Source organism: Rhyacophila brunnea, unplaced genomic scaffold (assembly GCF_057557595.1).
Source record: "Rhyacophila brunnea isolate RB1 unplaced genomic scaffold, BYU_Rbru_1.0 scaffold_18, whole genome shotgun sequence".
Lineage (NCBI taxonomy): Eukaryota > Metazoa > Arthropoda > Insecta > Trichoptera > Rhyacophilidae > Rhyacophila > Rhyacophila brunnea.
The window spans coordinates 11,729,903-11,874,081 of record NW_028232837.1 but is presented as its reverse complement, the minus strand read 5'-3'; the positions used below and the strand labels follow the sequence as shown (position 1 = coordinate 11,874,081).

The 144,179-nt window shown below is 35.4% G+C and overlaps 7 protein-coding genes across 10 annotated transcripts; 3 read left to right on the top strand and 4 right to left on the bottom strand.

The window, feature by feature from the left end:
• The first annotated feature begins 17,290 nt into the window (after positions 1-17,290).
• LOC147073211 (uncharacterized) lies at positions 17,291-18,013 on the top strand. The gene has a single exon (XM_085945621.1). It carries the CDS (start codon positions 17,291-17,293, stop codon positions 18,011-18,013), a length of 723 nt encoding a protein of 240 aa, XP_085801747.1.
• A 34,568-nt stretch (positions 18,014-52,581) lies between these two features.
• Mpi (mannose phosphate isomerase) lies at positions 52,582-65,802 on the bottom strand. Of its 3 annotated transcripts, XR_015070433.1 has the most exons (8): positions 65,672-65,802; positions 63,734-64,057; positions 62,721-62,862; positions 61,233-61,403; positions 60,272-60,439; positions 58,613-58,815; positions 53,200-54,767; positions 52,589-53,139 (listed from the first exon to the last, which is right to left on the bottom strand). XR_015070433.1 is itself a non-coding variant. In XM_085945080.1 (7 exons), the coding sequence occupies exons 2-7, from the start codon at positions 64,049-64,051 to the stop codon at positions 54,546-54,548; spliced, it is 1,224 nt and encodes a 407-aa protein (XP_085801206.1). In that variant the 5' UTR covers positions 64,052-64,057; positions 65,424-65,506; the 3' UTR covers positions 52,582-54,545. The 3 variants fall into 3 exon arrangements, 2 of the variants coding, with proteins under 2 accessions (XP_085801206.1, XP_085801207.1); XM_085945080.1 differs by lacking the exon at positions 65,672-65,802 and adding an exon at positions 65,424-65,506 and having other exon boundaries at positions 52,582-54,767; XM_085945081.1 differs by having other exon boundaries at positions 52,590-54,767.
• Positions 65,803-66,346: 544 nt separating this feature from the next.
• On the top strand, positions 66,347-74,156 carry Mpc1 (mitochondrial pyruvate carrier). Of its 2 annotated transcripts, XR_015070486.1 has the most exons (4): positions 66,347-66,581; positions 70,750-70,850; positions 72,224-73,319; positions 73,579-74,156. XR_015070486.1 is itself a non-coding variant. In XM_085945560.1 (3 exons), the coding sequence occupies exons 1-3, from the start codon at positions 66,517-66,519 to the stop codon at positions 72,418-72,420; spliced, it is 363 nt and encodes a 120-aa protein (XP_085801686.1). In that variant the 5' UTR covers positions 66,347-66,516; the 3' UTR covers positions 72,421-74,156. The 2 variants fall into 2 exon arrangements, 1 of the variants encoding a protein (XP_085801686.1); XM_085945560.1 differs by having other exon boundaries at positions 72,224-74,156.
• A 12,751-nt stretch (positions 74,157-86,907) lies between these two features.
• wts (serine/threonine-protein kinase warts) lies at positions 86,908-98,234 on the bottom strand. The gene is made up of 5 exons (XM_085945558.1): positions 97,841-98,234; positions 96,598-97,452; positions 93,121-95,263; positions 91,098-91,381; positions 86,908-90,624 (listed from the first exon to the last, which is right to left on the bottom strand). The coding sequence occupies exons 2-5, from the start codon at positions 96,850-96,852 to the stop codon at positions 90,205-90,207; spliced, it is 3,102 nt and encodes a 1,033-aa protein (XP_085801684.1). The 5' UTR covers positions 96,853-97,452; positions 97,841-98,234; the 3' UTR covers positions 86,908-90,204.
• Positions 98,235-98,326: 92 nt separating this feature from the next.
• Positions 98,327-103,570, top strand: LOC147073207 (NADH dehydrogenase [ubiquinone] 1 alpha subcomplex assembly factor 4). Its single transcript, XM_085945559.1, has 4 exons — positions 98,327-98,649; positions 99,492-99,586; positions 101,060-101,288; positions 102,813-103,570. Exons 1-4 carry the CDS (start codon positions 98,505-98,507, stop codon positions 103,022-103,024), a joined length of 681 nt encoding a protein of 226 aa, XP_085801685.1. The 5' UTR covers positions 98,327-98,504; the 3' UTR covers positions 103,025-103,570.
• A 1,939-nt stretch (positions 103,571-105,509) lies between these two features.
• On the bottom strand, positions 105,510-120,236 carry LOC147073206 (polycomb protein EED-like). The gene is made up of 7 exons (XM_085945231.1): positions 120,017-120,236; positions 115,053-115,189; positions 113,238-113,409; positions 111,829-112,128; positions 109,616-109,855; positions 109,051-109,203; positions 105,510-107,316 (listed from the first exon to the last, which is right to left on the bottom strand). Exons 1-7 carry the CDS (start codon positions 120,074-120,076, stop codon positions 107,113-107,115), a joined length of 1,266 nt encoding a protein of 421 aa, XP_085801357.1. The 5' UTR covers positions 120,077-120,236; the 3' UTR covers positions 105,510-107,112.
• An 8,174-nt stretch (positions 120,237-128,410) lies between these two features.
• LOC147073205 (uncharacterized) lies at positions 128,411-129,403 on the bottom strand. The gene has a single exon (XM_085945620.1). The coding sequence runs from the start codon at positions 129,401-129,403 to the stop codon at positions 128,411-128,413; it is 993 nt and encodes a 330-aa protein (XP_085801746.1).
• Positions 129,404-144,179: the final 14,776 nt, after the last annotated feature.

The window sequence follows — 144,179 nt, the reverse complement described above, 5'->3', positions numbered from 1 at the left end:
TCGTTTTATTGTCGTGCTATGACGTCAAAGGACGCCGTGCTCGATTCTGTGTGCGGTGAAATATAAGGCGCGCGTGGCGTTATGGTCGTCATACGCTGAGTACACTCTATTGTATTCCTCGTGATTCACCGACCAAATTGCAAAAAAGAGCGCGCACCCGCACGTCCTATTCTATGGGCGCTATCGCTTAGAGGCAAGATAGGGCTATTACAGGTTTATTCCTGCAATGTTTAGATACGGGAAATTACAAAAATGGCTGTATCATTTTTGTTAAAATAACTATAGATATTGAAATTTCGCAGTCGATGTACAGTATTTTTGCTGTTTTTAAAAAGTCATTTTCGTTATATATGTCAGATACGGGGTATTAACATTAGACCATCGATATATCGGATGATTTTGATTTTTTTCTGGCATACATATTTATACATAGACGCATAATCCATTGTTAACTCTAAATATCTAAATTATTGACTTACCAACTTTTGGCAGCAACCCCACATTGTACTATTAATTATTTTCTCAGTATATAATGCCGACAGCTGGTGAAGGGAGGATGTTAAGATCCGACATAAATAGTGCACACTAAACTTTGTCAGGCAAAGGTATTTTGTTTTCAGTGAACTTCAGTTACTCAGTGTGACTACAATGTAAAGATGATGTCTGTTAGTTTTAAAAATTCAATTTAACCCTGCCTAATCCAAGTCCAAATCCAAAAAATATTCTTTTATCTATAAAATATCTAAAAGAAGAATATTTTATATCGATTATGTTTTGACTTAGGCAATGCTTAATGAATTAAAAAAACTGTCTAACACCCCCCCCCCCCCCCCAACCTTGTGTGCGCGCCCGAACTGTGACCATCTACAATTATTGGGTGAATAATAATAAACATTGTGTAGGTATGTATAATGTATGTAACAGTGGCGAAGGGTGAATTTTGGAAAGTGGTAGGTTGTGGAGGTCAGAAAAAAAGAAGACACTTGTCAGGTATAGCCTACCATATATCATACAATTTGATAGACTGACTGAGGTTACGTGACGTTAAGTCCATACAAAAAATATCACAATTCCTTATGTAATAATCCGACATGTATTTGCGCCGTGGTATATTTTTTTTAACCTTTTCAGATTGTTTTGTAATCTGTATGATATATTCCAACTTATTATTCGACATCTGTCGTTGGTAAATTAAATTATTTTCATAGAATATAAAATAATCAAGTGATTATATAAATATGTCAATATATCATTAAAAAATATTTTTCTTAAGAAGGTAGACTTTAAATAATCGCCTAGTATGGAGTCTTCGCCACTGATATGTAATAAAGATACATCAAAACAGCTACCAAATATGGCAATACGTTTCAATGAGCTAACGCACACAATATTTTTATTTCCATCGCTACCAATTCAACCGTCCTAAAAAATAAACATGTTGCTGAATTATAATCGAATGTTGTAACATACAAAATTCACAAGACTACCTCTACTTAATGTTCAAGCTCTTAGAAGTCATTCTGAAATTTCTTAATCTTGATCCCTTGAGTGGACATTGTTTATTTTTATCCTTAATTGCAACATTTATTAATTTACAAAATAAAATTGTTTCAGATTTTGCTCGCAACGCTGTGTTATTTGATAACAATACTATCTGTAATAAACAACGCTATACAAATGGAATCCATAACTGTAAGGAAAATACTTAATATTTTAAAGATTTCTTATGGTATACAATATTACCCCGCGTTACTAGGAGTAACGAGGAGATAAGAGAACAAAGCAAGCAGCCTTTCATCACGCGAATGGAGAGGAGATGTTTGAACCTGGCTCGGTCACGTGCTGCGGATACCAGACGAGAGCTTCAACATGACTTACCTGTTCTTTAAGAGGACGTTCTACAGAAATGGCCTTGAGAATTGAAAATATGATTTTTTAACATGTGGTCCATAATATCTGGTCTACTAGTTAATATAAAAAGGTCGTGTCAAAGTTGTTTGTGTTAATAAATTTGCTCTGTGACTGATCCGACTCATATTTCACATTTATTTCATCAGGGCTGTCGAAGACATAAATCATAATATATATTTATAATTTTAAATTTTTATTTATAATATATATTATTTAAGTTTTGTGCATCTAATGCCGGGTCCACACTGGCAACAAGTTAATTTGCTGGCAACCTCGTTAGATTTTACGATAATTATTGTAAAATTTCTTAAGCAATTATGGTAAGTATCGTAAAATTTAATGAGGTTGCCAGCAACTTGTTGCCAGTGTGGAAATGGCTTAATATCCACTGTGGTTCACGTAGTGGCATGGACCTGGGGTTAGCTAATTCAACACCCATGATAGAATTTTTTCCAGTTTTGGTTGCATTATATTCCAAAACTCTTCTGTAAAAATCGTTTCCGAGTTTATAAATGGAAATTTCTCGGTGTACATAGTAAACAAACCTACGAATAAAAAAAGACAAAAAGGAACATACTGATTCATCGCAGTAAAATCTGGTAATCAAATTCGCCATTTTGAAAAGCGACGATTTTGCGTAAACAAATATCACGTGGTCTGTACGTGTGCGGCAAACTTCGAATGTGTTTGTAATTTTGTGCAAAGTGCGAATGTAATGTTTTCAAATAATTGATATGGATTAATTATACCATCGTATTATTTTCTCGAAATCATAAACATACTATAATAGTATTTGAGTATCAACCTATGTTCAATTTGAATTGGGTTATAATAATAATATACCCGTATGTTTGCTACAAAATCCACCCAAGTTATCAGTACGTACTTGCACAGGTTTGATTAAAAACCATGATGAAATTAACATTTAAAAAATATGAATGCTTAATATTATTTTGACAGCCCTGTTTTCTGATCGGCTTCATGTCGCAGGTGTTCATAAAATAATAATAATTCTCCGCGCGGCAGAAATTATCAGTAATAATAATAATATTTCTTGAAATAAAATCTCCGATGATTAGTGATTTTTGCGAAAAGATCGATTTAAATTGACGTAGTTACGACGCCGAGGTCCTTTTTATACTAAATTATATTTGAACGGCGGGCTCTTCAGCGGGCCCTTAAGGCTATACCTTAGCAAAGGCGTGGTCTAAAAGATCGTAACTATGCGACGCACAGATTGTGCAAATGACGCGTGCCAAACGAAACATAATTTGTCATAAAAATTCAACATGCGTCGATTTAGTGTTATGTTTATTATTATATGTGTAATAATAATAATAATATATTCATTGACATGTTTTCTTTTTCGAGTGCATGTATAACGTTTTTTAGTCATCTTTACATGATATAAGAATATATTCCTCTGACGCTATCACGTCAAAACAAATTGCCGTGCTCACACCTCAACTGCCGCTCGCCGATTGGTGACGAGTGCGAAATTTCGTCCCAACTATTGTTGAAAATTATTTGCCGTTTCACTTATGTATGCTCTTAAGCCAACCGGATTCCGGCGTTCTGGAAAACCGCTAAATATTTTATATATATAGTGTATACGGCGGAGGTGCGGGATGCTGGTATGACCTGGAATCGCACAAAAAGATTGGCAAGCGATAGGGATTTTTAGAAGCGCCGTGTGGTGTCCATATGGTTTAGTTAGAGGGCGGACATGGCCGAAGAGAAGAAAGTGAATATATTATACCCTTCAAGCCTGTTGTCTATCTGTTTGTTATTGGTTCAATCGATTGATTGCTCTTTGCGGTTGATTCCCGGATAAAATTTAAAAAAAATATGCCATCGATTTACTTTTCGAGATAATGGAACGCAAATATTTTACTACTATACTTAGTGGTATGGAGAGCATCTCTTTTTGTTAGTTTTGAGCGTGGCACGTAAGTCCCTCGTAAGGCGTTCTGGCTTACACTAATTATTGATAAAAAGAAAAGAAAGAAAAGAAAAATCATAGTTAATTAAAATGTATGAATAACATAATATACAAACATAATAATTCGTAGAGTTACTACCAAAAGTTGGTAAGTATCGAAACCATGCTACGGAGTAATTCCAAGTTTGACATGCCCTATAAAATCAGGCATAATGCTAATTTCTTTGTGTACATATTCTACATATCGGATAACCCAAATTTTTATTTCTAGCATACATATTTATATATAGACATACAATCCGTTGTTAACTCTAAATACCTAAAATATCGACTTACCAACTTTTGGCAGTAACGCTACCTATGAATGTACTTTCCAATACTTTAACTTCAACTGGAATGTACCTACCTTAGACTATAGATACATCTAGACGCCACCCGTTGCATTGCTAAATGAAGCCGCTTGCCTTGCGTTTGGTTTGTGAGCGAGCAAACGCATTCGTCTACAAATGTTCGAGACCATAGACCATTTCGCTAGTGCTCGCCCAAAGTGCTCGCACTAGACGCTCAGAATTAAAATATAATTTTCTATTTTTTTACGTTATATAGTATTTTTCAGCGGTCAAAATGCAACCATTAGATAAAGATATCTATAATTTAAGTTATTTCAAAAAAACACTAGGTCACTGATATTAAAATATATAATAAAATACAAATAAATTATCACGAACATGTATCAACTTACCTATGAAACGTTATACCATCTTCTTGCTTATCAGTACGGCTACCACATTTTAAGACAACACACAGAACCATCTTTTCTACTTAATTAACTAAAAATATTTACCACTGACTTTATGTTTAACACAAAAATATCAATTTTAGCAACACGAGCTCGCAAGTTATCGACGCTGTGTGAAGCGTTTTGCCCCGATTTGATGGCGATATTTTTGGAAACTAGCTTACACAAATGTAGACCTTTTATCTTACTCTAGCGCGTGTCAAAGAGATCGTAAGGGTGCCGAATACTTTCTCACTCGCACTCATGCATCGTTTTTGTTCAGGCCTTGGTACCTACCAATTGGTGAACTAAATCCCGGTGTGCGATGGATGTTTATAAAACTGACAATCGTTCACGACGATCAGCGCGAGTCGGCTAGATTGGTTGTGTAGTCATACCATACTAATTTGAAAAAGGATTGGTCAACAATAAATTATTGTATCGGATATTTTCAGATAAACCCTACTGATCTTGGTACATTGATCTGGTGCATTCACACCACTTCGATGATTTCATCGTATTTGATAGCTGCTGAGGTTTTGCTCTTTGAAGCAAAAAGAGCATCCGTTGTTATTAACAAAATGATACTGAACGAAGAACTAAGTAAGTAGAACATATAACAATGACATTAAAACTCTTCCTTTTTTATTATTAGAACCTTACCAGATTACTTATAGCCTGTTCAATGGTACACTAATTTGACATTGAAACTGTTATACTTGGTGCAGTGACGAGGTGAGTAGAATTCGAATGAATAGTCTTAAGACATTGACCATTCGGCAATCTTCGGCATTTTCGGATGAACTAAAAGTGTAGGTACTTTTATATTAATAAATAAATATAATATTCACCTTTTCAAATGTTGTTTATCGAAGGGTACGATTCCATCTAGCGATCTGTCACTGTTATATCTAGCAGACTTGATTGATTATAAATTTGTCACCTCCGACAGATCGTGTGACTTTCTCGGTGTCCATAATATAATCATGTTCACATATTATTGCATGACCACATACTTTTGACCCCTGATCCAACCTGTGTCCAAGATATTGTATGCGAGGAAATTTGCGGGACAAAAATCACAGAAGCGTGATGGCACACTAAGGTCGCACCAATAAGCTGCGTTTGACGAACTGTTATACTAGTTATACTTACAACCTCCCAAGTTTCAGAGTATATCTAGCAAACTTTGCAAGTTAATAAGGGCTAATAAACAATAGCCATATAATATGATGCAGTACCTACAGAATATTCTAACTTGGTAAACACAAGTGTAAGGGCGTCATACGGTCATTCGACTATTAACCCATGCCTGATTTCACACACAAGACGTCAACGAACCAATAATTAAAATGTTATCACCAAAAATTTATGAAAAAGGATACACACCTCGCGTCCTTTTCTATTATTTTTAAATCTTTGTAACGCATATATCTGTCCTCTGCATTATGAACTTGCATTTCCTTTGAATAAACTTTAATGTTTGAACTTTCATGAAAGCTTATTGTTTCCCGATAATTTTCTCACCACCTAGTCTAAATACATCCTTGAAGGTAAATCACCTGACAATTACCTTCAAGACGACGATCTTTAAACGTAACAACTGTGAATATTACTCAGGAGTTCCACATAAGTCTTGTCTTTGGTAAAGATACGAAGTAACGATAACACCATCAAACCACATCAGGTTCCTGTCAACCCAAGCTACCTGTTTCCTTTGCCTTCCTCCCTGAGGAACATAATAGCATGCTACGAAGCGTGCGTGATCGTCTAATTCAAAGAATGTGGTTATCATAATATGCCTTTGATTCTTCTCTCTCTTCTTGGTAATTCCCATAACAGACGATCGCAACTTCCGTGCACGATACATCTGGCAGTTCTAAAAGCAGTTGAGTTTCCCAATTTTGGTGGTGTCACCACTCACCAGCCCATAGTCAATAAAAGTTGAATTATATACCTACTATTCGACCCCCAATTGAATGTGAATAATAATTTAGAACTCAATCTTATTATAATTAATACTTTGTTCTTTTCTCTGTTGCAGGTCCATCTGGTCTAGAACAACTAAATTTGCTTCTGACCCAGATGGAAGCTAGACCAATGCGATTAACAGCGTTAAATTTTTTCTCAGTGGACTGCACTTTGGCCCTTAGTTTTGTCGGGACTATTATGACGTATGCTATTGTAATGGTCCAAATGAAGAGTACATAATATTAAATTGTACCCACGTTAGTTTGATATATTAATTTAAATTAGATCTAATAACATATTGTATCCGTTGAATATCATATAATGTATAAAACATATGTGTCAATTGTCTGGAAATAAAAAAAGTAGGTACCTAAGTATGTTATCAGAGACTGCAAATTTGCAAAAAAATAATGAAGAGCTAATGCTTGAGTATATTTTCAAGGTTATTTTAATATATTATCACTTAATAATAAAATTATTACAAAATAAATCAAGTGATACATAAGCTATGTCGTATTCCGAGAGTTAATCATCCCGGGATATGAACTAGCAGGCGTGACGTTGTTAACCCTACGCCACTTACTTGAAACAGTGGCGAAGGGTGGAGGTGGGCTGCTAAGATCCGATATAAATGGTGCACACTAAACTTTGTCACTCATTGAAATAAGATTATAATGTGTATTATACATAGTGTTTTTTAGTTTTTAAAATTCAATGAAACTTTGCCTAATCCAAGCCATAAGAAGATAAAAGTCAAAAAATATTTGTTTATCTATAATATAATATCTAAAATTAGTGAATAATTATACCATAGAAGAATATTTTTATATCGATTTATTTTGGTTAAGACAGGACTTAATGAATTTAAAAAAAAACATAGTTATAAAAAGAATAGAGACGCCATCACCCTGAGAATTCAAAAGAATTTGGAGAATTATGGCACAGACCAGGCAGCCATGGAGAATTATTCTGGAGGTGACCTAGATCTCCATCGAATTTTATATGTAAAAAAAATGATGAATGATGACACTTATTGACCTATATTAATTGTAATAAGATATTTAACAGACAAAAATTCAAAACACGTATAAAATTCTATGTAAGCAAACTCTGTTAGTGCCGCAGGCGAATAAAAGATATCCACAAGTTCTACTCACATAGATCGTATTCTTGTTTGTCCAGTACAATTTTTTTCTTGTGTGTCCAATACAAATCTTGTTTTAACTAACTTCAGTGCAAGCAAGACTACTGTGTTGAACAGGGTTTAGCAAGAATAGCTCACTGTGGTTTGATAGGGTTACGGGAAGCCGCATATGCCATTTTCAAACCAAGCAAGACTAGTATGCTGAGTCAAGGCCAAGCTGGCCCAAGGTTAACTGATTTGTTTGACTTGACTTGACTTGAGATAATCCTCGGTTTCGGGGCACCCGAGCTATTCCCACATCCCCTTCATCTGTATTAATTATCTGTATTATAGGATTGTATGATTTTACGTGTGCGATTTTATTTTTAATTTCAATATCAATTTCCCGGTTCTTGAGGAGGACCGGGAGAGGCTTATACCTTTAATGCAAGGGTGTTGTTTTTGTAAGATTTGATTTTAAAAGTTATTAATTGAATTTATTTAAATTTTAAGTTCTAAGTTCTCATGGTCTCGGGCCACCGCCCCGGCCCACACCGCACCCGCCGCGTCGCCGCCTTTGTTTCCAACGCATCGACCATCCCGCCGCCCGACCGGGATTCTTTTGGTACATCTGGGTCCATTGGCTTCAACATCGGGTTGAGAGGGTTGCGAAGGTTGCGAGTTTCGGAGTTAAGGCGTGCACCAGTCACCAGCTGGAGCGAAGTCCATGAGAAGAAATACTTTATCAGGGAATAAGTTAAACCTGTTCGTTTTCAAAAAGTGAACCGCGATGGGGTGAAAAACTCCGAGAGTGGTTTGTGCAAAACTCTCGGCCAAAAACCCCACCGCTGTGATTTTTTCTGAAAAGGAATTGGTATTAGTGGTTGTCCTTGGTTGTGTTAGACGTCATGGGCGTCATGGGCTGCTTGGCTCTGGTATTAGCGGTGGTGTGTTGATATGTCCTGGTTGTGGTGGTTCCTGGTTGGATATGTCGTCAGCGTCTGTCGGGGATCTGAAAGAATTAAGCAGAAGTGTTGAGGGGTCCTGGGTGGAGACGTCTGTTGCTGCTGCTTCTGCTTCGGGCCTGTGGATCTGTAATACATATATTTTTATGGTGGTTGCGGGGGGTTGCGTCTTAGTATGGTTCTTGGTCTGTTGAACTCGGTGATGTCGTTTATGTCGTAGTCGTTTAGGTTCCTGATTGTGGGATTGGGGTGGTTTGTTATGGAGTCGTAGAATTTAATTGCTAGTTTTTGTATATGGTTTGCTAGGGGTTCTATTTCTAGGTCGTTGTGGAGGGTTTTCCCTCTAACGTAGTAGGGAGCGCCTGTGATTGAGCGTAGGGCTACGTTTAGTACAGTCTGGAGTTTTTTTAATTAGGTTGGGGCTTCCGTGTGCCCAGATAGGGCAGGCGTACGTCATGATTGATCTTATAATTGCCATGTATAGGAGACGTTTTCCTCTGAGGGATAGTTTGCTGCGTTTGCCTATCATTGGGTTGAGTCTTGCCTTGACTATTCTGGCTTGTCTGTCTTTTATATTTATGTGTTTAAAGAAGGTAAGATGCTTGTCCAAGTGGAGGCCTAGATATTTTACTGTGTCGGTCCAGGGGATGGCCGTGTTGTTCATGTGAAAGGGTTTGGCGCGTGCGCTGTGTGGGTCGGTGCGGTGTGAGAATACTATTGCAGCACTTTTTTCAGCGTTGACTTTGATGCGCCATTTCTTACACCTTAGCGAGATGTTATCTGCTGCTTCCTGTACTATCTTTGCGGCTTGGTTTCTGTTGATGGATTTGGCTAGGATTGTGGTATCGTCGGCGTACTGTGCTACTATACATGAATTTGAAGGGGAGTTAAGTGGGATGGGAATGTCCCTGGTGAATAGGTTGTAAAGAGTAGGGGCTAAAACTGAACCTTGGGGGACTCCGGCGGTGGAAGTACGTGTTGTTGATCTGATACCGTGGTATTTAACCGAGAATTGTCTGTCTGTCAGAAATGAGTTTAAGATTTTTATCATGGGGAGGTCGATTTCTGCTCTGGCTAGTTTAACTATGAGGCCTTCGATCCAGACTTTGTCGAAGGCCTTAGCTATGTCTATAAATAATCCTACTGTGAATGTGTGATGGTTGAGGGCGTCTATGATGAATTTTGAGGTGCGAAGTAGCTGGTGGTTGGTAGAATGTCCCTGTCTGAAGCCGTGTTGTATATCGAGGTTGAGATCTTTCTCTTGGATAATGCTTTTAAGTCTTGAATTTATGGCTCTTTCCAGTATCTTGCTCATTGAGGGGAGCAGGCTAATCGGTCTATGATTTTGTGGGAGCTTGAGGTTCTTACCTACCTGGTTTAGGTATGAGTATTACGTCGGCTGATTTCCAGGCATCTGGGAAATACTGAAGGTCCATACAAGCATTGATGATGTTTGTTAGGGCCTCAGTGCCTTTGTCTGGGAGCTTTTTAAGTATGAGATTGCTAATCCCATCGTTGCCTGGTGCTTTGCGGTTTTTTAGTCGCTTGATCAGGTAGTCTGTTTCGTCTTTGGTAACAGCTATTAGTGGTGTTGGTGGAGGACTAGGTGTTGAGTTGAGAATGGCACCGGTTTCTCTAATAATTGCGTTTACGTGTCTTCTAGTTTCGGTGTCCGAGCGGTCTATGGGGTTTGGAGAGAATTGGTCTTGGATGCTGTCCGCGAAGAGAGTGGCTTTATCTGCGTTAGTGAATACTGGCCCTTTGGGTCCGGTTAATGGTGTTATTGGGCATTTTGACAGCCTTAGAATCTTGGTGAGCGACCAGAAAGGTTGGCTGCCTTTTACAAGGTCTTGTAATTTGCTGTTCCATCTACGTTGGACGTAATCTAAGATTTCGTGGTCTATTTTCGCTTTGAGTTGTTTGGCTCGAGCGAATTCCTGAGGGTCGCCTGTGCGTTGCCCTAGTTTTCTGTGTGGGTTTTTTTCTGTGATGAGAAGTTTGATGTGTTTAAGTAGGTCAAGTCTGTGTTTGGTGATTGGATTTGAGGGTATAGAAGCTGTCTTAATTGCTTCATGGATTTTCTGAGTGAGATCTATTATCGCGGTATCTATGGCTAACTCGTTGGTGAGTAAGGTGTCCAGGCGAACCTCTCCTCGCCGTCCAGCTGAGACGCCGGCACGCGCAGGTAGGGAACGCCTCGATGGGAGGCGCCCGTATGGACTGTAGGCGACGGCCGCGGTGCGAGGGAGAAAGTATTTGGTGCGAGTGAGAGGTCCCGCGCTACATATTATAATATTATGTGATTTTAAAGACCACACGGTGTTGACTGCGATGATTCATGTCGAATAAATTACTCATAACATAACTTGAACAATGGTTTTATGGAATCAACACTTGTCTTTTTGATCAACAAAAGTCCATTTATTTCAATCTTGATCTCCATGGTATGGAGGTTGCCGTTATTGTTAATATTGTTTTTATACAAATTATTTGCATACTTATTAATATAACAACAATGTTTTCAGGTTCTGCTTTCAACACTGTGTTATTTGGTTATGGTACTATCTGCTATAAACACCCTTATACATCTGGACTTCGTAGAAGTAAGAGGGATATTCAATATATTTTTTTTAATGTTTATAATATATCAAACATATTCTTGGACTATACACTCTTAAACAATGCATTGTAAATAATTAATTACAAATATTTTTGCAATGCATAATTCATGGGGACCGTCCTCATTGACTCTTCCACCACACGTACAATATAATTACTTATAACTGCAACAGGTCGCAACGACTCAGAGTTGTGCACACTACCGATGGGCAGTATTAGCTATAGACCAGGTGTATATTGGTAGCTACGAGGAACGGCAAGGTAATAGAACGAGCAAAACTCAATTGAATCGGATAGCTCTGGGTGTTTTGAAAACTGCAGCTAGTTGCATATTGTTATATACGTACGCTGTATCTACACGCTATATATGTACGTATTTCACCAATGATACAAATAAAATTGGTTTTAAGGTCATCGGGTATCTGGTTTAATAGAGTAAACCAATGATTTAATATAACCAGATGATCTTGGTGGCCAATTTAAATCAGCATTTCATGAGGTTACACAGTCATTGAACTTTTCTATTAAGGTGACGCATCAGTGAAACGCCAAATAATTTTCAACTGTACGCGCGACGAAATTTTGTACTCGCTTCGCATTCATTGAGAGAACGTCGAGTCAGACGTACGTCACTTTGTTGCGTGATGGCGACGGGCCAATTAATTCTAAAATCGTGTAAAGATGACTAAAAACGTTACCCATTTACTTTAAAAAGAAAACATGTCAATAAATATATTATTATTGTTACTAATAGATTAATAAACAGAACATAAAATGGATGTATGTTGGATTTATATGAGAAATAATATTTCGATTGACAGGCGTCTTTTGCACCCGCGACCCGCAATCCGCACATCGAATAGCAACGATCTTTTTAGACCTTGCCTCAACTAATGCATGGCCTTAAGGTTATATATACGTCTTCATCTGTGGCACGGTTTAAAACGATCGTGACTACGCGACGCGAAGATTGTGCAAACGACGCATGCAGAACAAAACATAATTTGTCATAAAAATTCAACATGCGTCCATTTAACGTTATGTTTATTGTTCTATTAGTAAAAATAATAATAATACATTCATTGACATGTTTTCGTTTTCAAGTAAATGGGTAACGTTTTTTTGTCATCTTTACACGATTTAAGAATTAATTCCCCCGACGCCATCACAAAACAAATTGACGTGTTCACTGCTCGACTTTCGCTCTTCGATTGGCAGCGAGTCCGAAATTTCGTTGCACCTATAGTTAAAAATTATTTGCCGTTTCACTGAAGTATGCTCATAAAATAAGTTGACCGTATCCACAGAACATAATTTCTGAGTTCCCTGATTGTAAAACAACCTGTATGACATGTTGCATCATCTTGTTGGAACCATAAAATATCGTCAAATAAAAATCATGCCAGAAAAAAACACTAATTACATTTCTGTAGCGTTCTCAATTGATACGAGTAGTAACTGCATTGCCATTTTCGTTTTCAAAAAAATACGGTCCAATCAGACTTCAGACTATAAAACACACTAAACTGTTAATTTTTGTGAATGTAAATTTGTTTGAAGAATAACATGTGGGGTTTCATTGCTGCAAATGCGACAATAATTGTTCTTGTTTATGAGATCATTTTTAACCAACAATGAGCTTTATCGCTGGACATGATTTTTTCGTGTAAACAGACTGGGTCTGTTTCACTGTCTGTTACTTTAAATCCCAATCAGCAAAATTTTTACGCACCAAATTTGTCATTCGATTTAAGTTCTTGAAAATGAAGAATATTCCATGTAGTGCACTAAAAAGGTTCAAGTTATTGATAATGGGTATGTTGCAAGTTGTTATAAAGCTGTGGTGCACAACCTTTTTGGAACAAGGGCCAGTTTATCAATTTTCTAATTTTTCACGGCCCGCAGTGGGTGAAAGTGTTGAAAAATAATGGTACTCGTATTATACTAAACGAGACATATATTTTCTTATTTTTAATTTAATAGTTACATATCAGTTACATACTTCCATGATGATTTGACAGTGAATACTGAATACAAATGTAAATTTTGGTGGGAATCAGAACAAAATATGGCTGCTATGACGTTTTAAAAATCTTTAGTACTAATTTGATAACCTTAGCGGGAGTTAGTGAGAGTTAAGGAAGAATATTATTAAATTTGACAATAACAATCGATGTAAAATGAATAGACTATTTTCAGGAAGACCCCTCTGGCACATTGATCTGGTGCTTTCACTGTGTGTTGATGATTTCATTGTACGTGTTTTCTGTTGAAGTGTTGAACAAAATGATACTGAACGAAGAACTAAGTAAGCTCAAAATATAATATTGATAAACTAACACATCATTCCTTCTCAAAACCTTTCACCTATTTCACTTAGGCATAAAGTCCACTAAAGCGGGCTTGCGGGGCGCTCGCGCATATTCTTTGTGAATCATCGAAAATACAACGTAATCAGATACGCCAGCGCACACTGGATTTGACGACGCATTGTGCCCGCCCGCCCCATGAGTCATCGTTGTGTGGCTTCTCAGCGGCACGAATTAACTAAAATACAACGTAGTCCATTCATTGAACACGGCAAACAAAATCACGCTTCCGGACGCGTCATCGATAGACGGGCGAGAAGGCATTATTTAATAACAGTGAACTCTTTGTTTAGTTATTGCGTGTCCAATATTTCGCTGGTAGAATGATGTCATCGTGAATATTAATTACAAGCCCCGAGAAATTTAATAATATTTTTATTGCTTTGTTATAAGGGACGCTGATAATAATAATTATTTTGTGCTCCTTGAGCCCATTATTACATTGGTGAAGGGTAATGCGCGGGTGGTAGGGGGCCTACTTCGTAGAGAGCGCACCGAGCGCTGCTTTGGTGGGCTTTATGCCTTAGAGGGTATATTATATTAACCCAAACCATTCAACAATCCAAATGTCAAACGTACACTCCACGTCTCGTTAGTGTGTAGCATTCACGAATATGGGTCGATTATCTAGTGTCCTTATGAGGTTTCCTATAAGCTTATTTTTTTAGAACGCGTCGATAAGAAATTTCTTAGATGTCTTTATTTTAAGACATATAACTATTTTCCTTTCGATAAATCGTCAAATGATTATTTTCCGACTGCCTTTCTACAAGGTATACTTACTTTTCACTCTCTTGAATCTCGTAGGTCACTTCTGCTCTTGAAACATTTTTGCCTGTTATCGCGAGGGATGGTTTCCAATCCTGGCATCCTAAAGATTTTGAATTTACATGCGTCTGTCAATTACCTACGTGGTCGCAGCCATGATTTATTCTAGATCGGAACCGTTTCCTCGTGTCAAGCCTATTAGGCACCATTAGCGAGGGGTGCAAGACTAGTCAATGCGCTACCTAAAGAAGTAGACATTTTCAGTGACATGCTATGTATTTTGTATTCGAACTTTTATTTTTCTGTATAAAATTGTACTTACCTACTTATGTTTTTTTTTTATTACTTATTATAATAATTATTATTAAGTATCTATATATTATTGTATTATTCTCTTCCTCTCTCTTATGAGGGTATTATTTGTTATAATTTTAAATATCGTGTTGTGAACGTATTTAATTAATAATTTGTTATGGCCTAAATGTGTCTATTTAAAATAAATTTATTAATTGTGTGACTGATGTGAACCGTTTCGAAGCCCCTTTTTAAATCTCCTGACGAATCTATTGCGTTATCTGCGTCACAAAGAAAGGCCTGACAATAATAGTGAGAGTATGAACATATGATTATATTGCAGGTCCATCCGGTCTAGAACCACTTAATTTACTTCTGACCCAGATGGAAGCGAGACCGATGCAATTAACAGCGTTAAACTTCTTCCCGGTGGACTGCGCTTCGGCCCTTAGTTTTGTCGGTACTATCGTGACATATGCTATTATCATGGTGCAAATGAAGTGTACAAATTGAAGTTAGTAACTCACGTGTGATCGATCTATCTAATTTTATTGTATTATAAGTATTTTTATTATATTAATTATTATTGTTAACAAATAAAATGTTTATCGTGTTAAAACAGTGTTTTTTGTTAATTCTAAGATTTTTTTTCGTCATGTCGGGTTTTCAATAGCTTTAATGTGTCACTCCATAAGTTGGCGAAGGCAACACCATTTTCCTCGGTTTGTAGGATCTCGTCGAAATTGCAGCTTACTGGGCAAGCCTTGCATGAAAAAAGGTGCTCCATGCTTTGCATTTCACCGCACTCACAGGTTTGGTCGTCGGAGAACCTCCACTTCACCATGTTGTCTGGAGTGCGCTCTACCATGGTTCTCGGTGTGTTTAGGGCATTCCATGTACGGTACCCGAGACTGGGTGGGAGATGCTCTGCTGGCTTAACCGAATCTTCGACACCCTCAGAAGCTAGGTTCGCCTCCCATGCGGATAGTCTATCTTTTTCGAGGTGGCCGGAGAAAACAGAACAAGACAAAACAGAACATGATTAGACAGAACAGTGAAAAAACAGAACATGACAAAACAGAACAGTGACAAAACAGAACAGCCAGGGGAAGATGAAACATAAATTTTTGTGGAATCTATTTAGGTTAGGTTAGGTTAGCTTAGATTAGGTTCCTCCCTGCTTCTGTCACCTTACCGTGGTAGGGAGGCTTCAGCTGCTCCGGCAGTCACCAAGAACAGACAACGTCTTCAATCCAAGATAAAGTGGTGCTGATGGATGAGTGGTCTGTAGACGCTAAATAACAGGCCGCAAACGATCCCTCATAGGTACCTGCCAACCCCTATGAGTGTCATGGCTTATCCGGCTATGCGGTGCTCTGGTCGGACGGACTTTTTGTCCCTAGCTACTCGTAGCTAAATATGGAGGAAAAAACTAAAACAAACGATGATATGTGGAAGCTATTTGATATACTAGATGGGCGGGTAAATTCTTTAATGGTTTACATTAAAGAAAAAACCAACGTACACGCCCCAATCAAAGAAGGGCTAGCTGAAATTACTAGACTGGTTCGCGGCATTGCTGTTCATAAGGATACCGCAAATGCCCTTTCTGCAGAGCTGACAGTTGTCAAAAACGACTAAACAACGCAAACAGAATACAAGAAAAAAACAACTGAAGAGAACTGGCAGAAGGTCTCTAAGAGGCCAAGAAAAGCCAAAAGAGTGCCTACCAAACATGAGGCCTCGGAAAAGGCGAATTAGGCTGTAAAAGACCTGCCTCTAGCCGCCAAGAGAATGGAAGGCTCGGAAGGGACGAAATCACGTGTCAAATCATTGAAACGGCGATTGCTTCCTGGACCCAGGAATGAAGCAATTCAGATCCAAACTGAAGGTTCTTCTTTATCTTATGCCGACACACTCAAGAAGATAAAAAAAGAGGTAACACTGAGAGATGTGGAAGAGTCGTCCATTCGAAAATCGAAGCGAGGCGACCTGCTACTCCATATGAGACATAGGACGCAACAAGCCGACGAGCTGATGGGGGCCATTGCAAGGGTTCTTGGTGAGAGTGCGATGCTCAGCAAAATTACCCCTAGCGTCACCGTCGAGATACGCGACATTGACGGCGCAACAGATGAGGGTGAGCTCCTTGAGTCGTTATCGGCCGTTTCACCGGAGATAGGAAGGAATGCGAAAATTTTGTCATTGAAACCTGCCTTCGGAGGAACTCAACTGGCAATCGCCAGACTGCCAAGAGTGGCATCTACCGGACTCATCACGGCCGGAAAAGTGCGGATTGGCTGGGTCAACTGCAGGCTGAGACCGCGTGTTCATCTGCCGTGGATTTAGACACGTGCCAGCCAACTGCAGTAGCTTGGTGGACCGAAGTAAGGAGTGCAACCGGTGTAGCCAGGAAGGCCGCAAAGCAGCAGTTTGTCAAAAAAAACTGAACTGTACGACCTGCGCTGTCTTAAAAATGAATTGTGACCATCAGACAGGCAGCAGAAACTGCGCAACCTTCAAAGCGCCATTAGAGGAAAAAAGGAAAAAATGTTAAGACTCCTCCAAATCAACCTCAATGGCTGCCAGGTCGCCCAAGATCTGATGGTACAGATAGCTGAAGAGCGACGAGCGGACCTCGTGATTATCTCAGAGCAATACCGCGACGCAGCCAACAGGTGGTGTGCGGATACCAACTCGAGATCCGCAATCTACGCACCGATTGGCCGGCTACGCATTACAGGTGTTGGAACCGACAAAGATGGTGGCTGGGTATGGGCAGAAACAGCAGAGCTGAGAATATACAGCTGCTATTTCTCACCAAACTCAACTCTCGAGACCTTCGCAAAGGATATCCAACGCCTCGAAGACGACGTGAAGATTTCCACCTTACCAGTGATCGTCGCAGGGGATTTCAACTCTAAAACCCCAGAGTGGGGTTCAGCTACCACAGACAGACGAGGAGTGATGCTCTCGAACATGGCATCCCAGCTGCACCTGCACGCAGCAAATACTGGTAGCAGAAATACTTTTATTCGAGGCAGCAGTGGCTCGGTCATCGACATTACATTTGTGGACGAGCCTATTGCAGGAAGAGTAAAAGATTGGCGGGTCCTTGATATTTACTCAAACAGCGACCACCAGTATATCAGCTTCGAGGTAGAAGAACATCGCACTAGACAACAAGCAAAAAAACAACTGCTGGATGGGGCGTCCGACAACTCAACTTGGAAGCCTTCGACGAGGCGGTTGAAGCAAGACGAGTCGACATAATAAACGCCATAGATAGCGGGACGGGGGCTGAAAACGTGGTCCGATCGCTCAATGATTCACTACGACACATCTGCGATGCATCGATGCCAAGGCGCAGCGGACACACACAACGCAAGCCAGTCTACTGGTGGACCGACGAAATTGCTGTGATTCGTCGTGAGTGTCTATCATCCCGACGCTGAGCGCAGCGAAGTCCTTGCAACGAGGAAAAACGGCTTGCCTACCGCGATGCCAAAAAAACATCACAGAGAGCCATCAAAGAGACCAAGGCGAAATGCTGGACAGAACTGTGTCACTCTTTTAACACCGACCCATGGGGAATGCCCTACAAGTTAGTGCAAAACAAGCTCCGGATAACAACCGTTGACCCCTACCTCGAGAACCCAAAAAATCTGGAGTCTGTAGTAGATGGACTTTTTCCGCGGCATCCTAAGAGAGGAAAGCAGACAGCGACAGACCAGGATGACGTAGTTATTCCATTCTCTCGGGTTGAACTGATAGAAGCAGCAAAGCGGATTAAAGTGGCCAAAGCACCTGGCCCGGATTGCATCCCAAATGCGGTCATTAAGCGAATCGCTCTGAGGGACCCTGATATGCTGCTCGCTGTATATAATGCTTGTCTGACCGAAAGAATCTTTGCAACTCCCTGGAAGAAGCAAAGACTCGTGCTCATCTCTAAAGGGAAACAAGGCATACCTGGCCCTTCCTCGTATAGACCACTCTGCATGCTGGACGCAGTCGGGAAACTGCTGGAAAGACTAATCCTACAAAGACTCCAGCAATCCCTAGAAGGCAAAGAGATGGGACTATCGCCGCAACAGTATGGGTTCCGACCAGGCTGATCCACCATCGACGCGATAGCAAAGGTCGTAGCAATGATCCGGGATGCATGGCACGGAAGCGTAAAGGCCTGCAAACATTGTGTACCGATTGCCCTGGACATTAAAAATGCCTTTAACACGGCCAATTGGGAAAGGACCCTCAACGCATTGACTGAAATTGGGACCCAAGGACATCTGCTAAAACTAATAAGCAGCTATTTCTCCGATAGGGTACTAGAGTATGACAGTGCGGGCAAGAAGTGTGAGCGAAGCATGACAGCAGGGGTTCCTCAAGGTTCAGTATTAGGACCGGCCCTGTGGAATGCCATGTACGATGGCCTGCTGAGGGTGCCCATGCCCAAAGAATCCATAATGACAGCATTTTCTGACGATGTGGCTATCCTTTTTACGGCAAAAACGGTACCAATGCTTCGCCTAGCTGGAGAAGAAGCCATACGACGCGTGAAAAAATGGCTGAACAATGCAGGACTCGAACTAGCCGTCCAGAAAACTGAAGCTGTCTTTTTCACAAGACGAAGAAAGCTGGCTCCCCCGACGCTCGAGGTTGACGGCTTCGTGGTACCATTCTCACGATCTCTACGGTACCTCGGAGTGCAGATCGACGATAAACTACGCTTTGCGGAGCACGCGGAAAAAGCAGCTTCAAAAGCGGCGAAAGTAGGCGAAGACCTTGCCAGACTCATGCCTAACATAGGTGGGCCGAAACCGAAAAGGAGGAAACTCTATAGCGAAGTCGTACACTCCATACTCCTATACGGTGCCCCGATATGGGCAGAGGCAACAAATACCGAGAGGACACGACTGAGCCTAGCCAGAGTTCAACGGAGAAGTGCACTGAGAGTCGCATCGGCATACCGCACGGTGTCGGAAGAAGCCATCTTGGTGCTTACTGCAATCCCGCCTATTGACCTGCTAGCACACGAAAAGCAAGCGGTGTACAACGGGATGCAGAAGGCTGAATCCAGAGAGCTGACCATGCATAAGTGGCAATAAAGGTGGAATACATCCGCAAAAGGCAGGTGGACGCATAAACTCGTCGGTGACTTCAAAGCATTGTGCCAGAGAAAACACGGCGAGTTGAGCTACCACCTGACACAAATGCTCAAGGGACACGGATGCTTCGGAACTTACCTACACAGAATAGGTAAGGAAGCTACCCGTGAGTGCCACCAGTGCGGCGGATGTATCGAGGATGATGCGAATCACACGCTTTTTGACTGCCCAGCATGGCAAGAGTTGAGAGCCATCTTGAAATGCAAGACAGGTGAACAGAAGCTCTCGCCGATGAACATGGTCTCCTCTATGCTGGGGAGTAGCGATGCATGGTCAGCATGGTCCAAATTTGCATCGTGCGTGCTGAGCGAAAAAGAAGAGGACAAAAGATCGCGGCGAGGATTAAACCTGGCCTGAAATATGACAAAGACATAGCTGCCACCCTGAAGTAATGCTTACCAGCGGATTCCGGGGTGGCAGCTGAGAAGAGGAGGGGGGTTTTAGTGGGTAAAAATCCCACACTATCACCAGCCAGTCGCCGCTGAGTTAGGTCATTATTTCGTTGTAACATATAAATTATATTGATTAAGATGAGATATCCTAAGCTTGCCGGCAAAGTCCCGTTTATATGAGGCTTTCTAGCGATTAGGATTGCATGAATTAGTTATATAATTTGATTTATTATGGCGTATTAAGTGTTGGACTATAACGCAGTAGGTCCCAGGTTCGAATCTTGGGTCTGGCAAGTACACAATATATTGTTTTTCATTTTGTGTGTGAGTCAGAGTATGGACCTAATAGGTTGAGCAAGTGGCTGACATCCATTTCTCGTAAAAACCAAATCTGTTAATACAAACCTCTACTCTGTGGAGGCCCATATGATCCTATTAGGATCGGACATGGTCGGAAAATTTTATTATATTAATAATATTTTATTTAAACTTTTACAAGACAAAACAATATAAAGTTAAATTAAATAAAAACCATATTCTAGTAAAAATTAAGAGTGTTTTTGTCCTTAAAAGGCATATTATACCTAATCAAAATAGTTATGGAACATCAGATTATTTTTTATTAATTAAGGATAAATTAACTAGACTGGAGATACAAAATGAATAAAATTGTGTGAAATATTGTTTACACGCTGCCTTTTGAGGTTTTCAATAGTTATACTGTCTGAAATATATTGTCTCTGTTCATCTTGGTTGCCATCGTTTTCACAGAGTTTCCAAAATTCCCTAAAGATCATGTCCTTTTCTTCCTCCAAAAATCTATCCTGCAAATTTTTCTGCAGAAAAATTAAATCGTTTCCTATGTTGAACAACATTTCCTGTCGCAGTTTTAAATACTATACGTTTCGGATGAAAATAAAAAAAATATTTTAAGATTTCAAATATTCGATATACAGGTAAATTGTGTAACTATATCAGTCGATCGCCGTAAATAGTTTTATCAACTAGCCGATCCTAGGAAAAAAAGTGTGGCCACCACTGATATAAATTTTAACTGCGTCCCGATTGGTAAATTATTAAGAAACTGCTTAAGTAAATTCACATCTCTATATTGTATACATTTTTTTACGGCCGTATGACAAAAAATATTATTTACGACTGTCTTAAAACGTTGAAATAAGTCCTATGGTTTATTCAAATGAAAATTGTTATTATTCAATTAGATAATGATACAATATTGATATTGAAAACTACCACAGACGTATTTATATTGAAAACGAACATCGATGTTTGTCGAAAATGGAGAGGTTATGTTTAACTCAAAAAATACCAAAAAAATTATACGGCTTACAATTTCATCATTCAGCTCTTAATACAGACACTGACGGTAGGTAATTACTTATATTTGATCAGTAATCCACCCAAACGTTGGACAGTTAAGGGATAAGACACACGGTGCTTCAAACTAACGTCAGTTTAGTTTTCGAGATGTGGATGGCATTGGCGATCCACGTCGCGTTGACGGATTGACAATGCAATACAATATTATAATATTATGTCATGTGGCGCAAACGCGACAGTTTCTCAGCGCCATGTGTCTTAACCCTTAGGTTTATACTTAAACCATGACAAGGTTGGTTAGAAAATACGATATAAAAATTAGCAGTGGCCATTAGATTGTTTTTAAAGAATGGGATGATAATGACGCCTCGCGGGGGCAGATAAATAATCTATGTGAGTAAAACTTGTATTTATTGATTTTTCGCCTGCGGCACTCACCGAGAAGTTTATAGGTGTTTTTGCATGTTAAAAATCTTATTATAATATAGGTATGTGGCGATCGATCAGAGCTGTGAGAATAAGCATTGTCAGCAAAATCCGTGACATACAAATCGATCGCAGAAATATTATTTAATTATTTTTATATACAATTTTTCACAGGTCGTCAGCGTATCGGTTAATGCTTACTCAGCGAGAGATGCCGGCGAAAAATAAGATTTTATATCATATGCATTTCACACAAATCTAATTACCAATTGCAAATAAGATATTATTAATATTTATTACGTTAAAATTCATTTCTCACCGAAGGCATGGGTTACTCAGTGTAAGCAGTATTTAATCATGAGGAATTCAATAAATAGGCTATCACGATTGAATGAAGATCTCCCTCTGCATTTTATCTTGATAGAGAACTGTCACTCTGCTCATTGTGCTTCAGGCCAAAAATATCTACTTCACTGTTATCTTTTGTCATTGAAACTGTACCTATATACACGCAGCCGCTTCCACAATCATACTACAGTTCTTCACTCATCTCCTCATAACCATTAGTTTCTAAGGTATAAAAAAAATCGCGCGATGTTTAATATTATTGGAAAATTATCGAGTGTTCCGGTTTAGATTTTTTTCTATTTCAAGCACTGCTGGAAAGCCGTTTAATAATGCTCGCTGTAATTATATGATAATTGCTGTCCAACACATCATCACGAACAATCTACTCAACAGTGACAAAACATAACACGACAAAACAGAACATGACAAAACAGAACCTGACAAAACAGAACATGACAGAACAAAACAGTGACAAAACAGAACAACGATAGATATAACTATGACCTTTCAGGAAAAATATAAATTTAATATTGAAATTGTCCTATCTCTATTATGTTGCTAGATTTTTAATAACAGATTTTTAATACGCCATAATAAATCAAATTATATACCTAATTTCTGCATTCCTAATCACTAGAAAGCCTCAAATAAACTTAACTCGGTGTTGCCGGTAAGCTTAGGATATCTCATCTTAATCAATATAATATGTTCAAAATGATTGGGTGACTAGGTACAACGAAATTATCATTTTAATAATTCTGCAGAGATAAAAAACGGAATTTTAATATTTGTATTTGCAATAGTTGTGCATGATCATCAAAATCAAACAGATAAATTGAGGTATTTACGCCGAATGGCCAACATGCAGTGATTAAATTATACAATTTTATATACTCTATATATAAAAAATGCATTATTTTAAAAATAACGGTATTGTAAAAAAAATGAAAGTATATAATTATACCTTGATGATTTCACTTAAAATGTTTTTTTAAATATTACATATTTATGTATAAGTATAAGGATATGTATTTCGCTTAAAATTTAATTAATAAATAGATTCCACAAAAATTAATGTTTCATTTTTCCCCTGGCTGTTCTGTTTTGTCACTGTTCTGTTTTGTCATGTTTTATTTTTCTCAATCTTTCTTTTTCCTGATGGATCCGTTGTCATCAATTCTTTTAGGTACTGCCTTTCACAACCTCACAAAGTGTGCTATTCTTGGATTTGCTAATCTAACTCACAACTCGCTCGCGAGACGTCATTTTTTATGACTCAAAAATATCCTCTAGATCTTTTACTGGAAGATTTCAAGCCATTTATAATAATATTATAACGAACGGAGGAAATCCGCGCTCTTTTTACAACGTTTTTATTAGGTCGCATTCTTGTTTGTCCGGTGGTTGTTTATCCAGTACAAATCTTGCAATCGATTTTTAACTGACTTCCCGACTAGCTAGACATTTGAAACTTTTAGAATATATCAGAACACGATGCCAATGCATTCTTTTGATACTTTTAGCCATCCTTAAGTAGAATTGAATTCATTTTCAGCTAATTCTGTTTTGTATGAAAAGTTATTTTGGAAGAAATCCGTAAAAAGTAAAGCGCTATTATTCAGAACAGTGATAAAAAAGAACAACGATAAAATAATATAACTATGACCTTTCAGGAAAAATATAAATTTAATATTGAAATTGTCCTATCTCTATTATGTTGATAGATTTTTAATAGCACAGATTTTCAATCATCATCCAACCATGTCCGATCTTAAATAGGATCATATGGGCCTCCACAAAGTAGAGGTTTGTATTAACAGATTTTTTGTTTTTTACGAGAAATGAATGTCAGCCACATGCTCAACCTATTAAATCCATACCCTGACTCACACACAAAATGAAAAACAATATATTGTGTACTTGCCAGACCCAAGATTCGAACCTGGGACCTACTGCGTTATAGTCCAACACTTAATACGCCATAATAAATCAAATTATATAACTAATTCATGCAATCCTAATCGCTAGAAAGCCTCATATAAACGGGACTTTGCCGGCAAGCTTAGGATATCTCATCTTAATCAATATAATTGGATCGCCAATGCCATCCACATCTCGAAAACTAAACTGACGTTAGTTTGAAGCACCGTGTGTCTTATCCCTTAACTGTCCAACGTTTGGGTGGATTACTGATCAAATATAAGTAATTACCTACCGTCAGTGTCTGTATTAAGAGCTGAATGATGAAATTGTAAGCCGTATAATTTTTTTGGTATTTTTTGAGTTAAACATAACCTCTCCATTTTCGACAAACATCGATGTTCGTTTTCAATATAAATACGTCTGTGGTAGTTTTCAATATCAATATTGTATCATTATCTAATTGAATAATAACAATTTTCATTTGAATAAACCATAGGACTTATTTCAACGTTTTAAGACAGTCGTAAATAATATTTTTTGTCATACGGCCGTAAAAAATGTATACAATATAGAGATGTGAATTTACTTAAGCAGTTTCTTAATAATTTACCAATCGGGACGCAGTTAAAATTTATATCAGTGGTGGCCACACTTTTTTTCCTAGGATCGGCTAGTTGATAAAACTATTTACGGCGATCGACTGATATAGTTACACAATTTACCTGTATATCGAATATTTGAAATCTTAAAATATTTTTTTTATTTTCATCCGAAACGTATAGTATTTAAAACTGCGACAGGAAATGTTGTTCAACATAGGAAACGATTTAATTTTTCTGCAGAAAAATTTGCAGGATAGATTTTTGGAGGAAGAAAAGGACATGATCTTTAGGGAATTTTGGAAACTCTGTGAAAACGATGGCAACCAAGATGAACAGAGACAATATATTTCAGACAGTATAACTATTGAAAACCTCAAAAGGCAGCGTGTAAACAATATTTCACACAATTTTATTCATTTTGTATCTCCAGTCTAGTTAATTTATCCTTAATTAATAAAAAATAATCTGATGTTCCATAACTATTTTGATTAGGTATAATATGCCTTTTAAGGACAAAAACACTCTTAATTTTTACTAGAATATGGTTTTTATTTAATTTAACTTTATATTGTTTTGTCTTGTAAAAGTTTAAATAAAATATTATTAATATAATAAAATTTTCCGACCATGTCCGATCCTAATAGGATCATATGGGCCTCCACAGAGTAGAGGTTTGTATTAACAGATTTGGTTTTTACGAGAAATGGATGTCAGCCACTTGCTCAACCTATTAGGTCCATACTCTGACTCACACAAGTTGAAAAACAATGTGTACTTGCCAGACCCAGGATTCGAACCTGGGACCCACGGCGTGGTAGTCCAACGCTTTCCTTATAATTATTCCCTAATAAGCCCACACACCCAAGGGCGAACGTGCAACTGTTTCGTATTTTTAACACACATAAAGGGCGAAAATCCATTTAAAATGATTTTTCTGACTTTTTTATACAAGTTTGTACATTTTTATATATTATCAAAACAGTAGTTCCTCCAAGCTTTATTATGTATTTGTTAGAAATTTATAATCATCCATAGGTAATTAATAAATAAATGTCAAAAGTTAAAAATTCTCCTCCTGTAAAATAGCATTTTGGTTGATTCGCCCTTTTTACAAAACACCGACGAGTCATGTAATCAACCGATAGATCTTAGTCTCCGCATCACTCCGCACAGCATATCATCCACCGAGCCTCGGATCCCGGACCAGTAATATTACTCTTGTACTTACCGACTATTTACGCTGCAATAAAAATTCGCTCCTCCACTCATTGAAGCAACCTCCAATCCGAGTTTCATGTCTACACTACAAACATGCTAATCTGCTACAAATATGCTAAAAATCATACGAAACCCTGCGATTGTTTATGCGTTGCACTGAAGTTTACTCTTAAGGGTGGGTAAGGGTAAATGATGCTTTCAAAAACTGCAATTTACTTTTTCTACTTAATGGGCAATTATAATAATGAACGAATTCAATAGATTGATTGATCTTGATAAAACAAACGCTATCGTATTATGTAGGTAGGTATATTTGATATTGTTTCATAGTAATAAATTATAATACAATCTACGAACTAGTAGATACCTATTAGATGTAACTGGACCACTGCCATCTTTAGATTAATAAAACCAGAGCATAACTTTTTGCACAAGCAACGAGTGGTCCACTTTTCAGCTGTCAAAATCAAATCCCTGATTGCTTGACATATTGATTCGCCCTTTCTCGTTTCAAATAGAGTTATAAAAATTTCTCAAATCAATTATATTAATAAATTATAAATAATATCGTCACTGTTCTGGCAGAAGACACTAATTCGAAAAAATGACATATTGAGTTAGTTATAACAAAATGTTCCTTATTTCAAACTTTACCGTCTGGAAACCTTCTTAATAAATAAACAGTCTTTATTTTAAAGTCATCCTTTTTACGATTACTTAATAAACTCACATGATAGACCATTTCAAACATTTTAACAATTTCAAAGTCAAATTACTCAAAACTAGTATTCTCCAGTTAGTGTGTTCTGCCAGAACAGAGACGATATCATCATCATCATCATCATCATCAGCCTGAATCTATCCACTGCTGGATGAAGGCCTCTTCAAGTTGCTTCCACTTCTCTCGGTCCTGTGCATTGCGTTGCCACGTACTTCCGCAGAACTTTATCATTTCATCGATCCAGCGGCCTCTAGGTCTACCTTGTGGACGTTTAGAGACGATATACATTCCTGTTATTCATCAGCTGTCAAAGTCAGACTAGTCCTTCACACAAAAACCGGTGGTAATATCGATTTCCAAAAAATATGTAACATTTATCTATGCATTACATTTGTAGAAGGTGTGTTAATGCTAGCGTATTATTTATCATGTAACTTATCTATTCAAATCAAACCATTCCCTTTGTGAACACGACAGATTCGTTAGTATGAGCACTCCATAGGACAATGACAGTTCATACATAGACAACAATGGGAGGGCGGAAAAAGTAGGACCAGTCGTTGCGAATGTATCGGCTTTCTACTTGAGTCGGCAATGAACTGGGCCCATCACAAAAGAATCAATACTTCGATATTTTGATATCGATAGTTTCCTATAAATACTTTGCCGTTACTATACTTTTTTTCTAGTTGGAGTTCCAACTATATTCAGACAGTGGAACTGAATTGTGAATTATGGATTATCTTCGAATGTAATAGCGCCTGTACACGTGCATGGGTTAATTTGCATTAATTGTGTGTATTTTAAACTATCACGATAATAATTATTGTTTACACGTGCTGACTATCTCGCCAATCTCATTCTTCGAGAGTATGCGAGACGTGATGTTATCACTGTATAGCAGTAGCGAAGGGTGGAGGCTGTTGAGACCCGCCATAAATAGTGCACGTTAAACTTTGTTAGTCATACGTATTTGTTTTTATTGAACTAAGACTAAAATTATTTACAGACGGTGTTGGTTAAGGCTATACCTCAGTTGAGGCACGGTCTAAAAAGATCGTGGCTAGGCGATGCGCGGATTGCGGGTCGCGGGTGCAAATGACGCATGCCGACCGAAATATAATTTGTCATATAAATCCAAAATGCGTCCATTTAATGTTCTGTTTATAGCATCAGTCCCGTGCGGCTCCGTCTCGGGACGGAATGAGCACTTAAAATCACTTCTTTCAGACACGTTTAAAGCGTCATAGAAAGCGGCCGTGCATATCCATGGCTGTGCATATATGACGGGTGGTGGTGGAAACTTTAACGTATGTTCTATTAGTAACAATAATAATATATTCATTGACACGTTTTCTTTTTCAAGTAAATGGGTAACGTTTTTAGTCATCTTTACACGATTTAAGAATTAATACTCCCGTCGTATGTCACGAAACAAATTGACGTGTTCCCAGCTCGACGTTCTCTCTCCGAATGGCAGCGAGTCCAAAATTTCGTCGCGCCTATAGTTGAAAATTATTTGCCGTTTCACTGAAGTATCGTCTTAATTAAAAAAAAAAACAATTAAACCCTGCCTAAACCAAACCATAATAGATTTGGTATATTTTGGGCGATATGACAAAATTGTGCATTCTTTTTTATCTATACTAATTTGTTTTCGTTTGATTATGAATACATATTATTCCAAATATTGTTGTTTCTTTTTTAAATTCATTAAGCCTTGCTTAAACCAAAGTGTAATAGATAAAAAATAATAATCCAAAATAAAATATAGAAAAATTCCTAAGTTTTGTATGATTTAATTGCATAATTTTAGATATTTTATAGATAGGCAAGTATTTTTTGACTATTATCTATTATGGCTTGGTTTCGCAGGGTTTCATTGAATTTTAAAAACTAACCAACAACCATCTGTAAATCGTAGTCTTATTTCAATGAAAACCGATACGTATGACTGACAAAGTGTGGTATGCGCTATGTATGTAGGATCCTAACATCCTACCTCCACCCTTCGCGACTACTGTATAGTACGGTTTGACAGGTCGTGAAAATCGGCTAACCTCAGAATGAGTGGTGTAGTTCGTTTTTTACTGACAGGTTTACCACTATCGTTATAATGCGCAGGCGCAGATATTGCTCAGTCCAATTGTTGCGTGAAAATTCAGAAGCTTCTGAACTTTTTTGATCCATGCATGCGATCTTGCAACTTACACGATATTACGTGTTTACACGTGCATATCTTACCTATGTATGTATGTGTATGTACTTATTTAGAATATATTTTTGCTATAACATATTAATATTTGTTAATAATTAATAATTATTGGAAATACCGGTATTGATATTTCAATTTGGTATCGCAATTCCTACATATAATAAAAATTGTTTTTTTAAATCCCACTTTTTTGTAATATTAAAAGGTAAGTATATAAACCCTTTTACTGATACGATACCAGTATTGATATGTTTTTTTTCGATATGACAACACTATGGCATGTAGTTACATCCAATTATTGAAAGTCTATACTGATTACAAAGTGGTCCATAGAACGATATACATGGGAGGAAAAATGCCCATAGTCGATGGTAATAGTTTAAAAATATATAATGAAATATCCAAAATACCATCCTCTGACATAGATAATAATCACTGATCTTCAAAAAAAATTCAAAATTCATATCCGATTGTAGAAACAAAGATGATTAATGATCACACTACAAAAAAATATTAAGCAATAGATAAACAAGTCGACTATGCGTATTAATATTAGCTATCATTAGTGTCATAAAAATAAATATTGTAGTAATAATTATAACTAAACAGGTTCTCTACGTAAGTACTTTTATAGTTAAGTCTTTGTTATTTATTACAAAGTGACACATGACGTGTATACGATGTAAACATGCCTTTATTTAACCAGAATTTTAAAATATTTAAAACACATCGTTTGAAAATGAAATTGACTTATGTTACTCATTAAAACCGTTGCATATTTTGTCACAAATTTTCGGCGTGCAAAAAATAACTTATCGTAAAAACACGGCTCATTTACTGAGCAGAACGGGTAAAAGTTATTTACTGTTATATTTTTTTATCGTATCTGTATTTTACGTATATTTCGCATTTATAAATATAGCAAATTATTATCAACATCTCACACCGATACACTATTTCACCGAACGGTTATTATCGTTTTCCCTTTACTGTGTAATATCGTGCACTGTGTTATTAACGGTATTTTATAATCCAAAATCGAATTTAAAAATTATTAATAATCTAAGTTATATTGATAATTTGTTCGAAGTGTCTTCTGAATATTTCAAAAGAATGCGAACATCTGTTTGTAAGTTAATTACAATTTCGATATTATGTCTCTGTGTCGCTATAATACTTGATTTTGTCGAATTTTACGAAACTGAAAATAATAGTTTATATATTTTATACATTATAACGTGTATCATGGATGTGAGTACTTTACAATACACTGTGGATATCGGTATGATCATCGTAAGAATGCAAATGTTGGTGAAAACACTTATCAGAATAACATACAATACCAAACGATTTAGATCGGAAACGGAAATGGAATACTCATCTAATAGTGTTACTTTGAGGAAATTTACAATTGAAGGCATTGCATTAAAAGAAAATATTCTGGAAAAATCTGATTCTAATATATTTAGATTGATTGATGTGTTCGACAAACTTGCTGACAATATCGACTTGATCAATTCGACGTATGGACTACAGGTAAGAAAACACAATATTTCTAAGAATAATTCGACGTATTTCTGCGTTCCTTCTTTATTCGTATGCCTTTTTTATTTGTGTATGTAAAATATAATAAGTATACTTAATGTAAAAATAAAAATTGTCTCAATTCTAAATTGTTTTGGCGGCAATCTCCGGGCGGTTTTATCAGGACCCCATTTCTGCAAACAAGATCCAACCAACACGTGTAATATTCTGAGAAAATTCAATATTTGAGAGAAGATTAATTTAAAAAATATACATGTGTTTAATTTGATTCTACATCTGATCGGATACTTTGATAAAATCAAACAATCATACATAATTATAAATCAATTATGACTCAAATATTGAATTTTCTCAGAATGTTAGACGTGTGGGTTGGGTCTTGTTAGTACAGTTATTTCAGTAAAAAATACATCAACGCTACAATTTATCCACTATAATGAAATTAGTAGGTTATGTCTAAATTGAGAAATAGCACTAATTATAACATAAAAAAAAACATTTTGTAAGTCCTATAGTTACAAACATTTGGCACAACAATTTTTATTAATAATGCTATATTTTTAGACGAAGTATAATTTTAAGAATATCTTAATTGTTATCTTAATTGTTAAACCTTTTATTGTACCTATATAATATTCATTAAAGAATTATTAATAATTAAATCTAAAGATATTGTCGATTTACAAACTTTTCCCTGAACAAAATTTTATCAATGCTTGAAAAGGTGCAACAACCCCACTATATAAACTTACTACCATTTTTGAAATAAAATGATTTCTACGAAGATCGACTGTATTGTTATTTTCATCCCCCACTTGCAATATGAATTTATTTTAAATATGTTTTTCAGATTCTGCTTACAACGCTGTGTCATTTAATAACAGTATTATCTGTAATAAACACTACTATACACATGGAAACTATTTATGTAAGAAAAATATTTAATACTTAAATAAAAGTTCTTTTCTAATTTACCTACCTATTACGGTAAATTTGTTACAGCATTGTGAATAAAATTTTCATAATATTATTGCTATCATAAATGTTTTTTCGCGATAAAAAAAAAACGCGGGTGCTATCCCCATGGACCCTTAACGGCCCACATGCTCGTCGTAGGTCAAAATTGAGTTTTTTAGATCTACTGAGAATGGCGTTGCAAATGCAGCAAAAAGCACACGGTGCTTTTTAAAATCTTGAGCTAATATCGAATCTCAATTTGCGAAATTAGCATATTTAACGGCAGCATTTAATATTATTTTTATTTTCTTACTGCTCCACAGGCCACAAGTTCACACCCAGTGGGCCGCATGCGGCCCGCGGGCCGCGGTTTGGCCACCCATGATCTAAATGGAAGTTTCGGGCAACCAGCGTGTTAATAAATGTATACATTCTGTTTATGGATACTTCTATACTATCGTAATATCTTGGAATAATTAAGGTGTATGTCTCATTAGTGGTTAGCAACCCTAAATGTCACGCATTTGTCAAAACCATTAATTTTCAAAGAGAATTCTGTCAAAACAATATATTATACAACAATGTATGTCACGCCTACGTACTGTAATAATTGTGTGTTGAATAAAGTATTACTTATATCATATTTTTAATCTACAAAACTAACTACTTCCTACTGAAAGATATTTTTTAAAATTTAATGTATGCTATTAGGTAAGTTTGCAATGGTGGAAGACAACGTGTCAATCATATTACACGATGGTGCGAAAGTTAACAATAAAATTAACCCGTTATACGATTTAAAGCCAATGGAACACGCGTTTACCGAAAAACAAAATAAAATAAATGTTTACTATGCCCTTAAGCCTATTCATTGGGTCTCACAAATTTTCGGATTACAAAAAGTGTCATACAATGAAGATTTTCCAATTCAAACAAACATAATCAACAGAATATATTCGTTTATTAATTTAATAATATTAACAATAGCTTTTGTATACGGCACTATGAAAAACATGAATACTTTTTATATACAATTAAACTCAACATTAAATATAACAGAACAGCTTTTAAACGACTCATTATTTGCAATGATGTTCATCTCTATAATATTAAATGTATTTTTTAATTCAAAACTAAACATAAAATTTCTTTTAAACACAAAATACGTCGATGAGAAATTGAATATATCTGTTAAGCATTTTTTACACATGCGGAAGATAATCACTTGGATTTTAATATGCTGTACTATGTATCTATCAGTTTTAATATTTTTAGACTGTTTTTCATGGTTAGGTAACGGAAATTATATGGCTTATCCCTTTTATCCTCTAATGATAGATGCAAATATCACGGTACTGCAATATGTTATTGATGTTGCGATAGTGGTGCTGAGAATGCAGATTTTGGTCAACCGTTTGGTCTGGATGGTCCATAAAGATGCGTCACGTGTTGATTATTCTTCAAATACTATATTAATGAAGATGTTTAACATGGCTGACCAGGCGTGTCAATTGAATACTTTGGAGGATTCGGATGCTGGCGTATTTGAACTAATCGAAATATTTGATAAGCTTGCTGATAATGTTGATTTGATAAACTCTACATATGCTTTACAGGTAGGTTAAAGTGTGCGAATTTTTAGGAATATACCTTAGCTTAGACGGACAAAGATAAGATTAGTTTTTACTTACCTATCTGATAAACTACTAAAGACTTGGGCAGGTAACGTTTTTCAGCGAGCCTAACCATTTTTTATGAAATAGCTGTCAAAAATTATATTATTTTTCCTTTTTTATCTGCCACCTAGCTGCCAAATTTAATATAATACAATATCACGTGGACTTGTAATATAAAATATAAAAAGCATTTTTATTTCTTACAGACAAAAAGTAAATGACAGTGAATTGACTATATCTCAGTGGCGAAGGGTGGAGGTAGGCTGTTAAGATCCGCCATAAATAGTGCATATTAACCTTTTTCAGTCTTTGTATATGTTTTTATTGAAATAAGACTACAATTTACAGATGGTATTGGTTGGGTTTTAAAAATCAATTAAACCCTATCTAAACCAAACCATAATGGTATTGGTATATTTTAGGCGATATGACAAAATTGTGCACATTTTTTCATTATTAGGTACTTATTTGTTTTCGTTAGATTAAGAATACGTATGACACATATTGTTGGTTCATTTTTTTAATTCATCAAGCTATGCCTAAACCAAACTATAATAGATAAAAAATATTATTCTATCTATAAAATATCCAAATTTATGTGTGATTTAATTGCATAATTTTAGATATTTTATAGATATACGAGCATTTTTATACTATTGTCTATTATGGCTTGGTTTTCTCAGGGTTTAATTGACTTTTAAAAACTAACCAACACCATCTGTAAAATGTAGTCTTATTTCAATGAAAACAAGTATGTATGACAGACAAAGTTTAGTGTGCAATATTTATGGCGGTTCTTAACAGCCTACCTCCACCCTTCGCCACTGCATATCTAATGTGTATATAACTTATAATTATATCTATTTATCCATGATTTTTAATATTTTTGTATAAGTAATACATATATTATATATATTAAGATTTTTATTTTATATATAATACTGATAAATAGTGTTTATATATTAAACAGTGCTATGTAACGTTTATATAGTATATATTTTTGTATCACGCGGACTTAAACATACTTATTTCGGTATTTCTTATTACTACGCTTAGGATTTTTAGGTGCTAAAAATAAATAATAGGTACCTCAAATATTTATAATTGGAAAATATGTTATTAAAATTTCATAATTATGTGATAAAAAACAAAAATAGGTGCTAAAAATTAAAAAGTATGCATTACAATAAATCATATATAGTTTTTCAACAGTTTAATTTATTATTTATTCACAAATAGAAAACGCATAAATAATAAAATAATGCTTCAAATTTTCGAAAATGAGTCTTTGACGATTATTTGATCTTTACTTTATACTTTAAAAATTTCTTTCCACTTCTACAGATGTTAATATTTCGTATGTAAATGAAACTATTTCTGAAGTAGATTGAATTGAAACATCTGAGGCATCTGATGGATTTTCCAAAACAGCTTTAATATTCTGCAGCGTTTGATGTCCAATATTTTTATTTAAAACATTATTTAATATTGTACTTATTTTTATTCCAATTGGTCCAGGAACATTTCTTATTTTGGCAGCAGTATTGTTTAAAATATTAATTTGCTCCACTAGTGACTTTGTAGATGATTCTAACATTTCAATTGTGTTTACGAGATTACCATAATTTGAAGTGATGAATGCCGCCAATTCATTGTTTATGGAAAAGTTTCCCCTTATTTCTTTTGCTATTGAAATAGAGTTGGAATCTTCCTCATCAAGCATCTCCATAATTTCTTGTATTTTTTCCAAATTCGCAGTATAGTAATTTACTGCACTAAGCCAAGTTCCTCACCTAGTTATCACGGGTTGGGGGGGAGTGATTGGAGTTGAAATTTTGTGTTTAGGTATGTGAAAATATGTGTTCAAACCTAGAATATGTAAAAATGTGTAATTATCCAAAAATATTTCAAAATATGTGGTAACAAATAGGGCTTAAATGTTTCAAAATTGTCTGAAACAGATACTTAGATATTTTTGAGATTTTGTTGTGGGCCGCTCAAAAAAAAAAATTAAATAAGTACCTAAGAATCCTAAGCCTACTAATTACTAAAACAATAACTTTATTTTTTAATAAACCATTCTTATATTCAAATTAATAATTCACAAGATTTTGAGAATGTAAAATTCGATATATTGAACATACATAACTTGAAAACACCATTTTTTTCAAAAATATTTTTTTCTGGTGGGTATGTATCTGAGGTGTTTCCAAGTCATGTATGTTCAATAACTATATGTTGCGATGTAAACGAAAAGCCTTCCTGTAACCTTAAATTGTGTAACTTCTGAGCATGTTCTCTCACACGACGATGTGTGTTCATAAAAGGCTGTAAGAGTAAATAATATATAGTACATAACATCATAATGTTTCGCAAACACTCTCCTCCGCGCCTCCTCGAATACTACAACGGCTAGCCAGTGCAACACGTTGCAACAACTGGAGGATGAGCAAAACCACTAGCTGTTTAGGCCCAAATTTTCTGGGTATTAATAAAGCAAGTGGGGAAAAGTCGACGAATCTATTAGAATCAATTGGAAAGCGCTGTAGTGAATGGCGGAATAGAATCTCTTTTTCCAGCAAATGTATTATTATTTTTCAGATACTTCTCCTCGTGCTATGTTGTTTCGTGACAGTTCTTTATGGAATAAATAATATAACTCAGCTCCATAACGTGCAATCGGATAATGTACGTAAGAAAAATCATAATAATTGGTACCTACTTACAAAAAAAAATGTACTCCCCAATGCGCCGGCTAGACGGCAGCGACTTGCCTGCGCGGTATAGTTCGTGCAAAAAAAAATACTTTTCGGTTTGCGTGTTCTACAGTTTTCCCGTCCATACACACGGGCTTCCCGATACAAAGCAGTTTGCGCAGATAAGCTTGTGGTAAAGCATGAGCGTCTAGCTGATGCTTTAGATTTGACGCATCCCTGCTTGTATTAGTGAGTCGAAGTTGTTACGTTGTTAACCTGAAAGTATATTTATACAAACAAAATCGTCTCGGCTCTTTTGCATGTAAATGCGAGACCACATAACAAATTAATAAGATAGAAACACCATGAACTAAGGTTTAAAAGCTGGGTTCGGTTTATTATTCAAGTCATTAATTGAATGCTGTATTTCAAAAAATTACAGGTCATATTTTAAAAAAGAGTGACATAAGTTGCATAAATCTTCATACTTATTACCTAAATACACAAGTGTAAGGTAATTTTTTTTGTACTTTTTTTGAGGACGACAGTTAACACTATTAACACTTACTATAAAATAATATATTTCACATAAAAACTATAGAAAGTATAGAATTGTTTTCACTATTTTGACTAAAACAAAATATTGACTTGTAATGTTTTCGAAATGCATTCAATTTAGAAAATATAATATTGAATGCGTATTATGTATAATATTATGATACAGAATGAAATAACATACATATTCTTTTAGGCCCGTTTCACACGGGACACTGAAGTGTCCAGCCACTCTACGCTGCAGTGGCTATTGCAGCCACTGAATAGCTTATGTGCCTCGCGAATTGACTGTGAATGAATTGGTTGATTATTGTGTCGATACTCGACAACTCGATAATTCAAGTGAATGTATTCATAAACGCAAAACATCGCTAAAATACACTGAATACCCTTAAGTTTACCTCTAACACCATTTAGAAAACGGCCCATTATAAGTATACATAAGCTTAATTAATATTAATCTCCTTTCCGAATCTATGTATGTATGGGTCCTAATTTTTATTGATATATTATACCCCGTTTACACGTGCATGGATGTACTGTGCACAGTAAGAAAATGTATGGGGAAACATGTATTATCCTGCAGTTGGCAAGATTGCGTGCATAAATCGAACAAGTTGGAAGATTCCAAATTGTGATGATTTATTGCGCGCTAGTAAGATTATTTTCGATCTGCGCCTGCGCAGTAGAGTGATAGGGGAGAACATGCCGGTAAAAAAACGAACTACTCATTTTGAGCTCCGATTTTCAATACGACCTGTCTAAAACCAGTATAAAATGACAACCTCGCGTCTCGCTTACTCTTGAAGAATGGGATTGGAGAGATAGTCAGCACTTTTACGTGTAAACATTTATTGTCATGACAGTTTAAAATAAGCACAATTGCCGATTGTAATTCCATGCATGTGTACAGACGCTATTATGATAGTAATATAATAATTATTTTGTTGCAGAAAACTCTCGCATACGTAGCATTGATACTTGGGTGCAAACATAGTATGATGATGTTGATGGCCCTTGTACTCATATCTGAGGCTTTACTTTACGAAACCAGGAGGGCTTTTGTCACCATAAATAAAATGTTTATGAACCAACAGCTGAGTAAGTAGACACTCTCATAATGATATATGTGTTGTGTAGGCGCGCAGAAAAATGGCTTAGGGGGGTCCATTTAGAAAAAGATCCTTAACAATTTATTATTGATTTTTAACCCAGCAGGATTGGGTGGGTTATCAAAACTGACCCCCAATTTGTCCGGGTACATACCCCATACCCATATACTCCGAACATTTAGTCTAGCGATGAGCACCTAGCCTGCAGCTATAACTACATGCTCACCTACGAGTTATTATTATCTGTCGGATCCACAAGTCGTTATCGAATACGAGTGGCGTAACGGTCATAATTTTAAGAATAATTAGACTCCGTTTATGTCGTCTGCGCCGTCTTGTTTGTTAGACATACCGCGGGAAATATTGGATGCCTCTGATGATTGTAATAACAAGGACACAACCCTTTGAGAAGGCTGTTCGACAGCCAAATCATCTGGGTTACGATCCTCAGTCATGAAGTTTTGATGGAGAATAGGATTAAGTAATGTTCCATTAAATTCAACTAAATGATTTGTATTTTTCCATCACTGGTGGAAAGGGGGGGGGGGTCCGGACCTGAGACCTCTCGCCCACTTGTGTGCGCGTCTAGTGTGTTATTTTGATTGACTTATTTTGGTTTTCCTAATGACATGGCAACTATATTATGGATATACGGATATTAAAAACAATATTAAAGTTAGAATATTTAGTTAGGAGTAGTTTCTGAGAAGTCCGCATTAGACTTGAATTTCGTTAGCTTTGCAAGTAAGCTCCAGATAACAACTACGCTATAGGTATTATGTGATAGGTGGCTATAATGACCTACCCGTCTGGCGAGAGTCAATGGTGTGATATCGTACGATTTACTTGATAAGAATTCACAATATGTATACATAACATCTAGGTATATAAAATATTTTTACTATAACAATCAATGAATTAATTCGTTCAAGAAATAAATGAACTTAATCAAAACTTTGCGGTCTTAACGCTCTTTTCACATTATACGGTTTTGACCGTACGGCAAAAATCGAACGGCGACATTCTTTTAGTGGCGCGAAGAAGAGCATGACCCTTTTCAGATTACATGGCGACGGTGAAAAACCGAAACGGCGCCCTATAGCAGCCGTCTATTTCCACTGTATTTACGGCGCCCGGACGGCCACCGATGACTCAGTAGTATACTTGACCTAATGCACGCTTTCACGTTAGACGGTTTTAAATTGTACAAACAGCAAAACACTCAACCACAAACTGAGCATGTGACGGGAAAAACCCGTGCATAAACCATATAGTATAATGTGAAAAGAGCGTGACTTTGTTGCCGATTCGGATTTTTACCGTTCAATTTTATTCCGTACGGTTAAAATCGTATAGTATGAAATAAGGGTTTCTTGTTATAGACAGCTACATTATCTTGTATGTTAAAAAATATTTCTTCTTAGATCCATCACGTCGTGAGCAACTCTCCCTATTCAAGATGCAAATGGAGTCTAGGCCGATGCGTCTGACCTGCTTCAACTTTTTCCCAGTGGACTGCACCTTGGCCTTTGGATTTATTGGCACGTTAACCACCTACACCATCATATTGATACAGATGAGAACTCCTACTTAAAACTACTTATAAAATGAATTCAAAAATATATAGAATCGGCCAGCACCATCTTAAGATACAAAGCCTGAGCATATCTTTTTGCACAAGCATATTTCTCAAACGAGTGGTCCTAAAATTGCCTGACATTGTGATTTACAAAACCATATAATTATAAGCTCTTTCTCGTTTCGAATTGAATTTTAAATAACAAATCGAAAGTATTTACTTATCAGTGTTATATATAAATATACATCCCTGTTATTCATCAGCTGTCAAAGTCAGACTATTCCTTCATACAAAAACCGGTGCTAATATCAATTTCCAAAAATTATCTTTAAAGTAGGTATAATGACACTATATAATATAACAATGATAGGTCACCCATGGAGAGTAAAGGGAGGGGCAAGAGAGGTAGGACCACTCGACAGCAAGTTTCCGAATGCTTTGCCTTATACGTGAATCGGCGGAATATTGCCCAGGGGTGAATTTACATGAATAATTTGAGACAGTTAATTAATTCCTCATAAAGTTCGCAAGGGGGCCTCTCATTATCTGCGCAGCTATTCTGAATAGTTAGCACTTTGGCGCGTTTCCGTTATTTTCATTGGTTTAAATTAACACGGTAGGCTTTCCAAGGAGGTTATTGACGGCTATCGGCGATTACCTACAATAATTAATAAATTCTTGATACGGCGACAATTTAGGTTGGTAAACATGTCGGTCAAACATACGCCCGAACCCAAAAATTTGTATTGAAATATCAAGCATAATATCAAATATTATGTTACTACTAGCTGCTAATAGCTACTTGATATTTGACAGCTCAATGGGAACTATAAATCAAGGTGGCGGCCGTGACGTAATTATTTTTCAAAATAGTTTGATCTTGCATCTCAATATGTACATCTATCTCGCTCTAAAAGTTAACACAGCCCAGAGAGAGGCTGTTAAAAGATAGCGCTTTTTACAGTTCAGACGGTTTACTTATTGTAATAATTAACTGCCTGAATACATAAAGTGATACATATTGTGATATATTTACCACATGTATCTCTTTTTGGAAGATAGTATAACCTCGCTGAAAATATACATTATCGAGTGGTGGTTTTGGTGTGGTGCGGTGTGGCTATACAGCACAAGTGATAGGTACTTTTAAACTGGCTCTGCTGTCCGCTGACGTTAAGCGTCCTATGTATTCGCTACTGAGTATCACGAGTTGAAATGGAGCAGTCTACAGAGGAGTCGGGACTATCCTGCTCCCCATACGATGCTGCAAATTTCTCGAATGCCGCAATGTTGGCCTTCATTCTCAAATTCAGATGGGCTTCTAATGCATCAAGACTTAAATATAGTTAGACTTAAATTTCACAAGTTAAAACTTTCCACAAAAAAAGTTCTTTACAGCACAGCTGGCACAACTGGCACAACCATTTCTGTATTTTTTTTATCCCCAGTAGCAGTTTATTGATCATGTAAATTTTGTCCAACTAAACCTTATTTTGATAATCAAATATGTACATTTCAAACGCACAATAACTTTCAAAATGAGAACACCGAAAATCAAAGATAGCAATTAAAGTAGATAGGTCAGGGATGGCAAACCTATGGCACGCGTGCCACCAGTGGCACGCGAGATGATTTTGAATGGCACGCGAATGTTTCATTTTGTAGAGAAAAGAAATATTACTATTTTATATACCTACTTAAGTATAAATATAAAACAAATAATAACAACATAGCCATGCGTATTTTTTCGGTTTTTCAATATATATCGGAAACGATGAAATTCATGCACAAATAATGACAAATCACATTGTATAAAAAATTGTAGGCAAATCATTACGTTTACTGTAATCATACGATTGCATAGGTCGGTCCTTAGGATTGGGGAATTAAATATAAAAATATACAATCAACAAACCTTATGAAATTAATTATCGGCAGTCATTCAATCATATAATAACTGCTTCTTATTATTTTACCTCAAACATAATCTCTTAAAATTGAAAACCGCTCAGTGATGAAGAATATAATATGAAAGAAGAGACCATGGTTTAAATGCTTCCACGATCACTTTGAGTAATTTTAAAACAAGAAAAAAAATATTCAAGTAATAAAAAATATGCCTTTGGCTAGAAATACTGTGAAAGATAGAATATCAATAACTCAATTGTAATTTTAATAGAATTAATAACTATTTTTTTATAAAATTTAAAAAAAATTCGCCTTAAAATATCTGCTTGGCACGTCGGACAGTTACGTTTCCCAAATATTATTTGGGAAATTTTGACACGCCTACGTAAAAAGGTTCGCCATCCCTGCGATAGGTAGTAGGTATTAATTGTCACCGCTAAAACTTATCCCTTTTCAAGGTTAACGTATACCTTTTTTAGAATTTTTTAGAACTGAAACTAACGATTATCTGTTTTAAGCGATATCGGGCATTTATGCATTCGCTAGATGAACGCATCACAATACATGTATAGCTTGGGTAATTTCTGTCTCAAACTGGTACGAAAACTTTCGTTTTTTTCTTATAAAAGTGCTAGCGCCATGGATTTATGTTCAACATCACGTAAATGTTGCTAAATGAAAGATTCCGCGAAAAGGCAGAAAAAGAAACTGCCACACGTTATTCAGATTTTATTTTCTGTACACAACGCTCAATACTGTTATATCGAATATTTGACAATTCTGTATGTCGACTGACTTTTAAAATAAATACATGTCTATTCTCTGCATAATTCGTTTTTTCTTTATTGACCAAAAACTACCTCACCTACACGTAGGGCCTGTTATATCACAATATGTAACTAATTAAACTTTTTTTAAATTGGTTCTCCAATTCAGTGTGGACTGGCCTCCACACGACGTTTCGTAATATTTTTATTTTACGAGAAATGAATATTAGCCACTTGCTCAACCTATTAGGTCCGTGCTCTGGATTTAAACATACGCTTAAAAACAATCATGGAGTTGCTGCCAAAAGTTGTTATGTCGATAATTTAGGTATTTATAGTTAACAACGAATTATGTGTCTATATATAAATATGTCTATATATAAACCAAGAGATGTCACGGAGACTTGCAGCTTTCGAGATGTGGCTGTATAGACGCATCCTCAAAATTCCTTGGACTGACCGGTTGCAAATGTTGAAGTTCTCAATCGAGTGGGGAAGGCAATTGGGGGAAGGACCGAGAAGTTCTACGTAGTATCAAAACCAGGAAACTACAGTACCTCGGCCACATTATGAGAGGACAAAAATACAGCATTCCCCAACTTGTCATTCAAGGAAAGGTCAATGGGAAGCGTAGCAGAGGACGGCGCCGCATTTTGTAGCTTAAGAACCTCCGTGATTGGTACGAGTGCAGCTCCACTGAACTGTTCCGGGTAGCAGACGACAAAGATAAGATCGTCTTGATGGTGGCCGACCTCCGCTAGGGGATGGCACAATAAGAAGAAGATATAAATATGTATGCTAGAAAAAAATCAAGGTATTCCGATATATTATATAAGATGCACATAAAGCACAAATAGATTAACATGATGCCTTATTTTAGAGGGAATGTCAAACTTTAAATTGCAATAACCCCATAACATGATTTCGAGACTTACCAACTTTTACTGACAAAATCATGTTATGGAGCAATTATTGCAGCTTAAAGTTTGATATAACCTCTAAATCAGACAATGTTAATATTTCTTTGTGCTTTATGTACCTACATGCTCTAATTATCGGATGATATTGATTTTTTTTCTAGCATACACATTTATATATAGACACACAATCTGTTGTTAACTATAAATACTTAAATTATCGACATGCCAACTTTTGGCAGCAATCCCACGAAATATGTAAATTTTCACTGACCGTGGTTTGAACACGGCACTCTCGACTTACAAAGAAGACACTTATCACTCAGTCATCACGGTTAAAAATCGTTAACAGGCAATCTTATTAGTTATTACTGTTAGTAACAAAATTGCTAAGCACTAAATTAATCTTGATAAGACGATCAATATCATATTTATTTTCGATATTGTTTTACAGCTGTAATACATTATTATATGTCGGTACACTAAAGCGATGGTGAACATTTTTATTCTTACATGCCAAAATGCTAAAAACATATTATTTATTCTAATGGATTCAAGCTCTGTACTATTCCATTTAAGTAGTTTTTTGCGACCCGGGTTTCGCCTTTCGGCATCTTCAGGCGTCGTGTAAACTCACCAAAGGTAAACACACACCGACAACGAACACTCTTAACTCTTCCTTATATAGTAAATCAATACAATAAAGTAGATAAAAACTCCATGACCTACCTATCTAGTCAGAGGTCACCAAAATACAATAAACAAATTAAGAATAGTTGAAGTGTCAGTAAAAAACCTAATTAGTAACAACCCTATCTTATTAAAAACGATACACTCGATAGCATATTATTATAATCAATCGTCAAAAACCTAATAATAGATCATTATTCTTTATAAACAATAAAAATACTATACTCAAGAGGTGTAAATCTTTAATTCTAAGAGGAATAGTACAGAGCTTGAATCCATTAGAATTTAAATTCAAATTCCATCAAGTACCTTCGGTCGATAGTGTTAATATTATATTATTTATTGTATAATGGGGTGGTAAACTGCTAATACTGAGGGTAAAAATATTAATTAGGAATAGCGTTATGTAGTATAAGGTTTAGATGGGGATTAAGACGGTGAGAAGCACTTATGAAAATCTTTTTTGTAATCGAATCATAGAACTCTGATCACGCGATGGAAGGCGATCAGGTGTAACAACATACGCAGGGACAGAATTAATGGGAACTGAAATTCCTATTGAATGTGGAGTAACAGATAACCGATCTCGAGTGTGAAATAATATGGGATAAACTTAAACACGTGTCAAGAATACGTCATTCTAAGTTTGTCCTTCGTTTTGACTAGGGAATCCAATCCCGAGCCAAATTTTTTATCCGATTACAATTATAGACCATTTACATAAAATATATTTCTGGGAAATTTTTATAAGAAAAATTTATGAATCCCTACCTACCTACAGTCGGTGATATTATAATCGAAAAATCTCGTGTGTGTTTGTTGTTTTGCATACTTATCACTCATATAATATTATGCCTGCAATACGAATTGATTATGATTGATAAAAAAATCAATCCCGAAAGTTTCGGGATTAGGTTTACTAATCCCAGGATTCATATGCATCGAAAATTGTCCGGTATCCCGGGATCAGATTCCCTAGTTCTGACAACTGCTTTCGGTATATGCACTGACGCTCATTCAATATTGGTGTATTTGACGATTGCAATACACACTATTGCACGTTTATAATGTATGTTTTATTTTCGTAGGACCCTGCTTCAAAATGCAGTGTAATGAGGTATAGCATATGCCTATTGTATCTGAATTCTGTTTATTAATCTGTTCTGTGATCATACCTTTACTAATATACAAAATCGTAGCCTGGACGTCAGGTGCGTACACAGAAATATTGGTTGGGGGGAGTGTCCATTTTGAAATATAATATTTTTTACTTAAATGATTTTTAAGGCGCGGAAGGGAGTGGGGTTAATAAAATCTATCAGGTGCCGATGCTTTTCACATTTATTCCGCCTACTATTCATAGTTTATTGACACTTCAACCAAGCACATTCCCTATACCCCGACACTCCTAACTTTTAGTCTATCGATAACCTACGATCACCTACAAGTTATTACGAGCTGTCGCATCCAAAAATGGTTATTGAATGCGTGAGAATTTAAGTTCATAATAATTATTTGGATCATAAGTATCCGTTTGTATTATACCTACGCACTTTTTTCCCTGTTCGACAGCCAACTCATCCGGGTCACGATCCTCAGTAATGAGGTCCTGGAAAAGAATAACAAGAAGTGATATTTCATTTACCTAAATAATTTGTATTTTTTCGCTTTATGGCCTTCTAAATAACTATCTTTAAAATATTTATAAAATACGTTAAACCAAGTAATAAACATCTGAATCTGTTTTTATGAATATGTAAGCTTAATTTTAATTTTGAAAATTTATATCTTTTAAGAACGTAAATTATAAAATTGATTTCGTGTAGGTATAATAAAATTGATGAGTGATGAGTGACAGCCACAATGGCCGCGCGGCTTAAGCGTTGGCCTATCTATAGCGTTGTGGGTTCCAGTTTCGAATCCTGGGTCTGGCAAGTACAAATATTGTAGTTTTTAATTTGTGTATGAGTCAAGGTATGATAGGTTGAGCAAATGGCTGACATCCATTTCTCGTAAAAACAAAATCTGTTAATACAAACCTCTACTCTGTGGAGGCTCATATTATGATCTTATTTAGATCGGACATGGTCGAATTATATAAAAAGTAAAAGGTCTTCTCGCGATCTTTGAAATGTACAATATTCACTCTTTGAAATATTAAATAAGTTTATTAATGTTGAAGAATTGTAAAATAAGTTCAGTACACTCTAGTAATATATTATAATAAAGCATATTATGTAACTAAAAACCCCTCAAAACTGTGTAATTATTTTTACGTGTAGGTATATCTCAATTTCTAAGTGATGGAGAGAAGCCCTATTGCTTATTATTTCGCATATCAGTAGAATTTCAACGCATATTATACATAGATTTACCACAACTGGTGTATTAAGTACCTACCTTAAACTACCCGTAATGGAAAGTGTCTGATTGCAAAGACATACGTTGAACGAAAAACATGGTAGATTAAATGCCTTTAAAAAACGTCAATAAATTAATGATATCCTAAAAACCTTCTGTGAAAATGGATGATAACAATGTCTGTATAAAAGAAAATGACAACAACGTTTGTTATTCTTTAAGGCCGTTACATATTTTATCACAACCCTTGGGGATGAAAAAATTAGCGTATCACAAAAACACGGCTCATTTACTGAGTAGAACAAGTAAAAGTTATTCGCTGTTATATTTTCTGACCATATCTTCATATTATATATATTTCATATTCATAGATATACCAAATTTTTATATAGAGCTTAAGCCGATAAATTATGTCACTGAGCAATTTTTAAACTATTCCCTTTACTGTGCATCGGCTTTTCCAGTGTTACTTATCACGTTTTTTAATCCGAAAATGAATTTAAAAATAATGCAAAATCTAAACTACGTAGATGTTTTGTTCAAAGTGCCTACTGAATACTTTAAAGTTATACGGACAACTGTTTGGAAGATAATTATAATTTGGATCTTATGTATCGGTCTGACTATAACATTTGATTTGATTGAGTTTTATGATACTGGAAATAATATCTTATATCTTTTATATATTATGACATTTAATATGGATACAAATATTTTACAATACACCATAGATATCGGTATGATTATAATAAGGATACAAAATATTGGTTGAAAAACTTATTGGAATGACATATAACAGTAAAAGATCAGAAAGTTGGCAAGCGGATATGGATTACTCTGCTAATAGTGTTATTTTTGGGAAATTTAAAATAAATAATATTGTTTTAAAAGTGGATGGTATGGGGTATTCCGACACCAATATAATATTTAGATTAATGCAAGTATTTGATAAACTTGCTGATAATATTGACTTAATTAATTCTACGTATGGACTACAGGTAAGAAAACTTAATATTATATTATAGAACATGTATTTTAAATAGGATCACAGAAATATTATAACGAAAGGCATGCCCTCCACATTCTGAAGCGGGTCCATAGGCAGAGGTGGCGAACCAATGGCACACGAAATGATTTTGCACGGCACGCGTTTAAAGAGAGAGAAAACCAAAATAACAATAATAACAAAATGACTGAAATGATGAATGAAATCGCACTGTATAAATACTACCAGGCAAATACTCCTCAAGACAAAGCATTACGTTTAATTTAAATATATCATTGCATAGGTCGGTCCTTAGACTTTACGCGTCTTATATAATATTATCGCACTAACATCATCAGTCAGCGGGGAATGCCGCGCCGTGAAACTCTAATTTTGATCGATTTACAATTGCTTGAGACCACTGTAGCGAAGAAATGTCTGATCTGATCGGAGCGATTCTGTTGTCAATTTGTGCGTTAATAACCAAACTAATTAATACATTAACAAAAAAAATCATTTTTGCTCACAAAAAAGACTGCACCAAATAAGAAACAAAAATTTGGTAAAGCTAGTGGTAATAATTCTGGCAGATAGTTTCAAAATTGGTGGACCAAAATGTATTGCGTAATTGAAAAAAGTGATAAAGCCTATAATGCCTTATGTGTGCGCTTTGTGAGTGGTATCGAGATTATCACCATTTTTTAATAGAATTTTTAAACACTATTTTCCCCCATAACTGCTCGGCATGTCAGGCAGTTGAAAAATGATATAAGTATGGGAAATTTTGGCACGTCTCCGTAAAAAGGTTCGCCAACTCTGGGCTAGTGCATTTGGTGGGCTCCAATGGCAGTGTGATGTTCTACACTACAGTGTTCCCCAAATAGTATTCCGCGGCACCCCAGACCCCTGAGTAAAGTTAAGAGTATTCCATGTTTTTAGAGATTTTTTGTATTTGTAAATAAATCCACTGAATTATTGAGATGTCTGCAATCATTTATTATGAAGCACTGATCGCGAACCTCTTTTGTGGTAGACAAGTAACTAAGTGACTTCGCCATATCGACTTCTTAATCCGCATACTGGACTTTTTGACCAAAAATGAGATTTTGATGGCATTTTGTTATAAAGTATTTTTTCTATGCTCAAACAAAATTTCTTAACTCTTATACCAATAAATAAATGCGTTATCGTTATTTACACAAAACAGCCAACTGCAGGTGCCAAATATCAAATATCATAAATAAAACAACTCCGCCCTTTATATATTTTTTCTTCACATATAAAAGGGAAGCTAAAATATTGTATTAATTCATAGTCCAGTTTATTTGTAAAAAAAATCCAAGTGCATTTTTGGAATGGTTAAATTCCGCTCGATAGTTAAACTATAAAGTTATTTCTCTTTCCTGAATAATTTATCTAAATGGAGTTAGCCGGTTTTCAGATTAAGCAGTCGATATGGGATAAATAACAATTTTTATTAGTCAGGAAATACACTAAAAATAATTATAAAATAAAATTTTGCACCTGAATTATACCATTAATCATATAACATCTAATTGAATCGAATAGATATATATTTTAAAAGAATGATATTCTTTTAGCAAAATAGCGCCGACCGAGTAATAGGGTGTTCATCCAAAATTTTAATCCGAATTCCATCCATCGGAATTAAGCGAGACACGTGATTGTCGTTGTGTGGTGGTATTTGACAGGTTCGGACAGGTCGTGCAAATTGGTAAACGTTAAAGTCGTCTGCGTCGTGTATTTCGTATTTTTCCCGTCAGGTTCGCCAATATATTTGTACTGCACATGCGGACACAAATACGAAAAATTTAAATAACAGTTGGTAGTATTTTGTTCTGTCAAAGATAACTCATTATTTCTATATTAAATTATACATATTATAATTTACTAGCATGGGGTCTTCCTCTGTAGCGTTTCCCTTTTGTTCTATTGTAGGTTGATATGTAAAGCTTGGTTGGTGGGATAGATGCAAGGTTTTTTAGCGTGATTGTATTTTTATTTTCATTATCACTGCTCGAACTGAAAAATTTTATGAACCGGAGCACTAAATAATTTTCTGGAAATATTAACATAGGTCCATTTCGAGCCCTGTATGTTGTCAGGATTTTTACACTTCGATTATTTTTCAAACTAAGATGCAACCGCATTGTTTACTTCATGAGAAACTGCTACTGCTCTCAAAAGTTGTCATATTTTTGTATCTCTTACCTATGCAAGGCATGCCCTGCCGACTCCCATGGTATGTCGGGACAGTCTTTGTTTCAAAAATCTCACCAAGCCATTTTTTGTACTGGCCGAGCGACACTATTAAGTTAAAAGTTAAGCTATCAGTCAGCTATAAACACGCTAGCAGAATAGGGCAATAAAGCTGTATAGCAGGGGTGACCTACTTGTTTGTTATTGTGATCAACTCTTTGCATAGGTAAGTCTATAGTCACGAGCTACTTACCAGCTTCTTGTAGATATTAGAGTATGAACATCTAAAACATAAATACATACATAATATAACGTGAGCATGGTCCCCATAAGGGGGGGGGGGGGTTGACAGGGCTCTAGCCTAGGGGCATAGCGGGTTGACCAGATAAATGAGATAAACACACATCTTAAAATTGCTCTAATAGTAAAGAAAGTCGCCTGCGTCGCTATTTTATTTCGAGGTTATTAGGTACCGTTTTAAAATATAAGGTTGTGCAATGTTATTGTTGGCTGTTGTATGTTGATACTCGACAACTCCATAATTCGATGTGTTAAAAAATCGCTAAAAATTTCTGAATTTTATTTGACCTTGAACACCATTTGGAAAACGTCTGTAAAGCAACAGACTGCTTTTAAACTTAGCGGTAGGTAGGGGGGCCTGCCAAACTGGTCTGGGGGCCCGTATCAGGATATGGGGGCCATGAACGTGAGCATACACCACATTGGTATGATTTTTTTTTTCAATATGTTTAATTTTATGTGTTCCGAGAACCTTGTCAGGATCAGAGAGATCAGAGAAAACGAATTCAGGTATATTTACGGGAAATAAGAAGATAATACAATATTACTACTGATGAATTAATTGGTAGACACTAATTCGATGAAATTTCAATAACTCATTGACAACATAAAGTGTGATTGAGCAAAAATTATTGGATTAATCAAAATTATTTTGTATTTTTAAAAACAATCTATATACCTAGCTAGATTTACTATGTGATTGAATACCATAGAAATAAATTTTTTAACTGTCTAATTATTAATTATTTTAATAATATATTACACGCAACGATTTTTGGCTTACGGCACCTAACGTTTTATACAGACTGCTCCAGACAAACTGAGGTTACGTGACATTTAAGTTCATAAAAAAAACACTATTCATTTTCAATTCAATTTTTTATTAAAGACAGATGTCGCGCTATTGCATAGTTTTTTAAACCTTCCTTTTAATAAATTCCTACTTTCCTACATATATGACAGATGTTGTTGGCAAATTAAATTATTTTAATTAAGTTATTATATTATAATATTATAGGTATAAAATTTGTCGTAATTAGTATGTTACCTAGTAGTATAGCGGATAATGTGAGATGGGGCGTAAACCCAAAAGATGGAGGTTCGATTCCTGCCGGGTGTCTTACTTTTTTCAAAAAGGTTTTATAATATAATTTCTCAGAAGTGTTTTTCAAAATTATGTATGTTTAGTAATTAGAATAGTACATTCTTAAATCTTGTGAATTATTCGTTGAATAAAAGAAATAGTTTATTAAAAATTGTTTGTTTTTTTATTATTATTTTCTTCTTCTCTCTTGTGAGAGTAATATTCGTAATAATGTAAATCTCGTGTTGTGAACGTCCTGAACTTTGATTTGCTATGTCCACAATGTTTTGTTTTCTTAAATAAATAAATAATATGTATAATTTACTATAGAAATAATAGAAGTTACGTCATAATACATGGATGACTCAATAGTTACCATGTCAACAGTACTAAAAACATTCATTCAACATAAAAATCTCATATAACACCATATAGCTTTAAAATCATATTTTTTTATAATATGCCTAGTTCAATAGTGGACAATATAGATAGATAATATCATTTTATGTACCCACTCAATTGAATTATTTTAAAAACCTAATTGAACTCTTATTTTAATTAAAAACCATAGATAACAATAACCAATAAACAATAGTTTATTATTTTTAAATTTGTCAATTATTTTATAAAATATAATTATTTTACTGTATATTTTAATAGACACTAAACTTTATAATTTTATAGATAACATAAATGTCCATAATACAATTTAGAGAGTATAATAATATTAATATATTTTACACATAACTTTTATAACTAATACTTATAATAAGGCAAAAACTCTATATTAAATTATAAATTACCTACTTATAAAATATTTTTTATTATGAGCATTTTAATATAGGATGCAATTAGTGTACGTCATCAATTTTAACCAAAAACACATAAGTATACATAGTTTTCAAATGTAGTAAATATTATCATCAACATCAGCCAGGGTCGATCCATTGCTGGATGAACGAGTCTCTTAGCTTCTTCCACTCTTCACTGCCATGTAAATCTATCAAACTTAGAGTTTGTCTATCCACCGGGTATTAGGGTGACCTTATTGTCGTATAGTGTCCCTTGGGTACCACTTTGTGATTGCATTTATCCAGCAGCTATCAACTCGCCGAGTGACATGTCAAATCGGTTGCCATTCCATCTGCTTAGCAACCTATGTCATATCACGTACCTACTCTTGTCTGCTTCTTTATCGATTGGTTACTTTTTGTGGTCAGTTTATGATATCCCCAACATGTACGATTAAATAGTATGTTGTGCTACATGTAATTTTTTGATTTCTCTTACATTAAGGGTCCACGTTTAGTATTCATCGTCATAACATTCGTTGAAGCTTCACACTATAAAGTTAGTACCCAATAGTATGTAAAAATTAATACATATTTCCACAATTAATAATTCATCCATATTATTATAATAACTAATAAAACCTTCCAATAAATCTTTTTCATGCTTTGCAAAATGTTCCCCATTATCTTAACCTTATCACTCCCAGCCAATTCTTACTAGGTGGACACTTGTAGGCCAGCTATTTTCGGAATAAAATAAATCCTTTAAGGGTGGACATGCTCAGCGTACGTCAAAATGGAGCTTTTATGCTATTTCCAAAGCATGATCCTGAACATTCCTTAAACGTTGTAGATAATCTATTCACATAATTTTGAAGCCTTATTATCCTTTATATTTATTTTAAACATTAATTGATGACTGCATAAAGTATTTTTATTACATAAAATAGTATTCTTTTAAACCTCTCGCTCTAATGTTTTAGAATATAGTCATATTTCAGTACGTCCATGTGAAGTGGTGTTAAGATTTTTTATATTTATTAATTTTTAAAAGCATTTATAAAATTATTAGTAAAATTTATGTCGCCATTATTATATTGAAATATTTGCAATAAAAAATTATATTGATAATCTCTGTGATCCCAAATTTGACAAGAATTAAGCATTTTATTATTCAAAAAATGGGCAAGATTTACACATTTAAAGATACTGATTATAAGCTATGTCTTTGACCATTCAAATGTGATAAACATTCTACGAATAATATACATGCTTTGGCGAGTTAATTCGTCCGTGGCACGGATCAGGTTAAGGAACCATGTCATAAAATGACAATAAAAATTCAATATTTTAACAAAAGTAAATTTTATTCCAGCACCAGATAATTCATATTTTAAGATTATCTAAGTATAAAAATTTTACGTATAATAATGTTATCTCTATGGGTGACTAAAGTGAAGCAATTAAAATAACAGAATAGAAATTGATCAATCACGTTGTATTCTATGACATGAATAACTACTAATATAATCTTTAGGGAGAATGACAATGGCCAAAACTGATATGTCAAAACTAAAACCAATTTGGAAGAGCAAAATGAGTAAAGTGCATTTAGTAAAATCTCTTGTCTTCCCAATTTGCATATATGCCTCAGACTTGGACGATAAAGGCAAGATAAACGCAGAGGATAGACGCTTTTGAACTGTGGTACTTAGAGTCCTGTAGATGGCCAAAAGAACCAACAATTAATTCCATAATCTCCATATTTGGATTCTTTTGGATAGGAGGGAGAATGATAATTTGGAAAAACCACGTGAAATTTAGCCAGGTTGAATGTCGTAGAAGAGGGAGCACTCCCTTCAGATGGATGGACCAGATTAATAATAATAAAGGCACTCCTTGCTATCTCAATTATTGTATTTCAGAGAGTTATGGCAACGAACCGGTGCTACTTTGGTCTACAAAAGCAACTAAAGACTCGCATAATCTCCCGTCGTACAAAAATTCAGATGTACAAGACCCTTATCAAACCAATACTACTACAGGTCAGAGTGTTGGACTTTCACCAAGGCCGATGAGCATGCGCTCGATATATTCGAGAAGAAGGTGCTATGTAGAATATATGGGAACATACTAGAAGAAGAAGTACAGTGTATTCAGCATAAACTGGAGTTCTACAACCTCTTCCAAGAAGAATGTAACTTTGCATTCATTAAACTTGGCAGTCTTTGATAGGTGGGCCATGTAGCAAGAATGGACAGTGTTTACCGCCAAGTGGATTCTTGGATACCAGACCGGACGATCGAAGGTCAATTGGCAGGAGGACACTGGCCCCAGAATAGGGGGAGATAGAAGAAGTTCTTGAGGAGGTTAGGACCCCGCCCTGGGTTGTTGAGTCACTTATAATGATGATGATTTCTTGAGACTGGTCCCATTTCTCAGACCTGAGACTGCGTATGGTTCGCTATTATACTCTCCCAGTCCGTTACTATGACATGAGATATGGTAGCTAAACCAGGAAATGTCACGGAGAGTTGAGGCTTACTGTGGCTGTATAGAATGGATGTACGCTCAAAATTTCTTGTACAGACAAGTTGACATCATCACACTAATTGAAAAGGATCAAGAAGTTATGTGAAGTATCATTATGAAAGTACAAAAGTACAGCGTTCTTTAATTCCTTATCCAAGGAAAGATCAACGGTAAACGTTACTCTGTGATATGTACAAGTGTAGCCCCACTGAACTGTTTGGAGTAAAAGACAATAGAGCGAAGGTTGCCCTAATGGTAGCCAACGTCAAGTTAGACCCATTTCACACAGGACACCTGTGTCTAGACACCGAAGTTTGCAGCCACCCAATAGCTAATTTGTCTCTGACGTCAGAGCCAAAGTTATATGTCCACGTTTTTGCTCGAGTAACATTTCCTTTATTGTTTTATTTATATGAACGGCTGAGTAGCGGATGATAATAAAGTGTTTCGGCGGCTCGAGGAGTGAGGTACCAGGCGCCGACGGGACAGTGTATCCGTGGCGAGACACACGAGTGTTATGTATAAATGTGGCCTCTCGATACATCGGTGTCTCGTGTGAAACGGCTCTTAATGATGATAATAATATTGTGATGTTATATTCACATCATAATAGTAACATAATTCTATTTTGTTATTAATTTTGCTACCCTTAGTAATAACAATAAAATATATAGCTTAAATTGAAGGATAAAAATATAAATGAATAAAAATAAGAAATAATAATAGCTATGGCTTGTAGCGATGGCCTCTATGATGAATAGTTTCTTCGGGCGATGTCAGACAATATTGCACATGGCTTGGTAGAATATCAGGTCTTCAGAAGAATTTGCGGTGGGTGTAATTGTCAACTGTCGGGATGCTTTCAAATATAAGACGCTGCCTTTCTGAACGTGTCTGTCGAGACTGTCATTGACGGTGGCCTCCCCGGACACTACGATCAGAATACTGGCGCTGGGACGGAGAATTGTGTTGTATGGTTCTTTTTTGTCATGTGGAATCTGTATATAAAATAATTAGAATGAAATTTAAAAAATGTAATACATCTTATACATAATTTGGAACAAATTCAGAAATCTATTACAAAAATAAATTGTACCGAATGCCCGTATTTTTAAAAAACTATTAATTTTGAAATTATTCAACACTCAAAAATCTAGTGGGTAGGTCTTTCCACTATTTTACAAATTAATCATTATACAGTATCCGTTTAGTATCATTTACTAAAGCCTCACGAATATTGTTTTTCCAGTATTCGATGCATGGCAGAGTTCTCTCGCGAATATCATCTGTAAAGGATCTTGGCATTATGTTTGGCAGTAAAGTGACGTTTAGTGGTTATATGGATACCATTTGTAAAAAGGCGCTACAAATGTTGAGCTTTGTCTTGCGTACTTCCCGGGTCTTTTCGGATGTTACGGTACTAAAAATTCTCTATAACTCCTCAGTTAGAAGCAGACTTGAGAGTGGGTACTGAGAATGAGTACTTATGCTGGAGAGATTCCAGAATAAATTTTTGAGACTCCTTTACTTTCGGCTGTATGAATATTATCCGTGGCTGTATCCGAGTTGACTTGCTTACATACTGCAGCAGTTTAGAAGGGATCTTTATTTAACTACATATTTTTTCCGACTTACACGCGGCATAAATGGAAATTATAAAAAAACATTTTGGGTGGTATGGCTTGTGTCTAGCGATAATTATCTTAGAAATCAGGGCCATCCGTTGTTTGTTCTCCCAAGGTGCAGAACTAACCTGCCATTAGCAATGAGCAATAGTAGAGCAAGAACTATGTTTAATCAAATTGCATCGGATATTGATATATGCCACTTACGTGAGGGTGAATTTAGGTGGACGCTGTTTTATAAGTTTTTAAGATAGGGTCTATCAACCTATTTTTATTTGAAAATTGTTAACACTTATGTTATGCCATGCCGTGAATGCTTTGAATGTATAATTTGTCATGTTCATTATATGTAAAGTAAATTTGAATTTGAATTTAAACTAAAATAAATTCAAACCATGTAAGGGCCTGTTACTAGAATTTGAACAAGGATCATGGTATTCTTTTATATTAGATTACGACATACTTATTGGCCAACTGTTTTGAAGTTAACGTTTGTTTAATTAAATGCAGTAGGTACAGTAGAATCTTGATTATCCGGACTGGTTTTATCAGAGATGATGATAGTTTTTATAATCTTACGAAACTGATGATTTTTTTGATGTCATTGTTTTATCATTATCTTTAAAATTATTTAATAAGAGGAAAGTATGTCAAAATAGCCAAAAACGCAGTTCTTTGCGTAGGAGGTATCGTTTTTTCATATTAACTAAAATATGTTTAACCAGTACTACGCCTTCGGCGAGTTGTCTCGCTCTATAAGGCCGTGATCGATAGGCCGCGCATACAAATTTCTTGAGTTATCTCGCACGACTTTAAACTCAAATTACTAGCCACTGTCGATTGATTTGCATAATCTATAAAAAATTATCGATATTACAGCGATTGCAGTAAGAGCTTTGTTCTACATTTAACGCGTATCGTTAAATATATGCAGCCTATCAGATACTGCCATAGTAATATTGTGAGACATAGGAAAGGTTAAAAACTTATTTAACTAATTAGGTTTTTTTATGTTTCTCACGGTGAGTATAATAACTAGGGCCCGGATTTGTATGCAACAAAAAACATGATTATATGCATGCACGTATGCACTTAAAATCAATAAAATATGCACTAAAACCGAAGAAATATGCAGTTATAAATTGACATTTTTTGCGGGAAAAAATTGTTAATACCCACTTTACCCAATATTACTGACAAAAAATCGAATAACTAGTTAATAATTTTTCAACATAATACGATATCAGAACAAAAAACACAAACAAAGAATATAAAGTTGATCAATTACAATTTTCAAAATAGCTTTTTCACAAGTACTTACAAACAATTGAATAATAAATGCAATGTAAACCAAACATAACTTAAAAAACAAAAACGACACACTTAACTATTCCTAAATATCTACTATTTTCTGTTTTTTGTCCGAAAAAAAATGACATTATCTTTTTCAATATTATGCTCTGGCATTAAATTTTTCCGTATAGGAATCTGTCAGTATTTTGTTTATATGTGGAAAACTACCTCTCAACGTCCACTTGGGCAAACTTTAAATAGTAGTGCCCGAGTTAACTTCACTTTTTTCACTGATAAATCCACAGCTCGGAGATGGCATTAAAAATGCAAATGCATCTAAACTATCTTCCTTCCCAACTTAGTTAAATTTCGATAAAATAATTTAAAAAACTAAAATTATAAATTCAAAAGCTCTAAAATATGCATTTATTTATGAAATATGCACTAATGTCTCAAATATGCTCTAACGTCTCAAATATGCTTTTATATGCACAATAAAATTTTATTTTTGGATTCTGTGCCTTTCAAAACAGATTTCTGCGCAACTCTCATAGCTGTGCATACACCCTAACAAAACATGCACTAGCATATAAATCCGGGCCCTAATAATGACATTTACTTACTAATCCTGTTATTCATTTTAAAACACTAAAACAAATTATACAACTCATGTTCAGAAACAAATATCTGCACATATTTGTTTCTGAATTTGTTTGTTGAACAGATACAGACAGCGTAATGCCGCTAGATGTGCTAATTTCGCAAATTGAGATTCGATATTAGCTCAAGATTTTAAAAAGCACCATGTGCTTTTTGCTGCATTTGCAACGCCATTCTCCATAGACGTGAATTTATTATTGGGAAATTTACAAATGGAACATTGTGAGATATGTTGCGATGAACAGTTAAAGGAGAAATTCCATCAGGTTGGTTTGGAAGAGTTTTACAAAACATATTTGGATAAGGAGAAATTTCCTGCATTTTACAAACATACTCTAATGATGACTTCGCTTTTATGAAACACGTGTGAACAGCTTTTTAGTCGGATGAAGCATATCAAATCCCGAGTGAGAACACGAATCACTGATGTGCATTTGGAAAACTGTTTGCGTGCAGAAACAACCTCACTCGATATCGATATTGGTGCACTTAGTTCTGTTACACAAAATCAAACTTCTCACTAAAATTTACTATTTTTATATTATTTTGTTTATTTTTTATTATTTAAAAAAAGTCAATTTTAAAAAAACTAATAAATATGTTTGATTCTTATTTTTGTTGTATTTTATTAATATATATACAATAAATATTTCTTTTTTGTTTTGTATAATAAAAAAATCGGTTGTGCGGCCCGGTAGGAAATCTCATTTTTAGAATCTGGCCCGGCTGCTGAAAAGGTTGGCCATCCATGGTATAGAGGGTATCTAGAATTTTTTTCCATAAAAAACTGACAATTTTTAAGTGCATATTTTTTAGTTTTTAGTGCATATTTTAATGATTTTAAGCGCATATGTGCATGCATGTACTCATGTTTTTTGGTGCATACAAATCCGGGCCCTACTTATAAGATGGATGGAGAATATTATTAATACAAACTGTTATTTTATTATAGTTATTGCAATGTGATTCATATAAACATGTTTGTTGTATTCCTGCAATATTTTTTCTAATGCTCTTTAACAGGTTTTGAATTTTGACAGCCGTACTGACATATTGTATCTTCTCCGTGTATGATAATCTGTTGTTAAGGCTCTCTTTTCAATTCTGTAGAACAATTACTGAGTTCTTCCATGTTACCTGATGCCAAAGGAGTGCCTCTACATTCTTAAATCAGCAAGTCACAGCTTCATTCTTTTCCATTTTTCCATGGCCACCTTGAAATTATTGTTTAATAAGGTTTTAAAGCAGAAGTAAAATAAAATTACTTTAATTTCAGCTACTGCAAAATCGGTAACAGGCGGTCTCCAAGTCCTGGTGAACTGGTCCTCGGTTTGAGGTTGAAAGATAAAGTTTGCAGCTGGTTGACTCTCGTAGATAAGCATTCCGATCAGCGTCGGCACATCAATGTATTTAGGCGTAAGGCCGGCTCGGACCACGTTGTCTGAGCACGCCATGCATTCCACACAATCTGAAAATGAAAGATACGTTTTTAGATCATCGTAGTGTAAACGTGTTTATCAGGACTTAAGATTAGATCTTTGTATCCTAAACACTTCCTTCGCAACCAGCTCAGAAATTAGTATATTCACTTATCGTAACATACTGCATTGAATCGATTATGAGATGCATGGATTTCCTTGCAAAAATAGCATGTAAATTAAACTACGAGTATCACAACAATAACTCTTTTCATACAAAAATACTGACTATCTCACCAATCTCATTGTTCAACCGAACGCGTTTGTTGTCATTGTGTGGTGATATTTGACAGGTTCGGACAAGTTGTCAACATCGGTATAGCCTCAATTACATTGAGCTTCTTTACGAGCTGTTTATTGGCGAATTTACAATCTACCTGTAAAGTCGCCCAGTGTAATCATCGAATAAGCTAATAACCAGGTTGTAAACACTCTACCGTGAAAAGTTGAAAGCCGGTCAACTTTACACGCTACACGCCGGCGTGTGGGCCTACTGCGTCTGCGCAGTAGCAACCTCCCAGTTAAAAAAACGAACTACGTTCTGTCAAAATAGTCGCTGGCTTGTGGCTTCTCAGCGAATGGAAAGTTTTGTGTGTAATCATCAAATCGCAGTAGCTGAATCGCCCGCTTTTAAATTCGCCAATCCGGCTCGTAAAGAAGCTCAGTGTAATTGAGGCTTAAACGACAAAATGCTCTACACGGTGTAGTTCGTATTCTTTCCATCTTGTGAAATTCAGAAGCCGCTGAACTTTTATGATCCACGCATGCAGTCTTGCAACATGACAATACGTACTGCTAGCAGTAAATCGATGCATGTGTAAACGGGCTGTTGAGAACATTCTATTTCGCTATTCACTATTTTCTAATTATTTACTAATACGTTTACAAAAGGAAAATATTCTATTTGCAATCCTAAATGATTATGCTTGACGGTTTATCTCAAAATGGCGGAATATGGAGGTTACCGACTTTGAAACAGCTTCAATTGCTGTAAAAATCAATATTTAATGAGAAAATGCAGATATCAATAATATGTGATTAAAAAAAAATCAAAAACTAAATCTGAGGAAATTTCAGACTCCGACAGTGATATTAGATGAAAGTAGATAAATAATAATGTATTTAAGTTTGCTTTTTATTGTCACTCTACCTACATGACTTTCATTTTAAAGATTCTACGATTTTCTTCTTCTTATCGTGCCATCCCCTAGCCGAGGTCGGCCACCATCATGGCGATCTTTGCTGTGTGATCTGCTATCCGGAATGATTCTATAATTTATTTAAATTCGTCTGCGATTGCTGAGCAGTAACATGTCAGCCTAAAAGAACACTGGCTTAGGATGTTTAAAAACTGATACCAAACACTATCCAGCACGAAGCCTAGAAAAACATTGGGCGTTGTTGACGACAATGTGATAAGTAATAAAATATTTTGTGATCACTTACCGCCATAGATGTACGCATGAGGTATATTTGGTCCTAGAAATATAGCTTGCCCTGGCTGAAGAGACATGTAATTCATCAGATAAATTGACCAACAGCCAACGTCTCCTGGGAATTGTACACATAATCTCTGTAGGAGGGGAAGTTGCGCTTTACTCTTGACTTCGTCAGCTATAAAATAATTAATAATATAATTAAGAACATACATAAGTGAAATGGCAAATAATTTTCAACAGTATGTGGGACATAATTTTGGCCGCGTTGCCAGTCGGAGAGCGAATCGTGTAAAGATGACTAAAAAACGTTCCGCATGTACTTGAAAAAGAAAACATGTCAATGAATATACTATTATTATTACGAATATAATAATAAACATAACATTAAAAGGACGCATGTTGAATTTTTATGACAAATTATATTTCGTTCGGCTCGCGTCATTTGCACAATCCGCGCATCACCTAGTCACGATCTTTTTAGACCATGCCTCAGCTGAGGTATAGCCTTAATACAAGTTATACAAAGATTGTTTTGTCAAATTGTTTTTCAGTAATTTCTTCTTCTTTTGACCATGTCCGATCCTAATTGAATCATATGGACCTCCACGAAGTGGAGTTTTATATTAACAGATTTTGTTTTTACGAAAAATGGATATTAACCACTTGTTCAACCTATTAAGTCCATAAACTCCAAACACAAATTGAAAGAAACTATGAGTAGATATTTAAAAAAAAAATAAGTCTACATTCATTTTTGGGCATATATAGCAGTTTTTTGTCTGTCATGTAAAATTTTAATTTGTCACATATCAGGTTTTAACAGTTCAACAACAATATGTAACTAATTATGTTTTAATTCATTAGATATTTTAAATAATAAAATAACAGTATTACACATTTATGTACATCAATCTATTTTTATTTAATATTCCTCTCCAAGAGAAACAAACATTTGTATGCAACAATACCTGCGTTTGTTAATCTTTGGCACAGAAGCAGCAAATTTTCTTTGACAATCGAAGACTCCTGGGTCATCAGAGCACTGAAGGCTTTTTTTAAAGCTGACGGATTGTCCTGATTGCATTCCAAAACACATTTTGTGGCATCCGCACCAAGAACAGTTTGAAGTTCGGGAATTTCTGCAATATAGATTGGTCAATTTATTCAATTATGTAATAACATCACAAGCACCGATGTCAATCTTTCACCTAAGCCATTTACGTACATAATTTTAAAAAGTTGGTTATTTTTAAACGATTATAACACGGTTTATTAACCTTTTTAATCCGCGACCCAAAGGTAATAGTTTTGGCTTCGCAACGCAGGAAAGGATTTTAAAAAATAGCACGTGCAATCAAATAAATTGTATGTTATAGGGCACGGCTTCCGAATACTTTCTCGCTCGCACATCGGACGTCACCTACAGTCAGCGCGGGCGTCCCCACTACCGCGCGTCCCCCACCAAAGCACACTGGCGTTATCACTTGGACGGCGAGGAAGGGGCCGCCTAGTTCGCTATATAAGGCGATGCTCGGCCTTGAACAATCAGTTAGCAATGGGCCGGACTTGGCCCTGACTCAGCTTAGCATAGTAGTCTTGCTTAGCCGTGACTCTATCAGAGTACAGTGAGCTATTGTGGTGAGCGAGGCACAAGCTCAGTTCGCCATAGTTCCACCTTCAACATCACAACGAACTCATTACAAATTTATAAAGGAAGTTCCTGAATTTACCCTTATAATGTTTAAAAAAAAAATCAGTAAATACTTATATTGGGAACAGTATAGCATATTAATATGACGTATCATCTTTTGTGTTGAACAAGGATGTTAAAAAAATCTTCTTCTATAGAGATAGTCTAAAAATGTATGAAGCAAAAAAAGGACCATTGGTTCACGGATTAAGTTAGCTACAAGTGACTTCGCAAAGCAAGTTCATTTGCGGAAAACTTCACACTGCCGCTATGACATTTATTTACCAATTTGCAGATGAGTAGATAAGCAGCTAACCATACTACACTTCGGCATTATTATTTAGCTGAAAAATCCTGTAAAATTTGTGTAAAACTGTTTATAACTGTAATCAAGTAAGTAATCACAATCAACATAAAAAAATGACAACCATTGTGTGTCAGAAAATGGGAATACCAACTAAGCGATGTTAATATTTGTGGAGTTTACCAACTTAACCGAGCTTCATGGGTTTGCTAAATAATTTTAAATGTCATAACAGAAATAACGTATAAGACTTTTATTTAGGTATAGTCCAAAATATTTGGTTAAAACTATAAAATTTTTAATGATTGTTTTGTCATTTTTTAAATAACATCCACAAAAATATTTTATTGTTCCTAGTTTCGTAGTGATCATTTAAAATGAAAATTATCAGTAAAATGTATCAAATTGTAGGTTTTGTTAAAGACATTACTCTCTACTAGGCTGAAAATATGTTAGTGTTACCATTCAGAAAGATTTTGATTTCTTCGATTGGTCTAAATCCACAAAGTGCTTCAAACGGCGAAAGAGCTACCGCCAGTTCAGGTTTATGATTTGGATCTTTGTATAAATCTGGACGAAGAAAATGAAGCTCTTCGGCATGTTTCTGAAACAGAGATAGGAAGTTTTTCACCACTAATGGTATAGACAAGTTTAAGTCTTGGTGGTTATTTTATTTCCATATTCAATAAGGTGTGCGTAATGTTTTTTTTGCTGTTTATGCGGATTTTTACATACAAACTGTAACACAGAGATATCTTTTAGCTAAACTGAGTGTAGTGTCCCACTTGAGCTCAGTCTGTCGTAGGCTTCCGGGCGCAGAGGCCTACAAGAGGATTGAAGATTCGTATAGATGTCGGTGTGTTTGTGATAACGAAGAACACGGAATTTAACTTACTTTCCGCTGTAGGGTTTTATTTTGGCACACAAGAGATTATATAAATGATACAGTTTATTATTGGGCCATGTGTTCGAGTGAGACTTCTTCTGTTATGCAGTTTCCTACATGTCACTTCTTGGGAACCCAACACGTATTAACAGGATGCAAAAACAACTCAGCAAATTTATCTATGTAATTCAGTTAAAATTCATAAACTGATGAAACATGCACTGATTCACACGGAATTGACTCATTTTACAACAGCATGAAAACAATTTATAATAAACTGAAAAAATAATATAAATTTTTTTCTACATTGCAAAAATGTTACATTTTGAAGTATCGGTATACTTTTGTTTCTACTTTATTATATGTGAGTGAACGTTTAATAATAACGATCAACTCATTATGACGATTCTTGGTAAGTGGCGCATGTCAAAATAAGTGCGGGAAAAAAAAAGTCTTATTAAAAATAATAAGATATTACGTATACGCACTCGCCGGTGTTACGATGCACGAGGATTACCTGTAGCTAAATATCTTATTATCAGATGATATTTTTTGGTAAATCTGTAGTAGAAATAAATCACATACATACCTTGTTCGGATGCGCTTGTATTGAAAGTGCTGTTCTCACGGAGAGAACCTTAAACAGAAATGGAAGATCATCTCCAAACTGCTTCCTTGCATCGGTCCCCAACGAATCTAGATTCCTGGCCAACCAAACAGACAATTTTTCATTAGACTCAGGAACAAACGACGGTCCGTTGACGTGAGTTCCCATCCATAACTCGGCGTAAGATTTTGATTCTTCTATTGGCAAGTCTTTGTTGCAGACTTGCGCCAAAAATGCGACTTTGCTTTCACTGCCGCGTTTACCCCACTCGTAGCTTTGAACGGCACATTGTAACTCCATGGTGAACTATAAAAAGAATTAATAGCGTTTAATTATTTTTTTGTAAACTATGTTTGAGGCTGATACTGAGCTTCGAGAGCCGATGTTTGTGGAGGATACACAGTGCACGCTGGTATGACTTTAGGAGTAACGAGTTAAAAAAGCAGGCCAAGCAGTCTCTCATCATGCTGAGAGTGAAGAAGTGACGTTGCAACTGGCTCGGTCACATGCTGCGGGTGTCTCAAGAGAGTTTCAACTTGGCTTGCCTGTTCTTCAAGCCAACCAGATTCCGGATTCGGCGAAGGGCCTCTAAATACTATATATAGTGTATACGGCGGAGCTACGTGATTACTCACATAATTCAGCTTTCCTCTGCTTATCGTCACTGCCTAAGAGTCCTCCTGTATAGATTGCCAAAACACAAAAACAAATTCGAGAAAGATGTCAAATGGACCGCAAACCTAACGTTACCATGTATTTTTACAGACAATTAATTGTTGTGGGTTGGATAACTTTTTATCGTGTATCCAACAATGTCTTTCAAAGATGTAATAAAACCAAGAAACAAAACAAAACAATTCATACAATCACATTGTCACCTTGGTCATGGGTACTGCAGACATGTCTATGAATAGAAATGCACAGATGCGTCACGAATTCATTTAAATGATGCATTGCATTGAATGTATTAAAATAAATAAGATTTTTAATTTTAATACGTAATTTAAATTGCGTTTTAAATATTTCAGAAGAAAATTGTGGGAAATATAAACGTAAAACCAGGGATTAAATTTACTGAAATGTAGGTATTATAATGAAATAGGTCTGCAGAAACTACAATATGCAGGAAGAGTTCCGGACATGTAAAATCGGAATTCTACTGTATATTCTTGAAAGACTGTCTGATAGCAGGTTCACCATCATGTACCACACGAAATAAAGTATCTATGTTCTTAATCGTACCCATGGATAATCTGCGGAGTATCTTTACTAAAATTTAAACCATGTAGTCTGACGAATAATAGGGATTTTTGGTAATTATGCTGCAGATGCCCGCATGAGTTTTTATATATTTTTTTACGAAAACAGTTTATTCCATGTAGACAATTATAAATACCTTTTTCTGTCATCGCAGATCCTTTTCGATCCAATAATTGTTGATTTAAAATTTTCATACATTTTGATGCATCATTATCACACACTAAGATTATATTAGGTTGGGGAAGGTTAGGTTAGGTTAGGTTTGGTTTGGTCTAAAAAGAAAGTTATAAAATCTCATGCAGGCATCTGCGGCATATTTACAGGGATTTTTTACGGTGTGTGGTGGCCATATGCTTCACTTTAGTCGCTCACATCAAGAACAGTTACAAATTTATAAAATCTATTTACTTACATATCTGTTGATTTTACTAGGTATTGATAAAATAAACAACTAGATTTTAAATGGTATCTAGTGTAAGATTATATTTGATAAGTGGGGGTGCAGATGACCTTCCTATAATAACACAAACTGTAGAGGGCAATTTAAAAACTATGTATGAGTATATCGGAGTAGAGATTTGAATCTTTGAATATTTACGAATTTATGTAATACAATGTACAGGATCATGAGAAATTTATGATTAAATATATTCATCCTACCTTTGTGGAGTAAACTAAAGCTTCAAATTATTAATTCAATGTACGAAATTGCAATTCTATATCTTTTTGTAAATATAAATACTGATTGTAGAAACGTCACTGACCCGCCGTCTTGACATATTTATGATAGTAATAGAGTTGCAAGGCTTAACAGAAAAATTTTCCTTAGTCAGTGATGTTCAATTATGTGCGTATACTTATTGACTACTATAAAAATAACTACTACAAAATACGTTAAAAATACTAAACATTAGCGGCCAATTAACTTGTTTTGGGACCCGATAAATCCTCTGAAAATACATTTAATTACAAATTTGGTTTATAATAACAAAATACGTAGTAATTTAGTATATTTTAATTCATCAATAATAATTATTATTTTCGTTTAGTAGGTACGTTATTTGCAGTTATTGGAGCGGTTGATAGATGTATTTTGTATGTTTTTTTTATATGAATATTTTGTTGTTGTAACATATTACTCATGCACGATAATTTTTACTGTTTTTAATCCAGTTTTATCTTTTCTGTGGCTAAAATTTTTTTGATTGATGCATATGATAATATTCTAAATAATATTGTATTTTTACTGATAATTTATTAAATTTAATGATTAAAATTGAATTTTATATTATTATACTATTGTCAGGGGTTTCTGTTTTAATTTTATGGCAACCCACATTCAAATATGCAAATTTCGTCAAACTCCGATGACCTTTATTTAAAATACAATTTATTATGATTACTTAACAATCAATTGAAGCGTTATAGCGTGTACAATCGACAGTTTAAGTGACAATTTTGTACACATATTTAAATTAGGTATCTTTGCCCCCCTAAAAGCAACCATGGCTTTCATCGGAAAATTAGCAGGTCAACTGAAAAGCCCTGAATTTAGGCAATACTTAATGAGGTTAGTTTTTTTTAATATCAATACTTTCTAAAAAATATAATGCACTATTATCATTGACATTCACAAAATATGCTTTCCTGGTTTCCAAAAGAATCATTCAAATACTGACACCGTGTCACGATAAAGAGTTAACGTAACATAAATATGTAGCCTTGCCTTAATTTTAGCAATATTTTCCAATTTTATTCATACATACTGCTATGTACGTCATTTTTATTTTTATTTATTTGTAGTACCTACCTACCTATGACAAATAAAATAAAATGCCTTGAAGGTTTTATAATCAAATTAAATTCTGCAATCATAATAATGGTGATTTTTTTATGGCTGTTTCAATAACCTTCATACTTATTGGAACTGATCACAATGTCGTCAAAATTCATGAATTCTTCGCTATATCTTCAGGCATTTAAAAGCATCAGATTGCACAAATTGGTGAAGATTGCACCATGCAGCAGAGACTAGCACCGTATGCTTCTAATCGATGGGACAAGGGTTCGAATCTCATTTGATGTGTTTTCATGTTGTTTTTCAATAAATATGGGTCCAAGATGTTGATCAATATGACCAATTATTATTAATCCTTGTGAAAATGTATACTGCCATACCTATTATACTGAAGGGCCGTATCTAAACAATAGGGAACTATAAATATTATAATAAGTTATATCACTAACAAAATAATAAAAATATTCTAATGTTTTTCAACATAGTTAGGTACCTAGTGTATTATTTATTTTTTTGTACAGAGTAAACAACTTTTAAACATCTGTTTATATTTTTAAAACTATTAACCTTTGGTCCTTATTGTGTATAAATTTTAACATTTTCAATGAAAATAAAAAATCCATATTATATTTTGTATTATTTGTTGAATTTCAAATATAGTGTGTGTTTTTTCAATAGAAATAAACATAGTGTAAGAAAGTACCGACTTAAAATTCAATGCCATATTCTCAGTGACACCTCGTGGGGGTAGGCATGCCATGCGTAGCTGGGGTGGCAAATGAAGGAACACATTCATCTATCACGACTATTGAGAGCAGTGACAATTTTCCATGAAGCAAATGGTGCTGTCACATCAATAAAAGATATTAACATTGTAGTTTAAAAAATAATCGAAGCATAAAAAATCCTGACACCATAACTATTATTGTATTGTAATACATATTCTAATGACATTGTACACATGTGCCTCTAAACCTGTCAGAGCCACAAACCTCTACGTGTCTAAAACCACACGTGTTTGAGAGTTAGTATTGTGCAAATGCTCTAATTCGCAGTAGATGGTGTGTTTACCAATTTAAATATGTTTGATGTATTTGTCTGCTTAAGTAGCCAAAGATAATTAATAAAATAGGTGTGTATGTACATAACAAATTTGCATATAATTTTGAAACTAAAAATGATAGGGGACGTCATTCTAAGTCAGCTTAAAGGCAACACTGGCTTAAGACGTCACTGAATATTCTTTTCTACGGTACATGATCAATAATAACCATTGTCACTTATTAGATTAAGTTAAATAATCAGTTTGAGTGTTTCTATACAATACTACTAAATTAACTACAACCAGAGAATACAAGACGTGTACTAGTAGGTTACTTTCTAGGTGAGATTGTTAGAAGGTTTAAATCTCGACTGTGGAGAAATATGGGATATACTTAAAACAACGTGTTAAAGAATACGTTTGTCACGTAGACTAATGTGCATTCAATATTGGTAATATTTGAGAAAATACGGCAAATTTTTTCTATTTATTGGGTTTTATGGGTCTGTCCGTCTCATAAAGTAATAAACCAAATCCGGCTTCATGGCGACTGGCTTTCACATTTCATTTTCGATGGTAGCTTAAAAAATAAAAATGTCTGTCTAATCCACTTGGTTCAACTTTTTTCTAGTTTCTAATAAGTTCGCTTCTGAGTTTTTTCAAAATTATGTTTTTTTTTATTCAGTTATAAGATTCTAGCATTTTTAAATCTTATGTACCGATAACCCCCGTTAATCGCAACACCAGTACGAATTCGTTACATTGTGATCAATTTTTAATATCGTTTTGTGGTGCCCTCGTTTTGACATGTGCCACTTGCCGAAAATAGTCATAATGAGTGTAATCACGCGCATATAATCTTTCTCGCTCGCTCACATATAATATAGTGACAAGCGCGAATGAAACAAAAGTACGCTGATACGTCACGACGCAACGTTCATGCAACGCGGAACAAAATGATTGTTATCTTTTCAGTTTATTGCAAAGTTACATTTTGTTACTATATATCATTATTAAATTGTTTTTTTAAATCCCCATCGACTATATCCAAAACGTATCCCCCACGATCAAAGGGTTACCTGTACATTCAATATTGAAAAAATATATAAATATCAAAACGATATAATATACCGTTATGTCTGATTTGTTAAATTTTGGTCACAAGGTGGTACTAAAACCGAGCTTGTACTAAATGTAATTCATTATCTTGTAATCGAATGTAAATATTATATCACCTTATCTTGTAAGATATATCTAATGTAAATGTCATTTAAAGTACATTTATATCGTATTGTAGATCCAACAGCTATTGACATTATCAGCCGAATCTACACTGGCATCGCGCCATTGATACATGGCTTTATTTTGCCACGCACTTGTACTGTGTGATTAACGATATCTCAATATAATATCTCTACTTCCTCAATACAATTTATTTCAAACTCTTCAAATAAAATGTTTATTTTTGACAAGTCTTATCACAAACTTACAATTATGATATTCATTGCAACATCAAATTTACATGGGTTAATTTAATTTATACATAATATAAGATAAAAGATTTATTTTATTATAATTGCTGCTTTGGGCATTTATTTTTTAAATATAAATAATATTGCACATTCCATTAAAAGGTATGATCGAAAACAATGGCGAAGGGTGAAGGTAGGCTGTGGAGATTCAACATAAATACTGCACACTAATCTTTGTCAGTCATACCTATTTGTTCACATTGAACTAATTTTTAAAATTCAATCAAACCTTGCCTAGACCAAACTATAATAATAGTGGTAGGTTATAGAGATCCGACAAAAATAATGCACATTTTGTCAGTCATACTTATTTTTTTTCATTGTTTTCATTCAATTTATTACCACGTTTTTATTAACTCGTATTCATGTTTTTCCGGTACAGATTTTTTCTTGTGTGTGCAGTACAAATTTTTTCTTGTTTGTCCAAGATTTGTATTGGACGATTGAAGATTTTTAACTAACTTCCCGACTAGCTAGACATTTGAAACTTTTAGAATATATCAGAACACGACGACAATGCATTCTTTTAATACTTTTGGCCATCTTTAAGAAGAATTGAATCCATTTTCAGTTAATTCTGTTTTGTACATTTCGGAAAAAAATCGTTAAAAGTAATATTTACTACTCACTATTATTGGTTGTTAAGGGGGTCCTAGCAACTAAATTATTAATATATACGTGCCTTATATTTATTCAGTATTTCTATCAAGTACAATAAAAAGTTTTTATTAATACATAGAATTGTCAGGTTTATAATATGATTCAACAGAAAATTTAAAAACGTGGTATATAAAAAGTTCTTTTCATCTTGTAATTATTTCATTCAAGAATGGTACAATCTTAAATCTTGTGAATTATTCATTGAACAAAAGAAATAGTATATTTCGTTGGCGTACAGGCAGAAGTCACTAACTCCAGTTTTGACTAAATTGAGATTTTAATGTCATTATATAGAAAAAGTAATGCTGCTTGACTGGCAGAAGTCACGATTTAAGACTATCAAACATATAAAAAAATAAAGATTTTACAACCATAACTGTGTATTTGGAGTTAGTGTCTTCTGCCTGTACGCCCACGATTTGATATTTCAGTGCAATCTTTTATATTACTCTGTTTGCAATGAGTTATAAAATAACCTCTGAAGCTTGAATTTATTAACAAATATATAAAAAAGTCCTTATTAATTACATAAAAATCTTTCAAAACAATCTATTTATTTTTAATGTTTATAATAATAAATATATTATAATAATAAAAAAATACATGTTTATTATGGAAATAAGTATCTCAAAACCCTGCGATTTTTTGTGTTTCATGTATCCTCTCAGGGTGCATTATTTAATATTTTTTTTGTTTTTTTATTTAGCACACATTTTTGGGGTCCGGTCGCTAACTGGGGAATACCAATCGCTGCCATCGCCGACATCAATAAGGATCCCAATTTCATCAGTGGGAAAATGACCTTTGGTAAGTTTATATTAATATTTAATGATTAGAAACTCATTATAAAATACAATTGGCTTATTGAAATTACACAACTATATTGGCTAGGGAAACGGTCTGGGACTAATCCCCACCTACAGAAGGCAAATTCGCGAAGCTGGTTATTTGGACTTGCATTATGTTTAATAAGTTAAGATGTTGAAAAAAACCTTCTTCTATATATGAAACCACGTAACGCGAAAAGACCACAAAAGAAACCAATGAATAAGGAAGCAGACGAAGAGTACGCGATGCAATGGCGAGGGGTGGAGGTAGGCTATTAAGATTCAACATAAATACTGCACACTAAACATGTTCAATCATACGAATTGCAGATGCTGTTGCTCGTTAATTATTTAAATTCGATTAAACCCTGCCTAAACCAAACCATAATAGTTTAGGTATGTTATGGGCGATCCAACAAAAATAGTGCATACTTTTTTTTACGTCATTCTTATTTGTTTTCATTAAATTAAAAATATGTAATATTACAGAGATGGTGTTGGTTATTTTATCTAAAATTATTAAGTTCTACCTAAACCAAACGATGATCGATAAAAAATATTCTTTTTACCCATAAAATACTTAAAATTTTCTGGGTAGAGTGTTTACAACCTGCTTATTAGCTTGTTCGATGATTACACTGGGCGACTTTACAGGCAGATTGTAAATTCACCAACAAACAGCTCGTAAAGAAGCTCAATGTAATTGACGCTTAAGTATGGTTTTATTGCATAATTTTAGATATTTTTATAAACAAATACTTTTTGACTATTATCTGCCATGGCTTAGAAATTTTAATAACTAACAAATACTATCTACACCTTGTAATCTTAATTCAATGAAAACAAATACGTTTGACTAACAAATTTTAGTGTGCACTATTTATGTCAGATCTTACCAGCCTACTGATGTGATAGAAGTCACTAAGCAAATGAAATGGCAATGTGTTCGATATGTCGCTTGGTGAGAGTACAACCGCTGGCAAATACTGTCATACAAGGGGGACTAAATAACCACAAGAATGCCCTAAAACGCGGTTGATAGACGAAATCATAATGTTCAGTGGACCGAGAAGGGCGGAAGGACCTATAGAAGGCTTTCATCCAGCATTGGATCGACCCCGGCTGATAATAATGATGAAGGCTTAACCTACATGATTGATAATAAACTAATAAATCTACATACAATTTAAAACCGAAAAATGATGAACGGCGGCATTCTGAGTTGCTGAAAGGCGGAACTTTACCTAGGGATGTCACTATCGCTGGAATTTCCGTAAACTTGCTTTCTATTTATTATAAATCATTAAATATGGTTGTTTTAAATTTAAACGATGCAAATTGTTGTGTTTCCAGCCCTCTGCCTGTATTCGATGTGCTTCATGAGGTTCGCGTGGAAGGTTCAGCCAAGAAACCTGCTGCTGCTGAGTTGCCACATAACGAATGAAGTCGCCCAACTGACACAGGGCACCAGATTTATCAAATACCACTACATGGGCGGCAAGGAGAAAGACGCAAAAGCACAACCAGAAAAAAGCAATCCCACACAATAGATTTATTAAAATGGTGCTAGTAAATTGACTACAAACACAAAATTAATTTAAAAACCACCTTTAGTTATTATAAATAAAATTTATGAGTATTAAAAATATTGTAAACTTTAGAGATGCCCAATGCAAAGATGTCGATGTTATATAAAACTAACAAATTATGAACCCTATGCATAGTTGAGGCAGTTAGTTTCAAAGTCTGAAATCTGCATATTCTGCCACTTGAGATACTTGCTAAAAATTAGAAAAAATGAATTGTGAAACGTAATCTCTATAACATCATTAAAATTAGTAAAAAATCACGTTTAAAGTTGGCTTATAATGTCGTGGATCCCAAGTTCGAATCCTGGCCTGGCAAATGCACATATTGATTTTCAATTTGTGATTGGACCTGATAGGTTGAGCAGGTGGCTAACGTCCATTTTTCGTAAAAACAAAAAATCTGTTTGGACAAATCTTCACAATGTTCTTCGGAACTGTCTTGTTAAAAAAAAAAAAATTATGGCGGCTGTTTTTGCAATCAATCTCTGGTTTAATTATATTTTACTAACAAACGGAGCTGTATTAAATTTGATATTTTATAAAAACATACATACGATGGAAAAGTACTCGGAGAATTAGAATTACGAAAAATATCAAAAAATAGTAAACATGGAGGTGGGCGACTTTGAAACTAATTGCCTCAGTTGACAGTTAGCAAAACAATAATTAACATGGCGCGGTTAACATTTGGCGATTGAAAGTGCTATTAAATCCTGATTTTTCGTAAACTTTTAAATTGTCCATCGATGACAAAAGATTGACAACCGCAAAATATAAATTGATAGTTGATAATACCTTGAAATAATTTTATCTTTGTCTAAATACCACTTGAATATTGCAAGTATCGCAACACTATGTCAGTATAATATCGTCTCTGTTCTGGCAGAACACACTAACTGGAGAATACTAGTTTTGAATAATTTGACTTTGAAGTTGTTAAAATGTTTGAAATGGTCTATCATGTGAGTTTATTAAGTAATCGTAAAAAGGATGACTTTAAAATAAAGACTGTTTATATATTAAAAAGGTTTCCAGAAGGTAAAGTTTGAAATAAGGAACATTTTGGTATAACTAACTCAATATGTGATTTTTTCGAATTAGTGTCTTCTGCCAGAACAGTGACGATATATAATTGACATGCCAGTCTTTCGTGTTTGCATAGATAGTCGGTACTTAATACAATTTCACTTCATCGAAAACGTGTAAACGATATTCAATAGCATATTTATTATCTCGGTTTACAATACGTATTCATTTGACATCTATCACTCGTTATGCGTTATGTGCCTGAAAATCGATTACATAACGCAAAAGCCCACTTATTTACACAAGTGTGATTATGCATGGGGTGCTAAGTATGTAACAACATCAATGTACCTATGTAAATAGCAGGTTATCAAAGTAAATAGGACTTAACTATCATATTATCATTGGTGGACTTTCAAACGGGATGCAGTTTTCAACCAATAAAAGTCATTGTTTGGAACGAACTGGCAATTTTTTAGACTAAAGTTTTGATTCATTCGCGTTCAGAAATTGCCTTATGACTCTAAACTTAGGATGTCTTGAAATGTGAAAGAATCTTATTTTTGTGTTTGAATGTTTTTTTGGTGGTAAATATTCTGCGCGTGTGGGTCGCGGCTTCAAATCCATAAATCCGTATTGGCCAATTCTGTCAAAAAGATCATCTATTTTATAAAAAAAAAAATATGCCAAAATGATACCTTCCCAAAGATATTGATGAAAACCTTCTGGAAGATCTGGAAGTAGATTCAGCATCTTTTACCTGTCTGAATTCACATTTTAATCTTTGTTTTTTAAATGTAAATAGTATACAACGGTTTAAAAAAAACTTTGCCGTTATAAAACTATAAATTTATTAGAAAGATTCTGTAGAAGGAAATAAATTCAAATGTAACTAGTGCTATTATCAGACATATAATATATATATATATTTCAAAAGTAAAACCCTGTCAATTTGAAATCAACAGGTTCATTCATCAAATTAGTAGAAATTGCTATAAATGGTTTTTAATGAATTTTAGCGATATATTTCAGTTAACGACGAATTTCGAATTAACGGGGTTTTACTGTATGTTTTTTTTAACAAACATGTTTTATAAATACATTATATCATAATATCTCAATATAATTAAAGTGCTATTATTAGACATATAATATAATGTATTTCTAAAGTAAAACCCTGTTGATTTGAAATAGACAGGACACATATTAATATCAGTGTCATTGAATTAGTAGAAAATGTTATAATGGTTTTTAATGAATTTTAGCAAATATTTCAATTTATGATAAATTTCAAATTAACGGGGTTTTACTGTATTTTGTTTGTACAATCATGTTTTATAAAGACATATAATATGTTAATATAATTGAAATGGTGTTTCATATGTGTACATTCATATGCGTAAATGTATACCTATATTATTTTTTAAATTATTTCTTAACTATTTATTTACATACTATTAAAATATCTTAGCTGTTGGAGGACACAAAGTAATAAATTAATATATTTTTGGCAAAATGTATAAGGCATTTTCAACTCGTAAGCAAAATTTTAGGCATTGTGTGTATCTGTAAATATATTATTATATAAAAAAAAAACAAACTTGTTTACAAAAGAGTACCTAAATACCATAGGATATATGCAAATATATTTTATTTACCTCTTAAATAGGTATGTAATGTCAGGTATATTATAAAAAAGAAATGCTTTATACGAGTATTGCATAGTTTAAAAAAATTATATTTATATAATATCATGGTCTTCTGAGTGCTGTTTGTGATATTGGAATGTATTACCAGTGTATATTCTTTGGTTATTTTATTATTAACGTTAATAATAAAGAAATCTATTAACAATTCAATTGTTTGTCTTTAATGCCACACGATTTTCCTTTATAATCCAGCACTATTCTGGGCACCCAAAAGTGCACCTGCCGTAAACCTGAACCAATCTGACATGTGAATGCAACAGAAAAATTATCCGTGAGTAGAATAAGATAGAATTAACTGGAATGTAAGTGTAGAATTCATTGGCATGAAACCACTCTAACGGTGTTTGGCTTTATAGCTGATGCAAACAGTAGGTAGTGTGACTTGCATAAACATTTTTACTTAAAAATAAAATTTGTAGCGGCATGACTTCAAAAAGAGACCTATAGATGGCGCTGCCCATTGACTGGACGCCGCAAGCGCTATGTAGACGGATGAGAATTTAACTCTATGTTAACTCCCTAATTTTTGTCTCACAAGACTGATTAGCTCCGACCTTTTGAAGGTCCTCTATTTTTGAAACTAAGCACCTTACACTATCGAGATTCGTTTCTAGTGATAAGTGTGGTTTCTAGTTGTCAAATGTGATACCTACCTGAACTGAACAAATTCTTTGGCAAGTTCATCTGGTTATTTGGTCGAGTGATTCATCTTATCTTGTTAATCTATTTTCGTGTACCGTTTGAAGTATTCTTTGTTATTATTGATTGTGAACTCTGAATAAATACTAAACCGGATTTATAAATAAAACATACTATCAATTATTTTTAATTCTAATATAAAAATGAGCTACACGTCTTATCGAAGTTTTGTAATTAAACTGAAAACGCCAAAGACGATGTATCATAATGCTTTAATAGATTAGTTCCCAAATACTACTCCCTGTAAGAGCAAATGTGTGGTGGGATCTGCCCACTCCACAAGCAAGCTTGTTAACTCAGCAAAAAGTTGAATGATAATTGATTATAAATTGACAAGGGGAAAATACATTTTATTTTTCTATAGTGATGGAAAATGCACTTGGTGTCAGGGGGATGATGTTTTCAATTTGTACTGTGAAACTTAGTTTTTACTGCAGGTTAGTAGTAGATAACCCTATCGCCTTCATCACCTGTAGAAATACTTACCGCAAATCGTCACCTCGGCGGTGAACTGACATTCAGAAATACGGGCTATTAAAAGCTTTATGCTTATTGTATTTTACAGAATACCTTCTGTAAATAATATATATTTCTAATAAATATTAATAACATTCAACAAATAAATCTCACTGGCATATAATTAAGTGTTTTGTTGACATTCTTTTGATCATGTTCCAGTCCTAATAGGATTATATAGGCTTCCACGGAGTGGAGGTTTGTATAAACAGATTTTTTTTGTTGGCATAAAGTTTGATCAAACATAAACAGTTAGGAAAAATATTAAATAAAATGATTTATTGATTGACTTGAGCAGACCTGGTCAGAAGGAATCATAACTCAGAAGATCCAACCAAATGTGCAACTGTGAATTAAATCATGAATTTGGCATGATGAATAGCGATAATATATATTATTTTGTATATCCTAAGGGCAATTTTTGAGATATTGGGCCGCTTCAAAAGTTAGCCAGGAGCCCTTAAATTCCAGAATTGCAAATAAAAATTTAATTTTCCATAATTACTGTCTGATTTTCATTTTCGGGGTGTATTTTATGGTGCTGAATACTAATTTAAAGTTAAATTGACATTTTGCAATTAGAATTCCATAAAACACCAAGATGGTGGCCAAAATATGCATTTTATGATGTTAAATACAATTATGTGAGCGAAAGGATGAGAAGAGAGAGGGCTATGTTTTAAAATCATAAAATGAATTATATATGCCAAATGAACTATAATAGACATAAGCACAAATGAGAAAAGGGATGAGTCGAATCAACGCCTCTGAATTACTAAATTCTACATGGAAACAGAGTTCTTAAATAAAGTGGACATCTTTTGGTTCTCCTGAAAGGTAGCGATTTTAGACTTGCCCTCTTCCATTTGCAGACAAATTTTAAGTTATAATTTGTTATTTTGCAATAATTGGAAGCCTTGAAATACTAAGATGGCGGCCAAAAACTTAAATTTTTTCTGATTCGATTGATTATTACAACGTTTTTCTTAGCTCGTATTCTTATTTGTCCGGTACAAATCTTGCAATCGATTTTTAACTAACTTCCTGACTAGCTAGACATTTGAAACTTTTAGAATATATCAGAACACTATGCCAATGCATTTTTTTAATACTTTTAGCCATCTTTAAGTAGAATTGAATTCATTTTCAGTTAATTCTGTTTTGTATGAAAAGTTATTTTGACACCATTATTGGTTGCTAGTGGTCTGGGGTCCTAGCAACTAAATTATTAATATATACGTGCGTTACTATGGAAATCAATATGACATGTCAAGTACAAATTTTTTTGATCGTTAAACTAGTCAAGTCAAGTTTATATGGTTCAACAGAAAATTTAAAAACATTCTATATAAAAAGTTGTTTTTATCTTGTAATTATTTTTTAACTGATTGCGTTAAGTATCATATAAAAAGGTTTTACACATTTTACAACCTTGTTTTATTCGGAAGGGAAAAAGAGGGTCGGGAGACCTAAGCTGAGATGACTTCACTATCTAAGAAAGGGACAGCATCCTCGAGGCTTCGATAGTGGTACGAGGTTGTGAATTATGTAAGGAAGTGGAGATAACCAAGACCCAAAACGGTTTGTAGCCAACGTCGCCAACTGTCAATCTGCAAAGTAGGGTAAAAATATAATATGCTTATAAAACTAATTTTCAGTATCGTCACAATAGATTTTATGGATGGAAATGGGTCATTGTCATTTTGAACTCCTTCGTAATAAAAACACGTTTATTTTCCAATGTATGTATATTATTTACACTTAGGCTGATTTACAACAAAAGTTGTTCTTCACAAAACTCCTCCATTCCTACGGGATTATAAAATTAATAATTTATACATTATATACATTGGAGACTGTCTTAGCTACAAAAAAATATGAATATCTTCTTTTGAGGCACTTAATCTGTAACACGGGAAGACATTCCGACAGAAAATTATGTGTTTATATTAATATTGTAATAATATTATATCTAATACAAAATAGGCATGGTTGGAACACTTTCAATGCGATGTTAAGTTAGATAACATTGCAAGACCTCAATACATTGAGATGGTTTAAAAGGAGCAGTCTGTTTGGATTATAATATATTATGCTGTATTTTTTATAAGTAACATTTTAAATTATTTATATTAACCGCTATACATTGTAACGCCGTCTCAGTTTTTAACAAATCCCTTTGTTATATTTATATTGTACAATTTTATATACGAAATCTTTTTTTGAGCTCTAAATGCATTATCAGAACATCTAATTAAACACAAAATAAGCATAATAATTAATATCTTCCATACAATTGTTACAAAATTCTGCTAATTCATTCAGACAACTAAAAAGTTATTTATTATTCACATATTCAAATTTAACCAAGAATATGTGAGTTGAATACAGTTTAATACAAAATTCGAATTACACCACTCAGTTCAATACTATACCAATATAGCAGGCATTCTGGCAATGTCTTACCGCATTTTTTTCGAAATTGACACTTTGCATTGATAATTTTCCAATCAATGTCACACTAGTATTGCAATAGGTCATATATTATGTTTTCAAAAGATCTGAAACTCACAGAAAACAAATTATCATTTTTCATTAAGGCTTTCAGCTGAGGCATGGTCTAATAGATTGTGACTATGCGACGGGCGGATTGTGCAAATGCATGTGCCGAACAAAATATAATTTTGTCATAAAAATCAACATGCGTCCATTTAATGTTATGTTTATTGTTATATTAGTAATAATAATATATTCATTGACAAGTTTTCTTTTTCGAGTACATGGGTATTGTTTTTTAGTCATCCTTACACGATATAAGAATAAATTCCTCCGACGCCATCACAAAACAAATCGACATGTTCACATCTCGACTGCCGCTCTCAGATTGGCGACGAGTGCAAAATTTCATCCCACCTATTGTTGAAAATTATTTACCGTTTCACTTATGTATGCTCCTAAGTGGAGCTGGGTTTTTTAACAAGGAATTATTGTCAGCTTTCACCAAAACCACGCATTGAAAGACAGCGAGAATTTTTTGTCTAGTCATGGAATCAAAAAAAATAACCCAACGTGGCCGCATTAAATCTTTTTAAACTACAGTAATTAAGTAAACTCAATGCAACTGATAGAAATATTTTCTTAGCACTATGTATATAAAATAAATGAATAAATCAGTATTCGACTCTCCTGTAATGTTGACAATTCCGCCGATTAGACTATTGATAGAATGCCTGCTACATTGTGTACGGATGTCAGTGTTTACATTGCCTCCCAAACAGAAATAGGTATTAACTGTAGAAAGGAAAAAGGATGTAATCCACACAAATCAAATTTTACAGGAGACAAGAGGATGGTTTTCGTTCAAAGTTAAAATACACATAACTGTGATGTGCATGATAATTAATAATTTGGTTTTTATATTTAGTTAATTAAAGAAAAATCAACAAAAATGATGGTGATGTCGTTTTTCCCGACTTCACTCCTATCTTTTTTTCTAAATTGTCAGCTAAATTTAGATAATAAATCAGCATTTGCAGCTTACATCTTTTGGACATGTGTATTTAGTCATGTACAACATTATTATCCAATAAAACCTACTTTGAAAAAACCGAGGGTTACGTCCTCTTTCCTTTCCACAGTCGATATGTAAGTAATAAATTTTAATATAAATTCAAATTCCATCATTTACCTTCAGTCGATAGTATTAATCATATAAAAATATAGTTTTAAACCGAAAGGACATTACAATGTAAAGAATTACAGGCAGATGCACAAATAATTGAGATTGATTCTAATTTACCAATTGATCTGGTTTATTTTTTAAAACATTTCAGTAGCGTTTGTTTTTTTTATTATAAAATAACGATTACAATCAATAATAATTAAAAGTATGGGTACATATATACATTATATAAATTAATGCTCGCTAGTAATTATTATTGTAATAGAATTTTAAACACAAAGAATCGTACAGTGAAATCTCGTTAAGACATATATAAAAAATACACTAAATAATATTATTTATACTGAGAATAATAAGATTAGGTACACATAAATGACTAAAAAGAAATTCATATATATATATATATATATATATATAAACATTGATTGAATAACAAAGACAATCTGTCACAAGTGTTTGAAAAATGAAATAAAACAAAATTTCAGTCAAATTGAATCAAAAGTAGAACTGTCAATTTTTAAGGCTGATTTTCCAGTCACGCTGACCGTCGGCGCTGACGACAATGCGTAGCTGCTCGGCACTGACAGTCAGGCCAGACTCACTGCAACGCTCATTGGCAGAGAAGGCGCGTACGGTCAGCGTGACTGGAAAATCAGCCTAAGGGTTGTCCATAAATGATGTCACATAATCTCAGATTTTTTTTGACAATCCCATCACAAAAACTTTGTTTAAAAAATATTGTCACTTTTTATATATTATAATAATTTTTTTCCTTTGCATTTCTTTTCATTTGCTATGAAATATCACATTATATTTGACCCCTCCTGCACATGATATCAAATATGGATGACTCCTTAATTTGTAATGCTAAAACAGTACATTAATTTTCGTCATAAGTAAAAAAAAATTCTAAAATTTGATAAGTATACAGTGTTCCACAAACAAGACAATAAACAATGGAAAATGCGTTTTTTTGACTTATTACGATTTACAGATTTAGTTGTTGATTTATAAATCGCCATAATATACATAAAATTTAAATTGTTAAAAGACCTAAATAATATTACTTGATCGTGAAGCCAAATACGTAATACAACGCAACATTCCAAATCTGTCTAAAAGTGATTGTACATTTATTTGACTAAATAATGTAAATTACAGCTCAAATAATTCTACTTTTAATCCTGTACGACTGACTATTTTTTTACCAGTGTTATAGGATAACTGTTAAAAGAAAAACAGTAGTAACAATAGGGGTTCGACCACTTAGCAAAATTGCAGCAACTCCGCAACACCTGTTATCTCAAGAGTAGGATCGAATGGTTCATCAGTATTAATATGAATGAATTGCAGCTAATTTCTGCTATGTACCATGTAACCAAACCCTGAAGCAATTGTTCTTATTCGTTTTCAGTTAGAGAAACCGTTAAAATATTTTGTACAATCTAACATGTAAGTACGACAGGGGTAAAAAAACAACCATTTACAATATTAATGTCTGGCGTATTGGTTACATGTAAACATTGTGCACATATTATTTTGTAGTCTTTTTTTATAGATTTGTTCACGCGAATATATTACTTTCAAAATTCTTTACTAATAGGCCACGTGAAAAGCTTGGATATTCATGGCCAAATGCAGAGATATCGTTGTTGCATTACTGTTAACATAACTAAAATATTATATTAATATAAACATGTTGCTTGTTATCTTTACTTTCACTAAGTCACCAGCGTATTGTTAAGTGTTGCTTAATGCCTTAAGCACTTAGGTGCGACTATGCATTTGGCCGATTGTTTTACGTGATTTTAAACATTATTGGATATCAGCCATAAATAGCGTATTATAATAGTATATACAGATTTCAAAGTCGAATCGCGGACAGATTAAAAAAAAAATTAATTACAACTGAAATGAAATCTAAAAATCTAATTTTGAATTATGTCGTATTGAGATTTCATTGCATATCTTTAATTTTCCGATCAGACTCATATTATGCGTAGCCGGGGAGACCAATTAAATTCAAATCGTATATTTAGCAGGTATACAGGATCCTTTGGCTAATAAATTAAATAAGAAAAAACCCCCGTAATAACCTAACAAATAGTAAAATATTAAAATAAACGCTACAATTTCAAATGAGTACTTCAAAGCGCGGGGGTCACCAAACGGACGCCTGATAATATATTATATTTCAAGAGCACCACTAAAAATCTGCTGTATACAGTTGAACATTATTTAATTGCTTCAAAAGAATAAAACTTCTCAAAGAGCTATCTATCTATCTATCAATACAAACTCACACTCGCTTTATCACTGGCATATACTAGTACAAAATATATTCTAACAATTATCTAAAGACACTTTATTAGGTTTATAATAACTTACAACATATTAAAAACAACTTAAAAAAATCTACAAAGGTGTTTCAAATGAAAATTTCACTTTCTTTTCTTCAAAAAATTCACCCAATTTGTTCTAACGTTTCTGTATTACAGAAATGATCACATATAAAAAAAAAAAAACAAATAATCCTTCCTAATTGTAACTACGATTGGCTGTACTTACAAAATCCGTTGTATGGCATGGTCCATAAAAAAACAATGGATAAGATGACAGACAAGAGTAGCGATGTCATAAAGGTCACTATGTAGATGAGATGATGATCAGCTGGACAAATGCTGTCATATAGTGGTACCACAAGGAAACTTTAAAACCCGCTGGATAGACGAACTCATAAAATTCAGTGAATGTACGATGAATCAGAGATCGAGAAGAGTAGAATGAGCATGGGGAGGCCTTCATCCAGGAGTGGATCGATCCCGGCTGATGATGACGATAATTTCGAAGGTACTTTAAAATTAGTTACACCTAAATACAAAAATTGTGAAACTAGTCATATTAGAGTCAAGACTCAATTAATGCTTTCACGCATCCTAAAATGACTTTTCAGCTAGATAATTTTGATCAATTTTACAAGATAAACGCATTCGTCAGTCCAAATTGACAAATGTGCTATAACTGAATTTCATTATAATGGTAAAAGAAAATGGAAGTAATAAAACAAAGCATATGAGCCTAAAAGTGAGGATATATTTATATTATGTATTGATTTAACCCACCCTAGGGATCAAATCTGCGACCACATAATTATCAAGTGACTCCAATGTCAGTTCAATAGTAAGAAACAAGCTCATTTGTTAATTTTACAATTTTGATTTGGTGATATTGATGGAAATTTTTAACTATGAAACAATCATAGCAATATTGATTCCGCGTTGTTTGACAACATCCGGAAGATACTCATTAGGTATGGAATGTTCTTTCATGGATTACCTTTCAATCTGATATAGATGGAAATTATTTCAGTACAACCAATCGTAGCAGTGAGCTATATAATTATTAAATTATTGCCAGTTAGGATGACAGAGTTTTAGTTTTTACAATAATAATTAGTATTAGGCACTGTTTGATATAAATTACCACATTGTCAATTTTCGGAGAAACTGTTTCAAATATCAGTTTTGGAGTCAGCTCATATTTTTTTTGATCATCGATATTAGCATTAAGCTGAAATTTGTCTTGCGTGCACAACGCATGCATTCTATACACACGTAAAATAGAACTCTGTTACAGTAAATACAGGTACGAATGCATGTGTCGAACGGACAAGAAAAAATTGATATTGTAGGAAAAATACTTCAATAAAATTTGTTATCTTATCCCAGGAATTCAGTAATGCATGCAAGTATTTTTTTGTGTGATAAAAGAAAAGGGAGACTGATGTCTAAAACAAAATAAAAACAGAAACTTCTAAACAATGTTGTCCAATATATTCTTGTCTCACTTGACTTATCTCCCTTTTCCTTTCGAACACAGAGTTTATTTTAATTATAATGTACTAAGAAACTATGTACCCAAATTGTTGCAATATGTAAATAATTTCACAAGGCACAGTATATTGCTAATCACGGTCAAATACCACCTGTCATCAAGTAGCGTTTTGTCCACTAAAAACTGAAATGTGTGACAAACTGGAAGCTTCAATACAAAATGGACACCAATCACCGATGTTTGTTTTCTTCAATTAATTACTTGCATTATTTAGTGACTAGACAACCTTGGATACAAAATATGATTGAATCTAGGGTGTAAGTGGCCCAGCCTGATATCGTCATTTGATTAGTGAAACAGAAACTAATAATTAGATTGCCTCTTTTCATTTCATAACAGTCTGTATCTTAACGGAAAAAACTGGAAGTCACACTTTTAAATGCCACCAACAGACATTCATATACTAAATAAATATAGTAGCAGCCATTGCTTTATTTAGGGAATCGGAAATGTGAGGTTTACGAGCTAAACCATGATTCGTTCACTCAGTATGTGAATGCATTCAAATATAATACAATACATTCTTCTATATTGCCCACATTGGTAGTTAATTAATTACCAATAAAAATTAACATTATCATGAACAATACAAAAGTTTGTTTTTGGAGATAAATATTAGAACAAATTTCTTCTAAGATTCTTTTGAAATATTATGTAGATTAGCTAAGATAAATCAACATTCCTGTTCCAGTATTATTATAAGGACCTACTAAGTCCATAAACCAGATCTAAACATTCTGTTGTATAAACAATTCATATTGTTATATAGTTCGCTAAAAACCTCAAATGGAAATGGGTTGGACACATAGTTTGAAGAAGGGACAATCGCTGGACAAAGCAAGTTATCCAGTGGTACCCAAGAGGTACAAAATGTCCGTAAGGTAGTAGGCCGCTGGATCAATGAGATGGTGAAGTTATACGGAAGTATGTGGCAACGCAGCGCACATGACTGAGAGAAGTGGAATCAGAGGCCTTCATCCAACAGTGGATAGATTCAGGCTGATGATGAAACAATATACAGATTTGAACAACGTACTGATTTCGATCCTGCGACTAAAAGCATAAGGGGCGAGGTTTTCGGCATCTGCTCCGCTCCAGTCATAATATATTATTTTCTCAATTTTATATATTATATATTCATAAAAATGTGACAACCAGGCTTTTTGTTCTAAGATACACATATTATAAAAGATGAAATCTGTAAGTATAAACTACTGCAAAGCGATTCAAACGTTCCATCTCACTAACCAAACAAAAATAGTACTTCTAGTGTTTTTTTTTCAATAACTTAATACAATTTAAACACTACCAGCATGATAAAAAAATCCTATATAATACAGTCACTTACAAATGACGCACATCTGTGCGCAGATTATAATTATTAATGAATTTGACATTAGTTTAGTTTGACGTAATATACGTTGTTATAGTAATAATTCTAATATGGATCGGAGGACATTAAAATGGGAATACAAACTAAGATTTAATTAACATGACCTTCTAGAATACCTCTTTATTCACAGCCAATGACTTGTTGCATAGCAGTTGAAAATTTATCTACTGTCCATATAGCTGTAGGATCGTGTATCGTCGCCGTAGATGTCAAGGGAGCCTAGCCACAAATTTGGCGAAAATGAGTAAAGTACACAAAAGCATTTTAAAATCATCAAAGATGCAGTGGTCAATGGATTTAAGCCACAAAACTCTTTTGACTACATTTTTTGTACATTTCAATATTCAGTGGTCAAGAGATATAACACACATAACTTCTAGGATACTATTTTCTTTAGTTATTTGTACAAAATAATAAAAAGATAATACCACAAAGTATATTCTATGTTGAAAGTTTCACTGTTATATCTTTAAAAACAAAAAAGTTCAATAAAAAATGTTACTTTTTTTGTCACACAAAATCTTTGAGTGCCTGTTTCTCACCATTATGATTTTGTGGACTGGCTCCCTTGACATCTATGGAGACGGTATATGATTGATTCTATACAAACGAGCATTTTTTTTAATGGAAGATCCTTTCCGAAACTTAAGTATGATTGTTGTATGGTTATTTGATGGATAAATCTTTCCCATACATGACATAAGAGGAAGAAATATCTTTTAAATACACATTTAAAGATCAATACGTCATTCCATTTTGTAAACGTAATAAATCCAAAAAAACGAATTTTAAACAGAACTTAAAATTTTTTAAATTGAATATAAAACAATGATTTCTGTGTAGATATTTATCAGGATTGGACATTATTCCATGATATGCACACAATATGCACACAAATTATGAGGTTTTCGTAATTGATTTTTGAAGACGCATATGGGTGGTAAGAATCTTACACAGTGGCGAAGGGTGGAGGTAGGCTGTTAAGATCTGACATAAATAGTGCACACTAAACTTTGTCAATCCTACGTATTTGTTCTCATTGAACTAGGACTAGAATGTGTAGAAAGTGTTTGTTAGATTTAAAATTCAATTTAACCCTGCCTAGTAGTCAAAAAATATTCGTCTATCAATAAAATATCTAAAATTATCAATACATAATTTTAGATATTTTATAGACATAAGAATACATTTTATCGATTATGGTTGGGTAAGGCTCAGTAAAATTTAAAAAAAACTAACCAACACCATCTGTAACATGTATTCTTAATTCAACAAAAACAAATAAGTGTGATTGAAAAAGTATGCACTATTTTCGTCAGATCGCCCATAGCATACCTAAACTATTATGATTTCATTTAGGCCGGCTTTAATTGAAACACCTGCAAATTGCATTCTTAGTTCAATAAAAAATAAGTATGACTGACAAACTTTAGTGTGCATTATTTATGTCGGATCTTAACAGCCTACCTTCACCCCTTGTCAATGTAGTAGCATATATTTGGTAAAACTAGGGTATTATTTTTTTTATTAGAATAGGATATACTAGATTTACAAGATATAATGACGAATAGTTTTACTGAAATTGTTAAACATTGACCGACAATGACTATACAAAGAACAAAGAAAGAAATCAGAGTATACATAACGTTGATTTGACCAGTGTAAAATTTATTTCTTCGACCAAGTCACTGGCTGTGCGTAAGGTCTGTCTATATTAAAGGTACCCACGACAACAATTTTGATTACTGTGACATATTTCAATCATAGTTTCAAATACTTCAATAATACAACATTATTATTGTATCATTAAAACTAGAGAAATTGATCTTTATTTGGTACGGGGCACATATAATAAACAGACCTTTAAAAAGGGCCATTCATTGTTGTAGTACAAACTAACTTTGCATTAAATTTGATAAAGTGCGAGTAATAGACAATTGTCATATAACATGATCAACATCGCTCGCAATAAACCAAAGGCAGCATTAGCCGATACTGGGTTTAAACCTATATCAATAAATAGGTAGAGATACACAACAAACTATATGACAGTGATTCCTTTCTATTAGTGACTATATTGTATTTAAGTATTTCTGTTCACCAAACCCGCACGTAGTCGGAGAATATGGCCATTACGTTGTGGAGGTATGTTAACAATAAATAATGAACGACAAAAACATAGGTTGATTCTTTCCAAACTAATACATAATGAGAACACGATACGATGAGTGAGATTTGTTTCTACAGATCTATTCCAACGTAACCCTAATTAAAAATCTAGTTAAATATGTAATGATGTAGGTATTCCAAGCGTTAAGTATCTGGGATATTACACGTAAAAATAGCTTTCATTAACCTAATATATTTAACAAATTAGAATGGCAATGTACCTTGCCTTGGAGGCATTATGTGGAATAATATTAATATTTTGGTATAGTGACATCGGTATATGTCCAATTTAATCTGTTCCATTAATATTTCAATGGATTGAACGAAATGGCAACATTACAAAAGCTGATTGCTTAAATTTAATGTCGTGACATGTTTCTTGGTTACGCGTGTACAGGCGGTCCTTGACTTTCCTACAATTCCCTATTTCAATGCAAAAACTATATGCTTCCATGCAGTTAGTTACTCCCTAAAATATTCATAAACATGAGTGACAAGCAGAGAAACTGCAGTGTTGATGCCGACAAAAAGAAATTAACGACTCTCTTCATACGATCGAGACAAAGACGGAAATAATTAGGCGTTCTGAAAGCGGATTTTTTTTTTCATAAATCGGCCGTTCGTATGACTTAAGCCGGTCTACAGTGGACATATATCTTCAAAGATTCTTTCCAAAGACACAACATAGTGATTGATGAAACGGAGAGTTCTTTGCCATTATAAATATTGGTGATAAACAAAAAAAGATGTCCCTCCGAGTTTTTCAATTATTCAAGCTAATATTAAATTCACTGGAGAAGCTGCCAGTGCAGATAAAGATACTGCAAATGAATTCATTTCCTCATTGTCCAAAATATTTTAAAATACACTTTTACTTTCATACATTCAACATTCATACACATTTTCATGAGCCAATTACGTCGAGAACTGCCTGTACATAACTGAAAATTTTCATTTAGACGGGAGTTACCTTGCAATTTAGCAGTCGTGAACACAATGTTATTTCGGATCCAGAAAAACAACAAAATTTTCTTATGGTGCTACGTAGTTGAAATAGATCTGCCGAGGACCAAACAGTGAACCGACAGATGCAATTTATTATTCATTCTGCAAGTATAATAAATTAATATACATGGTAAAGACATTAAATACCAAAATTACCGTCTGAATTTCTTTGTAACGATAAACTGTTACATTATTGTGTTATATTATTACGATTTTATACAAATACATACAAGCACTGGCTTATAATTTGCTGGCGTCTCCATATTATATATAGCTTAACATTCACTTAAAAGCATCCCAAAATAAACAAAGTCGCATTTGACACTTTGTTAAAATATGACACAGCCACCGGACAACTCTGAGTATAGCGTCACACCGTTTGCAATTACCTCGCTTGCCGGCCGTCTCGCTCTCAGACATCGGAACACTCGTCCAAATCGATAATGTTTCCGCTAGCGTATAAGGCACAAAAAGTCACCGCAGACACACTTGTCAGTTGTAAACTGTCTTTAATTAAAATTTAGCATACTTAAAACTACCAGATTAATAAATTACATAAATATTTCATGACAACACCACTACGAAGCACCACATATGTCACCAGGGTTGCCACCTTTGATTTGGTTTCCGAGCGGGCAAGTCAAAAATCGACACAACACAAAATTTCATACCAGGATGTTAATTTATAAGACAATTCGTTAATACGAGTGCAGGTCATGTTACGTTACAGTCCGATTCATACTATGTACCATAAAACATTACCTTACGAACAAACAAAAACATAAATGTAATAACATACAATCTTAGTATTGTAATAGCAAATGGTTATAATATTAACATACATGCATTTTTTCACTCAATTTCTTGATCAAAATTGTTATATTTACCGAGCTAATAAAAAATGTCTCTAAATGCCATTTAAAAATGCAATATGTTTAATATAGCGAAAGAATTTAAATGCAAATATTACATCAAATGAAAACCTTTGAATAATTAAGAAAAATGGCTTATCTGCCTGTACTGCCTTTTTGTTCAGTTATAATTCAATAACTACTGGACCAATATTCAACGTTTCCTCTAAGATGTACATGAGGATATTTATAAAAAATTGTCCAAGGATACATTCAAGAGTTCATTTATCTATACAAAAAAGGAGTTTTGACTACTAAGATGTCAAAATGCTTTTAATATTGATGAAACTTGCACAGATTGTTTGGAGGACTTTAATCATGATTCTCGATATCTTAATCATAAAAATACCACCTGTACAACAATATGACGTGAGGTGGTAGAGAAGCACCCGCCTAGAAATCGATACGCGTCAATTTCTTCATTGCGTACATTTGTCTAATTTTTCTTTCTATTTTTAACGCAAAATTCTCTAAATTCTGATTTACAATAATTTCTCGCATACCTAATTATAAATATTGTTTTTGCTGTTCTGTATAATAATAATCTATTAGTAGATATAACCATTGGCCATGACAATACCAATTTAATTTAGGACTATTAAATGTCCTTCATGTTACGATTATCAAGTTGGCCGCTCAGAAACGAAGCCGTAGACGACGCCTGCGGCGGGAGAACCGGTACACCGCAGCGGGATCATAAAATTTGAAAGTCTTTTGTGAGGAATCGGCCGGGAGACCGAACTAAACGTACACTGGCCCTTGGTTTTCATTGTCGTCCAAACTAATTTTATTCGCATAGGCAGGGCCACCATCGTCAAAAAACCGCCGGAAGGTGAATTCGAAGAAGCCGTGGAAGGGGTTCCCGTTGTCCAGCTCATTGTCTGACTGATTGGAGTCGGAGTTCCTCAGCTTGTCAGGGTCTATGGGATCGAAGTTGGACGTGTCGGTGGGGTACTCTATCCGGGGGATGTGGGGCGCACTCTGCTTGCGGAGGCCTTTGTCAAAGTCCACCCTCTTGAAGAAGGGGTGTCCTTTCACTTCCTTGGCGTCTTTGCCCAGGCGGCTGTCCGAACCGGAGCACAGTTTCAGGATGAGGTCGGCGCTCTCCCGGGACAGATTAGCCGACTTCGGGATGTGAAGGGTTGTCTTCCAGTTGATCACCTGTCGAAGACATTATTATGTCAAAATAAATTTGAATATTGTAGGGTCAACCTACCCAAGTTGATAAATATATCTATAATCTTTTGCTATTAACATCATGTCAAATGGGTTCTTTGAAAAGATTTATGATTTACCGGGACCATGTTAACGATGGATCAATTGGGATGAAAAAGAGTGATCTCTTGATATAAAACTACATCTTTGTATTCGGTAAGGTAGGTCGCCAACCGTAGTTATATAATGTCCAAAAAAGTATTACATACATGAGAATCGCTTAAAACTTCTGAAGAAACAAAACATAGAAAATGAAAATTATACCTGTAGAAACAAAGTCACCTGATGGCAAATAACTAGTTTAAGTGAGCCAGTAAAATAGGTCAGCGGACGGGATAACAACCGTTAATAAATTCATTCCACCAAGTGAACGCTAATTCAATAAATAGTAGTAATCGAAAGAAACAATGATGGATGACCTTTTGCTGAGTGTCGGCAGGGGTGGCGGCATGGAAGGGCGGCGATCCGACCAGCATCTCGTAGAGGATCACCCCGACGGACCACCAGTCGCAGAGCTGCGTGTAGCCTATCCTCTGCAGGACCTCTGGAGCAATGTAGTTAGGCGTGCCGACTAGCGAATGAGCGAGACAGCGCTGGTGTTCTCTCTCCCTCCGCCTCTCCAGCGGCTTGAGGAGTCGGCAGTGGCATTCCCCCTCCCGCCATTCGCCTTCAGGTTCCATCGAGTCTTGTCTTCCGTGTTCACCTGTCAATTTATAAGTTAGAAACCTCATTTAATAAATGACCTTCCTTTGTACAGAAACTCGCAATTCAAGTTCATTATTCAAACCAGTAAATTACTAGAGCAGGCCTTATGCAATTGTAGTATTACAGCACTTGATGGTATTTCTAGGAAGCTTTTAATGTGACAGACTGTATCACAACCTGGGAAACGCAAGACCAGCGAGCAACATGAATTACTTTTAACTATGTACATTATTAGACACGGTTTCCTCAGTGGCCGCGCGGCTTAAGCGTTGGACTATAACGCCGTGGGTCCCAAGTTCGAATCCTGGGTCTGGCAAGTACAGATATTGTTTTTCAATTTGTGTGTGAGTCAGGGTATGGAACTAATAGGTTGAGCAGGTGGCCGACATCCATTTCTCGTAAAAACAAAATCTGTTAATACAAACCTCTACTCTGTGGAGGCCCATATGATCCTATCAGTATCGGACATGGTCGGAAAAAAAACTTTCCTCTCACAATCTACATTATTGTATTCTATTACGAATGTTTAGGTTTTGGTACAAACTTAGTGAAACATCATATGAATACGTGTATTAATTAAGGCGCTAAGTACCCAAATAAAAAAAACCGACATTTTTATAGAAAAATGTTCTACATACCATCGCCAATAACTTCAACTACAGTCTAAGTGCCTCAAGCAAGTCAAAAAATCTGTTGACGTTGTAAGTCCGTTGGCGTGTTTTATTTATAATGGTGTAAGTACCAATGCAGTGGTCAACGGCATTCAATATAAAATAGCTGACAATGGTGTGTTGACACTTGCGAGTTCTTAATACCTAAAATTATAGAAGCTGCAGTGATTGCTTCACACTGTAAAACTACATTTTTCAAAAGGTCTGCCTCATGAAATTTTACTGCAATGACTCGGTATTTTGTAACTACAGGCAATACTACTTTTTGGTACTTAGAGCATTATTTAATACACGTATTCATATTATTCAAAATCAATGTAATAATATGTAATAATTCATGAAGCAATACCATCCATTCATAGCAAATACAAATTTAAGCGTATATCCCTGCAATATCTGCACATTTAATAATGTATTGATATAACGGTTTGAGTGAATCTAAAATTGAATTGTTTTAGAAATGTTATTAATAGATATGGGTGGAGTGTGAAGTTATCTACAAATGAATCCGCAGTGCGAAATGGCTTGCAGCAAATTTAAACGTTGGTCCTTTAATTAGTCCTTTTATCAACCTTCGCCTTCATATATTTAGGCTGTCTTCTAGAGAATGTTTTCTACAACATTTTGAGTGTGTATTTATAACACTGTCTTGTTATGAGAGCATAGACATTTTATATGAGACATTTTTATACTTTGTGTTAAATAAATAAACCAAGTCAATTATGAGATTTTCTTCCATACATAATACAATATTCCAAGTTATCTACAAAACTAAATAGGTATATGTAGTAATGTTATTATCTGGAATTGGGTATTTCCAAATTCTGCTATATATTTCTTTATAAGCCGTGGATGACAATATTATTTCCATATTAGCCTGTAAATACAGGACCTTGATGACAAAATTGATTGTGATGATAACAATTGGCTTTTGGAAAGACATGAGTCACAATATGATCTAGGAATATAAGAATATTTTAATTGTAAACGTGTAAACAAAATTATTCTATTACATCTTGCCTTGCCAAAGATTATAAAATTAAATAGTGTGCAAAAAGATTCTCACCGTTTCTCTGATAATATTTGGAGTTGTGGGTCCACCTGAACCCGGTGCAGAGTCCGAAATCGGTGAGCTTGATGTGGCCGTCCCTATCGATTAGAATGTTGTCGGGCTTGATGTCCCGGTGGATGAATCCCATCTTGTGCACGCTCTCCACGGCGCAGGTGAGCTCAGCGACGTAGAATCTGGCCAGCGTCTCCTCGAAGATGCCATATTTGATAAGCAGGGACATGAGGTCGCCACCCGGGATGTAGTCCATTACGAAATAGAGATTGTCTTTGTCTTGAAAACTGTAGTATAGCTTGACGACCCACTCATTGTCAGCCTCCGCCAATATATCCCTCTCGGCTTTGACGTGCGCTACTTGGTTTCTCTTCAGCACATCCGCCTTTCTAAGGGTCTTCATGGCGTACAGGTGATGAGTATCGATCTTTCTGACGAGCGTCACTTCACCGAAAGCACCCACTCCGATGGCCTTTATTTTATCGAACATGGATTTGTCCATCTTAGCTCGTTTTAACCGAATATAATTTGACTCTTTTTGATGTAGCATTTTCCTCATCTGGAACTGCGCCTCAAGACTGAGTTTGATCTTGGTCATTTCTTTCTCGAGCTGCAGACGGCGAACCTCCCGTTGGCGGTACGATTTGACGACATTCTCAATATGCTGCTCCATGAAGAATTTGAATGCCTGTGGCGAATAATTCCTCACTTTGCAGTCCCGGCGCTCCTCCTCCTTTTCCTTGCTCATCTGCTTCCGCTCGGGAATCGGTGACTGGTGGCGGATCTTCTTACAAGGGAGGGGGTTTGGGCGGCGGTCGCCGAGGGCTGACCCGTTCATCCCGGAAGAGCGGTTTGCGACGGAGGAGGAGGCAGTCGGGGGCAGGGGTGGAGTGTTCTTGTGGGCGACGGAGTTGCATGCGTAGGCGGATGGCCCGAGGCACTGCCCGCCGTTGGAAGACGCACTATGGGGGCTGTCAGCTCTCGGATCGACACCGTTGGGATACTTTTTGCGGGCAACGGAAGGCCGGCCCGACTGAGAGCTCGCCGAGCCATCGTCCTGATTGTTCCCGTAGGGGGGAGGGGGCAACTGGTGGTGGATGCCACGCTGGACCGCTAGGGCCTGCATGGTGATGGCGTAGCTGGGGGGCTCTGTGGTGGGGACGCCCGGCCCGGTCGCTGCAGGGGATGGAGGCTTGGGGCTGACCGAGAATCCGGAGGCGTGCGACTGCTGCTTCTGCTGGATGGAGCTGGCATACGACGGAGGCGGCGGCTGGGAGGGGGAAGGCGCCCCGACGGGCTGGGGTGCTGCCGGGGCTATCGCTGTCTGCAGCACAGGCTTCTGTACCTGGGTACTTTTGACAGACTGCATGATTATGGGGGGCTGTGTCTTCGCTTGGCGTGCTCCCCAGGCCTGCAGGGGAGTCGGATGAGCGAGAGACGGAGGGGCGCCTGATGACTGGGAGACGGTAACAGGACTAGGGGAACCCCCCGAATAGATCCCTGAGGACGGGCTCTTACGGTAGTCCTGCTGCGTGGGACTCTGGCGGCTCTGGATGGAGACAGAGTAGGAGGGTGGAGGCGGAGGGCAGCCGGGAAGAGGGTAGGGGGGCGGCGGTTCAGATGAGCCGCTGGAGTAGATTGACAGTGCCTGCATCTGCTGGGACAACTGTTGCTGGGCCTGAGGGCCATTCTGGACAATCATAGGCTGACGGGAGGAGGGGTTAGGAGCAGGTGAGGCCACAGGACTGGTGCCTCGAGCAGGCGGAACGGGGGGAGCAGGGGACATACGCTTGAGCAGCTGCTGTACAGAGGGCGGAGGAGGTGGAGGCGGTGTGGAAGAGCATCGTGGCGGTGGGAGGGGAGGCGCGTCCCCAAAAGAGTATTGTCGGGAGAGCTTGTCATGATGGGAGAGGTCAGCCAGGCGGGGGCTGTCGGACCGGGAGCTTCCGGCGCCCGAATCGAGAGCGGGACTGCCCCGGTGGAGGCTAAGCTCCCGCTCGATACTGGGCTTCCGGTTGAGCTTGCATCCCAGGAAAGAGAGAGGGCCTTTCGGGAGGCCGTTGACCGCGTCAGGCTGCTTTGAAAGGAAATCTAACGCCGCTTCATACCTTCCTCCGGCAAATTTCAACGCTCTCAAGGCGGCATCCTGTAAGAATAATATTAGGTCAATAACATGCTTAACTTAATAAATAGATATATTCATTGATAGCAAAGTCGATTAGTCCAAAACTACTGTTGTATTAGACCAACTATAGTTTATAATCTATAACAGGAATGGGAAGGCCATATTCAAAAAAACTTCAATTAAATATATGTGACGCTTTCGTCTGCCACCAAATACCGCAATTTCATGGTATCTTGCGGTGCATGCTGGCCGACTTTTAAATAAATATTGTAGATATTCAAAATGTATATTAAGTATTTTGTAACAATCCAAACTAGGTACTTACTAACTAACCAAGGTACCAACTAACAATAAAAACATTTTGAATTACATTTATAATTCTGTTTAGGCCGCATTTATATTATAATACATCAATGGGCATATAGGTATTACAATGTTACCTTCCGAGAGCTCAGTCAATTCCATCTGTAATTCTTCAGGAACCTTGAAGACATTAACAGGATGAGGTTGAAATGCTAATTTGAGTTTGATGTCAGTTGATTGTCATGATTTTCTATCATTACATTCTCGTAATTGATTAGCTTATGCTTCCTGCTCATCGATATTGATACTGGTCCATTCAAAACGGGACATAAGGTCTGCATGCCCATTACATTCTGCACAGCCTCATTTCTTACAGGACAAATTTTGTCATATTTTTTTTCAATGTCTTCACACTAGTGGTTTAAGAGATGTAAAAACAAATTACAGTGAAACCCCGATTCTACGGTTTTCAAAGGACCATAAGAAAAAAACGATATATGCGGGAAACGATAAATGTAGAATATATAAAAAATAAAGTAGTAGTAGTAAAAAATAAATCTAGTTTTCTTCATGGGGGGCATTTTAGTTGTGACTTAGAAAAATTCGTGATACAAGATGCGAGGCAAGCCTGAGCGCCAACCGACCTGTCTGAACCTGACTGAAAGGTCTGAAGTATGTATTATAAACAATTCTACGAAAGTAAAATATTTAACAAAAACAGTCAATCGGGATAATATTTGTGACGGGACCATATTAGACGATAGATTGAGGAAAACGATAAATCGGGGAACGGTTAATGCGGGATTATTTAACATTCTTATGGGTGGTCTGCGGGACTTTCAAAAATGAACGATCCGTGCGGGAAAACGATTTATGCGAGAACGGTAGATCGGGGTTCCACTGTATCTCTTTTCGGCACAACTAATTTGATGAGTTCATTAATCTACCGGTGTGCATATTTGTATTTTACAAAATTTAGAGCTAATAATAATAATAATTTTTTATGTGTTTAATGTGCGTCATCGATCATGATAGAGAGAATATAGTATTACCTCATCATATCCAAGGGTGAGCAGCTGCGTATGGGAATGCCGGAAAATGTTGAGGTCATTGTTGACATTGGAGGAGGCAGCGGACCCCACTCCCGAGCTGACGGTGCTCGCAGCCGAAGAACCAGGCGGCTCCCTCTCCGAGTGCCCCCCGCTCCCTCCGCTGTTGGCGAACGGGAGGAGAGAGTTCCTGATCTCCGCGAGCGCCTTCTGGTGGTAGCCGGAGCGCGCGGCCGACTTGCCGGGCGGCGGGTTCATTGCCCGCTCACCCCTCCGCCTCACCCCATGCCACGCCCTCCTCCACCCGGCCGCCACTTCCTGCAATTTTCACCTTTCCCGCACCCCCCTGCACTGGACCCGCGCCCCTTATTCTTCAGAAACGATTCAATTTTCACTCTCACCACACAAATTATCCGTCCAAATGTACTCTTTGTTATTTCACAAATGTATTGACGACTTTTAAATGTACTCTTAAAATATATACGTAGAACAGAATTCTCTGTTCTCCTCAGACATGGACACAATCATAGTGACTTTAATATATAAATTACAATAAATAATAATATAACACGTAAAGCTATCTTGCAGTGGTAAAATAAATTTTTAATTTAGGGACTAGTTCAGAGTATTTTATTTCTATTATTATCAATTTTTTCATGTCTCTGTTAGCAGTATAACATTTTCAATTGCTAGGTTTTTCGTTAATATTCACGCACTTTCAAGTTTGGTATTAAAAAAATATTGTTTATCGGCACCTTACCAATAGATTAATGTCATCAAAACACTTATATTAATATTTCAATAACATAGTTTCCAATATTGCACTATAATTTTCTTATTCTTCCAACCGTGTGTGATCTGAAATATAAAAAGATACGGTGAGACTAGAACAATTAAATAAAGACAAATTTAATAGCCATAAATGTTAAAATATAAATAAAGAACTTTTGTAACGATTCTGATCTATGCTACATGGTTAATTTTGATAAAATCATGAGAAAAGCAGCTGGTGACAATCACTCTCTAATCATGAGGAATTTTTGACTTGTTGACTGTTTGTAAGCAATACAAAACATATTGTTTGTCAGATTACTTACTCCAGGCTTGAAATGAATTGGAATATTGTAAATATTTTAACAGAAATGCATGCAAAAGAGAATGTTATAATTTAATAGCAATATAAGATGGAAGCAGTACATAAATAGAACAAAAATATTCATATGGCAACAGTGCCAAAATTAGATACCTTATAATTCAAGGCTTGCAGTTTTGTGAAATTCCAAAATACTGTGTGCAACTTTCGTTTAAAAATGCAATCGATCTTTCACTCGGTTCATTAGAGACGTTGTCATAATCCTGGGTGGAATATCATCTTTTATAGAATGACACATATCTTGGAACGATTTGTGATCGTATCCGAATTTGCAGAATTTCAATGGGACCGTTTGGCATTTCCTCCGAATAAGTTTCAATTGGAAAAGGACATACACTCGATTGACCAGAAAACTTTCTCAACGTACACTGATAAATATGAGTAAATTAGAAATAAAATCACATTCAGTAATGAAAACAAAGAACGTCATACACGCAAGTTGGCAAACCGAGGGAAGCCATCTTGAAGAAGTGCCACATTCTTTAGCGTGTTCGAAAAGTCGCATGAAACGACTATTTTTTTAAAATGTTATTTTACTGTGTGCATACTCGAACGTTGTGTGAAAGATAAAATAGAAATATTGTAACCTAACCTCTAAATCGAAGATTGACTTTTGGTTCTTACTTTTAAATTTTAACAAAAACTGCTTTATAATTATTAGTTAATCAGAAAGTTTACCCTCTACATGCCAATATGTTCATGCCGGTTAATATAGTATAAATTATTTATACTATTATCAGCATCGCAAAGTTCTAAAATGGGTAAAATTTTATCAATCATTAGTAGACCATTAAAAAATTTCAATGTGGAAAATAGAGCTCTTCGAGTCATCTCTAAAGAAAAGCCTACCGCTGCCCCAAAGCATAAGGCAGCGGTCCTGGAATTGGAGCAAGTTTTGAGAGGTATTTCATTTATTATGAAAAATATATGAATACTTCATTGACCGCTCGTTACACCATCACCACACAGAAAGTTTACTCTTATCGTTCATTAATTTGAAAATAATGTGTTATTTTAGTTATTACAAACCATTGGCGACTCATCACTAAAACCAACTTTGTATAGCTGATCTCTTTCAGAGGATCGTATAATGTTCTGTGATGAAATTAGATCCATATTTCAGAATTTCCCAATTTAATTTGAGAATATAAATAATTGCGTAATTATTGTGATACATACTGCAGAAATCGCCAACATAATTTACTGTAATAGATTCTTAGGTTATCACCATGTTTTCTTCATTCTTTCCGTGACGTTTCAGGCTCGTGGCAGAGACCCATTACGATTATAAACAATCATGAAAATTTCAAATATTATGTTATTAAAAAAAAATTTAAGGCTAGTATTGTGCTACGCTCCAAATAGGTACTTATTTAGATATTAACTGCTGGCGACTCTCAGAAGTTGCAGGTGTTTGAGCGTTGGGCAAATCAAATCAAATTGGGAGGAACTGTGTTATAGCCCCGTTAGCTCTATGGTAAATCCAGACCTCTTTGTGAGCACTGGAAGTCAAAATTGGAGAAGGAAAGCATGAGCAGAATGGAGGAAGTTTGCTTGAGGTAGTCAAGGTTCATTTCCAAACTCTATGGTAAATCCAGACCTCTTTGTGAGCACTGGAAGTCAAAATTGGAGAAGGAAAGCATGAGCAGAATAGAGGAAGTTTGCTTGAGGTAGTCAAGGTTCATTTCCAAATTGTAGCTGCACAAAAGTAAAAAGTTTCACTTAATTATATTTTGTTCTACAGATAACCCAGAAATAGTAGATGAGCTCGCCAAAAAGGACCCCTCCCTTGACTCCCGATTAAAAGATGTTTATGTATCATCTACACAGAAGCCAATGGTAAGTGCGATGATTTATTGTCTTATAGGGCCTGTCGCGGAAGAATCAAGCAACATGTGGCTTTCCTACGGTTATGGTTGTCAATTATATCAATACCTATAAAGGGTGACAATATCCGGCAAGTGGCACATGTCTAAATAAGTGCAGGACAATTTTTTGTTTTTTAAATCGATCACGATATAATAAATTTACACTCGACAGGTTCACGATGAACGAGGATTACCTGTGCACGCTTTTAATGAAAAGTAATAAGCATTAATTCATTTCTAATATTGGATTATATCTCATGGACAATTTTTTTCATTTGGCTCTACAATCCGATGTGAATCGATCTCGAATGTAATGAGGAAACATTCGTTGACGTTTTTTAGTTCATGATTTTCTGCATACATTTATTTACTTTTATAACGAGCTACTTATCGGATATACCGAGCAAAAATATCTCAAAAACTTTCTTAAAACTGTTAATGTGTCAATCGTTTAAAAACATTTTCGACCTTAAGCAATAAGATCCGACCTTAGGCCGATGCCGCCGGGATCGGATTACGTTTACGACACTAGTTAAGTACCTAATTGGTGTTTTCGCCGACAACATTGAAAAAGTATCCACGCATATGGTTGAAATTTCATGTAAAAAATTCAAGCTTAAGTCAGTAGGTACCTACCAGCGTTCATTACAATAAATAACTTCTTTTGTAGTTTATGAATGCCATGTTGCTTGTTTCGGGGATTTTTACGATGGTTTTCAGATTTTTTATGTCCTACTTCTGCTTTTGTTTGAATTGCGCCTTTTTGTGTTGTGACCGCTCATTTAAAAATACCTATTCTCTAATATAACGAGTAATGCTTATAACGAGCAAATTCAGTCGGTCCCATCTTCCTCGTAATAACCAAGTTCGACTGTATTTGAATACGACTGGAAAAAAGAATGCAATAATGTTGTGCAAATGAAAGAGAAATATCTGAACCGTGATGTTTGTTTGGACAGAGCAATGGATTCTTTAATTTTTAGTGTAAATTTTGGATGAAACTAATGGCAGTGGAGAAGAGGGTGTGGAAGATGATGAATTTTGAGTCAATTAGTCGTCTGAAATTTAAAAAAAATTCAATGTTCAATTTCAGAGTCTGTCTTCTATAAGCTGGTGTGCGGTTTCCCTCCGCTTCAGCATCTTAACACTGCATTCCCTCTTGTAACAGCAACTTGTAAGCAACTTGCAACTTGCAACAGTCGAAAGCGATGGCACAATGCTTTCCCAGCTTATAGAAAACAGACTCTAATTGATTTTTATCCGTAATTTTTAATTATACCTAAGTATATTTTGTGTTAAATTGGTTTTTATATTGTGAATATTGATACAAAAATATTCAAACTTATTTCCTAATTGTTTTAAAGACACTTTTAATGTTTTGTATAATCTTTCTATGTCAATTATCTGATTATTATTGATATATTATAAACATTTTTCATTTCAGGAGATTCAAAAGCCTCTTTCATCACGCTACAATCCTGAAAAGCCTCTACCTTTAGACCGAAAAATACCTACAGATTTTGAATACGGCATCAAGGAGCCGGACCAATGTCACCCCGGTTATACAACATTAAGAAATATACTCAAATTTATAACCGATCATCAAACGGACCCTAAAATTCATACTGTAGAAATCATTGCTGATCAGTATAAACTTAAAAAAGAGAAAGTTAGTAAGTATCGCAGACTCATTTTATATAATTTTCTTCGTCATCTGTGTTCTGCAGGTGGGGCATATCATCGCTGTTCATAGAATAGGCGGCTCTTGTGGTGCAGTGTAGGCGCTGGCCTTCCATCTGGGGGCTCTGAGTTCGATTCCCGGTGAATTCAAAATATACAGTACTCTCTCAGTAATCCGCCACCCCAAAAACCAGACAAGTGTCCAATTAGTGAAAGCGGCGGATTATAGTGCATACATAACGTAACCATTTATTTTTTTCCTCAAAACGGGACATCTACTAATTTTTAGGTAGTTTTTATTAATTAATTAAAAGAATATGAATGAACGCGCGAAAATAAGCAATTTATGTGGTTTCACATTTTTCTGAAAAATAAAGTATATTTGGTTTTGATTTCAAAAAAGAATGAAATTATTGGCAAGACTTATTAAAATTTTCTTTGGTGATTAACATTGCGAATTGCAACTGTGTTTTTTTTACATAAGAGAAATTACCCTTTCTACCGGTGCTTTTCTATCGATTATTTGATTTTTCGCACCTTTTTTGTAATAATTCTTACCGTGGCTTGCTCTCTTTCTGAAAACGAGACATTTCGGCGTCCCGAAGCTGTGCTTGGGGACAATGGGATAGGCTACCTAAAAACGGGACGTATGGTCACGTTATGCATACATACATACAAAATATGGTTAAAATTAAAACAGGTATTTCGTAAAAATAGTTTTTTTTTGAGAAATTTGTATCAGCAAATTACGGTTTTATTTATAATCAAAATCAAGTATTTACTAAATTATACATATTTATAAACTAAGTTTATTAACTAAATATTAAACAGTAAATCACTTGACACAACCAGTTGTTCATGAATGTTCTTGAATGGCTTAGGATTCTTGGCTTTCCCTATGACCAAAAGCTTCAGTTTGTGTGTCCCGGTTGCATTGGAGCATGTCATAATTGTGATGCGGTCCTTGGGCACTTTCCTCCCTGGTACATTACTTTCTTCGCAATAAACGTACGTTTTACGAAGGAGAAGTTTCCAAAATAAACCCGTCTCATGTGCTTTGTATACTTGTACGCAACGGACTACTGAATTTGACAATCAAATACTGGTGAATTATAGAGCTTGATTTTGTGCTGTCAACTAGTAAAAATAACGGCGGATTACAGTAGTTGTCGGATAATCGAGTGTCGGATTACTGAGAGTGTACCTAATGTATAATATTTCGTACTAAGTGTTTTCAAATTATGTATATTTAATATTTTTGGGATGAATAATCATGCAAAACACCTAGAAATTATGTAGGAGGTTATGTAAGCAAAACAATATAATTCAAATCAGAATGCGACCTGCCATTTTGTTTATGGGGCTACCAATAGAAGAAAATAATGAAATTGTTACCAATATAACCATGCTATTGTACAATTGTTTAATTCAAAAATAGAGTTCAAATTCTTTTGTTACAGCCAACTTAATACAGTATCCTTCCAACATGAAAAAGTTCCCTCTTTTTCTCTTTCCAGGTGATATATTACAATTCTTTGGCACTTTTGAAGTGTATATTCCAGAGAATGTTGATAAAAATAAAAAGAAAAAGAAGACACCTATTATGGCAAAACCGTCAAATATCCAACAGCTGATTGAAGACGATAAGAAAGAAGAAGAAGAAAGGAGAAAAAAAGAAGAGGAGGAGGAAACAAAAGAAAAACAAGAGAAGAAAGAGGGACAGGGATAGACATAGTCATTATTAGTAACAAATTAATAGAACACGCGCATTAGAAGTTATGTTAATTAAGATGGTTCTGTATCCGATGATTTTGACTACATAACGTATAGACAACGTTGTGCTGTACTAAAACTAACCCAGGGTTCCCAATATTTTTACACTGCGACCCCTCCCCACAGCATAAAATCATTTTTTATAAAGCAAAGTACACACTGAAAATAAACGTAAAATAAAACTACAATGCGGATTTGTCATTACATTTTCAAGTGTTTTTGTTTACTGTCGAAATTATATAGTGGCCGGATTAGGACCTTTCTTAAAACATTAAACTATTAGTCCATCATTGCCCTAAATGTAGCAAATCGTCAGATCTTTTCTGACTTAATGTCTCTACCAAATTAGAACAGATATTAAGTAAATAGTATTTTTGCTGATTATATTATGCAATGCATGTAATATGTAGTAAATACATAATTATTTTTAAGTCACTAGTTTGTTAGTAGGTTTATAATTATATTGTTTTTATTTCAAAATAATAAAATTTGTTAAAATTGCAGAATTGTTTGAATTACAATAATTTTAAATCTTCATTTAAGGCCCAACCTTTGCATGCCCCGCACCCGCTACATAAATAATATCCAACAAAAAAAACTAGGTTTTACCTCTACATAAATTTACCTACTGCCCTAAAATGCCGTCTCATTCTCTAAAAGCCGTATGCACGAAATGTCAACTCACAAACGCTAAATACTAGTTGGTCGACTTATTAACAAATGTAAGCGTCACTGCGTGATAGAATGTGACTGTTTGCAAATGGCTGACTCCCTTGTCACTAGTAGTGACAGCCGTAGGTTAGAATTAAGCGATTTTGTAGATTACTCAGAACATTAAACGTCTTTTTAGACATCAGTTTAGTTATTTGTTCAGTTGGGAAACGGCGATGTATATTTACATATTTTTTGTACACTAAACATATTGGTTGGTATAATACAGTACCTGTATATTAGAAGAAATAATATTTCAATTGAAATTAGAAAAGTAGTATGAAAAATATGGCAACATAGTAATTTACACGTTAAAAGCAGATACGATAACTGATGGAAAATACATCCTGTCTCGTCTCGGTTCCAGTCAGCTGCTTCAGTTTTGCATTTACATGTCAGTTTAACTGACAGCTAGACTGATCGTACATTTACGACAGACGCACATCAGGGATTATGAAGTTACAAGTCTAGAGGAAATGCTCCCAAATTTCGATTGACTTTAATAGATTCACTAAAGATGTCATGATAAATGCAATATTTCCTATGGGTGTTGTATGGGGGAAAAAAGGCGTAACCCACACAGATCAAATTTTACAGAAGCAAAAAAACGTTTTTTGAATGATTTTGGTTCAATATTATTAAAAAAAAAAATAGGCACAGACATTGGGTGCATGATGATTGATAATTTGGTGTAATATCTTTTCGATCTACTAATAATTAAAGAAGTTTTACAGAAAAATCATTAAAATTGAGTGTAAATGCTTTTTTCTTTAAATTAAAGCTGAATTAAAACCTGAATTTAGATAATAAATCGGCATTTGTGGCTTACTTCCTTTTTACAGAATGTGTATTTAGTTGTATACATTGTTAATATCTAATAAAAGCACTTTTAGAAAAATCGAGGTTTACGCCCTTTTTCCTAAACACAGTCGATGCACCTGGAAGTATTCTGCATTCAAGTAGGCCACTTGCAAAAAATTACCTACACTTATTTTATGAGGTATGAAAGGTATAAATGCCAGGAGGTATTAGAATGGTAGTACCCGGCGAGTTACGAATTTCTATGAAAAAATAAAACCTTAGAAACATCATTATTTAGAAATATATTAAAAGTATACCATAAAGACTTGTATATCAATTAAGAATGTCACCATGATTACAAGAGATGGCAGCATATTGTGTACAATATATTAATTTATTTAAGACAACCGACTGGGGCTAGTGTAGTGAGTGTAAGTACAGCGTGTATACACGCTCATTTTCTATGGCCAGCCTTGCATGCACGGATTTGTAGAGTGCGTAAACGCGTTTGTGGCATACATCCGGTTAATTGTAAGGTAAGTATAATAAACAGGATGACCATATCAAATACACTGGGTATAATTCACAAATGATACAATAAGATTTAATGTAAAAAGTTGATTCGAATACATAATAACACATGAGCAAATCATTGTTTTTACAATGATTGTCAGATTCTCAGCCCCCCAGATCGTATCGATTTATCATGAGTTAGTGTTGAAACTCGCTATTCGCACTAATACCAACACATGTAAACACGCCGAATACTATAAGCTTATTACGAATTCGGCCTGTTTATATGTTATTTCAGTAGTGAGTACTAATGATTAGCACTATGCCCGTGTAAATAAGTCATATTAAATCATTTGGGAATAAATTATTGAATAATGTGTATTACACACAAAAGCAGGTTATGAAATACAAACATATTTGTTTAAAAAATCAATGTTTATTTTATAAAACATTATTTAGACAAAAATCAGATTGCAAGACAGTATTAATACATAATATTATAAACTGCATTGAAAGCAATCATTCATTTTACAATTACTTAAAAATAATTCAATACAAAACAAGTACCATTCACATACGATGGATTAAAAATCTTAATATTTGAACCACTCAATTCGATATCTGAGGTGGTTGAGCAGGCCATATCTTAGGATATAAAACACCCAAACAATGAAATACCTCCTCTTCAACAGACTTAAACTGAGGGGTGGACTGTGCAGAATTTGAGGGAGAGTGGAGATGTTTCCTTGATGCAGCCAAGAGCCACATTGGGTTGTAGTCAGCGTCGCCAGACGTTCCGATATTTGCGAGATGTCCCACTTGTTAAGCAAAAATAAATTGTCCCGCGCGGGGCAGTTAAATTCTTGATTATTCAACAAATAGAAATAAAACAACCATGAACAATGAAATAAGTTTCGAAACTATAGAGAATGCGGGGTCTATTTTAAATTTGACTGAAGTAGTAGATATGGACCTTAGCTAGCTAAAACATTCTATTGACGAAGACATCTAATGGCAGAATTGCGATACACACAATTGAATATACTATGAAATTATGAATTGTTTCATAAATTCTACTTGTCAGAGTAGCACAGGGAGATAGGGTATAATTGACTATAATTCCAGACAATTTAAATTGTTATTTAAATTATGGTTCCACCATAAAAATTACCAAAAATAAAAAAACATTGTCGCCACAATAGGGTATCTTGATTAGATATAAGCATGAAGAATTTCATCTTAAAAACATATTTTTAGAAAAATCGAATATTTTAGAATAAAATGTATTAATTATAGGCCAAAGGAGAGGAGGCAATTGGTGCCTTCGAAATGTGGTGTTGGCGCCGAATGCTTCATATTTTTTGGACAGAGCACAGAACTAATCAGTCAATTATCCAGAGACTACCGATAAAGGAACGGCTCTCGACAATATATCTGAGATGCATTCTGCAGTTATTTGGACCAGATCAACCTGGAGACACTGGTAGTTTTGGGTAGCAGAAGATATTAATCTTGTGGTTAATTAAAAAAAATTGTTTGCCGTGGTCGAGACAACGTATTAATGTACATTAAACCGATATATATTTTTAGTGCATAAGCCTCCTTAAACACTATTGCCTTTTACAAGCGCCACAAACTCATTATAAAAACGCCGGCATACACGTGAGTCCCAAAAAAGGCTCCAATTTTTCTTCAAGTATGAATGCGTCACATTTATATGTATGTATGTATATAAATAGGAAGCCGGCATGTGTGGCGCTTCTAAAAAACACTAATGTGTAAAGACATAGTGGACTGTCAAAATAAAACCTGCGGTTGTCTCACAAGTTTGGAAATACCTTAAAAGAATATTTCTTATTGTTGTTAGTAATTAATTTAAACACTTTTAAAACTAATTTATCGGTAAATTGCATGTTTTGTAAATTCATCACTATATGTCCCTAGTATCTATTACATTCCCTCTTAACTACCATCCACAATTCACAAGATTTTACACTGATCATAAAAATATGGCAATGTTCAATTAGTTTGCCTATCCCATCTCCAAATAGTTCCATCATCACAAACACAAATTAACACGTTTCCATCTCTGCTGAAGGAGACTTGTCTGACGGCCGACATGCATTTTAGATGCTGCAACGTGGAGACTCGGGTGAGGGCTGGGTCCACATCGTCCAACTCCCAGACGATTGTTTTTCCTATCTGGTTTCCAAGAGCAATTGTCTGAAAACAAGCAATCAAAAACTTAATTCCAAACAATAGCACAAACCCAACAATTTTTTTTTTATGTTGTGAATTGTATGTTTTTATGGTATTCATCTAGGACAGGGTTGGTGAGTCTATGACACGCGTGGCAAAGGTAACTTGTACGAAAATTTAGCTGCCATGTGAACGATTTACAAATTTAAATTTTTTATGCATAGTACGAGGGTGGTCCGTAAAATAAGGTCTCCAATTATTTTTGACAAAGAAAAACACATTTATTTGCAATGAATTATAATTGAACGTAGTTATGCAGAAAGTAACCAATCCACAAAAAATAAAAAAATGAGATTTGATATAGATCAGATGCGAGAAGGTTTTCTCTACATTTTGCTGAAAATAGCCAAGCCGCAAAAAAAAATAATCTTGAAATAAAATACTATTTACAATTTGACATTTTACATTTTTAACAATCATGTTGTTACTAAAGTGCGATTATCTCAGCTCGACATTATTGTGGACTGGTTACATTCTGCATAACTACATTCAATTGTTGGAAAGCCTGGACTTTCTATTATTTTTCTACATAATCCCCGTTGCGATCGATGCATTTTTCCATGCGGTGTAGCATTTTTCGTATTTACATGTCATAGAACTCTCCCGCCGCGGCGTGCAGGTAGCGTACAACCTCTTCTTTCAACTCCTCGTCGGTCCTGAAATTTGTCCCACCCAGGTTTGACTTCAACGCAAGAAAGAGATGATAATCACTTGGTGCTAGGTCCGGGCTGTAGGAGCAGTGTGTAACATTATCCCAACCAAATTGGTTGATGAGGTCGGTTGTTGCACGGGCGGTGTAGGGACGAGCGTTGTCCTGGTGAAAACGCACTCCCTTCGTCAGCATGCCCCTTCTTTTGTTTTGAATTGCACGGCAAACGTTCTTCAAAGTTTTACAGTAGCAGTCAGCGTTTATTATTACTGTCGATCTTCAAGCATTACCCTCTCCACTTTTGCAATCGTTTCGTCCGAAACCGACGTACGTCCTGCACGCTGTTCATCATGGACGTCTGTTTTTAAACTCTCTGCACCATTTTTGCACATTTTTGATGTCCATAGACTTCACATAACTGTCGATAAATTTCTATAGGCGTAGTGTCCTTAGCACACAAAAAACGAATAACGGAACGTAACTCACACCTGGCAGTAGCAGCGAGTGGAAACTCCATCGCGAATGGCTACCAAACCAAGACAGCTCGGAGCGGTGAGGATTTGTAGGCGGGGAACCAAGCTACACGCCAGTGTTGCCGGATTTTGCATTAAAGCGTTCCTCGCGACTCCAGCGCCTTGGAGACCTTATTTTACGGAAAACCCTCGTATTTCGGGACTCTTTCTCTATATTTCATCTTTCCGTACACCAACACATCCAAACAAATTTTGCTATCATAGGAGGCTGTTTGTAATTGGTTACAATTATAAAATTATTAGATCCAGCCTATGTCAGTGAAGACAAGTGATGCATTTTATTTAATTTTATAAATCCTATTATAATTATTAGAATCAAGCGGCAGACTTTTAAAGTTGGTGGAGTCAGAGTATGGACATAATAGGTTGAGTAAATGGCTAAAATTCATTTCTCGTAAAAACAAAAATCTGTTAATACAAAATCTCCACTCTGTGGAGGCGCATATGATCTGGTCAAAAGAAAAAATGAAAGTAGTTCTCAAACCCACCCGCAATCTAGTAAAATGATTTGGGTACCTTTTGGCAAAAATCAACGGCAAATCTGATGAACCAAATATCGCAGTCCTTATAGTCAAAGCGGTGAACCACGGTGACGGAATTATCGCCAGGTTTCAGCTCTTTATCTTCCAAGCGTCCTGGCTTCCAGCAGATAATAGCATTCTCACATGACTGTAATAAACACATGACATATTTAGAACAAGCTATTGTCATTACATATTAAAATAGAAAAATTTATTTTGTAGACTTCAAAGATATTGTCGTGAACCACTCAGCTGAATAGCAGCTTGAATCACCTATTCCCTGCTGGATATCCCCTTGTCCAAACCATCCCAGCAATGAACACCTGGATAGTGAGTATGCGATTGATGGTAACGTTTTGTATAGCAGTAACCATGGCATGTGTACCACTGCAGTTCAGCGGAATATTGGAATGTAAAAGCACACCATAAACATGTCTTTGGAATACGTAGATGTCTGTGGTCCAGTTACCCTGGCAGGACCGAATCGTCCAATTCCCAATTACTCATTAAATCTTCAGCCACTCAATTATTTAATTCTGTAGTTATTTATTTGTACTTACCTTTGATAAAATCAAATCTCCCATCCAGCGCACGCAGTCCACGTAATTGCGGTGAATGTCTCTGGTTGAGAAGTCGGGAAAGTGCTCCTTCAAGGAGTTGAAAGGGCGGGAACTCCTGTTGGCGTTGAAGCTATAGCTCTGCTTGATGGCTTCGTGCATTGAAGGCTTGTCCAGTCTCCACAGTTTCAGCGAATGGTCCATCCCGCACGACATAATTCTTTCGCCGTTCATATCAAAGTCCTAAAGAAATAATACAAGACATTACAACTAAGACGGTCTTCCGATCCGAATGTCCAACATGTGGCCTTAGATTAGCAACAGTGAAACAACATACAGAAAAATAATAAATAATTAAATCGTGTACAATTATTTATACAACGAAATAGAATTTATCATTAAATTTAAAATAAAATATAAGTTGCATTCGTTAAACTTTGCAGGCTTTGATGGCGAGCCATAAAACAAGAATGGACAGTGCCCAACAGCCGAGGGTAATCCTGGATACCAGACCGGACGGTCAAAGGTCTGTTGACAGGCCTAGACTCCAGTGGTTGGACAGTGTCAACAGAGATGCTGGAGCGGCTGGTCCAGACACCTGGACAAAATTGTCCCAAGGTAGGGGGAGATGGAAGAAGTTAAGTTCTTGGAGAAAGCTAGGACCTTCCCTGGGTTATTGGGCCACTTATAGTGATGATGATATAAAAGTACATTAACATAAAAGCAGTAAATCAAATCATGAAAAGAGGAGCAGGTGGACACCAGAAAAAAATCATTTGTCGAGATACCTGATTACCTGACAGGAGGTATTGATCATGTCAATAGAAGAACTATTATACAATAAACGAATCCTTGGTATTGAAGAATAAACAGAGAAGTTGACTCTAAAAAACCAACGTGTAAAGGGTTGCAATTTTTTGTTGACCTAGTAGGGACACGAAACAAACTCACACCTATAGTGATCAATAACCTTATACTCAGTCAGCACGAATTTCGACAACATAAAATCAACAAGTCATTTAACTATCAATTGCTTCATCGTGCATCAGCGATTTTATTAAAGGTAGCAACAATCGGCTATCTCATCAAAATATCTCGTAATCGTTAGACATTGCGGTCAACTGGTTTCTCAATAATAACCTCGTGGCTCGGTATTGATTGCTTTTATATAAATAGCCAAGGATGATTGATAAGAACCACTCCACTCGAGTTCGTCACTCCACACTCGTCATTGGACATTCGTCTCTCGAACACAAACTCCCGAGCTCGTCTCGATTATCGTCACTACCGGATGGCGGCTCGGTCTGAGCACCCAGCTCACCGCTATACTCTGTACCGTTATCTTACTCCAACCATTGTAACTCTCTCTGTACTCTGCATCAAGACAATAAACATTTACACCCATCTCTACTACCACTGCCTTGTATCATTTCATCACCTCCACCTCGATCCCCAAGGCTGTTTTTCCAGTCACGCTGACCATCGGCGCTGACGACGATGCGTAGCTGCTCGGCGCTGACTGTCAGGCCAGACTCACTGCAACACTCATTGGCAGAGAAGGCGCGTACTGTCGGCACCGATGCTATTCAGTGCTCAGCAATCAGCTTTGTTAGGAAACGCTACATTGTGATAATACATAATACTCGCCGATCAGCGTGACTGGAAAATCAGCCTTAACACCCAACAGTTCAGGTTATAAACTTAACCAAAAGGTCAGCTATTTGCCGCCTTGATTTTAATGTGGACAGATGAGTTATCTCTAACAAATTACTTTAGACAATAGACTCGGCTGGAATACCAAGTTTAATGTTGATAAAACGTAAAAATTTACGTTGACATCTTTCAATAGTTTGGATGTGAACCTTATATTATGTAATAGGGGGGGTCGTATTGTAAAAAAGTATTCAAGAAGTGGGCGCACAAAAGAAGTATATAAGAATCTAATTGTTAATAATATGTTATACTAATTACCTGTGTTTAACGCATTCGCTGCTGAATAGATAATGAGATTTTAATTGCCCCCTTTAAAATGCACGTTAATTACATCGATCGGCCGCCTGGTCATTACCCGCCGTGTGCGTCTTCCGCGTCCAAAGTATTAATGCTAATATTACTATGGTTGATTATAATAAATAATTTTATAATTTACGCATCGAGACATCGTATTTATAACATCCTTCTGTACTATGCGTAAGCCTTCTGAAATGTCTACTTACAGCACTCAGGACTTCATCTCTGTGTCCCTCAACGCCTCCGAAAATGGCGATACAAACATCCGTCTGTATATTCGACAGCCTTAGCGCATGGTCTTTACTAGCAGAGAGAAGCAGGTTGGGATCCTTGGGGTGAAACTTGACTTCGTTTATGGCATGGCCGTGGCCAATGAAATGTCTGATGCAGGATTGCGCAGCGGGACTGAAGATTCGGATCACGCCTCGAGATCCGGCGACCGCCAGAAGCGGATGGCCGGTGTCTTCTTCATAAGACCAGGCGCATGTGTAGTAATTTTCATCTGCCTGTGAAAGGTTATAAATATATTGACTTAGTTTTAATCAGGGAATATAAAAATAATGGGAAATGGGTTGCCTTCTGTGTGAGACAGTAACAAGGTTTAAAACTCGAGTGTGGAGAAATATGGGATAAACTTAAACAGGTGTTAAAGAATATGTTATATTCAATATATACATCTGTGAGCATTAAAATTTGTCACGTAAACAAAATTATTGATTGCAATACTGGATGCAAATACCAATACGGGTATTTCCTATTGAATACCGGTACCTATTCGTAAAATAATTGGAAAAAACCAATAAATATAATATATGTAAAAATCTCTTTAAAATATTAATATTTTATAGCATGTGTCATTGCTGGTCACCAAGGACGATGAAGTGCCACGGAAGTAAGCCAGACATCGCATAATCCGACAAAAAAAAAAGTCAGGTTAAGCCTTCTATGTTAATTAATACATTATGTTTCCACTGTCAATACCGAATACATATATCGCTAGTGTCTGATTTTTAAAACGGTAGTTCGGTATCGAAAAATGCTGAGATACCGGTATTGCAATCCCTAAAAAAATGTGCATTCAATATTAGTAGTGTTTTACGTTGTATCAGAAACTAATAGGCGTATGTATAGTATTGAGATCAAAACATGTCTAAATAAAACACTTAAAAATACATTATAAAAACCATCGGAATACAAGGGAAATACAGAACAAAACAGGTAGGTAACTTAATAAGAAATACAATCATATCGTATATATTTATATAAATACTGAATGGTTCAAAAGTAGGTTAGCAAGTAGGTGCTCGTATGCATCAAGTCGTAACTATCAAATATTTGATAGTTATGTCTAACGTTATGTAATGTCCTTATTGAATCTAATAAAAATATAAATATTACTGTCTGCAATACTCCACGAATGCTCATTGCTATATGGATATCTCTTTCCCTTACGACAGCTCACAATGAACTGTAGTACAGCTTAAATGTATACATATAAATTCCAGACACAAAGCGATACATGTAGATTATTTTCACTTCAATGTAAACTCAGTACCTCAGTGTGAAATCCCTGTAAGTTTATGAGGATTAAATCAAAATAATGTAATCAACATACCTCTGGATCTGAATAGCACTGGAGTAACTTGACTCCGCCGCTCTCGGGACATTCATATATGGAAACTCTATTGCTGCCCACCACAGCGAATATCATGGGCTGATCTGGTCCAAGGTGGTGGTTGAATTGGGCCCCAAACAATGGCTGCCCATGATCTTCTTTAGCAAAGCACCTGGAATTTGATCATTCAGCATTGAGATTAGAATGGGCTGAAGTGAACTAGCACAATATCAATCGAGTCATTTACTAAGGCTGTTCGATGGTCACGAAGCGATTCGTAATCTACCGGCAAAAATATATGTATAGTTGTAATTTTTTTTTCATATCTGAAGAAGTATGTAACAATTACAAAGATTTAACTCATTTAAATGTCGAAACGTCAAGTATTTTGTGAGGTGTTTGTTATTTTAATGTGCTTTCTAGTTGAATTTATAATACACGCCTTAATAAACATAATAGGTAATAGAATACAATATCAATATGTTTACGTTATTTATTGATAATAGAAAGTAAAAATTCAGACTATCAATGTCAAGACCAAACCACGTCTATTTGAAGCGGATCGACCGGCCATTATGACGTAGGAACGGAACAAAGAATATGCAGGTTTTAAAAAAATACCACCTCTTTCTAAGGTCGATAAGTATTATAAAGAAATCATAATTAGTAGGATATTTTGTCATTATTTGAATGGTAAAGGAAGGGTATCTTTGGAATAAATTAACTTAGAATGTATAAATCGTGCCCATTTTATGAATAACAAAATCTCTAATTATTGTCAAATGTCAGATTTGAGTCCACCGAGATTGCAAATATAATTTTCTACTGTATATAGTTAAACAACAATTTCACTGATAATTTTATGGCGAAATTGAAAAAATAATAACTTGAAAAAGTGACAAAACCATGGCACATGGAAGTAATAAAATATGACATTATTCTAAACCATTAAATCAAGAGGTTTCAAAGAATACTATTTTATGTAACAAAAATATTTTATGCAGTTATCAAATGTTTAACATAAATATAAAGAAATAATAGGGCTTCACAATTATATAAATAGATTTTCAATGGCGTTTAAGGAATGTTCAGACATAGAGCGTAATGCGGAACCATCTGGAATAACTAAGTTGCACATTGCGATAAACACCATCCAAAGTCGCTAATGTAGCCCGTCTTAGTTGGGCGTGTGTAGTCGGTAACCGGACAAAACAGAAAATGACAAAACAGAACATGACAAAACAGAACAGCCAGGGGTAAAATGAATTTTTTTGTGGAATCTATTTAGGTTAGGTCATTATTTCGTTGTAAATAGTCACCCAATCATTTTGAACATATTATATTGATTAAGATGAGATATCCTAAGCTTGCCTGCAACACCGAGTTAAGTCCCGTTTATTTGAGGCTTTCTAGCGATTAGGAATGCAGGAATTAGGCATATAATTTGATTTATTGGCGAATTGAAAATCTGTGCTATTAAAAATCTATCAACATAATAGAGACTAGGACAATTTCAATATTAAATTTATATTTTTCCTGAAAGGTCACAGTTATATTTATCGTTGTTCTGTACTGTACAATATAAATTAAATAACTATAAATTCACAATTTCCCCATGAAGTGGAGTGTTAAACTCTGAAAATACCATAAAACCTCCATTTTGACCTACGTGGCACACTTGGTATAACAAAAAAAACAAAATTTTAGGAACCGGAAAGATTAATACAAAATAAATCCATTTCATAATATTATTTATCAAGATATAAGAGGAAAACTTTTCAACTAGTTTCAAAATAAAAAAAAATTGTTTCTTACGTAAATCTGAAAGGTGGTTTAACTATTTTTGGTACTTTTCTTCTGCCACGTTTCCCCTTGCGGCCTTTGCTTGTCGGAGTCTCACTTCGGGATGTGTTGTCGGTAGTCGATGTACTCCCAACACTGGAAGTCTCATCCTGGATGTAAGCAAATGCAAATAAATCGTCAACACATTGCCATCTTATCTTAAAGTGCATACTGTACGACAACATTATTAAGGCGACAACAGGAAGTCGCCCTTGTCGCGAATAGAATATTTCACAGTGTTGTCATTTTTTGAGAAAACATATCCCGCGAAATTAGGTTTTAAGTTTATATCAATTCTATTCTCAGTAAGTTTATAAGTAGGTACATCAATTTATAAGTCTAATTATTGTTCAATAAATATCAATAGAATTTTTTTTTCCAATAATTTCACCTCTTATTTATTAATATTATATTAGGTTAATTAATACAGCGTAATTATTGAATTTGGAAGGAAATGTATCATTGAACCCACATTAACTGATAATATTGCTGCAGGTATTTATTAATTAAATAACTAGAACACAAATTATGACTAAAAAAGTAGAAGTGAAAGATATAACATATTCAATATTAAATTGATGACCCAATCACATGTTTTATAATTTACAAATGATGTCGTTATATCGTATTTTTAGTAAAAATTTTGTAGAAACACATACTGTGAAAATAATTTTCTATAAATTAAATTATATCCACCTTACATAAATTTTAAAACAATATGTACCTACCTACCTACTTATCGGTTTAAAAATACAAGGACAATTCATTAACTAACTAATGATCATTTATACTTAATTATTATACGTCTAAAAATATTAATAAAATAGATTACGATACACATAACTTTATAATATACAAACATAATTTCCAGTATTTGGGGAAATATTTCTAGTATTACAACACTGAATTTTGACATACCTGACATGACAGGAACCCGTAAAATGGGCTTGTTGAAAGTATTGTATAGACTCGCCTTTTAAATACGACTCTTTTTCTTCTTCGCAATAAATCAAAAGTTTACTGATAATAATTCGAACATCATTTCGTATTGTTTTAGACATCTTTTGAATATAAAAAGCTTCAAATTACGCAAATTGATAGATGCGTCCAATACGAAGTGTCAAAAATGCAATGAATAATTTGGGGGCGTTCCTAATTTGAAACCGGAAGTTCGATTAGCTGTACTGGATGGGATTGTAGTTCACAGATTTGCCACGTAGCCAAGATGAAGTTGCCGGACAATAAGTAGTGACATCAATATATTATTATAGCGCCTGAACACGTGCATGGATTTATAGGCAGCAATAGTGAGTATTTTAAACTATCGTGACAATAACTGTTTCCACGTAAAAGTGCTGACTGTTTTTCCAATTCATTCTTTAAGAGTGAGCGAGACACGATGTTGTCATTTTATGGTACTATTTCGTACTATTTGACAGGTAGTGAAAATCGGTCAACCTGAAAATTCATTCGTAGTTCGTTTTTTTGCCGGCAGGTTTGCCACTATCATTCTACTGCGCAGGCGTAGATCGAAAAAATCCTACTGTCGCATGAAAATTCAGAAGCTTCCAAACTTTTTTGATTCATGCATGCAATCTTGCCAACTGCAGGTTAATACATGTTTACCCATACATTTTCTTACTGTCAACAACAGTAAATCCATGCACGTGTAAACGGGGTATAATAGCGCCTGTACACATTGATACCGCCTAAGCCATGGCATCCTCAGAGGATCCAAGGCCATGAGGCCGGAATCATCATTGGGCTGATTCATGCAAACATGAACAGATCGACTGCGAGGCAAATTTCTAGCCCGTAAGCAAATAGTAATTATTAATATCATTTTTTAATATTATTACCTACATTAGCCTTCATCCAATTTTGACCAATAGGTATTAAATTCGTACACTTACCTAGATAAATATTGAAAGCAAAGTTCCCAGCCATACAATGTACCTAGCACCTAGAATATCTGATTTGAGATTACTTTAAAAAAATATGTATTTGTACCTAGTTAAAATATTTCAAAATATGTACCTACAAGCAAAGAAATGCAGAAGGTAATAATAATTTCAAGAAATTCACAGCCCCTTCCCAAAGCATGTACCTAGAAAAGGTCTGAAATATGAGACCTGAGGTACCTACCTACAAGCCAGGTACATATGCCAGAGGCTGTTTTTGTCATTTTTCAGAGATAGAATAATTGTGAATTGTTTGTTGTGTATTATTACTACCTACTCTGCCCTACCAGCCCCTAATAGGGTCAGTCGGTTTTCGAACTCTCGAGGAGCGTGACGTCGGCCGTGGCGTCGCGCTCGCCGACGTCACCGCCATTTTAAATTTAATTATTTTTTTTTTAAATATTTTCTACGCTGTACTACTTGACTGTAAATGTATTCCGACAAATAAACACCCTGTTTTTGCCTGTACTTCCGCGTTGTCAATCAACATAAGCATGTCCCCGAAAGAAGAAGCAGACGATACCACCGTGACTTGAAATGTCATCATCATCAGGGGGGTCCAGCGCACTTACCCACCCTTTCGGAGGTGACAACATGCATGGAATTACTGTCGGCAATTGTGCTTATTTTAAACTGTCATGACAATAACTGTTTACACGTAAAAGTGCTGACTGTCTCTCCAATCTCATTCTTCAAGAGTAAGCGAGACGCGATGTTGTCATTTTATACTACTATCTGGCAGGTCGTATTGAAAATCGGAGCTCAAAATGAGTAGTTCGTTTTTTTACCAGCATGTTCGCCCCGCTCCTATCGCTCTACTGCGCAGCCGCAGATCAAAAATAATCTTACTTGCGCGCAATAAATCATCACAATTTGGAATCTTCCAATATTGTTTGATTTATGCACGCAATCTTGCCAACTGCAGGATAATACATATTTCCCCATACATTTTCTTATTGTGCACAGTACATCCATGCATGTGTAAATGGGGTATAATACCATAACATAAAACCTAACAATCCGTATCCATGACAACGAAATAAAACAAAAAATAACTACTTATCATTAAAGCATTTTTTTCATTGCTATATTTATATCTGCTTCTATTAATTTAATTCTTTTAAAATTTACTATTCATTAGAAATTTTACTTCTGCCAACGGAAATTCTGTATCAGAGGCCATCCATAGACGGAAACCGTACGTGGTTTTGAGCCATGTGCCATAAGTATTTCTGTTTATAGAAATAAATTTTCACCAAGTAAGAAGAATCTTTAGGGCTTTTCAAGAAGATGGCATTTGGGGGTCAAGGTATAATGAGAAGCTGTACACACTCTAGCGGTGCAAAAACATCATGTGGCATATGAAAATGAAGAGACTGGGCTGGATCGGTCAAATACACAGAATGCCGGAGGAAATACCAGCAAGGCAAATTATGCACATAACCCCCGAGGGCGAGAAGATGGAAAAACTGAGATGGTTAGTCTGCGCCACAGAAGATTTAAGAATACTCAGTCAAAACAACTGGAGAATGTCGGCACTTGATCGTCCAAGATGAAAAAAATTTTTAAAGATGACAAGAGACCTGCCAATAGTTGTAGTGCCATAAATGATGATAAGCATTTGATTATATCCGTTTATATATCATGTAAACTTTGTGAAAAAATATTTCCATGAACAAAATTCATACTTAAGGTGCTCTTAAATGATTAGTTTTGCCATCCAATCCGTCTCCGTTTCCGTTGAGCTGTCAGATAAACTAACGTGTAAATGCAAAACTGAAGCGGCCGACTGAAACCAAAATGGAGACGAGACAGGATGGATTTTCTATCAGTTTTCGTATCTGTTTTTAGAGTTGCTGGTTAAATTGACGTGTAAATTACTAAGTTGCCATATTTTTCATACTATTTTTCTAATTTTGATTGAAATATTATAATTCATTTAAATATAGGTACTGCATTACACCAATCAATATGTTTAGAAGGTAATTATAAAAATAATATTCATTTTTAGTGGATAAAAAATACGTAAATATATACCGCCAAATCCGAACAGAACTAGCAATTGCAACCTCGACTGAACGGACAACTGATCGTCTAAATACACCGCCGTTTCAAAACTAAACAGATCAAAACGGAAACCTCGACTGAACAGACAACAGAACTGAAGTCTAAAAGGACCATTTGTATGGCGCACGGTTCAAAACCTCATGCGGTTTCAGTCTACGGATAGTCTCTTAGTATTAATTGTTTACTACATTGCCTGTTTCAATCCTAGCAATCATTTATTACAGTGCCACTTTTAAGTGATTTACCGAAAAGTAACTCAAATAATTGACTATTTAGGGCCTGATATCATCAGTCATCATGCCCACAATAGCCGAGCGGTTTATGCGTCGGTTTGTGATGACATGGGTCCTTTCAATTTGTGTTTGGATCCCAGTAGGTTGAAGAAGTGACTAACATCCATTTCTAGTAAAAACAAATTTCTGATAATATAAACCTGCACTCCGTGGAGGCCCATATAATCGTATTAGGATCGGACATGGTCAAAGGAATCATCAGTCTACATTTAATAGAAATGTGTAGTGGAATCGATTTGTATGAATCTGGCTTGTGAGAGTCACACTTTGTTTATTGGGATCACCATTTCTAATTATTATGTCAATGTTTGGTTTGTCCTGGGGTTTTGACACAGGGTCTAGTGTAGTGTACCCCTTTAATAAAAAAAAGAAGAATACTGATTTACACTTTACAACACAACGTATTATAATGGTACCCATTAAAGAAACAATTTTCTTAAAATCAAGCAACTATGAACATAACCAAAAAGAGAAAACAACATTACTTACAACTCAAAGTATGTTACGTATGGTCTGTTTCATAGAATGCAGTGAATAAGTGTGGGACCATTGTTTTATTTAATAAATAATAATGATTTGCGTGATTTAAATACAAAATAACGTTAAAATGACTTACCGCATCATTGTCCGATTCGTCAAGATTGACAGAGACGTCATTATTAGTTGACAATTTCATTGTGACGGGTGCACAAAACAATTTGGGAGATAATTGGAACCAATCTTTACATTGGAGAGTACATCGGATAACCCAGTTGAGTAGGGATTAAGGAAAGTATGGTGTAACGTTAAAATTCAAATCACATAAATAGTTCAGTTACCCATGTTGTGTTTACAACATAGATAAGTTTACAACTTTTACAACATAGACAAGTTTATCAGTCCATCACCATCTATGACATCGACCATAGACTAATAATAAAAAAACATGACCATAAACTAATTAACATTAGAAACCATAGATAATATTATACGTGACTTATGCTTCAAATACACTCTATGACGATCGGTCATATATATGTCGAAAAATCCGTTTCTTATGTTGGCGTCCTGTGTCATAGGGTGTCACAGAGTGCAAATACGATGTCATAGCTCTCATACAAAATGTATGTATAATATGCCGGAATGACATAGATTTGATCATAGACACTAAAACGCATATATTAACACATTAAATTTTGGACTGCAAATAAATAATAAATCATCTTTAGTAAATAAATTTAAAAGGGTGAATAACAAAATAAACGACTATTTTTAAACTTTATATCAAATCCTTATCAGAGTGATTATAGTAAAAATAGACAAACTATCAATAATTTGCCAGAGTTTTCTCGAACCTGCTCCAAATTCGCGTGCCGAATACTACAAGGTTCTAAGTGATCGTCCTTGAAAAAACAAACCCAACAATGAAGTAGTATAATTCTAAGCTGCCTCATTGTTATTTTTGTTTCTCCAAGGACAAACACTTAGAACCTTGTAGTTTTCCACTCGCGAATTTACAATAACATTTTTAGTCACGATCAATCGATATTATTAAATTCGCTAAGTATACTGTCTTATATTATTTAGTATTTTATAATATTTTTTCACATTGTTTGCGGAAGAAATATTAAAATATCGACACATTCCAAGGGACTCGGTCGCCCCTGTACATAATATAAACCCTTATCCCAGTGCTCGAAATAGAAAATTTCACGAACAGGAACGCTCTATAATTAAAACAAATGTGTACTGTTAAATTATCTGTAATATAAAAAATATCTCTTAGTTTAACATAATGTACCTACTTTATAAAACAATTTCATCATCATCTTCGCCCAATACGCTATCGGCTATATCTATAACAACCAGTGGTAAAGTTTACGAAATCATTTACTAAAAAATAAACTATTCATATTAACATTAATAATTATACAAATTTAATATAAATACATATATGAATCTAATTGGAGTAGGAAACATAAAAATATATAAGTAATGGACAAACCAATGCAATTTCCCATTAGTTTCGTCAATGTAACTAAGTGTAGATGAAAACATGAGTCGTGATACCTTGGGTATATGCTGTTTTATTCAAAGCTCTGATTTTTCGTAAATTGGAAAATTTTTGTTAGTTAAACTATTTTTTAATCAAATCAAAATCCATCGTGTACAAGCACGTGTAAAAGCAAGGGCATGTTTCATAATAAATTAATTTTGAAAAAGTTGGTTATACTCAAGATTTACGAATGGAACATTATTTATTCAATATGCATAATTTTAAACAATCTCAGAAGTGTAGATACATATTAGAAAAAAATGTTTACACCATGTGGGCATGTGAGATAACTTATTCTAATAGGTTTCTGATGTTGAAATTGTTATTTGAATTCTTCATTGATTTTATTTAATTTTTTTCCATGTACCTATCTACCTATTTTTATTTCGTCAACATTTCTAGCATGAATTTTTGCAATGTATTATTTGCTCAATTCAATAATATATGGATAGGTACCTAGGTATATATTTTATGAGATTGTATGAAATGCAATTAGAGAAATATACCTGCAATACTCTCCGTCACGGAACACGAGAAGATGTTAGCAAATCACCGGTTGATGGTATTGACAAGGTGTCTTTGATTTTTCGACAATTTAAAAATATTATCACATTATCAATAACAAGTGCTGGATAATGGTCTCTCTTGGTTCCTTACATCCCTCTCAAATTTAGGTACCTAAGTACCTACTTATTTTTTCACTGCAAAGTATTTCCGTCAATCAATTCATAAGTAATGAAAGCAAAATAAAAAAAATAAGAGTAGCTCAGCTTGATATGAGTGACACTATTGAAGTTTAAATTCGCTCGATGTCTCTAAAGAAGACGCCAATATACGATAAAATCGTGCAGAGACCATCGATATTTTAATTTACTTGCACTACACGATTTAAAACTTCCTTGTATGCATACCACTCCATACCAGTGACGTCCCGTGGGGGTAGGCAGATTGAGCATCGCTTGGGGGCGGCATTTACTCGAAAGGCGGCAAATCGAAGAAAAACATTTGGTATGTAGACATAGCTAAAATTATTTTGTTTACATGTTGTACCTACAATCATAGCACAGTAAAAATGGCGTGGAAATAATAAATCTGTGTATTGCTAAATGGTACAAACAAATGTATCAGAATATCAACCAAATAGAACCTCAGACTCTGATTATTTGGATATATTTATTCGCTTTTCATATCTCAATTTTCTGAATTTTGTATGTTTTAGTGGTATAATATTTTGTTAGTAATGTATGCATACAGCAAATTTATTAGATATTGGAGTCGTGAAAGGATGATAAAAAATACTGTATTAAAAAATGGGGCGGCATATTGGCGCTGCCCAGGGGCGACATTTTGTCTAGGGACGTCACTGCTCCATACCAATGGGGCGAAACCTTATTTTTTGCATACCACCTAATAACGACATAAGGTTGACCAATGAGTGGCCTCGATTTTCTAATATACCTAAAGTCAAAACTATGAACACGTCAAACCTACCTATATAAATTTATCTGCTAAAAAGCTATCCTATATTAATTTATGCTAAGTTAATTGGATAGTTATGGATTTGTCTGTCTCATTAATTTCTCTCATTTCATTCAAAAAAATATTGTGACCACTTTCCATCACGTATTGATTACAAATGTGCTCAAGATCAAAAGTGGTTGGGATCCCCCGATTTACACACAGGTACATTACAGGTCAGCTGAGTTATATGGTTGACACCAAGGAGTCGAAATTCCAAACCTTGGTAGATACCTACACATATTTTACTATTTTTGTATAACAAACAAATAAATTATTTTTTACAGTATGTCAATGTAATTACATGTTCCATGTGTTTTAATTGAAAAACCAATCCTGACAGTATGGATTATTGTACGTTATTTAAAGTACCCTTCATAAATGAATTCTTTTGTGATTTTTTCTGCAAGTAAAAAAAACCTTGTTGAACAGCAGAGATACTATTATCTTAGTTAGGGTCGTATGCATGAGATTCCCAAAAACCTTATAGGCTATATACTGCACGTTTGTATGCATGAGTACAAACGTAATTAGATGTTAAGTGACGTCACGAATGTGACATCTCATGTGTCATGGTGTTCATATTATAAAATTTCATTCCCCGATAAATAATTCAAAATTTTGAAATTGTAAATGTGTCTGAAAGTGTGCGAACGGTACCATATAAATTTAATAATTATACATGAATAATTATTATGAGCTTTAAATAATTTTTCAGCTATTTTATCACATGTATTTTATAATTATTCTACTGTACGAAAGGTTGTATTGCCAGTAAACTTTTCCATTTGGTGGCAACACTGAATACATTTGGTGGCAATACTGAATATTATTATGACTAACTTCACTTCAATTATTTGAGAATATGTCAAAACAGAATAAAAATAAATGACAGAAAATGCAAATGATTTAGACAATAATATGTAATGATCTCTGTATAATATTATCATTTATACCAATCACCGTATGGCACTATTGATGTTTCCAGTGTATTTGAGAGTTGTGCCTTGTTTATTACAGTTATCTTACAATAATTAACTAGGTATGTAGGTACCATAATATTTTGAAGAACGCAGAATGCTTCCAATTGTATATTTTAAGCCAGATACAGCAGTAGGTACATATTTTTGCGGTGGTTTAGCGGAGATATTTTATCGTAATCTTACGTAAGTCCATCTTATGTCTCCATGAGAAATATTGCAAGCGAAATAGGTACGAGGCATTTTATCAGTTGCCTACTATCTAGATTATAGACTAGGGATCAAAATTATACATATTTTGTAAACAGCACGACTAGGAACTGTTTTTAAAGTTCGCAAATGTTTTACAGAATCTACAAAACGAACAAGGGCCTCAACCAAACGTTTGTTGCAATGAATGCAAAATTAGAATGACATTTGAAAGTGACAGCTGAGGCAGCCATAAATAAAATACTATTATGTCATATTGTTTTATTCAGAAGACCGAGAGAGCCATAAATCTAACCTTCTAAAGGGTGCTTTCTTAAAAAAAAATAGAAATGCATTGATGGAAAAAAATATACCTAGATGCATTTCTAAGAACAAACTTGCCTTGCATGTATTTGTATCAACATATTATTGTGTATGGCCCATTCAAAAATGCAGGGATCCTCAATCTGTAAAATTATTGTTTAAACCTTTATTTAATTTTTTTTAATTTTTTTTTTTTTTATATTTTTATATATCAAATATTCCTCAATTTCAACACAATCTGAACCGGAACGCCATATTAAATATTCTGTTGAGGTTCGAAAATTTTAGAAGGCACGCTGTCCTCGAGGATTCCACGAGAAGGAACGGTATCCTCAAGGATTCAACGAGCCGGAACGGTGTCTTTGAAGAATCCACGAACCGGAGCTGTGCTCCGGTGCGTTCTGGTCCATTTCGAGCGCTGCCTTATCCCCTTTTATAAAACATGTTTTGGTACTGTTCGGTTAAAGCGGATACAGCGGAAAACGCATTTTGAAAATAGCCGATAAACTGGATTATTTGTTAGGTAAACCTAACCAAACCTAACCTAATGACGCGAACAGAATTCGCAAGCCTTGAGTAGGTGCCCCCCTGGTAGAGTAGTTGGAGACACAACTATTTTGGTCTGACCTCCATAGCCAAATCGACCACTGGATATACGATAGACGCCCCTCGATAAAGCCAAACATGACCGAAATATGCAAATGAGTCCTACAGTTTGCCTTGTCGAATGGTAGTACTCCTCAAGGTGAGCTGTGGAGGAGATAAGTCGGTCTCAGACCATGTACATATAGGTAATAGGGTTAAATTTTGATTAAATACATGTTTAGATAAAGGGTTAATTAAGATAGATTAAATGTAAAATACGATTTGGTTTGTAATGTGATTTGTAATATAAATTGTAATATAATAGGTAAATTTAATATAATATGCAATGGGTTAGTTAAATAGTAAAGCGAGACGTATGGGCGGGCGTTAATGGTATATGGTAATTAATGTAATTAAAATAATATTAATATTAATCATGTACATCGATATCACTATATGTTTGGTTGATAGACTGACATCCGTCAACCGGATATAAACGTGTAGCATATGGCGGTATCGGTGTGAGTAGCTGTAAGGGTAGAAAAGGTCGAGCATCGGAAAAAGAAATGCGACCACCCCTAATTGAATTAAAACGCAAGATTCTAAAATCCTATATCAGTCTTCTTGTGGATTCAGGGGGTCGCCTCTGCCACACTTTGTTGTCCCGGGACTCGCGCGATCTCGTCTACATAATCAAATAATAATAAACAGTTTAATTATAAATAATTAGTTAATAATAACTAAGTTAATTTTAAAATAATTTTTTAATAATACTCGGATTAATTTTTAATTAATAAGTAATAAATGTAGTTATTTTTGTGATCTTCGGATATTAGTTGACCCTTGTTTATTGAGACTTCGAACTGTGAACTTCGAATATTAATTGATTTGACTTTTCTTTTTTCTACTAATTGTGGTGTATGGATAATAACAATAAATCGAGTTTCTTTTAATTATTATAACCTTTGGGACTTTCGATACCAATGTGAATGATACCTTTGGACTATAATCCTTGATGAAGGAATGCCATAAGGCCAAACATATTCTAATAACAATAAAATACGAGTTCTGAAGATTTCATATGGTGTTTAATTGACTTTGTGCCCCGTGACTTCTTGGTTACTCCACGTCCATGAGGTTCCTGCCTGTTCCTCCACATTAATGAACCTCCACTTCCAAGTGCCTGAGCTAGTCAGGAAGTCGGAGGCCTTCACTAACCTAACCTTTTTTTTTTTCCGGCGGGGGAAAATCTTCGTAAGACACCACCAACAGTCAGCGGCGATTGGCTGGTGATAGTGTGGGATTTTTACACACTAAAACCCCCCTCCTCTTCTCAGCTGCCACCCCGGAATCCGCTGGTAAGCAGTACTTCAGGGTGGCAGCTATGTCTTTATCTTATTTCAGGCCACGTTTAATCCTCGCCGGGATCTTTTGTCCTCTTCTTTTTTGCTCAGCACGCACGATGCAAACTTAGATCATGCTGACCATGCATCGCTACTCCCCAGCATAGAGGAGACCATGTTCGTCGGCGAGAGCTCCTGTTCACCTGACTTGCATTTCAAGATGGCTCTCAACTCTTGCCATGCTGGGCAGTCAAAAAGCGTGTGATTCGCATCATCCTCAATACATCCGCCGCACTGATGGCACTCACGGGTAGCTTCCTTACCTATTCTGTGTAGGTAAGTTCCGAAGCATCCGTGTCCCGTGAGCATTTGTGTCAGGTGGTAGCTCAAGTCGCCGTGTTTTCTCTGGCACCATGCTTTGAGGTCACCGACGAGTCTATGCGTCCACCTGCCTTTTGCGGATGTATTCCACCTTTCTTGCCACTTATGCATGGTCAGCTCTCTGGCTTCAGCCTTCTGCGTCCCGTTGTACACCGCTTGCCTTTCGTGTGCTAGCAGGTCAATAGGCGGGATTGCAGTGAGCACCAATACGGCTTCTTCCGTCACCGTGCGGTATGCCGATGCGACTCTCAGTGCAATTCTCCGTTGAACTCTGGCTAGGCTCAGTCGTGTCTTCTCGGTATTTGTTGCCTCTGCCCATATCAGGGCACCGTATAGGAGTATGGAGTGTACGACTTCGCTATAGAGTTTCCTCCTTTTCGGTTTCGGCCCACCTATGTTAGGCATGAGTCTGGCAAGGTCTTCGCCTACTTTCGCCGCTTTTGAAGCTGCTTTTTCCGCGTGCTTCGCAAAGCGTAGTTTATCATCGATCTGCACTCCGAAGTACCGTAGAGATCGTGAGAATGGTACCACACACAAAGCCGTCTACCTCGAGTGTTGGGGGAGCCAGCTTTCTTCGTCTTGTGAAAAAGACAGCTTCAGTTTTCTGGATGGCTAGTCCCGCATTGTTCAGCCAGTTCTTCACGCTTCGTATGGCTTCTTCTCCAGCAAGGCGAAGCATTGGTACCGTTTTTGCCGTAACAAGTATAGCCACATCGTCAGCAAATGCTGTCATTATGGCTTCTTTTGGCATGGGCACCATCAGCAGGCCATCGTACATGGCATTCCACAGGGCCGGTCCCAATACTGAACCTTGAGAAATCCCTGCTGTGATGCTTCGCTCACACTTCTTGCCCGAACTGTCATACTCTAGTACCCTATCGGAGAAATAGCTGCTTATTAGTTTTAGCAGATGTCCTTGGTCCCAATTTCGGTCAATGCGTTGAGGGTCCTTTCCCAATTGGCCGTGTTAAAGGCATTTTTAATATCCAGGGCAATCAGTACGCAATGTTTGCAGGCCTTTACGCTTCCGTGCCATGCATCCCGGATCATTGCTACGACCTTGGTTATTGCGTCGATGGTGGATCGGCCTGGTCGGAACTCATTCTGTTGCGGCGATAGTCCCGTCTCTTCTCCTTCTAGGGATTGCTGGAGTCTTTGTAAGATGAGTCTTTCCAGCAGTTTCCCGACTGCGTCCAGCATGCAGAGTGGTCTATACGAGGTAGGGCCAGGTAGCCTTGTTTCCCTTTAGAGATGAGCACGAGTCTTTGCTTCTTCCAGGGAGTTGCAAAGATTCCTTCGGACAGACAAGTATTATATACAGCTAGCAGCAGATCAGGGTCCCTCAAAGCGATTCGCTTAATGACCGCATTTGGGATGCAATCCGGGCCAGGTGCTTTGACCACTTTAATCCGCTTTGCTGCTTCTATGAGTTCAGCCCAAGAGAATGGGATAACTACGTCGTCTTGGTCTGTCGCTGTCTGCTTTCCTCTCTCAGGATGCTGCGCAAAAAGTCCATCTACTACAGACTCCAGATTTTTTGGGTTCTCGAGGTAGGGGTCAACGGTTGTTTTCCGGAGCTTATTTCGCACTAACTTGTAGAGCATTCCCCATGGGTCGGTGTTAATAGAGTGACACAGTTCTGCCCAGCATCTCGCCTAGCTCTCTTTGATGGCTCTCTGTAATGTTTTTTTGGCATCGCGGTAGGCAAGCCGTTTTTCCTCGTTGCAAGGACTTCGCTGCGCTCGGCGTCGGGATGATAGACACTCACGATGAATCACAGCAATTTCGTCGGTCCACCAGTAGACTGGCTTGCGCTGAGTGTGTCCGCTGCGCCTTGGCATCGATGCATCGCAAATGTGTCGTAGTGAATCATTGAGCGATCGGACCATGTTTTCAGCCCCCGTCCCGCTATCTATGGCGTTTATTATGTCGACTCGTCTTGCTTCAACCGCCTCGTCAAAAGCTTCCAAGTTGAGTTGTCGGACGCCCCAACCAGCAGTTGTCATTTTTGCTTGTTTTCTAGTGCGATAATCTTCTACCTCGATGCTGATATACTGGTGGTCGCTGTTTGAGTAAATATCAAGGACCCGCCAATCTTTTACTCTTGCTGCAATAGGCTCGTCTACAAATGTAATGTCGATGACCGAGCCACTGCTGCCTCGGATAAAAGTGTTTCTGCTACCAGTATTTGCTGAGTGTAAGTGCAAGTGGGATGCCATATTCGAGAGCATCGCTCCTCGTCTGTCTGTGGTAGCTGAACCCAACTCTGGAGCTTTAGAGTTGAAATCCCCTGCGACGATCACTGGTACGGTGGACATCTTCACGTCATCTTCGAGGCGTTGGATATCCTTTGCGAAGGTCTCGAGAGAAGAGTTAGGTGAGAAATAGCAGCTGTATATTCTCAGCTCTGCTGTTTCTGCCCATACCCAGCCACCATCTCTGTCGGTTCCAACACCTGTAATGCGTAGCTGGCCAGTCGGTGCGTAGATTGCGGATCTCGAGTTGGTATCTGCATACCACCTGTTGGCTGCGTCGCGGTATTGCTCGGAGATAATCACGAGGTCTGCAAGTCGCTCTTCAGCTATCTGTACTATCAGATCTTGGACAACCTGGCAGCCATTGAGGTTGATTTGGAGGAGTCTTAACATTTTTTCCTTTTTTCCTCTAATGACGCTTTGAAGGTGTCACTAACCTAACCTAACTTAACCCAACCTAACCTAACCTAAGCTAACCCAAACTAACAAATAATCAAGTTTATCGGCTATTTTCAAAATGCGTTTTCCGCTGTATCCGCTTTAACCAAACAGTACCCATGTTTTTTGTCTTGGTTTTATGCGGTTGTGATTCGGCTAAGAACAGGGAACTCAGAAATAATTTTTTGTGGCTTAGAAGATAAAAATCTCTGTAAAGAACAGCAATTTATCCGTGGGCGTCAAATAATCCTAGATCCTGCTTGGGATAAGTATTTTGGAAAAATATATATAATTTTATTAGTGAAGCTTCATTTTATATATTATGTTTTTCAGTCAGTGTGATTTTCCTCGAATACCTACAATATTTCCTTCTAGAATACATATTAATTCGAGAGCGCTCTTTAGATTTTCTTCCTAATAATTAATAATATTGTTTTTCATCCGGATAGCTTTTGTCCCAGAATTTTAATTTTTCTTTCAGACTCATTCAATATTTTATGCTTATTTAATACGTAGTGTATCAAAATTCTCTTGGTTTTGCTTGCGTATCGGTACAAAATGTCTGTGAAATAATAGTTGAGTTGGTGTTTTGTAAAATTCAGGATATTTTGCGTCCCGGATGTGGATCTGGATGAATGTTATAATAGGTACCTAACAATTATTATTCTTTAGCGTGCTAGGAGAATTTCTGCGCGTGCGATAAAATGAACACTTCGGATGGTCCACAAATAGTTGTCTCGGTTGTCCTCCGTTGTAAAATGCATATCATGCCAAAAATTTAAAAAAAAATCCTTATTCAAAAAAGTGCCTACCTTATCTGAAATTGTCGTCCATATTTTCGACTACCTACTGTCACGACCTCGGACTTCGGGTCTTATACCTAGAGTACCTTTTAGGGGTGTAGAGTGGCCTGAACACGCCCTTGGCCTCGTAGTCAAATAAACTGCACCGAGCCGCACCCTTGATCACCCAGAGGGACGTTTCTTTCCAGAAATAAGTCCCACGGCCCGTGTCTTTGAGGCTGAGGACACGGTTCGTGGAAGACCAGGCCTGAATAAATAAGAAAGCATGCGAGACGACGAATGAAATTGGGCTTTTGCCACTTAAACATGTCAGTAGAATGTGTAGGCAAAACGCCAATAAATTGTAATAACTTGTATTGTGAATGAAAGAGAGGAATGTTAGGCAGTGCTAGGAGAAGAAAAAGAGTATTACGTCATAACTAAATCGTAAGATATGTAAAATTAAGATCTATAAAAAAATCCGCAGTACGGACACTACGTTGTAATAACGCGTAAGTGTGCCGTACAAAATAAATGTAAACAATTTAACAGCGTTGATTCCGAAATAGAAAATAATGTTAAAAGTCGGCCGGCAACATTGTCTTTGACCGTTGGAGATATGCAACGTCGCCCAAGAAAAAAACCGTTGGGGATGAATTTCAAGATGGCTTGAGTATGACGAAAATAGTAAGATGCGGGACACGTATTTCGTACTCGGTAACATAAACTATTAAAAAAAAATCGCGTGTCGATAGTATTTCGCGGCTATTGTATATTATAAGTAACCAGCTCGGGGATATAAATATTTTGGAATCAATTGCGCTTATAAATTGTGTGTTATGAATAACCTATAATAATTCTTTAAAAAAAACATATTGTGTCCGTAAAAGAAACTATAAAACTATGTAATAATTATATGACATCGACGTAAATATACCCTGCCGTTATAAAACTAATTCCGGTGCGTTATTTTACCCAGCCCCAAATCCTAAAAAAAACCATACTAAGAATAAAAAGCGACAGTTTACCAGTTACTAAAAAAAAAATTGTGATACCAGGGTTCGAATTGAACTTTGTCTGAGCTAGACCGGAACCCTGGATTTATCACTACCTATTCACATGAGAAGGCTTTTTCGACAATGTCGAAACAGAGAAACCGAATGGATGTCAATACAGGACTTGTCTTCATCTCTCCGAAACAACATTGAAGCCATCATTGGTTATCAACAACTAGCAAAGATGCAGCAGTAGATTTCAATGACTAATAGGTTTCTGTTATTTCAATTGAACAACAATACCTATATTTTTTTGTGATATAATAGGTAGGTACTGATATAACACCACACTTCTGGTCTAGCTCAGTTTCAGTTTTTTTTTTGAAGGTGGGTATCATAATTGTTCTTTTCGTAACTAGCAAACTGTCACTTTGTGTTTTTTGTAAGCAAGATTTATTTTTATTATTAATATAATTTTTAAAACACTCCTGTTGCCACGATGATCTCCTAGTAGAGAAATGACTTTTTGATGCAATCGATTAGCGTTTAAAATGTCTTTCAATGCCAAATTTCTATCAGACCACTGAGTCGACAGCATCGGAACGCGCGTAATTTTTTATCACGGTAAGGGAAAGGTTAAAGAAAATATATTTAGTAATGAAACACTCGGAACTTTTCGTATTATTGTTTATTCAGGGCGCAATTAACTCCTACGTATAATATTGAATTCGGACGGGAGGCAACACACAGCTAACGATACTATAAATTATCTCACGGCACGTGTGCAAGACAAGATGGCCACGTTCCATTTATCTTATTTTTCCCGGAGACAACATACGATACGCGGTGTCCCTTCGAATCGGCAATTCACAACTAATTGTTATACCCCGGGACCTGGTGGCTAGCTCGGGATGTTGGTGGGACTCGGGATTCACAAAAATTAGTTATTAATTTTTTTCTCAAATTCTACGTGTCGCTCCAAGTTGAGAAGGCCGGATGTCAACCGTTTCTTTTCGCGACCATATACTCACTAGCAGTGTTGCCACCCTCCCCTCACATACTCCTTATTATTAATTAAATACAATACTTCTTACGTGCTAAGTACAAGTTGAATATTTTGACAGCTAATCAAGGAATAATGGACGTACGTACGCCCATTGTTGACTAGGAGGTCAGGTGACATGGTTATACCTAATAATTAATTTTATCTATCGGGAGAGGCCCAATAATGATCATGGATATGACAGTACCTATATCGTATTTATTTGCAATAAAACTGTTATATATCTGATACCTCCACGTTAATACGTGTATGGAGGATCCCTTAAGGGTAAATTACGAGCGAAGCTATGGATGCCACATTCATGGTTCTTATAGTCCGCCAAGCCAAAGTCCTTCTATCGCCGCTCTATGAATAAGATGCTTTGTATTAATTAACTATAAATGTTCAAAAAATACCAGATGGGCGAGATAAAGGTTGGTCACGTGAGATGAGTATGATCGAGTCTCGAAAGGAATAATTTTAGTTTTAAAAAACCATACCTAATGCTGTTTCTTTTGAGCCCAATTCCCCGAATTCAGTAACACGGCTACCTGGCGGGAAAAAAACCCATGGCGGGTAAAAGCCGAAGGTACCCGCCGCGGGCAATAATGATAGAGAGGGGTGAATGTTCGGGGGTAGATTGAGAGGGACAGCAATAAAACCAAAAAAAGGAGACATGGCCGCGGCACGCGGTAGGTGTCCAGGCTGGCAAGGCAGTAAGATCCAGTCTTCGACCCCTGACGGGCTTCGTGACCCGCTTAGAGTCGACTTTGTGAAAAAAAATATAATTTGTGCTGTTTACCTACTTTCTTTTAAAACGATTTCTGTATCGACAGGAATCTATCCGGTTAGTCAAAAGTGATCGAGTACGTACCGACTTCTTTCGCTCGCGATTTGTTCATTTTTCGTTGTCTACACAAGGCGCCCAAAATCGAAGAAATTAACTCAAATAACCCTTCTATAAATAATAGTGTAGCCGAGCGATCACTGTGGAAAAAAAAATGAATTGACCCGTAAAAAAAATTAATTAATATTCAGCGATCTTTTGACCGACCTTTGATCTCAAATGTGCCTGTAAAGTTATAAACTGTGAAAACTTAATAATTGTGTATTGTATTGTGTATATAACTTTTTGTGAACCCTAATTAATAATAAAAAACTGTTGACCTTTGCGTCGATTAATTGGTGCGTTCATCATTTTTATCATCCCGGCATCCTATATTTACCCCAACTGTCAGGACCTACCGTACACTGAACCTGCTCTACCAACCCAAAACCCAGCTTCAATTGACCGCCCTGAACGATGTACATCACTGAGCTAGTCGAAGAGTGGAAGCTGGTCTTGTGACTCACACGTTCGACCGACGGCACGCTACGAGGGCGTCATTAACGTCAGGCCGACCGGAGAGTTGAGCGCGGAGGTCGGATCGGGCAGTGCGGCCCCAACTCCCCTCCCTACCCGGACTTCCGGGGTGTCATATCTATCTGTTATTATACAAGATTTAAAAAGTATCTAATAAACAAAACACTATAGGTACTGTTGCGTCCTCAGACTTCAGGTCATATATCTGGAGTACCTTTTGAGGGTGTACGATGGCCTGAACACGCCCTTGGCCTCGTTGTCAAATAAAGGCAAGATAAGGGCACCTAGTTACGCTCTTGGTCATCCAACAGGATGTTTTGTTTTCAGATTAAGTCCCACGATCCATGTCTTTGGCACTGAAGACACGGTTCGTGGAAGATCAGGTTCAAGTAAAGTACGCGAGATGATGAGTGATTATAGGCCTTTGCCATTTAACTCGTATTACTACGTGAGTTGTTAAAAATATCATGTGATATTATATCATGTGATATCATGTCATTTTCCGAGAAAACTCCAGAGCGAAAGCCGCCTTCAAGGCGCCTAATGGTTCCTTACGCGCAGTCAATCGTCTTGCACTGCAATTTGTGGCGACGGTGGCCGCGCGGCATAAGCGTTGGACTATCATGCCGTGGGTCCCAGGTTCGAATCCTGGGTCTGGCAAGTACACATATTGTTTTTCAATATGTGTGTGAGTCAGGGTATGGACCTAATAGGTTGAGCAAGTTGCTGACATCCATTTCTCGTAAAAAAATCTGTTAATACAAACCTCTACTCTGTGGAGGCCCATATGATCCTATTAGGATCGGACATGGTCGAAAAAAAATAATTATGGGGCCATTAAAAAAGGAATTCCGTCAGCTACGGCTTGACACCCAGATAAGGCCATTCGGAGAAGGTTCATGAAAATCTGTACTTTTAAAATGAAGATTAATTGATTTGAAATTGACTTTTCTCAGAATATTTCAAGTCGGACATTTGCATTAGCACCGCAACAAGCTAATTACCATTGTAAAATGATCAGAAATCAACATAGAACAAAACTATTATTTAATTAAAATTATGCTCTAAAATTGGCGGTAATCAAAATGTAACGGCAGAATTCAAAATGTTCAACACCCCCACTACCTCAACCTCCTTCAGAGGATATAAAAGCTTGATTTTTTCCCTCAGAAAAAGCAGCTACAGCTGGGGATTCCGACCTAGACCCCACGTCGAATCTTTATGTAAATTTCGGTACGCAAAGCAACGGCGCGAGTCAGTAAAAAAAAAAAGCCGTTCATCCCAAAATCCACGTCTGGTGGTAACAAGAAAAATTGCATACAAAAAGAACCGTTCGGGCAGATTTACGATACTTTGTCGGGCAAATCGTAGAGTCAATCGCGCGAAATTGTTTTCTCTCGGGAGATATTTCTTTTTGTTGGATTAAGCGCCGTCATTAGACATTCCTCTGTAGTATCGGGCGGCCATTTGGTTTTTCTTATACGGTGAATAATAAACCGCCGTCTTTAACAGTCGACCGCGATATCTGAATATTATAAATACTCGTAACTATTGTGACGAAACAAACGACAGAGAACTATAAAATAACTGATTAGAATTACGATTAATTCATGTGCTATAAAAGAAAGCAACTATAAAATAACTGATTAGAATTACGATTAATTCGTATGCTATAAAAAAAAGTAACTATAAGATAACAAGTTTGAATTATGACTAATTCGCACATAATAAGAAAGCAACTATAAAGTAATGGATTCGAATTTTAAAATAAATTACGTACAATAAACTACTATCGAGGATCGATTAAATTCTGATCTCGAACGAAGTATTCGGGTCCAGAAACCTTTCTACGGATGGAAATCGGTCTCATGAGACGGTCTAGAGTCTAAAGTTTACTATAAGTTAGTATTAATAAATACCTGTAATAAAACAATAAGCTGAATGTGACCTATACATGAATAAAGTGGGACAGTACTACTTCTCCAGAGTTTTTTTATTTGTTTACTCCTTGCCGTACACTAATTGACAAAAACACCAAAGAAGATACGAAACTACTTTTAAAAAATTATGATACCGGGGTTCGAATTGAACATTGACTGAGCTAGACCGGAACCCTGGATTTATCAGTACCTATATATAAATTATAGTTTTTGTGTTCGGGGCCCCCGAACTTACTGGTTCGAACCCCGATTTTCTACAATATACATTAGACGATAATAATTCATTTTTACAGTCACCATGAATTTCAGGCAACCGAATGGGACGTGGAGGCCTGACGCATCGATTGATTTTAACCGCCCTCCCCACCAAAAAAAAATCGGTGTGTGAACTTACGAGGGTGGGTCAATAATTCCTTAGAAAAAAGCATTAAAACAGTTTTTATTTTTGTATTTTTTTTTTATTTCTCAACATAATCTCCTTGGAGCTCAATACACTTGGTTAGACGTTTCTCAATTTTTTTTAAACCGTCAGAAAAATAAGTTTTCGGAAGGTCCTCAAAATAAGCATTTGTCCGATCGATGACTTCTTCATTTGAAAAAAAACGTTGTCCACTTAGCCATTTTTTTAAGTTTGGGAAAAGGAAAAAGTCACTGGGGGCTAAATCTCGCGAATACGGTGGGTGGTCGACCAATTCGAACTTCAATTCTTCAATTTTAGCCATTGATCGTAAACATGTGTGAACACGGGCATTGTCCTGATGAAAGAGGATTTTTTTCCTGTTTAAATGAGGCCGTTTTTCTTCAATTTTGTTTTTTAGCTGGTCCAATAAAGATGCATAATAATCCCCTGTTATTGTTTTTCCTTTTTCCAAATAGTCAACGAAAATAATTTCACGTGCATCCCAAAATACAGTAGCCATAACCTTACCAGCTGATTTTACGGTTTTCGCCTTCTTTGGACATGGTTTGCCTTCGCAATCCACTGCTTTGACTGTTCTTTCGTCTCGGGAGTATAGTGGTGTATCCATGTTTTATCTACAGTCAGAAAGCGACGAAAAAATTCATCCGGATTGCGTTGCATGAGCGACAACAGGGCTTTAGAGGCCACCACCCTATTGCGTTTATTGTCGACTGTGAGCAAACGCGGCACCCATCTTGCAGAAATATTTTTCATGCCCAATTTGTCATGTAAAATAGAAATGACGCTACCTTTTGAGATCCCTGTAACCTCAATTATCTCACTCAACTTTAATCTTCGGTCACTTAACACCATATCGTGGATTTTATTGATCATTTCTGGTGTAGTCACCTCTACAGGACGTCCTGAGCGTGGTTCATCTTTTGTTGATGTACGACCACGTTTAAATTCATTTAACCAGTTATAAATAGTTGCAAGTGAAGGAGCAGATATGCCGTGAACTAAATCCAACTCATTTTTTATTTCCTTTGCTGTTAACCCTTTTATATTAAAATGTTTAATAACAGCTCTAAACTCAATTTTCTCCATTTTCCATTTTTCCATTTTCCACAAGCAATTTTTTTTTTTAAATGTACGAGAAACACACAACAACCCGACCAATCTGATTGAAACTTCGCAGCATACTGAATCGGTAGTGCCGCTGCATGAAAACAAACCGCTTTCAGTACTAGTCGCGCCACCTGTCGGCTTTTCTAAGGACTTATTGACCCACCCTCGTATGTACGTGCCTTAGAAGTTATACTTCTTTGGCGTAACAAAACAAAAACAAAACTTGTGATAAACTAGATTCTTCGACTAGCTCTTAATTATTTTGTTAAATTACATACTCAAGAAAAAGGACCGCTTATTGGAACGCCATTGGTTTATTTCTATACACTTTAACTTATATTACTAAATTATTTATCGTTGTTTTACTAACAGTAAGTAACAACTGCCACTATGACGTTTAATAGTTTGTTTACGTAAGGAATTGCAAATGGCCGACAACAATAAATTCGCTGCATAGGCAACGGAATAATTCTAAACTATAATAATGTACTGTATAATCGTCACGATTGCAGTATCATACTGTGGCGTAAAGGTAGTGCGTTCGGCTGATAACCAACGTTCCCTCTAATTTTTCTATTGTGTGTGCGGATCATCAACGCATCTGAGCAGTAGCATAACTAGAGTTGGTGTCACCTATCACCCGGTGCGGTATATTTATTCACCCCCCCACCCCTCTCACAACCACACACATACAATTTTTCATTAAAACTTATATTTTTGTAAAATTTGTTTGAAGTAAATAAAAAAATAGGAAATAAAGGGGAAAAAGTATTCTTAAATAAAATATATTAAATATGTACGAAACTTGCAGAACGTTTTTTATATTTTAATTAAATCAGCTATATATTTGTAATAAAAAATTCACAATAAAGACTACTATGAGACTGTACTGACGACAATGTTACTTGCAAGTTGAAGATTAAGAAATGTAGAGGACCCGGCACATAGGTGGTCATTGATAAACACTAAAATACGTATCTTATTTTCGTATACTTTGGCACGCGATAGAATGGGATGGATATAGTGATCCCGCACGACGTCAAATTTCACTTGCGTGCTCGCGTTAATCGCACTTGACCTTTACCTTCCAAGAAATGTGTCAACGAATTCTGCATGTGATGGTTTCGTACATTCGAGCAAAACTAAAATTTGGCAAAAGAAACTTTCTTTTACAATATTTTTGTGTGAGGACTGTGCGGGGGATAAAAACATGTGTGCGGACATAATTTGGTAGGTGTGCGCGCGCACACGCGCACAACTTACAGGGAACATTGCTGATAACCGAACAATCGGTGGTTCGAATCCAATCGAGTGCGTTTTTTTTCGTGTGAAAAAATAAATTATGTGTTACATGTCATGTCACACGCCAAAAATACACTCTGATCTGATTTCCCAAACGCGCCTAGAGATGTATAACTTTAATAAAAACCTCCTTCTAAAAATAATTATTATAGGTATAGGATGACAGTTAGTTAGTAGTGATATGTACTAATAATATACTGTTTTAGTGTAGTATATAGTTTTTTTGTGTACAAGTAGGTACTTGTGTACAGCGCTGGAATGGAAATGGAAAAGTTTACGAACAGGAGCGCTCGAAAATTTTCTGAGAATATTAACATGGTTATCAAATTTATAAACATAAGTGTGCTAGATTTTTTGTTATATGCTATATCTAGCTCATACGGTCAAATTATTTTGTCCACGAGACGGAGCGATAACTTTACAGATTTCACGAACCGGAACGGCGCTCCGGTGCGTTCTGGTCCATTTCGAGCCCTGCATATATATAATTATTTGATTGATTACGTTAAGAGCCCATTAATTTGATGTAATTTTCAGGTATTTTGTTACCTATGCTTTAATTTAAGCAATATTGTATGACCAATTTGAACTGTACTGTTTCGAAGCTCTTCATTTGATTTCATTTAAAGATCGAGCAACATCCTGCGGCACACCGGTTGGGTAGCACTGGTATAGTGGACAGGTATCGTGTAAAATAATAGTTACAAAATATAATATAATAAATTGTGTATCACCACATGTTTTTATTTGTATTTCATTTTGGTTTCACAGCTACTGACAATTGGTTTAAAATAATCGTGTACGATGACATTGTTCCTACGAAAGAAAATAAAAAAATAAAATTCACAGTAAACATATTACAGGAGACGACATTCAGTGGATGTCTTATTAGAAGCTTCAAGAATTTCTGCAAATCCATTCTGTAATTCTGATCTGAAAAAAATAAAAGACAAAATTGTAAAACATTGTAAAATATATATTTTTATTACTCTTATCTTAATCAGGGCTCTAAATAGACAAACGCGCACCGGAGCGCCGTTCCGGTTCATAAAATCCTCAAAATTATCGCTCCGTCTCATGAGAAAAATAAATTGACCGTCTGAGCTAGATAGGCCATATACCGAAAAATCAAATAAACTTATTTTTATAAAATACACATAAAATTAGATAACTATGCTAATATTTTTGTAAAATTATCACTCGCTCCGGTTCGTAAAATTTTCCATTTCGAGCGCTGATCTTAATACAAGCTTTCCAGAATTTCCGATGTCATTGGGCGTCGTGTCCGGAAACTTGTACGTATGCAGTTCGCCGTATCACACTTCACCGTGTAATTTTGTATCGGAAATATAAATGGCCGTATATTAGAGACCGTCCAACCTCTTTGGGTCGTATAGTACTGACATAAAATTCATGTCTAAAATAAAACAAGGTTCTTGTCGGTTTAAACTTTACCGGATGCCAGCAGCAAACAAATTTTGAAAATAGCCGATATACTGGATTATTTGTTAGGTTGGGTAAGGTTTTCATTCTTGAATTCATGAATTTTTCCAAAATCAGCTATGAAAATTGAATTAATGTTCATATTGAATCTAATAAAATTGTAGACCGTATATTATAAGTACGGTCATCTCTTTCCGATAAGAAAGCTCACGACGAACTGTGCCACGGTGAAATGTTTTACGTACAACTTACATGTAACCTTGGGCGTTGGGTCAATTTGCTTAGTGTTGGTAAGACTTTAATAGTGTCTGTTTCTTGGAGGAGGTGTTTTCTATAAAATGTATTAATTACATTCATTGGATCGTTATTGGAGATACCAATGTCATGGAATTTTACATGGAATATTAATGAGACGAAGAAAAATGTAACCATTAAAAATGAATGAGATTACCACCTAATAAGAGAATATTGAGTACATAATACTGACTTAAGAAATCGCTACCTGAAATCAACAGTGAGATAAAGCGTAAAAAGTCGATTTTGAAATAAATAAGTACCTATGCCAATCGATTGATGATACCTACACAATGAAACACTGAAATTTAAAAAAATGTAATAGTCCATGTAAAAGAAAAAATGTTGCCCTTATTAAAATTGTCTTGTAACTTCAAAGCAACAGTGGATAACTGAAATAACCTACTGTTTGTAATGGTATAGATAGGTACACAAAATTCAACCATTATCATCTAAATTATAAATCACAGAAAAAATAAAATAAGCATTTAAATTAACTACCTATTTCATTTGTATGACATAAACATTAATGTTCAATTACCTCAAAACTAGTATTTTTGACATACCCCACTGTTGCTTTCAGGTAGCGAAATGTACATTTAAAACAAATGCGGATTTTTGCGCCACTTTTTTGGCAGGTACCTAGTTGAAGTTTGATTAAAATATAAAATAATGTATTTTTCAATGGGGGGCCCCAATTGGTGTTTCGACTAGGGCCCCCAAATGCTTAAATCCAAGGCCACATAATGAGCACCTTCTTGCAAAATATTTATTTACCTATATGCAGCATTCGAAATGGAAAAATTTACGAACCGGAGCGCTCGACAGTTTTCTGAAGATTCTTTACATAGTAAAGTTATCAAATTTTATGTGTTTTTTTTCATAAAAATAAGTGTTTTAGATTTTCTATTATATGGCATATCCAGCTCAGACGGTCAAATTATTTATTCTATGAGACAGAGCGATAATTTTACCGATTTCACGAACAGGAACGGCGCTCCGGTGCGTTCCGGTCCATTTCGAACCCTGCCTATATGAATGCCCCCAACTTATACGAGTATAATTTTCTGTAGCCCGCTGCCTTTAGAACAGTTTTAATCACAATTTTAAAACTCTTGTGGATTCTATTTTCATAGACTATAATAAATATAATATTATAAAATACATTCTATAAATGTCGGTCCCTGCCGCCGTTGTTGGGCTTTGCCTACATTAAGTGAAAAAAAATATTTATACCGATGGTTGTGTTGAGCAGTATTTTGCAGATAATGGATTTAGTTCTTTGTTCTTCACTGTGCAGCAGTTCACAACTGAAGGCAGGTCCAAACACATTGAACGAATAATGCAATAGCCACCCGGCGAGGTGTAAAATAGTTATGAAGGAATTCTAAAATAAATAAACAACCAGTATTATTCACAATAAGTATGTAAAATGTATAATTTATATTACTTCATTATCATTAATCTAGACATGGACCGGAACAGACAAGATCGCAGCTCCGGTTTGTGAAATTCTCGAGATAATCGTTATGTCTCGTGAAAAATTATAAACTATATTTTGGTTTGTCCTATTGAAAATAATTAAATTCATGTAATTTATAATATGTATTCGGATTTTTATTCAAACTTTTTCTCAAATTACTAACCAAACCATAGGCAATTTTATTAATTTATCCAATATTTTATTAACCTTATAATTTTTTTAAACTCTGATTCTTCTTCTTGGATTTGTAGATGTCGTTTTAAAATTTTTGAAATATTTTCTATTTCGACCACTGATACGAAAATATAATATGTACTTACAGGAAAGGTAGTTGTATCATGCATTATCAGCATTGTAACACCAGTGACGAAGGATAACAGTACATACAGAGGTGATAATAATAACTGAAATATGTAAGAAAAAAAAATTAGATTTTAAATAAAATTATACTTACATTAAAAAATGTATACTTATATAGTTCGGATAAAGCTCAAATTAGATTGAAAGATTCTCCAGCCAACTGTCTGGCCCGACCGTCTGCCACGATCGCCCTCGATTGTGAAAAGTGACTTTTGAGTCGTTCCTTGGAGTTGTGACCGTATTGGGACAACACCTAATTTTTGAGCACGAAATTAAAATATTGGTGTCGCTTTCATTCCAATATTATTATATTATGTAAATAAGACAAAATTTCAAGATTCAATTCAAGACAGTGCGTTACGTTTAACTATGCCGACTGTCAAAGCTCGACATTTTACAACGTGTTTATTAGCTCGTATTCTTGTTTGTCCGGTAGTTGTTTGTCCAGTACAAATCTTGCAATCGATTTTTAACTAACTTCCCGACTAGCTAGACATTTGAAAATTTTAAAATATATCAGAACCAGGGCTCGAAATGGAACGGAACGCACCGGAGCGCCGTTCCGGCTCGTGAAATTTGTAAAATTATCGCTCCGTCTCGTGGAAAAAATATGTTGACCATCTGAGCTAGATAGGCCATAGAATAGAAAATCTGACACACTTATTTTTATAAAATACAAATACGATTTGATGACTATGTAAATATCTTCAGAAAATTTGTGGAGCGCTCCGGTTCGTAAACTTTTCCATTTCGAGCGCTGATCAGAGCACGATGCCAATGTATTATTTTAATACTTTTAGCCACCTTTAAGCAGAATTGAATTTATTTTCAGTTAATTCTGTTTTGTATGGAAAGTTATTTCAGAAAAATCCGTAAAAAGTAAAAGACTATTATTGGTTGCTTAGGGAGTGGTCCTAGCAACTAAATTATTAATATATACGTGCGTTACTATGGAAATCAAAATGACATTTCAGTATTCTATATTTGTTTGTTTGTTGTTTATTTACTTCATATCAAGTACAAGTTTGAGCATATTGAGCATAATAATTCAACAGAAAATTTAAAAACGTTGTAAGTATATAAAAAGTTCTTTTTATCTTGTATTTTTTTACTCATTCGTTTATTTCCGTGATTAGACGTAAAACATGTGATAGGTTGTTATGTACTTCAATAATTCCATAAGACATACCTACCACTAAATTGAAGTTTGTATTGATGAGACTGACGTTCGCAGTAAGTTTTTGAAAAACTTGTACAGATTTTTCAACTTCCGTCCGACGGAAATCAACATTTTTCAATCCACAATCATGATTTTTCGTTTCCATAATGTTAAGCCTAATAATGCTATACTTCACGAAATAACATATCGGATCGCAATCAATAATACATTGGTCGTTTAAATCGAAAGCTTGGCTCAGAGTGTTATTGATAATATTTAAATAAGACATAGTCGCATTGATCATGTTACAAAACTGTAAAATGCACATGTCAGAACATTGCGTCAAAAATATTAGGTAGAACATAACCATTTGGTTTTGGACACTGTTATCTTGCCCAACTATTAACACAAGGAACGCAAAAATAAAAAACGCCTCTGTCACCACGTGATATATAATAACTATTCTGTTGTTCGCGAAAAAAAGATTTGTTTCGTTTAAATCGCCTTGAATTATTTCGAAATTATTTAATAATTTATTTTTTAATTTTGCGAAAGAAAAAGCATTTAATAGCCAATAGTGAACAACGTTAATTAATAAACAACTATGCATGAGGGCGTAAGCGATGCAGAGAAGACTTCCATATTGTCCGACGAAATTGTAATACATATATACATAAACGTGGCCTGTGTACAAAAAAGTTAAAACAACAAGTACAACAGGATATAAAAACAATATTATAACGGATATTGAATCGGAACATATTCTAAAACTCCTAATGCCGGACAATGTATACAAAAATGTTATGGGTTCCATTTTGTTGATGAACATCGCGCCATTTTGTGGACTGTTATGTCTCGACATGACAATTTTATTCAATTGTTATTACATGCAACTGCACAATAAAAATATGGCATTGAAGTAGTTTACATAATCACTTCCCAAGCAACTATATGACCACATACAATAAATTAGAATTTTGGAATACCTTCGCGATATTAAGGCCCAAACTAGGGATGATAATGCCTTTTTTAAATTAACG

Bases quoted from the DNA above. Each gene is read 5' to 3' on its own strand.
- LOC147073211 (XM_085945621.1), top strand. From the start codon at position 17,291: ATGTTAAGACTCCTCCAAATCAACCTCAATGGCTGCCAGGTCGCCCAA.
- Mpi (XM_085945081.1), bottom strand. From the start codon at position 64,051: ATGGAGTTACAATGTGCCGTTCAAAGCTACGAGTGGGGTAAACGCGGC. The intron at 60,440-61,232 runs GTATTGTTGCAT...ATTATTTTATAG, and splicing joins CCAAAGATTAACAAACGCAG to CTGACGAAGTCAAGAGTAAA. The intron at 58,816-60,271 runs GTAAGTGATCAC...TTTCATTTTCAG, and splicing joins TCATGCGTACATCTATGGCG to ATTGTGTGGAATGCATGGCG.
- Mpc1 (XM_085945560.1), top strand. From the start codon at position 66,517: ATGGCTTTCATCGGAAAATTAGCAGGTCAACTGAAAAGCCCTGAATTT. The intron at 66,582-70,749 runs GTTAGTTTTTTT...TTTTTTATTTAG, and splicing joins TTTAGGCAATACTTAATGAG to CACACATTTTTGGGGTCCGG. The intron at 70,851-72,223 runs GTAAGTTTATAT...TTGTGTTTCCAG, and splicing joins CAGTGGGAAAATGACCTTTG to CCCTCTGCCTGTATTCGATG.
- wts (XM_085945558.1), bottom strand. From the start codon at position 96,852: ATGAACCCGCCGCCCGGCAAGTCGGCCGCGCGCTCCGGCTACCACCAG. The intron at 95,264-96,597 runs GTAATACTATAT...TTATTCTTACAG, and splicing joins TCACCCTTGGATATGATGAG to GATGCCGCCTTGAGAGCGTT. The intron at 90,625-91,097 runs GTCATCCATCAT...TGTCTTCGACAG, and splicing joins CTGCCGACACTCAGCAAAAG to GTGATCAACTGGAAGACAAC.
- LOC147073207 (XM_085945559.1), top strand. From the start codon at position 98,505: ATGGGTAAAATTTTATCAATCATTAGTAGACCATTAAAAAATTTCAAT. The intron at 98,650-99,491 runs GTATTTCATTTA...TTTGTTCTACAG, and splicing joins ATTGGAGCAAGTTTTGAGAG to ATAACCCAGAAATAGTAGAT. The intron at 101,289-102,812 runs GTAAGTATCGCA...TTCTCTTTCCAG, and splicing joins ACTTAAAAAAGAGAAAGTTA to GTGATATATTACAATTCTTT.
- LOC147073206 (XM_085945231.1), bottom strand. From the start codon at position 120,076: ATGAAATTGTCAACTAATAATGACGTCTCTGTCAATCTTGACGAATCG. The intron at 112,129-113,237 runs GTATGTTGATTA...AACCTTTCACAG, and splicing joins AGTGCTATTCAGATCCAGAG to GCAGATGAAAATTACTACAC. The intron at 107,317-109,050 runs GTACCCAAATCA...GCTTGTTTTCAG, and splicing joins CCGTTGATTTTTGCCAAAAG to ACAATTGCTCTTGGAAACCA.
- LOC147073205 (XM_085945620.1), bottom strand. From the start codon at position 129,403: ATGTTAAGACTCCTCCAAATCAACCTCAATGGCTGCCAGGTTGTCCAA.